The 135,554-nt window shown below is 45.6% G+C and overlaps 2 protein-coding genes across 2 annotated transcripts; both read left to right on the forward strand.

The window, feature by feature from the left end:
* Positions 1-44,005: 44,005 nt before the first annotated feature.
* On the forward strand, positions 44,006-115,967 carry LOC115123253 (zinc finger CCHC domain-containing protein 2-like). Its single transcript, XM_065023398.1, has 14 exons — positions 44,006-44,158; positions 44,799-44,931; positions 75,185-75,378; positions 78,414-78,485; positions 78,774-78,874; positions 87,899-88,002; positions 95,561-95,626; positions 96,859-96,919; positions 99,787-99,910; positions 101,309-101,373; positions 106,882-106,967; positions 108,822-108,938; positions 109,424-110,824; positions 111,272-115,967. Exons 1-14 carry the CDS (start codon positions 44,006-44,008, stop codon positions 111,331-111,333), a joined length of 2,739 nt encoding a protein of 912 aa, XP_064879470.1. The 3' UTR covers positions 111,334-115,967.
* Positions 115,968-116,059: 92 nt separating this feature from the next.
* Positions 116,060-121,392, forward strand: LOC115123254 (leukocyte elastase inhibitor-like). Its single transcript, XM_029652583.2, has 7 exons — positions 116,060-116,229; positions 116,649-116,847; positions 119,119-119,259; positions 119,525-119,642; positions 119,909-120,051; positions 120,336-120,503; positions 120,687-121,392. The coding sequence occupies exons 2-7, from the start codon at positions 116,680-116,682 to the stop codon at positions 121,086-121,088; spliced, it is 1,140 nt and encodes a 379-aa protein (XP_029508443.2). The 5' UTR covers positions 116,060-116,229; positions 116,649-116,679; the 3' UTR covers positions 121,089-121,392.
* The last annotated feature ends 14,162 nt before the right edge of the window (positions 121,393-135,554 follow it).

Below are 135,554 nucleotides of genomic sequence, written 5' to 3' on the forward strand. Positions count from 1 at the left end.
GGTTACAGAAGTCATCAAAAGAGAGCGCCTGGGGAATAGGAGTGGAGCTAGGCACTGCAGGGCCTGGATTCACCTCTACATCGCCAGAGGAACATAGGAGGAGAAGAATAAGGGTACGGCTAAAAGCAATAAGAATTGGTCGTCTAGAACGTCTGGAACAGAGAGTAAAAGGAGGTTTCTGGGGGCGATAAAATAGCATCAAGGTATAATGTACAGACAAAGGTATGGTAGGATGTGAGTACAGTGGAGGTAAACCTAGGTATTGAGTGATGAAGAGAGAGATATTGTCTCTAGAAACATTGAAACCAGGAGATGTCATTGCATGTGTGGGTGGTGGAAATAATAAGTTGGATAAGGTATAGTGAGCAGGACTAGAGGCTCTGCAGTGAAATAAGCCAATAAACACTAACCAGAACAGCAATGGACAAGACATATTGACATTAAGGAGAGGCATCCTTAGTCGAGTGATCAAAAGGGTCCAGGGAGTGGAGAGGTTGGTTTGGGGGTCACGGCGATTTAGACAGCTAGCCAGGACATCGGTAGCAAGCTAGCATAGGATGGAGGTCTGTTGTTAGCCACCTCTTGCGTTCCGTCAGTAGATTAGTGGAGTTCCGTGTTGTAGAGGGGATTAGTCCAAATCACACAACAACAAAAAATAAAAACAATAGATATAGTTATAGAGGCCCAAGAAGAAACATGTTAATAATAAAAATAAATAAATTGTCCGATTGTCTATTCTGAGAGCATCCGGTAAGACAGCTAACGGTTAGCAGGCCGCAGATGGGCATTCAGGTAACGTCGCGACGGAGGAGCCAGCCGGATCTCCTTCGGGTAGATAACGTCGGCAGTCCAGTTGTGAGGGCCCGGAGGGGCTCCGTGTAGGCAGTAAAAAATAGGTGACTGCAGCCCAGGAGTGATTGACGGAGCTCAGGAGTGGTTGACGGAGCTCGCTAGCTCCGGAGTAATTGATGTTTGCTCCGAATCGACGAAAGCAGATAGACACACGGATAGCAGCCAGCTAGCTGTGAGATCCGGGAGTGAATGTCCAGAGAGCAGTTGAAATCCAGGGACATGGAGAGAAAAAAAAAAATCGGTCCGGTATGTTCCGTTCCGAGCCGCGCTGCGCCGTACAAAACTGGCGATAGATTTTCGAGTTAAAGGATAGCTAATGACCACAAACCGTGGTTAGCTGAATACGAACGAGTTGCCAGTAAAGAAGCTAACTAGCTTCTGGCTAGCTTCTTGGAGGATTGCAGATTTGATTGCAGATTTGAGGTAAATAATACGTATTTATACATATCAATTGGTGAGGCAGGTTGCAGGAGAGTGTATTGAAGATGAGTTGATGGAAAATAAAAATAAAATGTATGTGAAAAAAAAGTTGTAAATATATATATATACACGACACGACAAGACGAGGACAAAAGACGTCTGAACTGCTATCTCTCTCGCTCTTCTACGCTCTCTCCATCTCTCTCCTGCTCTCTCTCTCTCCCTCAGTCCCCCAACCCCTCTCTTACTGTATTTCACACCCCTGGCTTTAAGCAGATTGTTTATCTTAAAGCTCTCTTAAAGCACTGGTAGAATGTAGAGACCTGTACATTTTACCCTGCTGGGATTAACTGAGCCTGGGCTCAAAACAAAGTGACACGACTGTCTTTTAAAACACATCATCATGGTAATTCATGTAACGTGAACTCTATTTGCATCCAAACCTTAAGCTGCTTAAATTGTGTTCCACTATTTGTTTGAATACTTCTGTGGCTATAGGACTAAAGGCATTGTCACTGATAATATGTTAGTTACCACAAAGGGAAGTGTTAGCTCAGACTAAGGTTCTGTATTTATTTTCTTAGTCAACTTTGTGTTCTGTTTCATTGTGTTCTTGAACGTAGCCTGTCTTTCGTTTTTGTTCATTGATATCACCTGTGTTCGTTTCTCACCTGGTCTCATCAGCTCCCTTTTTAGTTCAGTTCATTCTGTTTGTGCCTTTGTGAGGTATTGTTCGTTTTGACTCTACTAAGCCTTTTCCAAACTCGTTTTTGAGAACCAGTTATAGCCTTCAGTCCTAGTTTTGAGTCACCTACCTGTTTGCCTACCTGTGTAGGTAGACCATTGCCTGCCTGTGACCACGATTCCTGCCTTCTGTGAAGGCGAAATAAACACCTGGAGCGCTCTGCACGTGAATCTACACCTTTTTCTCCCTGAGTAGTCATTACACAGACACACAGTACCAGTCAAAAGTTTGGACACACCTACTCATTCAAGGGTTTTTCTTTATTTTTACTGTGAAGACATCAAAGCTGTGAAATTACACATATGGAATCATATAGTAAACAACAAAAGTGTTAAACAACTCAAAATATAATAATATTTTAGATTCTTCAAAGTAACCACCCTTTTGCCTTGATGACAGCTTTGCACACGCTTGGCATTCTCTCAACCGGCTTCACCTGGAATGCTTTTCCAACAGTCTTGAAGGAGTTCCCACATATGCTGATCACTTGTTGGCTGCTTTTCCTTCACTCTGCGGTCAAACTCATCAAAAACCATCTCAATTGGTTGATTGTTGTGGAGGCCAGGTCATCTGATGCAGCACTCCATCACTCTCCTTCTTGGTCAAATATTTAACTAGGCAAGTCAGTTAAGAACAAATTCTTATTTACAATGATGGCCTACCCCAGTCAAACCCAGACGACACTGGGACAATTGTGCACCGCCCTATTGGACTCCCAATCACAGCCGGATGTGATACAGTCTGGATTCGAACCAGGGACTATAGTGCCTCTTGCACTGAAATTCAGTTTCTTAGACCACTGCGCCACTCAGGAGCCCTTGAATTCTAAAGAAATCACCAACAGTGTCACCAGCAAATCACCCCTACACCATCACACCTCCTCCTCCATGCTTCGTAGTGGGAACCACAAATGCGGAGATCATCCGTTCACCAACTCTGCGTCTCACAAAGACAGTGTTTGAATCACATTTGGACTCATCGGACCGAAGGACAGATTTCCACCGGCCTAATGTCCGTTGCTCATGTTTTTGGGCCCAAGCAAGTCTCTTATTATTATTGGTTTCTTTACAGCAATTTGACCATGAAGGCCTGATTCACACAGTCTCCTCTGAACAGTTGATGTTGAGATGTGTCTGTTACTTGAACTCTGTGAAGCATTTATTTGGGCTGCAATCTAAGGCTGGTAACTCTAATTAACTTATCCTCTGCAGCAGAGGTAACTCTGGGTCTTCCTTTCCTATGACGGTCCTCATGAGAGCCAGTTTCAACATAGAGCTTGATGGTTTTTGCGACGGAAAACTCACATTTTCCGGATTGACTGAACTTCATGTCATAAAGTAATGATGGACTGTCGTTTTTCTTTGCATATTTGAGAAACACATTAAGAAGGAAAGAAATTCCACAAATTAACGTTTAACAAGGCACACCTCTTAATTCCAAATCAAATCAAATGTTATTGGTCACATGTACATGTTTAGCAGATGTTATTGCGGGTGTAGCGAAATACTTGTGCTTCTAGCTCCGTCAGTACAGTAATATCTAATAAGTAATATCTAACAATTACACAACATATACCCAATACAAACAAATCTAGTAAAGGAATGGAATTAAGAATATATACATATTTGGACGAGAAATGTCAGAGCAGCATAGAGTAAAATACAGTAGAATAGTATAGGACACGGTATATACATATGACATGGGTAATGCAAGATATATAGACATTATTAAAGTGACTAGTGTTCCATTTATTAAAGTGGCCAGTGATTCCAAGTCTATGTATGTAGGGCAGCAGTCTCTATGTGTTAGTGATAGCTATTTAACGGTCTGATGGCCTTGAGACAGAAGCTGCTTTCTAGTCTCTCGGTCCCAGCTCTGATGCAACTGTACTGACCTTTCCTTCGGGATGATAGCGGGGGGAACAGGCAGTGGCTCGAGTGGTTGTTGCATTCCAGGTGATCACCTCAGGAAGCTGGTTGAGCGAATGCCAAGAGTGTGCAAAGCTGTCGTCAAGGCAAAGGGTGGCTAATATATGTTTTGATTTGTTTAACACTTTTTTTGGTTAATACATGATTCCATATGTGTTAATTAATAGTTGCATTGTCTTCTCTACTATTCTACAATGTAGACAATAGTAAAAAATAAAGAAAAACCCTGGAATGAGTGGGTGTGTCCAAACTTTTGACTGGTACTGTACATTTTTCAAAGAAATCATACAAGTAGTGCCTTCTTCCTAAATTATTAGATGTATGTGTTCAAAAATTCTCAAGAGTCAATGTAATCTGATGAATTATAACTCTACCAAGTAATTTGAGAATACAAGACCTCATGGTTTGGAAGTAACTTTTCTGCCATTGCGGCAAAGAAAGACTGCCTACATTTCATTACCATATTCAGCTCCTCCATGATACATTTTTAAAGTGTGCGTGTGTGTGCGTGTGCGTGCGTGCTCTCACGTGCGTGCCATAACCACTCTCCACTGTGAAGCAGTAGCTTTAATTCTCTTTGATCTCTCAGGGAAATGAATTCAGTCTCTTCGACAGGAATGTTGATTGACCACTTTGATTGTCCAGAGCCTGGAAAGTCTTCCTGCTTCCAGCCTATTCATCTCTTGCTGCTCTGCCTATTGGGAAGGGGCTGCACATGCCCTGTTCACAGATGTAAAGCATCCCAATGTTTAATGAATACCTTACACTCCATTTCATCAACCCTCTTCAAACCTTCTAGCCATTCATTTTCAGCTTTTTACATATTTGACTATCTATTTTTTGGGCAGTTTCCCTTCTGTGTGTCACGTTGTTTCCATGTGCCAGAACTTAGTAGTAGGTGTCCTCTAGGATATTCCTTCTCTCCAAACCTAGATTCATAACATTTCTTTCTTCTTACACAAAAATAAAATCCTTTCAAAATTGATGGGAAGTTGGGAAACTTTCAAATAAAAACATTTCGTATGTAAGATTTTCCCAACAATTTGCAGGAGTGGATGTACAGTGTCTCTTCCTCTCTGCCAGGCGTTCTGTCATTTCAGAACTACACAAGCACAGAGCCATTTCAAAGCAATCAGGATTTGAGCTATAGCTCCTTCCCCATGCTCATCACCTTCCGAACATGTTGAAGGAAAGTGTGCACTTAGTTTTTCAGCTTTAATTATGCATCCCAATTATATCATTACTGAACTAAAGCCACATGTGATTGTCTTCATTACACTCTCCTTCATTTAACAAGGGGATGAGATCATTCTGACGCACCTCCCTGGGTGGAATTGTAGGCTCAGCCCTAATTTATGTGCTCTCTGTCACCTCTGCCTCATGGCAAATTTAGGCATCTATGTGGATGTATGATCTCTGTGGTAACTTGTGTCTGTAAAGGGTGAACTCTACATGACTCTATGCAAAGGACTTGTATTGTCTTTAGGAATTCTGCCTTATTTACATTGGTCTCATCCTGAACAAGAACCTTGCTGAGATTGGGTCTGGTTGATCAGGTTCCAGTGAACTTGGTTGATTGGTCAAATGGTGGTTGGTTTTAATTCGAAAAAATTACACCTTCAGGTGTTATAAAAGGAATGAAATTCCTCTTATCCTGTATCCTACAGGCATCCAATATTTTTCATTTAAGGGAATCTCGTACTAATGATTTGGCTCAAAAGCTGATCAAGAAAGAAAAAAAAGGGTCTTAATATTAATTTGACAAGTAATGAAATAGTTGATTGCTGTCAAACAATTGGCATGCATAAAAAGGAGATGGAGAAAACCCACATTCTAGAGGTTAGTGTGCATTTGATTAGCAACACCAATTGAAGGCTGATGAGGAAAATGTAAACATTTTGGAACTCTTCTCTGACGAGATGCGTTCCAGACACGTTGCTAGGGTAAAGAAACATGAGCAAAATGTTGAAAATGTTGCCTCCTTAGAGCGAGAGGTGACACTTTTGAAGCAGCAACGTAAAGTGCTAGAAAAAGTGTGCCAAATCAAATTTTATTTGTCACATACATTTGTTTAGCAGATGTTATTGTGGGTGTAGTGAAATTCGTGTTTTTCTAGCTCCAACAGTGCAGTAATATTTAACAGTAATATCTAACAATTTCACAACAATACACACAATTCACACCAATCTAAGTAAAGGAATGGAATTAAGAATATATAAATATTTGGGTAAGCACAGAGCGGCATAGACTAAGATACAGTAGAATAGAATACAGTATATTCATATGAGATGAGTAATGTCAGAGTGGCATAGACTAAGATACAGTCAAATAGAATACAGTATATTCATATGAGATGAGTAATGTCAGAGTGGCATAGACTAAGATACAGTAGAATAGAATACAGTATATTCATATGAGATGAGTAATGTCAGAGTGGCATAGACTAAGATACAGTCAAATAGAATACAGTATATTCATATGAGATGAGTAATGTCAGAGTGGCATAGACTAAGATACAGTAGAATAGAATACAGTATATTCATATGAGATGAGTAATGTCAGAGTGGCATAGACTAAGATACAGTCAAATAGAATACAGTATATTCATATGAGATGAGTAATGTCAGAGTGGCATAGACTAAGATACAGTCAAATAGAATACAGTATATTCATATGAGATGAGTAATGTCAGAGTGGCATAGACTAAGATACAGTCAAATAGAATACAGTATATTCATATGAGATGAGTAATGATCAAATAGAATACAGTATATGAGATGAGTAATGTCAGAGCGGCATAGACTAAGATACAGTCAAATAGAATACAGTATATTCATATGAGATGAGTAATGTCAGAGTGGCATAGACTAAGATACAGTCAAATAGAATACAGTATATTCATATGAGATGAGTAATGTCAGAGTGGCATAGACTAAGATACAGTCAAATAGAATACAGTATATTCATATGAGATGAGTAATGTCAGAGCGGCATAGACTAAGATATCAGAATACAGTATATTCATATGAGATGAGTAATGTCAGAGTGGCATAGACTAAGATACAGTCAAATAGAATACAGTATATTCATATGAGATGAGTAATGTCAGAGTGGCATAGACTAAGATACAGTCAAATAGAATACAGTATATGAGATGAGTAATGTCAGAGCGGCATAGACTAAGATACAGTCAAATAGAATACAGTATATTCATATGAGATGAGTAATGTCAGAGTGGCATAGACTAAGATACAGTCAAATAGAATACAGTATATTCATATGAGATGAGTAATGTCAGAGTGGCATAGACTAAGATACAGTCAAATAGAATACAGTATATTCATATGAGATGAGTAATGTCAGAGTGGCATAGACTAAGATACAGTCAAATAGAATACAGTATATTCATATGAGATGAGTAATGTCAGAGCGGCATAGACTAAGATACAGTCAAATAGAATACAGTATATTCATATGAGATGAGTAATGTCAGAGTGGCATAGACTAAGATACAGTCAAATAGAATACAGTATATTCATATGAGATGAGTAATGTCAGAGCGGCATAGACTAAGATACAGTCAAATAGAATACAGTATATTCATATGAGATGAGTAATGTCAGAGTGGCATAGACTAAGATACAGTCAAATAGAATACAGTATATTCATATGAGATGAGTAATGTCAGAGCGGCATAGACTAAGATACAGTCAAATAGAATACAGTATATTCATATGAGATGAGTAATGTCAGAGTGGCATAGACTAAGATACAGTCAAATAGAATACAGTATATTCATATGAGATGAGTAATGTCAGAGTGGCATAGACTAAGATACAGTCAAATAGAATACAGTATATTCATATGAGATGAGTAATGTCAGAGTGGCATAGACTAAGATACAGTCAAATAGAATACAGTATATTCATATGAGATGAGTAATGTCAGAGTGGCATAGACTAAGATACAGTCAAATAGAATACAGTATATTCATATGAGATGAGTAATGTCAGAGTGGCATAGACTAAGATACAGTCAAATAGAATACAGTATATTCATATGAGATGAGTAATGTCAGAGTGGCATAGACTAAGATACAGTCAAATAGAATACAGTATATTCATATGAGATGAGTAATGTCAGAGCGGCATAGACTAAGATACAGTAGAATAGAATACAGTATATTCATATGAGATGAGTAATGTCAGAGTGGCATAGACTAAGATACAGTCAAATAGAATACAGTATATTCATATGAGATGAGTAATGTCAGAGTGGCATAGACTAAGATACAGTCAAATAGAATACAGTAATGAGATGAATACAGTATATTCATATGAGATGAGTAATGTCAGAGTGGCATAGACTAAGATACAGTCAAATAGAATACAGTATATTCATATGAGATGAGTAATGTCAGAGTGGCATAGACTAAGATACAGTCAAATAGAATACAGTATATTCATATGAGATGAGTAATGTCAGAGTGGCATAGACTAAGATACAGTCAAATAGAATACAGTATATTCATATGAGATGAGTAATGTCAGAGTGGCATAGACTAAGATACAGTCAAATAGAATACAGTATATTCATATGAGATGAGTAATGTCAGAGTGGCATAGACTAAGATACAGTCAAATAGAATACAGTATATTCATATGAGATGAGTAATGTCAGAGTGGCATAGACTAAGATACAGTCAAATAGAATACAGTATATTCATATGAGATGAGTAATGTCAGAGCGGCATAGACTAAGATACAGTCAAATAGAATACAGTATATTCATATGAGATGAGTAATGTCAGAGTGGCATAGACTAAGATACAGTCAAATAGAATACAGTATATTCATATGAGATGAGTAATGTCAGAGTGGCATAGACTAAGATACAGTCAAATAGAATACAGTATATTCATATGAGATGAGTAATGTCAGAGTGGCATAGACTAAGATACAGTCAAATAGAATACAGTATATTCATATGAGATGAGTAATGTCAGAGTGGCATAGACTAAGATACAGTCAAATAGAATACAGTATATTCATATGAGATGAGTAATGTCAGAGTATAGACTAAGATACAGTCAAATAGAATACAGTATATTCATATGAGATGAGTAATGTCAGAGTGGCATAGACTAAGATACAGTCAAATAGAATACAGTATATTCATATGAGATGAGTAATGTCAGAGCGGCATAGACTAAGATACAGTCAAATAGAATACAGTATATTCAAGAGATGAGTAATGTCAGAGCGGCATAGACTAAGATACAGTACAGTATATTCATATGAGATGAGTAATGTCAGAGCGGCATAGACTAAGATACAGTCAAATAGAATACAGTATATTCATATGAGATGAGTAATGTCAGAGCGGCATAGACTAAGATACAGTCAAATAGAATACAGTATATTCATATGAGATGAGTAATGTCAGAGTGGCATAGACTAAGATACAGTCAAATAGAATACAGTATATTCATATGAGATGAGTAATGTCAGAGCGGCATAGACTAAGATACAGTCAAATAGAATACAGTATATTCATATGAGATGAGTAATGTCAGAGCGGCATAGACTAAGATACAGTCAAATAGAATACAGTATATTCATATGAGATGAGTAATGTCAGAGTGGCATAGACTAAGATACAGTCAAATAGAATACAGTATATTCATATGAGATGAGTAATGTCAGAGCGGCATAGACTAAGATACAGTCAAATAGAATACAGTATATTCATATGAGATGAGTAATGTCAGAGTGGCATAGACTAAGATACAGTCAAATAGAATACAGTATATTCATATGAGATGAGTAATGTCAGAGCGGCATAGACTAAGATACAGTCAAATAGAATACAGTATATTCATATGAGATGAGTAATGTCAGAGCGGCATAGACTAAGATACAGTCAAATAGAATACAGTATATTCATATGAGATGAGTAATGTCAGAGTGGCATAGACTAAGATACAGTCAAATAGAATACAGTATATTCATATGAGATGAGTAATGTCAGAGCGGCATAGACTAAGATACAGTCAAATAGAATACAGTATATTCATATGAGATGAGTAATGTCAGAGCGGCATAGACTAAGATACAGTCAAATAGAATACAGTATATTCATATGAGATGAGTAATGTCAGAGCGGCAGACTAAGATACAGCAAATAGAATACTAAGATACAGTCAAAGTAGAATACAGTATATTCATATGAGATGAGTAATGTCAGAGCGGCATAGACTAAGATACAGTCAAATAGAATACAGTATATTCATATGAGATGAGTAATGTCAGAGTGGCATAGACTAAGATACAGTCAAATAGAATACAGTATATTCATATGAGATGAGTAATGTCAGAGCGGCATAGACTAAGATACAGTAGAATAGAATACAGTATATTCATATGAGATGAGTAATGTCAGAGTGGCATAGACTAAGATACAGTCAAATAGAATACAGTATATTCATATGAGATGAGTAATGTCAGAGTGGCATAGACTAAGATACAGTCAAATAGAATACAGTATATTGAGTAATGTCAGAGCGGCATAGACTAAGATACAGTCAAATAGAATACAGTATATGAGATGAGTAATGTCAGAGCGGCATAGACTAAGATACAGTCAAATAGAATACAGTATATTCATATGAGATGAGTAATGTCAGAGTGGCATAGACTAAGATACAGTCAAATAGAATACAGTATATTCATATGAGATGAGTAATGTCAGAGCGGCATAGACTAAGATACAGTCAAATAGAATACAGTATATTCATATGAGATGAGTAATGTCAGAGTGGCATAGACTAAGATACAGTCAAATAGAATACAGTATATTCATATGAGATGAGTAATGTCAGAGCGGCATAGACTAAGATACAGTCAAATAGAATACAGTATATTCATATGAGATGAGTAATGTCAGAGATGAGTAATGTCAGGCATAGACTAAGATACAGTCAAATAGAATACAGTATATTCATATGAGATGAGTAATGTCAGAGCGGCATAGACTAAGATACAGTCAAATAGAATACAGTATATTCATATGAGATGAGTAATGTCAGAGCGGCATAGACTAAGATACAGTCAAATAGAATACAGTATATTCATATGAGATGAGTAATGTCAGAGCGGCATAGACTAAGATACAGTCAAATAGAATACAGTATATTCATATGAGATGAGTAATGTCAGAGCGGCATAGACTAAGATACAGTCAAATAGAATACAGTATATTCATATGAGATGAGTAATGTCAGAGCGGCATAGACTAAGATACAGTAGAATAGAATACAGTATATTCATATGAGATGAGTAATGTCAGAGTGGCATAGACTAAGATACAGTCAAATAGAATACAGTATATTCATATGAGATGAGTAATGTCAGAGTGGCATAGACTAAGATACAGTAGAATAGAATACAGTATATTCATATGAGATGAGTAATGTCAGAGCGGCATAGACTAAGATACAGTAGAATAGAATACAGTATATTCATATGAGATGAGTAATGTCAGAGTGGCATAGACTAAGATACAGTCAAATAGAATACAGTATATTCATATGAGATGAGTAATGTCAGAGTGGCATAGACTAAGATACAGTCAAATAGAATACAGTATATGAGATGAGTAATGTCAGAGCGGCATAGACTAAGATACAGTCAAATAGAATACAGTATATTCATATGAGATGAGTAATGTCAGAGTGGCATAGACTAAGATACAGTCAAATAGAATACAGTATATTCATATGAGATGAGTAATGTCAGAGTGGCATAGACTAAGATACAGTCAAATAGAATACAGTATATTCATATGAGATGAGTAATGTCAGAGTGGCATAGACTAAGATACAGTCAAATAGAATACAGTATATTCATATGAGATGAGTAATGTCAGAGCGGCATAGACTAAAATACAGTCAAATAGAATACAGTATATTCATATGAGATGAGTAATGTCAGAGCGGCATAGACTAAGATACAGTCAAATAGAATACAGTATATTCATATGAGATGAGTAATGTCAGAGTGGCATAGACTAAGATACAGTCAAATAGTATACAGTATATGAGATGAGTAATGTCAGAGCGGCATAGACTAAGATACAGTCAAATAGAATACAGTATATTCATATGAGATGAGTAATGTCAGAGTGGCATAGACTAAGATACAGTCAAATAGAATACAGTATATTCATATGAGATGAGTAATGTCAGAGTGGCATAGACTAAGATACAGTCAAATAGAATACAGTATATTCATATGAGATGAGTAATGTCAGAGCGGCATAGACTAAGATACAGTCAAATAGAATACAGTATATTCATATGAGATGAGTAATGTCAGAGCGGCATAGACTAAGATACAGTCAAATAGAATACAGTATATTCATATGAGATGAGTAATGTCAGAGCGGCATAGACTAAGATACAGTAGAATAGAATACAGTATATTCATATGAGATGAGTAATGTCAGAGTGGCATAGACTAAGATACAGTCAAATAGAATACAGTATATTCATATGAGATGAGTAATGTCAGAGCGGCATAGACTAAGATACAGTAGAATAGAATACAGTATATTCATATGAGATGAGTAATGTCAGAGTGGCATAGACTAAGATACAGTCAAATAGAATACAGTATATGAGATGAGTAATGTCAGAGCGGCATAGACTAAGATACAGTCAAATAGAATACAGTATATGAGATGAGTAATGTCAGAGCGGCATAGACTAAGATACAGTCAAATAGAATACAGTATATGAGATGAGTAATGTCAGAGCGGCATAGACTAAGATACAGTCAAATAGAATACAGTATATGAGATGAGTAATGTCAGAGCGGCATAGACTAAGATACAGTCAAATAGAATACAGTATATGAGATGAGTAATGTCAGAGCGGCATAGACTAAGATACAGTCAAATAGAATACAGTATATGAGATGAGTAATGTCAGAGCGGCATAGACTAAGATACAGTCAAATAGAATACAGTATATGAGATGAGTAATGTCAGAGCGGCATAGACTAAGATACAGTAGAATAGTATAGAATACAGTATATGAGATGAGTAATGTCAGAGTGGCATAGACTAAGATACAGTAGAATAGTATAGAATACAGTATATGAGATGAGTAATGTCAGAGTGGCATAGACTAAGATACAGTAGAATAGTATAGAATACAGTATATGAGATGAGTAATGTCAGAGTGGCATAGACTAAGATACAGTCAAATAGAATACAGTATATGAGATGAGTAATGTCAGAGCGGCATAGACTAAGATACAGTCAAATAGAATACAGTATATGAGATGAGTAATGTCAGAGCGGCATAGACTAAGATACAGTCAAATAGAATACAGTATATGAGATGAGTAATGCAAAATGTGTAAAGATTATTAAAGTGATTAGTGTTCCATTATGAAAGTGGCCAGTGATTTCTAAACTTTAAATATTGTTAATCACCAATTATACTAGAGACATGAGAGGTGCCATAGTCTGGTTTATACACCAGAAGATAATGGGTATCTGTAGGAGGAATGTATATATGGTTGAGGCAATTATGCTTGTTATGTACTGAGTGAAGGAAAGATGATCACACCTTGGCAGACACTGATAAGGGTGTAGAGACGTGGTTTATTGAGGAAGGGGGCCGAGGTCAGGTCAGGTGACGTTAAGGGAGAAAGAACAGTTTATTTCCCATGTCACTTAATTTCCTGATTAGCAAGAAAAATGTTGTGTTTAGAGAGAAGGAGATTCCACCCCAAATTGGGGTATATATACTACCATGTCTTTGTCTTATGCAGCTGTATGACCTAATGGGGGAATAAACTTGGTTTGAGCTTTATTAAGTATCCGTGAGTTTTAATAGGTTCATTTAGAACCTAACACTATGTACAAGACATTACAGCAACGGGCCCACAGATCTGCAACGGGCCCACAGAGGCACAGCACCGGGCCCACAGAGGCAGAGCATTCAGGCTCTAGTGATATTTTGCACATCGTTAGTGGTGTTGGCTTTTCAGGCACTCCAAGATGCACGTTTTGCCGCCCCCATATTCAAACTCCCAGCCGCTGTCGAACTCCTCACAGATTAGCGAGTCCATTTAGGACAGCAACAGCTCAGGTTTAAATCATTGGGACAAGGAATGCAGGCGCAGAGTCTGTCATTTCGTGCCAGTAGTGAGACTACCTTTCACCAAAATATATTTAAAATGTAAAATGTTTGTCCCATGAGCTGAAATAAAAGATCCCAGAAATGTTACCTTCACACAAAAAGCTTTTTTTCTCTCAAATGTTGTGCACAAATGTGTTTACATCCCTGTTAGTGAGCATTTCTCCTTTACCAAGATAATCCATCCACCTGACATGTGTGGCATATCAAGCAGTTGATTAAAACAGCATGATCATTACACAGGTGCACCTTGTGTTGTGGACAACAAACAGCCACTAAAATGTGCAGTTTTGTTAAACCACAATGCCACAGATGTCTCAAGTTTTGAGGGAGTGTGCAATTGACATGCTGACTGCAGGAATATCCACTAGAACTGTTGCCAGTGAAATTAATGTTAATATCTCTAACATTATTTTATAGAATTTGGCAGTACATCCAACCGGCCTCACAACTGCAGACCATGTGTAACCACAACAGCACAGGACCTCCACATCTGGTTTCTTCACCTGCGAGATAGTCTGAGACAAGCTACCTGAACAGCTGATTAAACTGTGGGTTTCCACAACCAAAGAATTTCTGCACAAACTGTCAGTTTGCATGGCTGTCGTTCTCACCAGTGTCTTGACCTAACCTCAATTCATAACCGACTTAATGCTCACCTTCGATGGCCATTGGCACGCTGGAGAAGTCTGCTCATCATGGATTAATCCTGGTTTCAACTGTACCAGGCAGATGGCAGATGTGTGTACGGCGTCGTGTGGGCGAGTGGTTTGCTGATGTCAACATTGTGAACAGAGTGTCCCATGGTAGAGGTGGGGCTATGGTATGGGTAGGCATAAACTACACACAACAAATACAATTGCATTTTATCGATGTTAATTTGAATGTACAGAGATACCGTGACGAAATCCTGAGGCCTATTGTCGTGCCATTCATCCGCCACCATCACCTTATGTTTCAGCATGGTAATACATGGCCCCATGTTGGAAGGATCTGTAAACAATTCCTGGAAGCTGAAAATGTCCCAGTTCTTCCATGGCCTGCATACTCACCCATTGAGAATATTTGGGATGCTCTGGATCGACGTGTACAACAGTGTGTTCCAGTTCCCGCCAATATCCAGCCATTGAAGAGGAGTGGGATAAACTTCCACAGGCCACAATCAACCGCCTGATCAACTCTATGCGAAGGAGATGCGTTGCGCTGCCTGAGGCAAATGAGAGCTCAGTGTGTCAAATCGGAGGGCCTGTTGTCCGGACCTCTGGCAGTCTCTATGGGGGTGCCACAGAGTTCAATTCTAGGGCCGACTCTCTTCTCACAGTACCAGTCAAAAGTTTGGACACACCTACTCATTGATGATGTCGCTCTTGCTGCTGGTGATTCTCTAATCCACCTCTGCGCAGACGACACCATTCGGTATACTTCTGGCCCTTCTTTGGACACTGTGTTAACTAACCTCCAGGCGAGCTTCAATGCCATACAACTCTCCTTCCAACTGCTCTTAAACGCAAATAAAACTAAATGCATGCTATTCAACCGATCATTGCCCGCACCTGCCCGCCTATCCAGCATCACTACTCTGGACGACTCTGACTTAGAATATGTGGATAACTACAAATACCTAGGTGTCTGGTTAGACTTTAAACTCTCCTTCCAGACTCACATTAAGCATCTCCAATCAAAAATTACATCTAGAATCGGCTTCCTATTTCGCAACAAACCTTCCTTCACTCATGCTGCCAAACATACCCTCGTAAAACTGACCATCCTACCGATCCTTGACTTCGGCGATGTCATCTATAAAATAGCCTCCAACACTCTACTCAGCAAACTGGATGTAGTCTGTCACAGTGCCATCCGTTTTGTCACCAAAGCCCCATATACTACCCACCACTGCGCCCTGTACGCTCTCATTTGCTGGCACTCGCTTCATACTCATCGCCAAACCCACTGGCTCCAGGTCATCTATAAGTCTTCGCTAGGTAAAGCCCCGCCTTACCCACTCGCTCCAGCAGGAATATTTCACTGGTCATCCCCAAAGCCAACACTTCCTTTGGACGCCTTTCCTTCTAGTTCTCTGCTGCCAATGACTGGAACGAATTTCAAAAATCACTGAAGCTGGAGTCTTATATCTCCCTCTCTAATTTTAAGCATCAGCTGTGAGAGCAGCTTACCAATCACTGTACCTGTACATAGCCCATCTGTAAATAGCACACACAACTACCTCCTCCCCATATTGTTATGTGGTAGGCTTGATTACCAACAACCACGAGACGGCCTACAGGGAGGAGGTGAGGGCCCTTGGAGTGTGGTGTCAGGAAAATAACCTCACACTCAATGTCAACAAAACAAAGGAGATTATCGCGGACTTCAGGAAACAGCAGAGGGAGCAGCCCCCTATCCACATCGACGGGACAGTAGTGGAGAAGGTGGAAAGTTTTAAGTTCCTCGGCGTACACATCACGGACAAACTGAAATGGTCCACCCACCCAGCGTGGGTGGACCATTTTAACCTCAGGAGGCTGAAGAAATTCAGCTTGGCACCAAAAACACTCACAAACCTTTACAGATGCACAATCGAGAGCATCCTGCCGGGCTGCATCACCGCCTGGTACGGCAACTGCTCTCCACAACCGTAAGGCTCTCCAGAGGGTAGTGAGGTCTGCACAGCGCATCACCGGGGGCAAACTCCCTGCCCTCCAGGACACCTACACCACCCGATATCACAGGAAGGCCAAAAAGATCATCAAGGACAACAACCACCCGAGCCACTGCCTGTTCACCCCGCTATCATCCAGAAGGCGAGGTCAGTACAGGTGCATCAAAGCAGGGACCGAGAGACTGAAAAACAGTTTCTATCTCAAAGCCATCAGACTGTTAAACAATCATCACTAACATTGAGTGGCTGCTGCCAACATACTGACTCATCTCTAGCCACTTCAATAATGAAAAATTGATGTAATAAATGTATCACTAGCCACTTTAAACAATGCCACTTTATATAATGTTTACATACCCTACATTACTCATCTCATATGTACTATATACTGTACTCTATACCATCTATTGCATCTTGCCAATGCTGTTCGGCCATCGCTCATTCATATGCTGTTATGTACATATTCTTATTCATTCCTTTACACTTGTGTGTATAAGGTAGTTGTTGTGAAATTGTTAGGTTCCATTACTTGTTAGATATTACTGCATGGTCGGAACTAGAAGCACAAGCATTTCGCTACACTCGCATTAACATCTGCTAACCATGTGTATGTGACAAATAAAATTTCATTTAATTTTTTTAATCCTCTTGCTCTTTTACACCCCAGTATCTCTACTTGCACATCATCATCTGCACATCTATCACTCCAGTGTTAATGCTAAATTGTAATTATTTTGCCTCTATGGCCTATTTTTTTATGGCCTATTCTTTTTTTGGGGGGGGGGCGGTAGCGTAGCCTAGTGGTTAGAGAGTTGGACTAGTAACCAAAAGGTTGCAAGTTCAAATCCCGAGCTGACAAGGTACGAATCTGTCGTTCTGCCCCTGAACAGGCAGTTAACCCACTGTTCCTAGGCCGTCATTGAAAATAAGAATTTGTTCTTAATTAACTGACTTGCCTAGTTAAATAAAGGTAAAATAAATTTAAAAAATTGCCTACCTTCCTACTCTTCTACATTTGCACACACTGTACATACTGTAGATTTTCTATTGTGTTATAGACTGTATGTTTGTTTATGTGTAACTCTGTGTTGTTGTCTGTGTCGCACTGCTCTGCTTTATCTTGGCCAGGTCGCAGTTGTAATTGAGAACTTGTTCTCAACTGGCCTACCTGGTTAAATAAAGGTGAAAATAAAAAATAAAAACCAGTCTATTCTGAATTTGTGATAAAACTTTTGACATTTGGCAATGAATGTAGCTTGTGTATCCCATTAGCTAGATATGTTTTGTGTGCGCTTTCAGCAGGCATGTGTGAACAGTGCTGTCGGAAGTTCGGAACACAATTGAGTTAATGAGATATGGAGGGGAAAGGGAATTTAGGGAGAAGAACTGTGTGATGCTTGGCTTGGTTTCTGTTTGGTTGTGCCCTGCAAATGCACATGTACAAATGGAACACTAGGGTCAAATCAAATCAACATTGACTTCAAGAAAACATTTTACTTACCTGTTTAGTCAGCCACAAAGCACATTTCCACCAAATAGTTTTACAGTATTTGAAAAGAAATGTGCTCTCCAGTTAAAGATCAAGCTTTGCCTTTCTTTTGAAGTACTCTATTACTCATGGTTATATTGATATGAATGTCTACGTGTGTAGATCTGTTGGACACAACAACAGGTATTGCCAAGTATTTGTGTTTCTTCTCATTGGACAAAATCAATAGGATGTGTCTCTATATAGACTTGGTTCAAAGTGAGGTTTTGTAAGGCGTGCGTACTGGCGGTAGAGAAGTCAGGCGCAGGAGAGCAACGACTGTGTTACAACGGTGCAGTTTAATGATAAAATCAACGTGAACAATAAACAATATACCATATAAACAAAGGGACAAAAACCCCAGACATAACGTGCACAAGCACTTACAATAACAATATACCATATAAACAAAGGGACAAAAACCCCAGACATAACGTGCACAAGCACTTACAATAACAATATACCATATAAACAAAGGGACAAAAACCCCAGACATAACGTGCACAAGCACTTACAATAACAATATACCATATAAACAAAGGGACAAAATCCCCAGACATAACGTGCACAAGCACTTACAATAACAATATACCATATAAACAAAGGGACAAAATCTCCAGACATAACGTGCACAAGCACTTACAATAACAATATACCATATAAACAAAGGGACAAAAACCCCAGACATAACGTGCACAAGCACTTACAATAACAATATACCATATAAACAAAGGGACAAAAACCCCAGACATAACGTGCACAAGCACTTACAATAACAATATCGGCCAACATGTGACTGATGGTGTGTGGGAAGACAAGACAAGACAAATGGAAAATGAAAAGTGGATCGGCGATGGCTAGAAGACCGGTGACGTCGACCGCCGAACGTCGCCCGAACAAGGAGAATGACAAACTTTGGAGGAAGTCGTGACAGTACCCCACCCACCCCTTAACACTAGTCGACACCAGCCACGGGGACGACCCGGAGGGCGAGGCGCAGGGCGTTCCGGACGAAGACGGTGTAACTACTGCAGCATTAAAGGGTCCAACACGTCCTCGACCGGAACCCAGCAACTTTCCTCCGGACCGTACCCCTCCCACTCCACGAGATGCTGAAGGCTCCTCGCCCGACGCTTCGAATCCAGTATGGAGCGAATGGAGTACAACGAGGCCCCCTCGATGTGCGGGAGGAACCTCCTGGAGCGGGCCAGCCACCACCAGCCTGAGGAGAGACACATGGAACGAGGGGTTAATATGGTAATCGGGGGGAGCTGTAACCTATAACAAACCTTGTTCACTCTCCTCTGGACTTTAAATGGCCCCACAAACCGCAGACCCAGATTCCGGCAGGGCAGGCAGAGGGGCAGGTTTCGGGTCGAGAACCAGACACGGTCCCCCGGTGCGGACACCGGGGCCTCACTGCGGTGGCGGTCTGCATTCTCCTTTTGGCGCTGCACGGCCCGCTGAAGGTGAACACGGACAGCTTCCCATGTCTCTTCCGTGCGCCTGAACCAGTCGTCCACTGCAGGAACCTCGGTCTGACTCTGATGCCAAGGTGCCAGAATCGGCTGGTACCCCAGTACACACTGGAAGGGAGAGAGGTTAGTGGAGGAGTGGCGAAGCGAGTTCTGTGCTATCTCGGCCCAGGGCACGAACGCCGCCCACTCCCCCGGCCGGTCCTGGCAATTGGACTTCAGAAACCTGCCCACATCCTGGTTTACTCTCTCCACCTGCCCATTACTCTCGGGGGAAATCCTGAAGTAAAGCTGATTGAGACACCCAGACGTTCCATGAATGCCTTCCAGACCCTAGACGTGAATTGGGGACCTTGATCAGACACTATATCCTCAGGCACCCCGTAGTGCTGGAAGACGTGCGTAAACAAGGCCTCCACAGTCTGTAGGGCCGTAGGGAGACCGGGCAGAGGGAGGAGATGACAGGACTTTGAGAACCGATCCACAACGACCAGGATCGCGGTGTTACCCTGTGAGGGGGGAGATCGGTTAGAAAATCCACCGACAGGTGTGACCAAGGCCGTTGTGGGATGGGTAAGGGGTGTAGCTTCCCTCTGGGCAGGTGCCTAGGAGACTTACACTTGGCGCACACCGACCAGGAGGAAACATAAACCCTCACGTCCTTCGCCAAGGTAGGCCAACAATACCTCCCGCTCAAACAGCACACTGTCCGACCGATCCCAGGATGACCAGAGGAGGGTGACGTGTGGGCCCAATAGATCAACTGGTCACGAACAGCAGTTGGGACATATAGACGCCCAGCGGGACACTGGACGGGAGCGGGCTCTGCACGTAACACCTGCTCAATGTCCACATCCAGGTCCCACACTACCGGCGCCACCAGGCAGGAGGAGGGGAGTATGGGAGTGGGATCCATGGGCCGCTCCTCTGTGTCATACAGCCGGGACAATGCGTCTGTCTTCACGTTCTGGGAGCCTGATCTGTCGGAAAGGGTAAGGGTGGCGAGGGTTCAATCTCCTCACTGCCCGGATGTACTCCAGATTGCGGTGGTCAGTCCAGATGAAGAAAGTGTGTTTAGCCCCCTCAAGCCAATGTCTCCACGCCTTCAAAGCCTTGACGACAGCCAACAACTCCCGGTCCCCCACATCATAGTTTCGCTCCGCCGAGCTGAGCTTCATCGAGAAGAAGGCACAGGGGCGGAGCTTCGGTGGCGTACCCGAGCGCTGAGAGAGTACAGCTCCTATCCCAGCCTCAGACGCATCCACCTCCACTATGAACGCCAAAGAGGGATCCAGATTGGCCAGCACGGGAGCCGAGGTAAACAGAGCCCTCAGGTGACCAAAAATCCTGTCCGCCTCAGCCGACCACTGCAAATGCACCGGGCCCCCCTTCAGCAGTGAGATAATGGGAGCCGCTACCTGACCAAAACCCCGGATAAATCTTCGGTAGTAGTTGGCAAACCCTAAGAACACCTGCACCTCCTTTACCGTGGTGGGAGTCAGCCAATTACGCACGGATGAAATGCGGTCACTCTCCATCTCCACCCCTGCTGTGGAAATGTGGTAACCTAGGAAGGAGATGGACTGCTGGAAGAACAGGCACTTCTCAACCTTGACGTACAGGTCATGCTCCAACAGGCGACCAAGCACCCTGCGCACCAGGGACACATGCTCGGCGCGTGTAGTGGAGTATATCAGAATGTCATCAACATACACCACTACACCCTGCCCTTGCAGGTCCCTGAAAATCTCGTCTACAAAGGCCTGGAAGATTGATGGCGCATTCATCAATCCGTACGGCATGACGAGGTACTCATAGTGCCCTGAGGTGGTACTGAAAGCCGTCTTCCACTCGTCTTCCTCCCGGATACGCACCAGGTTGTAAGCGCTCCTGAGATCTAGTTTGGTGAAGAAGCGCACCCCGTGCATTGACTCTATCACTGTGGCTATGAGCGGTAGCAGGTAACTATACCTCACCGTGATCTGATTTAGACCCCGGTAGTCAATACACGGACACAGACCTCCCTCCTTCTTCTTCACAAAAAAGAAACTCGAGGAGGCGGTGAAGTGGATGATCGAATGTACCCCTGAAGCAGGGATTCGGAGACATATGTTTCCATAGCCTCGGTCTCCGCCTGTGAGAGGGGATACACGTGACTCCTGGGAAGTGCAGCGTCTACCAGGAGATTTATCGCACAATCGTCCCGTCGATGGGGTGGTAATTGAGTCGGCTTCTTTTTGGAGCCAAATCGACATATTCAGGGGGAATGCGCACGGTGGAGACCTGGTCTGGACTTTCCACCGTAGTAGCACCAACGGAAACCCCTAAGCACCTCCCCAAGCACTCTCGCGACCACCCCGTGAGAGCCCTCTGTGGCCAAGAAACAGTGGAGGCCATGACAAACTAACCAGGGTAGGCCCAGCACCACGGGAAATGCAGGAGAGTCAATAAGGAAGAGACTAATTCTCTCCTTGTGACCCCCTGCGTCACCATGCCCAGAGGAGCGGTGGCCTCCCTGATCAACGCTGACCCTAATGGTCAACTGTCTAAGGCTTGAACGGGGAAAGGCACAGCCACGGGAACAATGGGGATCCCTAAACTAAGGGCGAACAATCTATCTATAAAATTCCCAGCCGCGCCTGAATCGACGAGCACCGTATGCTGGGAATGCAGGGAAAACTCAGGAGAAGTGACATACACAAACATATGTGCAACAGAGGGCTCTGGGTCAGAATGCTGCCGGCTCACCTGGGGTGATGCCAGAGCGCCCTGCCTGCTGCCTCGATACCCAGAGGAACCAACCCGGCACCGACCGGCAGTGTGACCTCTGCGGCCACAGATGGTGCACGAGCTGGAACCCCCTCTGGTCTCCCAGCGCACCGCCCCTCCCAGCGCACCGCCTCTCCCAGCTCCATGGGCATTAGAGAGGGGGTGTGATGGGATGGAACCAACAGACCCTGATCTGAATGTCCGCGGGTAGCCAGCAGGTTATCCAACCAGATGGACAGGTCCACCAGCTGGTCTAAGGTGAGGGCTGTGTCTCTGCAGGCCAATTCCCGACAGATGTCCTCGCGCAGACTGCAACGATAATGGTCGATCATGGCCCTGTCGTTCCATCCCGCGCCGGCAGCCAGGGATAAAAACATTATTCTACAATGTAAAAAACGGTACAAATTAAGAATAACCCTTGAATGAGTAAGTGTGTCCAAACTTTAGACTGGTACTGTATATTATTTTAAATATATATATCTTTTTAGATATATTTTTCTTAATTATTCCCCCCTACCCTACCATCCCTCCCCTAATTGGAGTAAACTAATGGACAACAACATTTAGGCTTCTACTTCCAGCTTATACATACTATATACAGTGCCTTTGGAAAGTATTCAGACCCCTTGACTTTTTCCAAATTTTGTTGTTACAGCCTTATTCTAAAATAATTATATTTTTAAAATAATCCTCAGCAATTTACACACTTATATAAAAAAAAAAAAATACCTTATTTACATAAGTATTCAGACCCTTTGCAATGAGACTCGAAATTGAGCACAGGTGCATCCTGTTTCCATTGTTCATCCTTGAGATGTTTCTTCAACTTGATTGGATTTTTATTGATTGGACATGATTTGGAAAGGCACACACCTGTTAATATAAGGTCCCACAGTTGACCTTATGCAGGATTGTGTCGATGTCCTCTGTGGAGATGGGACGACCTTCCAGAACGACAACCATCTCTGCAGCACTCCACCAATCAGGCCATTATGGTAGTGTGGCCAGACAGAAGCCATTCCTCAGCAAAAAGCATGACTGCCCACTTGGATTTTGACAAAAGGCACCTAAAGACTCTCAGATCATGAAAAACAAGATTGTCTGGTCTGATGAAACCAAGATTGAACTCTTTGGCCTGAATGCCAAGCGTCACATCTGGAGGAAACCTGGCACCATCCATTTTTTCAGCAGCAGTGACTGGGAGACTAGTCAGGATCGAGACCTTGATCCTTGATGAAAACCTGCACATTTACATTTACATTTAAGTCATTTAGCAGACGCTCTTATCCAGAGCGACTTACAAATTGCACCAGAGTGCTCAGACTGGGGCGAAGGTTCACCTTCCAACAGGACAATGACTCTAAGCACACAGCCAAGACAAAGCAGGAGTGGCTTCGGGACAAGTCTCTGAATGTCCTTGAATGGCCCAGCCAGAGTCCGGACTTAAACCCGATCGAACATCTCTGAAAAGACCTGAAAATAGCAGCAACGTTCCCCATCCAACCTGACAAATACAGGTGTGCCAAGCTTGTAGCGTAATACCCAAGAAGACTCAAGGTTGTAATTGCTGCCAAAGGTGCCTCAAAAAAGTACAGAGTAAAGCGTCTGAATACTTATGTAAACTTGTGTATACTTATGTACTTATGATATTTCAGTTTATTTTTTATACATTCTCAAAAAAATCTAAAAACTGTTTTTGCTTTGTCATTATGGGGTATTGTGTGTAGTTTGATGAGGGTGCAAAACTGTTCAATCACTTTTAGAATAAGGCTGTTACCTAACGAGATGTTGAGAAAGTCAAGGTCTGAATACTTTCTGAATGCACAGTATACTTGACATTCGTTTTTTTTGTTACTTTTTGTCCCATCTATCTCTGAACACCATCCAGTCCCATCTTTCAGCTCCCCTCAACCCTCCCATCTCTCTCTGAACTCCATCCAGTCCCATCTTTCAGCTCCCCTCAACCCTCCCATCTCTCTCTGAACACCATCCAGTTTTGATTACCATTTGCCTCATATTGTTCAACTGTGCTGTGATGTTTCACAAAAGTTCTGAACTTTTCTATTCTCAAAATTTCTACAGATTGTAAATTAACAATACAAAATTTTCCTAAGAATATTATTATATTATTGATCGATTGACTATGACTTTTCAGATCACCCAGCAGTGCTATTTGCAGAGTCAACTCCAGGTAAATGTTGCAATTCTTCAGCCATTGCTGAACCTGCAACCAAAATCAAGCTACATGTAGTATGGACAGCAGTGGTGTGTATTCATGTACAGTATGCCAAGGGATGCCAAGGGATGCCAAGGGATGCCAAGGGATGCCAGGCTTCCCCCCAAAAAATCCTAAAGAAAAAACATAGTATAATTTATGTTTCGTCCTTCTGTGTTTCAACATTTTCCTTCAATTCGCAAAAGGCTGAATGTATCTCACATGAGAAAGCATCCGAGCGAGTGAAAGAGCGCCCCTGTGTCTCTCTACATGTAGGCCATTTATCTGATGCTGTCTGGTCCAAACGAGTATGACATTGTTTCCGCCTGTATCATTGAAAACAAGGAAAGCGGCCTCCCTTGACAAAAAAAAACTAACAAGTTAGCCAATCAGCGTTGAGCTAAGTGGTCCTGGCTCAACAACAAAAAAAGTGTCAAAGGAAGCCAGCTTGGATTTGGCATCACTCCTATCAAATCCCATTTAGAGTATGTCATTGACAGAAAAACTTGATTGAATTGTTGTGTTGTTGTCCTCCGGTGGCTAGCTAGCCAGCTAGCAAAAATGGTTCCTTTCCTAAATTAGCCATGGATGGAGATAGGGATTTGGACTTGTGGTTTTACTTAATTATCTGTACTGGCCAATGATTATAATGGTGATTCTGATCCAACCATTAATTCATCCATTGTTGTACCCCTGGATTGAGAGGATGAAAGTTCAAAATGTAGCTAGATGTAGCAGACTAAGGTTAACTAGCTAACGTTGCTCATGAATGGAATTTAGGCTACCGAGCAAACATTTTAGCCAGGTCGCCTGGGACAACATAAAATGTACTGTATGACAGACTGATAGACTGTTTCATCAACATGAAAGAGAGGAGGGTGGCATTGGCATTTCTCTACAAGTAGGGTGAGTCAACATGTTTTCTACTTGCACGAACACGCACGCACACACAGAAATCAGGCTTCCTCAGTGATTTTACCCACGCACTGCTACTGATGGACAGTACCAAAACAAATGATCTAATGATTCTGTCTCTTCACAGCAAAATCTGCAGAGCTGGGATGGTTGTATCCCCCATATTGGCCGAACTATATATATATGTATATAACATTCTATTGGTTACAATAATTTTGTATAATAATTTAAAATGGAAAAACTCCGTTTGAATCCAGCGTCGTTTTGTGCATCAGTTCATAAACCATGTGCCATGGAATCGGTACGTTGAAAATCTCTTCCCAACTATTTTGCAGTCTATAAGGCACAGCTATCCATTTTAGGTCCTTAAATTAAACTGGTGTACCTTTATATTTATTACAATTTTCTTTAACCAATTTTGGTCTTTAATACGGGGCTGACAGACAAGTTCCTTACTTTCTCCCCCTACCTGTATCTGATGGTCCGTTTCAGCAGAGGGACAGAGCTGCCTTTCCTCCAGTGAGACCGACCAGAGAGATGAGACACCGTCTTCCACCTGATGGCGAAACTCGAGTCGCATCGCATTATTTCTGCCTTATGCACAAATTCATGTTGTTCCTTTGACCAGAAAAGTGAAACATTTCTCGATATTAAAATAGACACCACGATCTGCTAATAATGATAAAACTCAGGGCTACCGATACACGTGGCTACTCATTCAGCGCAGCTTCAGCGCAAGTAGGGAGAAGCAAGTTTTATGTTTTGTAATAGTGTTAAATAAAAATGGTGTTGACAGTGCTGAATAAAAACGTAAAACATGAACTCACTCATAAAAACAGCAGCTGTTTATTGTATTCTTTTACAGTCTCTCTCTGGTCGTGGTTTTAAAAGTGGTTTAACCTCTTCAGTCGACCCTCTACTTTTTTGAACATTCTGTTAAAAATCGCGCAACATTTCAGCGCCCTGCTACTCATGCCAGGAATATGGTATATGCATTTGCTTAGTCTGTGTGGATAGAAAACACTCAGACGTTTAAAAAACTGGTTAAATCACTGCTGTGGCTTTACCAGAACGGCATTTACATTGAAAAGCACAGGAAAAACTGATCACTGAAAATGGGGAAAATATATCCATGCGCTACTTGAACCCATTGATAAACGTGAACCACAATTAATTGACTGAGGTTGCAGTACCTACAGCTTCCACAGGGTGTCTAGAGTCTTGTCATTTCCCTTCGAGTTTTTTCTTGGTCAAACACATACAGGACACCGTATCTAATCCGGTCTAGGACCGGATATTTTCGTTGAGTTTCTAGCCGGACATTTTTCCAGACGGACAGCTAATGATCTTTACATCGCCTCCTGATGAATTTTATCGCTTATTAACGTTTACTAATACCTAAAGTTGCATTACAAATGTATTTCGAAGTGTTTTGTGAAAGTTTATCGTCGACTTTTTGAATTTAAAAAAATGACGTTACGTTTTGAAACAATGTTTTTTTCGTTTATCACACAGTCTACATATAACAATATCTAGGCTTTATATGGACCGATTTAATCGAAATAAAGACGCAAATAGTGTTTATGGGACATCTAGGAGTGCCAACAAAGAAGATGGTGAAAGGTAATGAATGTTTTCTATTTTATTGTGCGGTTTGTGTAACGCCGAAATGCTAATTATTTTGTTTACGTCCCCTGTGGGTCTTTTGGGGTGTTGCATGCTATCAGATAATAGCTTCTCATGCTTTCGCCGAAAAGCATTTTAAAAATCTGACTTGTTGCCTGGATTCACAACGAGTGTAGCTTTAATTCGATACCCTGCATGTGTATTTTAATGAACTTTTGAGTTTTAACTAATACTATTAGCATTTAGCGTAGCGCATTTGCATTTCCAGAGCTCTAGTTGGGACGCAAGCGTCCCGAGTAGAAGCAACAGGTTAAAAGTTATGAAATATCATGTAGGCTAGTATGAAACTTTGCTGTGGGGTCATGGAAGCTGTAGGCACAGTGATTTGAACTATCCGATTGGCCGAACTATCCGATTGGCCGGCGCAGTAGGCGGACTTGGTTTAGCCACAGCTCTACTGGTCCACCTGGAAGGCAGAATCTGTCCCTTCAGACAAATGAAATGGTTCAAAATGGGAACACTATCCAGCAACAGGGCTTCCGAATAAAGTGCACTTACCACCAACAGCCCAAGACAAAAAATAGGTGTGCAAGGCTTCATCATTGGCCTTTCAACAGAAATGTTTGGTGATCGACTAGGAATGCCTTGAAGATCGACCAGCCAATTGCGATCGACCGGTTGGTGACCACCGCTGTATATAATGACAAGATGTTCTTGTCTCCGCCCTAACAATGGGAGTCGTTGTCCCAAAGGCAGGAAGGTAGGCATTCTGCTTATCATTCTGCTTATCGCTGTCTTCTCGCATGGACAGATTTTGATGGGAGTGGACCCTTTCGCTTCTCCTCTTCCTCTCTGGTTTATTGTAGACTGGTCACACCACAGACAGGGAGAACAAGTACAGTACTTACTTTTACTGAAAAGTGTTATATTGAAGGATATTGTGTCTCAAACTTCCGATACCAAACTACAGATGGTCATTAGACGATATTGTTACAGTGGCTGTGTGTAAACATCTCCCATTTCGAGCCCTGGGCACATCAGGAGCTGAGTGATGAAATGATCATAAGGTATTATAGCCGGGCATAAACCCACACAGACTTTGCATCAGCAGCCCCCTGTATTTTCACAAGACATTTAAAAAATATATATATTACACTTGCTGCTGTTTTTACAGTATGCATCTGATTCCAAAGGAAATGCATTTTGAGAACATCCATAATGTATTATATGTAGGGAATGTATGCATGTTACAGAACTCATGTCAACTGCCAGCATGACGTTGAGAAAAATGCTTTAGGTTTGATCAAGGGTCTCGTCTCCTGGGAGACGGAGGAGAGAGGAGGGTGTAGTGAGGGTGGAAATGCATTTAATTAAGCCCTGTGTGTCTGAATGGGCTGTATATCTGGCATTCATAGATGGGAGGTTTATTTATATACAAAAGTAGTGTTAATCCACCTTCGCTTTTCGAACGGTGCTATCAAGATATGAAGCATGAGAACTTCCCATGCTAGCCCACCATCTAATTACCCTACTCACTGCATCACACAGACATGTCTCATCTCCAGACTCACTTTAATGGTGTCACGGTTTCTCACAGGAGGTTTTTCTTCTTTTTTTTTGCCTTTTAAAAATATCCCCTCTCCATAGTTAGATTTTTCACAACATGTTCAAAGTGAGACATGAGACATGAGACGACATTGCCCCCTGGAGGAGGAGGTTGGAAGGACTTGGTTATATAATGGATTTGGTTATATAAGGGAGCAGGAGGAATCATAGCAGAATGCATATGATGATGAGACCAGATGCAGTAATGTCATGCATAATGTTTTGATGCTGCGGGAAACTTCCCTCCCTCCCTGGAAGTAAAAACGAGCATTAAATGTGATTAGAAAGCACGGCCTCAGAAACATTAAAAGGCCCACTCTGTAAGATAAGGGGGTACCAACAGAATTGTAAACAATGCCATTTTAACATACCATATAGCACTATTCTGATGAAGGTACTAATACATATATGGGTATCATTAATTCATTGAAAAATTAGAGCAATGTTTACTGGGACTTTAAACCCTCACAGAAGAGCTTGAAACTGAACAAGTTCTCTGTAATACTGAACCTGGTGCTACTGCACATGAATAACTGTATCCCCATGTAAGATATTGGACTACACTCTATTCTGTACATAGGCAGTCACCTTTCATTGATATTCAGTATGGATATAGAGTTGCATCCTGAGTTATACTGTATATTTTTATTTGACCTTTATTTAACTAAGTCAGTTAAGAACAAATTCTTATTTTCAATGATAGGAACAGTGGATTAACTGCCTTGTTATTTAGAGGTATGTAATCCACAGCATTTATTGGCCCAACACCTTGCTGAGCAATACTCTGCTCTACCAAGCATACCAAGCATGCCCTGCTCTATCAAGCATACCAAGCATACCCTGCTCTATCAAGCATACCAAGCATACCCTGCTCTATCAAGCATACCAAGCATACCCTGCTCTACCAAGCATAACAAGCATACCCTGCTCTACCAAGCATACCAAGCATACCCTGCTCTACCAAGCATACCAAGCATACCCTGCTCTACCAAGCATACCAAGCACACCCTGCTCTATCAAGCATACCAAGCATACCCTGCTCTATCAAGCATACCCTGCTCTATCAAGCATACCAAGCATACCCTGCTCTATCAAGCATACCAAGCATACCCTGCTCTACCAAGCATACCAAGCATACCCTGCTCTATCAAGCATACCAAGCATACCCTGCTCTATCAAGCATACCAAGCATACCCTGCTCTATCAAGCATATTCCTTTAACATAACCTCCACTGAAACCTGCTAAACCATTATATATTCACTACAGTTTAGGCAGGGAGAGGAGAGGTAGAGGGGAAGGGAGAAGAGAGGAGGGATGGAGGGAAAGGGAGAGGAGAGGAGGGAGAATTGGACACTTTATGGAAAGCGATACTTGCTGAATGCATTTCACTGATTGTTTTATTGTTGCCATGGTGTGCTTTTAGTCCAAGAAAACACTCTGGTACTTTATGAGCCTGGAAACATTGACAGGTGAAAAAGTATAGCTTGATGATCATGGTCGTGATTTGATTAACAGCTATGCGGGATAATGGCTTTTCTACTGAAAGTTATTACTTGAATTGTGGGCCAATGGGTGATTAGGAACAGATCGAATGTTATGGTTTGCTCATCATCAACACCATGATGGGAAGGAAGACATTGAAAAGTCCATCTCCATTTAAGTTTGTGCCGATCATACACAGTAGCATGGATGGCCGTTGAATGCCATGTACAGTAGCATGGATGGCCGTTGAATGCCATGTACAGTAGCATGGATGGCCGTTGAATGCCATGTACAGTAGCATGGATGGCCGTTGAATGCCATGTACAGTAGCATGGATGGCCGTTGAATGCCATGCACAGTAGCATAGATGGCCGGTGAATGCCATGTACAGTAGCATGGATGGCCGTTGAATGCCATGTACAGTAGCATGGATGGCCGTTGAATGCCATGTACAGTAGCATGGATGGCCGTTGAATGCCATGTACAGTAGCATGGATGGCCGTTGAATGCCATGTACAGTAGCATGGATGGCCGTTGAATGCCATGTACAGTAGCATGGATGGCCGTTGAATGCCATGTACAGTAGCATGGATGGCCGTTGAATGCCATGTACAGTAGCATGGATGGCCGTTGAATGCCATGTACAGTAGCATGGATGGCCGTTGAATGCCATGTACAACTTGCATGCTTCTCGCTGAAACGTGTTGATCAATAGACTATCTGATTATCTTCATATACCTGATCTTCTGTATGTAAAGTCAAACTCATCATTTAATATCATACGTCTACCACTGCTTTGTATTGAATGTCACCTCCCTTATGAAAAAATATTGTAGTTAGAGTGCAGTAAAATGGCAGTTCAACTGCAGTACACTACGTCCAAAATACCCCATTTGACTGCAGTTACTGTGCAGTTTCAAAACATATTTTTTGGGGGGGAAGGGCTGAGCAAGCAGGCCAACCAGAGATTCACCATTTGGAAGGGCTGAGCAAGCAGGCCAACCAGAGATTCACCATTTGGAAGGGCTGAGCAAGCAGGCCAACCAGAGATTCACCATTTGGAAGGGCTGAGCAAGCAGGCCAACCAGAGATTCACCATTTGCCTCTGCAGGTGCAGCCAGGGCCATTTCCCACACAACATAACCCCATTCAGTAGCAGGTGTTGTATTGCTTGCATTTAAAGTGTGAGAAGGTGAACCGTAACCCTAATTAGCGTCTCTTACTAGACAACATATAGTTCAAGGCAATCTGTTTTCTTTCTTAAGTGTTTGACTGGGGGGATTAGCATGTGACCCCACAACCACGGGGTCAGCACTATACTGGCTAATTAGAGCAACTCTAAAACAACTTCACCATGGTTCCCATCCTAACCTACTGGAACAAGCCAATTATTCTGAGCAGAGTGAACCTCTGTCTCTGCAGTAAGCAAGTGGAAAGTCTGGGGCAATATGTATCAACGATGTCAAAGGCAAAACTACATAAAGGCCTCTGCTGATCGGCAAGGAATCGGCACATAACTTGGTACGTGCCATCTTGGGTTTAGGGTATGTCATGAAAAGTGATTCTATTCGAGAACAAAGTTAATATGTAAACAAGATACTAATTATGAAGCAGCATTTGTGGCTCGGCTTGGCGCAGGCACCGTGAACATGTCAGACAGTGTGCCACTACAGACTCCTGCCTGCTAGATAGTAACTAGAGGAGAGAGCCAAGCCTCTGGTCACTTTAGTCCTTGTGGGACAGGGCCAAAATTATGTAACAAATAATAGCTTAAGGGACAGACAGCTCATGGACAGAGGGGGGAGAAAGTCTCTGCTCCCCACTGTGACCTTAATTCATCTCCCTTGGCCTCCTCATATTTCTCTCTATATCAGAGAACTGACTGGGAAGGAAGATAGAAAGTTAGTTAGACTCTCTGTACTGTGGCTCAACTCATTTGTGGTCTGTGCTCAGGTGGGGGAACAGAATAATGTGACTTCAGTAGAAATGAAAGGCTTAATTAATGTGTTTTTGAGTGGAGCAGCTGAAGAGGGGCAGAGATACTGGTAGGTAGAGAGGGAGGAGAGGAACAGAGAGACTGGTAGGTAGAGAGGGAGGAGAGGAACAGAGACTGGTAGGTAGAGAGGGAGGAGAGGAACAGAGAGACTGGTAGGTATTTGTATTTATTATGGATCCCCAATAGCTGCTGCCAAAGCAACAGCTACTCTTTCTGCAGTCCAGCAAAATTAAGGCAGTTAATAGGTGGAGATGGAGGAGAGGGACAGAGACTGGTAGGTAGGGAGGGAGGAGAGGAACAGAGAGACTGGTAGGTAGAGAGGGAGGAGAGGAACAGACTGGTAGGTAGAGAGGGAGGAGAGGAACAGAGACTGGTAGGTAGAGAGGGATGAGAGGAACAGAGAGACTGGTAGGTAGAGAGGGAAAAGAGGAACAGAGACTTGTAGGTAGGGAGAGAGGAGAGGAACAGGGACTGGTAGGTGGAGAGGGAGGAGAGGAACAGAGACTGGTAGGTATGGAGGGAGGAGAGGAACAGACTGGTAGGTAGGGAGAGAGGAGAGGAGAGGAACAGAGACTGGTAGGTAGGGAGAGAGGAGAGGAACAGAGACTGGTAGGTAGGGAGAGAGGAGAGGAACAGGGACTGGTAGGTGGAGAGGGGAAATACAACTCTACTCATTAGTTTACCATGTTTAGTTTCAGTTTGTGTAATTATCAGTTCTGCCTGCCTTTGATCACTGTCAGTTGTAAGAAAATAAATTAACATGAAGCTCATCGTTCTCTCACGCTGAAAGGAAGTGACCTCTTTGTGATGAGAAGAAAAAGACAGCAACAAAGGAAAGGAACATACTCTTACAATAACAAGTTAAGACATCAAATACCAAGGTCCTGTTTAAGGGTAAATAAAAAACTATACACATCAAAATATCAACAAAAAAACATCTCCAGTCAAACGATCCTTCACTACATCAACTTTAGCCACAGGGGAAAATCAATCAAGCAAGTAGCAGAGGTTAGGTCATTTCTGCTAGTAATTCATTATCGTTATATTTTATATTGTTCCCACTATAATGACAGACAGACCAACTAGATCACAAATTGAAAACATAACTTGTAACAGTCATCTCGCTAGTTGACTCTAGGTAACTAAGCATTAATGTCGTTGTCGCCTCTCCACCGGCTCTGGAGAACCTACATAAATCTGCACCGTTGGGAAGCTGGGAATATTAGAAGAACCGCCTAATTGACAAATAACTTGCTGTGCATAGATCTCCCGTGAAACATTAATATTTTAGCCTTATATATAAAGATGTCTAGTTAGGTACCTTGCTTTGAAGTAGCCTACCTTATCCATTTGAGCCCTGATTTATTGAATGAGGGAATCATTTTATGAAGATAAAAGTATTTGTTTGCAATGTTGTGGTATTTTAAATCGAGTGTGGCAACCATCCTACAGGATAGCTACTGTGTGGGCAGGCTTTTGTTCAAGCCCTGCTCTAACCACATTGTAGACTAAACATGAGCTGCTCAACAGGACCTTGATAAGCAGACTTGGGTGTTTCAGGGCTGGATCAGAAGCCTGCACACCCAGGATCTCTCCAGATGGAGGGTTGGCAACATGTGACTAACAGTGCAGTTCTATGTGGGGGGCTAAGTGCATTGATCAAGGACAAAACGGCAGGAGGTGGTAGGTCTACATGGGATCAGACACAGCAGCTTTCCAGGGTCAATAATGTTGACTTTTTCATGTAGGCTATGATAATAGTCATGTCAATTTGGTTAATAAGGATCGGTGTCCCGCTACCGGAACAACTTCCGGTGAAACCACAATTCAAATAAATATTCAGAAATATTATGGATTTGAAACATTTAGGTACATATAAGTGTCTTATATTGGCTGAAAGCTTAAATTCTTGTTAATCTAATTGCACTGTCCGATTTACAGTAGTTATTACAGTGAAAACATACCATGTGATTGTTTGAGGACGGCGCCCCACATCAAAATATTTTTACACCGGCACAGGTTTCATACATTCACAGATAAAGATGAAATCTTCCTCTGATTTGTCATCCAAAGGGTCCCAGCTATAACATATAGTGTCGTTTTGTTAGAATAAATCCTTCTTTATATCCCAAAAAGTCTGTTTAGATGGCGCCATCCATTTTTTTATTAATCCACTCATTCAACATGGATTTCTAAGAGTGTGTCCTTCTACTAAAACTGTTATTTCTTATTCGTTTTTGAAGTTACAAACCTGAAACCTTGGACCACAGCCAATTGTATGCAAGGAACAATGCAGCTAACGGGACTAGTCTTATGAGCTAGCTAGTTAGCTAGGTAGTCTTGTTAGCTAGCAAGCTAGCTTGTTATCTATGCTGGTTGTTTGCCTGCATAACTGATATGTGTATTTCATGTATTGTGGATAACATTTACAGTGGGTGAGCTCCATTCCTGACAGGCTGATCAGATTCAATTTCAGACTCAGAGGCTGATAAATCAGGATGCTGCCTTGTAGGCTGTTTCATTGGTAAGGCTCCTTGCAGGCAGATTAGCTGTCAACGTTCTTAAAAGGCAAATGCATATCTGATCCAGGGGATGAGCTCTATTCTTTGCGGGCTAATCAGAATCTATAGCAGCTTCAGAGCCTGATGTCAGGATGCTGCCTTGTAGGCTGTTTCATAGGTAAAGCTCTTTGCAGGCAGATTATCTGTCAGCGTGTTATAGGCTGATGCATATCATCCAGACTGGGTGAGCTCTATTCCTGGCATGCTGACCAGATACAATTGCAGCCTCAGAGGCTGATAAATGAGGATGCTGCATTGTAGGCTGTTTCATATGTAAGGCTCCTTGTAGTCAGCCTACAAGGCAGCATTCTTACTTATCAGCCTCTGAGGCTGCTTTAAACCTGATCAGCTTGCCAGGAATAGAGCACACCCAGTCTTGATCATATACATAATGCACTGACTGCTAATCTGCCTGCAAGGAGCTTTACCTATGAATCCTGACTTATCAGCCTCTGAAGCTGCTATTGCATCTGATCAAGTTCTGAGGCTGAAATGAGATCTAATCAGCCTGTTAAGAATGGAGCTCACCCACTCTGCAAATGTAAATATGATCCATAAAAGATGAAGTGTCCCTTACTATTATACACATACAATGCCATGAAGAAGTATTTGTCCCCTTTCTAATGTTCTCAACCTTTGCATATGATTAGATACTGAATGTTATCAGATCTTCAACCAAAACCTAATATTAGATAAAGGGAAGCTGAGTGAACAAATAACACAACAATGACATACTTATTTAATTTACTTCATAAACAAAGTTATGCAACACCCAATGCCCCTGTGTGAAAGAGTAATTGCCCCCTTACACTCAATAACTGGTTGTGCCATCATTAGCTGCAACGAATCCAACCAAATGCTTCCTGTAGTTGTTGATCAGTCTCTCACATCGCTGTGGAGGGATTTTGGTCCCCTCTTCCATGCAGAACTGCTGCAACTCTGTGACATTGTGGGTTTTTAAGCATGAACTGCTCGTTTCAAGTCCTGCTACAACATCTCAATTGGGATTAGGTCTGCACTTTAACTTGGCCATTCCAAAACTTCAAATGTGTTGCTTTTTAGCAATTTTCATGTAGACTTGATTGTGTGTTTTGGATCGTTGTCTTGCTACATGACCCAGCTACGCTACAGTTTCAGCTCACAGACACATGGCCTGACATTCTCCTGTAGAATTCTCTGATACAGAGCAGAATTCATGGTTCCTTCTATTAAGGCAAGTCGTCCAGGTCTTGAGGCAGCAAAGCCTCCCCAAACCATCACAGTACCACCACCATGCTTGACCTTTTTTATGAGGTTCTTGCTGTGGAATGCAGTGTTTGGTTTTCGCCAGGCATAATTGGAACCAAGTCGTCCAAATAGTTATACTTTTGAATCATCTGTCTATCACGAATACATCCACTCCTATTTATATAGTTTATCTCATGATCTCGACAAAATAACTTTTGTTATGCAGTGATCGTGAGATAAATACGTTGTGATTTCGACCTATTGACCAAAGTAGGGGTAGCTGAAATTCATATATTTTACATAAGATACTGTAAACATTGAAAAGTATGAATTTGACTTTTAAAATTGTTCTAAGGTATTACTGTGTCAAAACAATAATCTTCATTCCAGACCATTTCTGTGTTATTTTGTTATTATTGTGGATCAAGGCCCCGCCATTACAACTCTGCAGTTTGAGCGACATAATATGGTCGGTAATGTAGGACAAGGGTGGGCTATAATTTACAACATTGATCAGTAATCTGAAATGATGGTGTGGATGCTAGTGGATCAGCAAAGAATACCACAACAGGCTCTCAGTACATGTCAGAGTCACCATGGGAAAACTCTATAATAAGACCGTAACAAACCATAGCAAATCATAGTCTTTTGAGCAGGATAACTCCTAAGAGCGATGGATGTTCTCTACTGTGACTCACCATTGGCGGTCACTGTACTGAGGCCAGCAAATTTAAGAAGCAATTAATGTAATGCCTTAACAAACGTTCACGGAGCACTCAGTTGGATAAGTAGGACTGTCCATAGCCCATTAATTGGCCTGAGTATAGACAGAGAGAAATCCTACAGACTAAGCAGAACACTTGAGGCCAGATTTACTAAGGCGAGGGTCACAAAGACGTCTTCTGCAATTGCAATGTACTACAATACAGGGAAAGCCTGAATTGAACTAATTGACATGAATAAGGATGTGGGTTATGGTGGAGGTAGTAGGGGCTAGGGTAGAGGTAGTAGGGGTTATGGTAGAGGTAGTAGGGGTTAGGGTAGAGGTAGTAGGGGTTAGGGTAGAGGTATTAGGGGATAGGGTAGAGGTAGTAGGGGTTAGGGTAGAGGTAGTAGGGGTTAGGGTAGAGGTAGTAGGGGTTAGGGTAGAGGTAGTAGGGGTTAGGGTAGAGGTAGTAGGGGTTAGGGTAGAGGTAGTAGGGGATAGGGTAGAGGTAGTAGGTGTTAGGGTAGAGGTAGTAGGGGTTAGGGTAGAGGTAGTAGGGGTTAGGGTAGAGGTAGTAGGGGGTTAGGGTAGAGGTAGTAGGGGATAGGGTAGAGGTAGTAGGGGATAGGGTAGAGGTAGTAGGGGTTAGGGGTTAGGGTAGAGGTAGTAGGGTTAGGGTAGAGGTAGTAGGGGCTAGGGTAGAGGTAGTAGGGTAGTGTAGAGGTAGTAGGGGTTAGGTAGAGGTAGTAGGGGTTAGGGTAGAGGTATTAGGGGATATGGTAGAGGTAGTAGGGGTTAGGCAGAGGTAGTAGGGGTTAGGGTAGAGGTAGTAGGGGTTAGGGTAGATGTAGTAGGGGTTAGGCAGAGGTAGTAGGGGATAGGGTAGAGGTAGTAGGTGTTAGGGTAGAGGTAGTAGGGGTTAGGCAGAGGTAGTAGGGGTTAGGGTAGAGGTAGTAGGGGATTAGGGTAGAGGTAGTAGGGGATAGGGTAGAGGTAGTAGGGGATAGGGTAGAGGTAGTAGGGGTTAGGGGTTAGGTAGAGGTAGTAGGGTTAGGTAGAGGTAGTAGGGGTTAGGCAGAGGTAGTAGGGGCTAGGGTAGAGGTAGTAGGGGTTAGGGTAGAGGTAGTAGGGGTTAGGGTAGAGGTAGTAGGGGTTAGGTAGAGGTAGTAGGGGTTAGGCAGAGGTAGTAGGGGTTAGGGTAGAGGTAGTAGGGGTTAGGGTAGATGTAGTAGGGGTTAGGGTAGAGGTAGTAGGGGATAGGGTAGAGGTAGTAGGGGTTAGGGTTGTAGGGGTTAGGCAGAGGTAGTAGGGGATTAGGGTAGAGGCAGTAGGGGATAGGGTAGAGGTAGTAGGGGTTAGGGTAGAGGTAGTAGGGGATAGGGTAGAGGTAGTAGGGGATAATAGGGTTAGGGTAGATGTAGTAGGGGTTAGGGTAGAGGTAGTAGGGCTAGAGGTAGTAGGGGTTAGGGTAGAGGTAGTAGGGGTTAGGTAGAGGTAGTAGGGTAGAGGGTAGAGGTTAGGGTAGGGGTAGTAGGGTAGAGGTAGTAGGGGTTAGGGTAGAGGTAGTAGGGGGTTAGGCAGAGGTAGTAGGGGTTAGGGTAGAGGTAGTAGGGGATAGGGCAGAGGTAGTAGGGGTTAGGGTTAGGGTAGAGGTAGTAGGGGTTAGGGTAGAGGTAGTAGGGGTTAGGGTAGAGGTAGTAGGGGTTAGGGTAGAGGTAGTAGGGGATAGGGTAGAGGTAGTAGGGGTTAGGCAGAGGTAGTAGGGGTTAGGGTAGAGGTAGTAGGAGCTAGGGCAGAGGTAGTAGGGGTTAGGGTAGAGGTAGTAGGGGCTAGGGTAGAGGTAGTAGGGGTTAGGGTAGAGGTAGTAGGGGTTAGGTAGAGGTAGTAGGGGATAGGGCAGAGGTAGTAGGGGATAGGGGTAGAGAGGTAGTAGGGGTTAGGGGTTAGGGTAGAGGTAGTAGGGGTTAGGGTAGAGGTAGTAGGGGCTAGGGTAGAGGTAGTAGAGGTTAGTGTAGAGGCCAGTAGGGGGATTATGGTAGAGGTAGTAGGGGTTAGGGTAGAGGTAGTAGGGGTTAGGGTAGAGGTAGTAGGGGATAGGGTAGAGGTAGTAGGGGGATAGGGTAGAGGTAGTAGGGGTTAGGGTTAGGGTAGAGGTAGTAGGGGTTAGGGTAGAGGTAGTAGGGGTTAGGGTAGAGGTAGTAGGGGTTAGGGTAGAAGTAGTAGGGGATAGGGTAGAGGTAGTAGGGGTTAGGCAGAGGTAGTAGGGGTTAGGGTAGAGGTAGTAGGGGTTAGGGTAGAGGTAGTAGGGGATAGGGTAGAGGTAGTAGGGGATAGGGTAGAGGTAGTAGGGGTTAGGCAGAGGTAGTAGGGGGTTAGGGTAGAGGTAGTAGGGGCTAGGGTAGAGGTAGTAGGGGTTAGGGTAGAGGTAGTAGGGGCTAGGGTAGAGGTAGTAGGGGTTAGGGTAGAGGTAGTAGGGGTTAGGGTAGAGGTAGTAGGGGATAGGGTAGAGGTAGTAGGGGATAGGGTAGAGGTAGTAGGGGTTAGGGGTTAGGGTAGAGGTAGTAGGGGTTAGGGTAGAGGTAGTAGGGGCTAGGGTAGAGGTAGTAGAGGTTAGTGTAGAGAGTAGTAGGGGTTATGGTAGAGGTAGTAGGGGTTAGGGTAGAGGTAGTAGGGGTTAGGGTAGAGGTAGTAGGGGATAGGGTAGAGGTAGTAGGTGTTAGGGTAGAGGTAGTAGGGGTTAGGGTAGAGGTAGTAGGGGTTAGGGTAGAAGTAGTAGGGGATAGGGTAGAGGTAGTAGGGGTTAGGGTAGAGGTAGTAGGGGTTAGGGTAGAGGTAGTAGGGGTTAGGGTAGAGGTAGTAGGGGATACGGTAGAGGTAGTAGGGGATAGGGTAGAGGTAGTAGGGGTTAGGGTAGAGGTAGGGGTTAGGGGAGGTAGTAGGGGTTAGGGTAGAGGTAGTAGGGGTTAGGGTAGAGGTAGTAGGGGATAGGGTAGAGGTAGTAGGGGATAGGGTAGGCAGTAGGGGGGTTAGGGGTTAGGGTAGAGGTAGTAGGGGTTAGGGTAGAGGTAGTAGGGGCTAGGGTAGAGGTAGTAGAGGTTAGTGTAGAGGTAGTAGGGGTTATGGTAGAGGTAGTAGGGGTTAGGGTAGAGGTAGTAGGGGTTAGGGTAGAGGTAGTAGGGGATAGGGTAGAGGTAGTAGGGGATAGGGTAGAGGTAGTAGGGGTTAGGGGTTAGGGTAGAGGTAGTAGGGGTTAGGGTAGAGGTAGTAGGGGCTAGGGTAGAGGTAGTAGGGGTTAGGGTAGAGGTAGTAGGGGTTAGGGTAGAGGTAGTAGGGGATAGGGTAGAGGTAGTAGGGGATAGGGTAGAGGTAGTAGGGGTTAGGGGTTAGGGTAGAGGTAGTAGGGGTTAGGGTAGAGGTAGTAGGGGTTAGGTAAGAGGTAGTAGGGGTTAGGGTAGATGTAGTTGGGGTTAGGGTACAGGTAGTAGGGGTTAGGGTAGAGGTAGTAGGGGTTAGTGTAGAGGTAGTAGGGGATAGGGTAGAGGTAGTAGGTGATAGGGTAGAGGTAGTAGGGGTTAGGGTAGAGGTAGTAGGGGTTAGGGGTTAGGGTAGAGGTAGTAGGGGTTAGGGTAGAGGTAGTAGGGGCTAGGGTAGAGGTAGTAGGGGTTAGGGTAGAGGTAGTAGGGGTTAGGGTAGAGGTAGTAGGGGATAGGGTAGAGGTTATAGGGGATAGGGTAGATGTAGTAGGGGTTAGGGGTTAGGGTAGAGGTAGTAGGGGTTAGGGTAGAGGTAGTAGGGGTTAGGGTAGAGGTAGTAGGGGTTAGTGTTGAGGTAGTAGGGGTTAGGGTAGAGGTAGTAGAGGTTAGGGTAGAGGTAGTAGGGGTTATGGTAGAGGTAGTAGGGGTTAGAGTAGAGGTAGTAGGGGCTAGGGTAGAGGTAGTAGGGGTTTGGGTAGAGGTAGTAGGGGATAGGGTAGAGGTAGTGGGGGTTAGGGTAGAAGTAGTAGGGGTTAGGGTAGAGGTAGTAGGGGTTAGGGTAGAGGTAGTAGGGGTTAGGGTAGAGGTAGTAGGGATTAGGGTAGAGGTAGTAGGGGATAGGGTAGCGGTAGTAGAGGATAGGGTAGAAGTAGTAGGGGTTAGGGTAGAGGTAGTAGGGGTTAGGGTAGAGGTAGTAGAGGTTAGGGTAGAGGTAGTAGGGGTTATGGTAGAGGTAGTAGGGGATAGGGTAGATGTAGTAGGGGATAGGGTAGAGGTAGTAGGGGTTAGGGTAGAGGTAGTAGGGGTTAGGGTAGGGTAGTAGGGGATAGGGTAGAGGTAGTAGGGGATAGGGTAGAGGCAGTAGGGGTTAGGGTAGAGGTAGTAGGGGATAGGGTAGAGATAGTAGGGGTTAGGGGTTAGGGTAGAGGTAGTAGGGGTTAGGGTAGAGATAGTAGGGGTTAGGGTAGAGGTAGTAGGGGTTAGGGTAGAGGTAGTAGGGGATAGGGTAGAGGTAGTAGGGGTTAGGGGTTAGGGTAGAGGTAGAGGTAGTAGTAGGGGTTAGGGTAGAGGTAGTAGGGGTTAGGGTAGAGGTAGTAGGGGTTAGGGTAGAGGTAGAGGTAGTAGGGGTTAGAGTGGAGGTAGTAGGGGTTAGGGTAGAGGTAGTAGGGGTTAGGGTAGAGGTAGTAGGGGTTAGGGTAGAGGTAGTAGGGGTTAGGGTAGAGGTAGTAGGGGTTATGGTAGAGGTAGTAGGTGATAGGGTAGAGGTAGTAGGGGTTAGGGTAGAGGTAGTAGGGGTTAGGGTAGAGGTAGTAGGGGTTAGGGTAGAGGTAAGGGTAGAGGTAGTAGGGGATAGGGTACGGATAAGGGTGAGGGTAGGGGTAAGGTTAGGGTAGGGGTAGGGTAGGGATATGAGTTAGGGTCGAGGTGAGGGTTTATCTTTCCATGTTCTTTTTTCATATTACTTTTTGTAATGTATAAGGAATGTTATATTACATCTCCTCTTTTACAGTATGAGATGGCTAAAAAGTCAGCTTGATTTAACTCTAGGTAAGAATTTTGATCTCATTACAATGATCACATATTCTGAGGAGTAAATACTTGAGTTATTGCCTAGAGATGTCAACATCAGATATTCATTAGCACCTTGGTAACGTTTTCTATTTCCACAAGCCACTAAGCTCCAACCTGAGCGTGTCTCAAAATAACCAGTGGGCAAATGAAGCCCACTTTCATGCAAATGAAGCTGGGTGAACTACAGATGTGTTTGCAGAAGGCTCTCCAATCTCAGATAAAGTTCTCACAGATATTTATTAAAGCCAATATCCAAGGGACCTCTTATTCATGATTGTGAAGCTTACATTATGTGTTTGACTCAGCAGTACTCTGTGTTATCTGGTCTAATTCTGGAATACATACATAGGGAGGGCTTGAATATGGCTTCATAAGAGATGTTTGTATGGTAATAATCTCAGAGGGAGGGTTGGTTATAAGAAACAAGAAATCAATAACAATAATTGGCACAGCATTTAGAATATCTCAACACTCACTGACCACCACATTGGTGCTACCGGAGTTGAATGCATTTACTGTACAAATTCTCTCATTGTAGAAACTTCTTCGGTGTAAAGCAATGTAAAAATGTGAATTTCCTGGATACTTGAGGCATTTCCAGAGATGATCTGTGTGTTGTTATGGATTACATGTTCAAGATGCCAGCGGTTAGGATTTCTGAGACTACCTGAACATATACTTTTAGCTAATATAACACTTGGTTAATTGACTACATGATATGTTGTCTTACATGACACTCTTAAGATGTGTTATAGTGTGGACACTATACAAATCATTCCTACTGAATATGTGGTGTACTTAACTGCAGTATAGTATTATTACTATTCATGGGAACATTGTTATTATGGACATTGGTGTTGACCGTGACCTTTACCCACCCAGAGTCTGTACATTTAACGTGACTCTACCTCATGTTGAGTTGGGTATATCGCTCTCCTGTTTTCTACCGTTTGGATATGGCTGTAAACATTTATTTTGGGGTTTTGACAGTAGAGGCAATGAACATTGAAACACATGTGGATATTCCTTGTAAAGTTACCACATCTTTTAGAGGATAAAACTTTGAGGTCAACTTGTACGAGACGCTGCGCAAGCTAGCTAAGAAACAGTGAGTTAGCCAGTTAGCTAGTTTTATGAGCAACGGAGAGTAGGAGCCACCAGAGGGAATCGGCGACAGTGAGAATCACTAACAACAACTGTAAATCCCTAACGAGGATCAAGGGCAAGTTGGTGTTACATATGTGGAAAGGCTGGAACACTTTTATCTTGGCAAATGGAATTACAGATGAGGGTAAACAGTGCTCTATTCTCTTGAGTGTGTATAGGGCTAAAGCCTATACCCTAATGAGGAATTTGGCTACACCACGGAGGACGAGATAAATTCCTTTTGTTGCTCTGGTCGCTCTCCTTCAGACTCACCACAATCCAAAGCCTTCAGTGATTGGCCAGAGGTTCAAGTTTAATTGCCATTTTAAGAAAACAGGTCAGTCTGTTGCCAACTTTGTTGCTGAATTATGTCTACTCTCTGAACATTGTGAGTTTGGGGCTGTGTTAGAGGACATGCTCTGTGACAGATTAGTCTGTGGCATTAATGAGGACAGCATACAGCTCCGTTTAATGGGGGAAGCCACACTGACTTTCAAGAGAGCATTGGACATATCTTAAGGGAAGGAGATGGCAGCTAGCAACGCTAAAGATATTCAAAAAGCCAACAGTTCAGTGCATCAACAAAGGAGGCAGCAGGAAAAAGTGGAAAAACAGTGGAATGTTTCACATGTGAGGGAAAACATTATGCAAACTATTAAGTTCACAGACACCATCTGTCACAATTGCCACAAAAAAAGTACATTTAGCTGGAAAGTCCAATCCAGTGAGCAGACTGGGCAAGGCAAGTTCAAATCAAAGAAGCCGCACTTAGCAGCACACCACCTAGAAAGCACAGAAGAGGAGGATGAGGATTGTTCCTACAACATGTTTAATGTGAGTGAACTGCGCGCAGAGCCTATTTATGTTACAGAAGAGGTAGATGGAAAAGAGATGAGGATGGAGGTTGACACAGGGGCCTCTGCATCTGTCATCAGTGAGGAGACATACAGAAAGACCTGGGACTCAGAACAGACTCCCGCCATCACACTGGCAGGGATCATACTGCGTACCTACACCGGAGAGACCATACCATTGCTGGGGCCTCTAGAGGTGTAAATTGCATACAACAGCCAGGAAACGAGAGCACGGCTCCTGGGAGTGAAAGAGAATGGGCCCAGTTTACTAGGGCGTGACTGACTCAACAAAATACAACTGAACTGGGGTGGGATAAAACACAGACAAGTGACTGAGGATGTAATTCAAGGGTACCCTGAGGTTTTCAGAGATGAACTGGGCACGCTGCATGATACTGCAGTTAAGTCGTTTGTGGATCAACAGGCCGAGACTCGTTTTTTTCAAGCCCAGGACAGTCCCATAGCCACTGAAAAAGGAAGTGGAGGATGAAAAAAGGAAGTGGTAAGCTGGATGCTTACCCCCCCTCCATTGGTGGAGGACCTGTTCGCGACGCTTGCAGGAGGCAAGACGTTTTCAAAGCTTGATATGAGCCACTCCTACCAACAGCTCCTGTTGGATGAGGATTCAAAAGAATATGTCACAGTCAATACTCACAAAGGCTTGTTCAAATACAACTGCTTGGTTCTCGGAGTGGCGTCCAGGCCGGACATTGTCCAGAGGACAATCTGTTGCAGGGGATCCTTCCTGTAGCAGTGTGCCTGGACAACATCCTGGTTACAGGGAAGACAGAGGAGGAGCAATCTGGACCAAGTGTTAAAGACACTTTCTGACACAGAGCACCATCCAAGCACAGAGCGTGACATACCCAGGTCACAAAATGGAGGACAAAGTCAGAGAAATTAAGGATGCTCCAAACCCCAAGAACTTATCAGAACTCGGGTCGTTCCTGCTCATGGTGAACTATTATGGTAAGTTCCTCCCTGAGCTGTCAACAGTGTTGGCTCCACTGTACCAGCTGCTCCGCAGAAGACTGTAATTGTAAGTGGGGACCAGCACAAGAGAAAGCTTTCAAGGAAGTAAAAGCACTACTACAATCAGCACAACTGCTGGTTCACTTCGACCAAAACAAAGAGATCATGTGACGCCTCGCCCTATGGTGTCGGGGCAGCACTCTCTCATCAGATGGAGGATGGGTCAGAAAAGCCCATTAGATTAGCATTGCGCACGCTGACAAGTGCTGAGAAGGGATATTCACAGTTAGACAAGGAAGGTCTAGCCATAGTCTTTTCTGTAAAAGGTTTTAATCAGTACCTCTACAGTCACCATATGCACTGACCACAAGCTCCTGATGAGCCTTTTCAGTGAATCGAGATGTATTCCCCCAATGGCTTCAGCAAAGATACAGCGCTGGGCTCTCACACTGTTAGCTTACCAATACACCATTGTGGACAGAGTGGGGAAGGACAATCCAAACGCAGATGCGCTCAGACATCTCCCGCTACCAGAGATGCCCGCCACAGCTGTGGTACCTTCCGAGACAATATTCCTAAGGGAGAGATCGTCACACTCACCTGTGAAGGCCAAATAGATTAAACAGTGGACAGACAGTGATCCTATCCTGTCCCAAGTAAAATAATTCCTTATGCAGGGTTGGCCTCCTGTCATAGAGGATGATGGACATAAGACCATATGCGAAGCGCAAACTGAGATGAGTATGCAAGATAGCTGCATACTCTGGGGGCTATTCATAAGTCATGGATAAGGTTCATGAGGCTCAAACGGGTGCTTCTCTGAGTGCCAGATCAACCAGAAGATGGTTCCGTGGAAGTGGCCTGACTTCCCATGGTCCAGGCTGCACATAGACTTTGCAGGCCCTTTTATGGGTTACATATTCCTTGTCATGGTTGACGCGCACTGCAAGTGGCCGGAGCTCAAATTATGATTGTCTTGAGGCACACTTTAGGAGCAACATCACAGAGACAATAACCATCGAGAAGCTGAGCCTGGTGTTTCCAACCTATGGTCTGCCTGACTCTCTAATGTTAGACAATGCGGCAACCTTCACCTGTGACTGGTTTCAAGAATTCATGCAGAGAAACGGGATTCACCATGTCCACAGAGCTCGGTTTCACCCGGCCTCCAACTGCTTGGAGCAGGGTAGACTCCAGCAGAAAGCCAAAACCTCACCTGTACCTGCTGCCTACATCAAAGCACGAGTGGAACGGAAACAGAAGAAACAAGAAGAGAGACATGATGCAAGGGAGAGACAAAACACAATGATACTGTCTACTTCCGCAACTTCACAAGAAGCCACATCTGCTGGCGCTATGACAAAGAAAAATACAATGTTTTCAGACAAAACAGCTGTGGGTGGTAGAGCACAAGTTGAAACACCACAGGAAAAAGTGTCTGAGGAATAGGAGCATTCAGTGGCTCCAGGAGAGGGTGATGGACTTTTTCTTACAAACACCAGACCTACTCCTGTGCCCTCAGACCCAGCTCCACTAGGACACCAGGAGTACTGATCAGATCACAGCATAGTCACAAGGCTCCTGACAGACTAACTGTAATGTTCAGACTAGGAGACTCATGGTTTCAGTGTTTGAACAGCAGACATGGTTGAAAGAAAAAGGATTGTTATCTTTGTTTACATTTGCAGTAACAGTATTGTGAAGAAAAGACGAGGAAACTGTTGTTGTTTACTTATATACTTAATGTATTTTCCTTGCAGGGGGATTGAAATTAAGCGGTATAGTGTGGACACTATGCAAATCATTCCTACTGAATATGTGGTGTACTTAACTGCAGTAGAGTATTATTACTATTCATGAGAACATTGTTATTATGGACATTGGTGCTGACCGTGACCTTTACCGTCCTGTGATGTGTTAGGTTCTAAACAAACAGAGAAAAGCTCAAACCAAGTTCATTCTCCCACTGGGTCAAACAGCTGCAAAGACAAAGACATGTTTACACAAGCACATATACACTATATGTTGCAGCAGGTAGCCTAGTGGTTAGAGTGTTGGTTAAGTAACTGAAAGGTTGCTGGATCAAATCCCTGAGCTGACAAGGTAAACATCTATTGGTCTGCCCCTGAACAATGCAGTTAACCCACTGTTCTCTGGTAGGCTGTCATTGTAAATAGGAATTTGTTATTAACTGACTTTCCAGGTTAAATGAAGGTAAAATAAATCTACAATTACACCCTCCTACTAGACGATGTCAACTCCTTGCACATCTAGACAGCCAATAAATCTCTGTTGCTAGTAAGGAAATTAATTGGTTCCTCTCACTGGTGAAGGCATGGCCCCGCCTCCTGCTAGAACCTTTGTGTGCATGTAAGTAAACCCAGCAAAAAACAGATCTTCATTGTAAAGGGTTTAAACACTGTTTCCCATGCTTGTTCAATGAATCATAAACAATGAATGAACATGCACCTGTGGAATGGTCGTTAAGACACTAACAGCTTACAGACTGTAGGCAATTATTGTCACAGTTGTGAAAACTCGGGACACTAAAGAGGCCTTTCTACTGACTCTGAAAAACACCAAAAGAAAGATTCCCAGGGTCCCTGCTCATCTGCGTGAACATGCCTTAGGCAGGCTGCAAGGAGGCATGAGGACTGCAGATGTGGCCAGGGCAATACATTTCAATGTCCTTACTGTGAGACGCCTAGACAGCGCTACAGGGAGACAGGATGGACAGCTGATCGTCCTCGCAGTGGCAGACCATGTGCAACAACACCTGCACAGGATCGGTACATCTGAACATCACACCTGCGGGACAGGTACAGGATGGCAACAACAACTGTCCGAGTTACACCAGGAACGCACAATCCTTCCATCAGTGTTCAGACGGACCTCAATAGGCTGAGAGAGGCTGGACTGAGGGCTTGTAGGCCTGTTGTAAGGCAGGGCATCACCAGCGTTGCCTATGGAAACAAACCCACTGTCGCTGGACCAGGCAGGACTGGCAAAAAGTGCTCTTCACTGACAAGTCGCAATTTTGTCTCACCAGGGGTGATGGTCGGATTCACGTTTATCGTCGAAGGAATGAGCGTTACACCGAGGCCTGTACTCTGGAGTGGGATCAATTTGGAGGTGGAGGGTCTGTCATGGTCTGAGGCGGTGTGTCACAGCATCATCGGACTGAGCTTGTGGTCATTGCAGGCAATCTCAGTGCTGTGCGTTACAGGGAAGACATCCTCCTCCCTCATGTGGTACCCTTCCTGCAGGCTCATCTTGACACGACCCAGCATGACAATGCCACCAGCCACACTGCTCATTCTGTGCGTGATTTTCTGCAAGACAGGAATGTCAGTGTTCTGCCATGGCCAGCGAAGAGCCCAGATCTCAATCCCATTGAGCACGTCTGGGACCTGTTGGATCGGAGGGTGAGGGCTAGGGCCATTCCACCCAGAAATGTCCGGGAACTTACAGGTGCCTTGGTGGAAGAGTGGGGTAACATCTCACAGCAAGAACTTAGCATATCTGGTGCAGTCCATGAGGAGGAGATGCACTGCAGTACTTAATGCAGCTGGTGGTTAATTTTGATTTTGATCCCCCCTTTGTTCAGGGACACATTATTCCATTTCTGTTAGTCACATGTCTGTGGAACTTATTCAGCTTGTCTCAGTTTTTGAATCTTGTTATGTTCATACAAATAATTACATGTTAAGTTTGCTGAAAATAAACGCAGTTGACAGTGAGAGGACTTTTCTTTTATTGCTGAGTTTATGTGTGTGTAGCATGACTGTTCCTGCTTCCTGCCTCCCCCAATTGTCTCACTCAGTAAATTTACATTCACCTAGTTCTTATCCTCCCTCCATTGACCCCAACATATAGTACATTCCTTTTACAGTCATCAACAAGTTCTAGTCTGGTAACATGAATAACTGTATTTCAAGCTAGAATCCAACAGATGTCATCACCCAAAAAGGGTACCTTTAACATGACACTACCTCATGTTGAGTTGGTTATATCCTGTTTTCTACCGTTTGTCTATGGCTGTACACCTTTATTTTGTAGTTTGCAAATAAAGGCAATGAACATTGAAACGCAACAGAGAGTCATAGTTTCTCCAGCCGTTTACCCGGCTTCATTCAATTTCTTCACTTTGAGATGATGAGCCCCGGCGAAACGAGGCCCGTCTCCTGTGAATGTCAGCCATTTGACATTTGGTTGCGCCGCAAGGCGGAGTAGACTCTTCTTCCGGCTTACAGACTGGCCGTCAGTCGACCTATTAGTCATCCATGTGCAATGCACAACTTACCTGGAGAAGAGAGGACTGATGCTACTATCTATGGTCCTCCAGCAGGGCTGACGCTGCTATCTATGGTCCTCCGGCAAGGCTGACGCTGCTATCTAGGGTCCTCCAGCAGGGCTGACACTGCTATCCAGTAGCCTCCGGCAGGGCCGACGCTGCTATCTAGGGTCCTCCAGCAGGGGTGGGCATCTGTTTCCTACAGCTTGATTCCATCTGGCATGCTTAGAAACCTGAGGGCGACAAAAGAGAGAGGGATTATTCAGCCGTGAATCAGATGGTAGTGCCCTCTGCCCTTGTATGGAACTGTATCACTATGTGTGGGCTTTGCCGGTGTGAGTGATACTTGTTACCATTCCGCCCCTGCGCACCTTGCCAAGTGTGCTTATGTGTTTGGATGTTTGTTGTTGGCGGAAGTCACTTTCCATCTCTTGTTTATTCCCTTCAGCCTGCGTCGTCGTCAGAGTGCCTTCATACTCTGACCACCACCTTTGTTCCTCCTGGCCTACTCCCTTCAGCCTGCATTCTTCTCTGCTTTAGTCACCATGAGGATAATTATCACCCCCAGTGACCCCGGAACATGGGACACAGTAGACAGTATGGTTTTTACGCTGAGGCTAGTGGCTAGGAGGTTGCTCTCCTTTCCCCCACCCGTCCTCCACCAGAGCGAGAGGCCATAGTTCACAAAAAGGTTTGAGGTTGAAACGAACGCATCCGGGTGCTCCTCCGAGGGATGGCTAGAGTGCAAAGCTGTCATCAAGGCAAAGGGTGGCTAGAGTGCAAAGCTGTCATCAAGGAAAAGGGTGGCTAGAGGGCAAAGCTGTCATCAAGGCAAAGGGTGGCTAGAGTGCAAAGCTGTCATCAAGGAAAAGGGTGGCTAGAGGGCAAAGCTGTCATCAAGGCAAAGGGTGGCTAGAGGGCAAAGCTGTCATCAAGGCAAAGGGTGGCTAGAGGGCAAAGCTGTCATCAAGGAAAAGGGTGGCTAGAGGGCAAAGCTGTCATCAAGGAAAAGGGTGGCTAGAGGGCAAAGCTGTCATCAAGGAAAAGGGTGGCTAGAGGGCAAAGCTGTCATCAAGGCAAAGGGTGGCTAGAGGGCAAAGCTGTCATCAAGGCAAAGGGTGGCTAGAGGGCAAAGCTGTCATCAAGGCAAAGGGTGGCTAGAGGGCAAAGCTGTCATCAAGGAAAGGGTGGCTAGGCAAAGGGCAAAGCTGTCATCAAGGCAAAGGGTGGCTAGAGGGCAAAGCTGTCATCAAGGAAAAGGGTGGCTAGAGGGCAAAGCTGTCATCAAGGCAAAGGGTGGCTAGAGGGCAAAGCTGTCATCAAGGCAAAGGGTGGCTAGAGGGCAAAGCTGTCATCAAGGCAAAGGGTGGCTAGAGGGCAAAGCTGTCATCAAGGCAAAGGGTGGCTAGAAAAGCTGTCATCAAGGCAAAGGGTGGCTAGAGGGCAAAGCTGTCATCAAGGAAAAGGGTGGCTAGAGGGCAAAGCTGTCATCAAGGCAAAGGGTGGCTAGAGGGCAAAGCTGTCATCAAGGCAAAGGGTGGCTAGAGGGCAAAGCTGTCATCAAGGCAAAGGGTGGCTAGAGGGCAAAGCTGTCATCAAGGCAAAGGGTGGCTAGAGGGCAAAGCTGTCATCAAGGCAAAGGGTGGCTAGAGGGCAAAGCTGTCATCAAGGCAAAGGGTGGCTAGAGGGCAAAGCTGTCATCAAGGCAAAGGGTGGCTGAGGGCAAAGCTGTCATCAAGGCAAAAGGGTGGCTAGAGGGCAAAGCTGTCATCAAGGCAAAGGGTGGCTAGAGGGCAAAGCTGTCATCAAGGCAAAGGGTGGCTAGAGGGCAAAGCTGTCATCAAGGCAAAGGGTGGCTAGAGGGCAAAGCTGTCATCAAGGCAAAGGGTGGCTAGAGGGCAAAGCTGTCATCAAGGCAAAGGGTGGCTAGAGGGCAAAGCTGTCATCAAGGCAAAGGGTGGCTAGAGGGCAAAGCTGTCATCAAGGAAAAGGGTGGCTAGAGGGCAAAGCTGTCATCAAGGCAAAGGGTGGCTAGAGGGCAAAGCTGTCATCAAGGCAAAGGGCTGGCAAAGCTGTCATCAAGGAAAAGGGTGGCTAAAAAGCTGTCATCAAGGCAAAGGGTGGCTAGAGGGCAAAGCTGTCATCAAGGCAAAGGGTGGCTAGAGGGCAAAGCTGTCATCAAGGCAAAGGGTGGCTAGAGGGCAAAGCTGTCATCAAGGCAAAGGGTGGCTAGAGGGCAAAGCTGTCATCAAGGTAAAGGGTGGCTAGAGGGCAAAGCTGTCATCAAGGTAAAGGGTGGCTATTTGAAGAATCTCAAATATAAAATATATTTTGATTTGTTTAATTAACACTTTTTTGGTTACTACATGATTCCATATGGGTTATTTCATAGTTTTGATGTCTTCACTATTATTCTACAATGTAGAAAATAGTACAAATATTAAAAACCCTTGAAGTAGAAGGTGTTCTAAAACGTTTGACCGGAAGTGTAAGTGATCTGTTTATTACAGTTTGATGGTGTTTTCCAGGAGGCGGTGATGTGGCTGAGAAGACACATGACAGAGGTCTTCCACCTCCCCTCCTCTCCTCCTCCTCCTCCTCCTCTATCTGTCGGGGAGGAGAGACATGAAGGGAGGCAGGGCTGTCGATCACACACACATGAATCTTACTCCAGAGTCCCATCCCCAGCGGCCCGCTTAGTACTATCAAAGGTCCGCGCTTCCGCCAAGTCATCGGGGGGAGGCTTGGGGGGACTTGGGGGGCACCACTGGAGACTTGGAAGCTCCCCCAAGCCCTGACAAGCATTTAAAATCAGAGTCAATCAGAGTAAAAAAGCACCATTCTATTAGACATCATCCTGGAGCTGAGGAAGCACATTAGCCTCTCCTCACAGTCTGCAACACACACACACACACACACACACACACACACACACACACACACACACACACACACACACACACACACACACACACACACACACACAAACACACACACACAAACACAGATACACAAACACTTTAATTCACTCTCATACTTGTGTATGCTGTGCAAGTAAGCTATATACTCAGCTACATTTTCTCCAGCCTTGCACTTATAAAATGTTGGCAACAGGGTGGTAGGGGAGTGGAGGATGGTGAATGGGGAGAATGGAGAGGGCATAGATAGCTCAATGTATCTACCATGAAATAAGATTAGAGGTGCTGCACTTCTTCCCAGTCGTGTTGGTGCACTCCGGTCCTTTATTTCACCCTGGCCACTGAGACACTAATATATGGAGACGCCGAACGTTCAGCTGCAACAGAGCACTTTATTCCTCCCCACCTTCCATTACACACGGGTCACTACGGAAATGTCACTCTACACTCTGAGAGGAGAAAAGAACAGGACATTGGCTTCTACCCTGCTGACGTCTGGTTCTCACTCTCTTTCTCTCTCTCTGTTCACTTGACTTTCCACCAAACAATGTATTCGCATACCATCCACAGACTGAAGCAGAGTAGGAAAAGGCTTTGGCAAACCTCGAAGAAGCACAATTATTTTGTGTATGTGGTCCTATAAAAAGAGTGGAAAGTTGGCCGCAAAGGGGGAAGGTTAAAAAGTACTTGTTGGGGTTGTGAACTGGACAGAATCTGACACACAAGGACAAGCTCTTTCCGTTGGCAGTTAGTATGCGTTAAAATAGTTTATGCATGCTTCCGTGCAGACGTATTTATTGTCTGAGAACCAGGTCCAACAGCATTGCCCTGTGTTTGCTCTGATCCCTTACACTGCTGAGAGCTGCTGCTCGTGGTGCTGAATGCTCATTGGACTTCGAGTGGTGAATGATTGCCCACTAAGCAGCTCAAATTGAAGAGAAAGGGGCAGGGAGGTCAAGGGGAGAAGGTGGATTTGTACAGCCGTGTGTAAGTCTGAGTTTGTATGTGAGTGTGTCTGGCTGGCTGTGTTCGTATCTGAGAGAAACTACTGACTTGAATCCGAATGAGCAGTAGGTCTCCTCAGGGCCAACGCTCTCTCTGTCAGCCAGCCTAACAGTGTCTCTGTCAGCCAGTAGTTCTCTCTCTCTGTCAGCCAGTAGTTCTCTCTCTCTGTCAGCCAGTAGTTCTCTCTCTCTGTCAGCCAGTAGTTCTCTCTCTCTGTCAGCCAGTAGTTCTCTCTCTCTGTCAGCCAGTAGATCTCTCTCTCTGTCAGCCAGTAGTTCTCTCTCTCTGTCATCCAGTAGTTCTCTCTCTCTGTCAGCCAGTAGTTCTCTCTCTCTGTCAGCCAGCCTAACAGTGTCTCTGTCAGCCAGTACTTCTCTCTCTCTGTCAGCCAGTAGTTCTCTCTCTCTGTCAACCAGCCTAACAGTGTCTCTGTCAGCCAGTGACCAGCATGCCAAGGCCCAGCCGCAGCCACCGGGAAGAAAACTGCCCAAGCATGATAACAACAAACAGGATCAGGGAGTTTAGTAGAATGAACACAAAAACGAATAAAGGCACTGAAGCAGCCAATGGAAATAGAGAACAGGAAAGCCTCCACACCTTCAAACAGAGGAATATGTAGCTATATGGATGGGTACTGAAGTCCTCCTCTACTCCCTACTGCATATAGCCCACACCTTCCTGAATAAGCAGAATGTCACCTTCATTCTCAGAGTCCAGCTGTGATCAGTCTCACTGCCAGTTCAGTGAAAGTACCACAGTTACATAAGTGTAGTTTAATTAAGCAATAAGGCATGAGGGAGTGTGGTATATGGCCAATATACCACGGCTGAGGGCTGTTCTTAAGCACGACGCAACGCAGAGTGCCTGGATACAGCCCTTAGCCGTGGTATATTGGCCATATACCACAAACCTCGGAGGTGCCTTGCAATTATTGCGATTATAAACTGGGTTACCAATGTAATTAGAGCAGTAAAAATACATGTTTTGTCATAAACGTGGTATACGGATATACCACGGCTGTCAGCCAATCAGGATTCAGGGCTCGAAGCACCCAGTTTATAACACCATTCATACCACAGTGTTGTTGAATACTCGTTTCTGACTGGCTAGAAGAGCATTCTAGAATAGACATTAAAACCAGATAACTGGACAGTTGGAAAAGATATTGGGACAGATGTATCCCTCTTCCTCCCTGTGTGCCTGTGAGACTGTCATTACCCAAAGAGGACAGATTGCTTATCTCGGCTCTGGCGAATCCTTACAGTATATTGATCCATTGTCAATTTCCCCTGCAACGGCTGTGATTCCTAATAGAATAGACTCCTTTAGGCCTGTGTTTTATACAACTGTGTTTATTAATGGTTTCAGTACTATACGTACCTCACATTCTTTAGAGACTCTCAACAAGTTCACTGTGTGACGTTGTTGAAGGTGTTGTTGACTGTGGGAAGGACAGAGAGTTGAGACAGAAGAGACTTTACTTACATCTCAGACCTGAGGCCCACTTCAGTCTGGGGCTATCCCAAATACAGACCAGCGACCCCCGGGGTGGTGCAGCAGGGAGAAGACACAGAAAGCTTTATATCAGAGTAGAAGAAAAATATATATACAAATCTTCATGGATCTGAAATTATATGATGGATCAGATATTTTTGGCAATGTAAAGTAATTATACTGAAAGCAATGTGTAATATTCACAAAATTATAGTGATAACGTTGATGGTAATATGTTAATGAAATGCAAAATGTTATATATTTTTCCCTGTATATCATGAGTTGGCTAAATAATAATGAGTATACATTGTTAGTTGCAGGCAGCAATTACTATAGCCAGTGTAAAACCATTGCAGCATCGAGAACACAAACACATTATCTTTATCAATTCAGTTTGATGTCCAAGCCTATTTAACCCCCGGCATGTTCTGAAACTGCAATGAGAATGTTCACGCCAAAATATCAAACTGACTGTGACCAAAATAGCTTCACAGGAAGGTGAAATAGCCTGCAACAACAGAGCACATGCACACAGAGAAGGGATTTGCCCAAATAGGATGAATAAAACAACTTAAAAAGGAGAGAATGTAATCCTTGCTGAGAGAAAATAGACTCAAAGGATTTTCAAACAAGTTGGGGAGGAGCAAGCTGAAACTCTGAAGGTCATGGATGAAGAGCACATGGACTTGACAGGGAGCTCTCTGTCCCTCTCAGTCTGTCTCTCTCCATCTCTGTATCTCTCTCTCTGTCCCTCTCACTCTGTCTCTCTCCATCTCTGTATCTCTCACTCTGTCCCTCTCACTATGTCTCTCTCCATCTCTGTATCTCTCTCTCTGTCCCTCTCACTCTGTCTCTCTCCATCTCTGTATCTCTCACTCTGTCCCTCTCACTATGTCTCTCTCCATCTCTGTATCTCTCTCTCTGTCCCTCTCACTCTGTCTCTCTCCATCTCTGTATCTCTCACTCTGTCCCTCTCACTATGTCTCTCTCCATCTCTGTATCTCTCGCTCTGTCCCTCTCACTCTGTCTCTCTCCATCTCTGTATCTCTCACTCTGTCCCTCTCACTCTGTCTCTCTCCATCTCTGTATCTCTCACTCTGTCCCTCTCACTATGTCTCTCTCCATCTCTGTATCTCTCACTCTGTCCCTCTCACTCTGTCCCTCTCACTCTGTCTCTCTCCATCTCTGTATCTCTCACTCTGACCCTCTCACTCTGTCTCTCTCCATCTCTGTATCTCTCACTCTGTCCCTCTCAGTCTGTCTCTCTCCATCTCTGTATCTCTCACTCTGTCTCTCTCCATCTCTGTCCCTCTCACTCTGTCTCTCTCCATCTCTGTATCTCTCACTCTGTCCCTCTCAGTCTGTCTCTCTCCCTCTGTCCCTCTCAGTCTGTCTCTCTCCATCTCTGTATCTCTCACTCTGTCCCTCTCAGTCTGTCTCTCTCACTCTGTCCCTCTCAGTCTGTCTCTCTCACTCTGTCCCTCTCACTCTGTCTCTCTCCATCTCTGTATCTCTCCCTCTCTGTATCTCTCCCTCTGTCCCTCTCACTCTGTATCTCTCACTCTGTCCCTCTCAGTCTGTCTCTCTCACTCTGTCCCTCTCACTCTGTCTCTCTCCATCTCTGTATCTCTCACTCTGTCCCTCTCACTCTGTCTCTCTCACTCTGTCCCTCTCACTCTGTCTCTCACTCTGTCTCTCTCTGTGTCTCTCCCTCTGTCCCTCTCTCCCTCTCTGTATCTCTCACTCATGTCCCTCTCACTCTGTCTCTCTCCATCTCTGTATCTCTCACTCTGTCCCTCTCAGTCTGTCTCTCTCCCTCTCTGTGTCTCTCCCTCTGTCCCTCTCACTCTGTCCCTCTCAGTCTGTCTCTCTCACTCTGTCCCTCTCACTCTGTCTCTCTCCATCGCTGTATCTCTCACTCTGTCCCTCTCCTCTCCCTCTGTCCTCTCACTCTGTCTCTCTCCCTCTGTATCTCTCCCTCTCTGTATCTCTCACTCTGTCCCTCTCAGTCTGTCTCTCTCACTCTGTCCCTCTCACTCTGTCTCTCTCCATCTCTGTCCCTCTCACTCTGTCCCTCTCAGTCTGTCTCTCTCACTCTGTCCCTCTCACTCTGTCTCTCTCCATCGCTGTATCTCTCACTCTGTCCCTCTCACTCTGTATCTCTCCCTCTCTGTATCTCTCCCTCTCTGTATCTCTCACTCTGTCCCTCTCAGTCTGTCTCTCTCACTCTGTCCCTCTCACTCTGTCTCTCTCCATCTCTGTATCTCTCACTCTGTCCCTCTCAGTCTGTCTCTCTCCCTCTCTGTGTCTCTCCCTCTGTCCCTCTCACTCTGTCCCTCTCACTCTGTCTCTCTCACTCTGTCTCTCTCCCTCTCTGTGTCTCTCCCTCTGTCCCTCTCACTCTGTCCCTCTCAGTCTGTCTCTCTCCCTCTCTGTATCTCTCACTCTGTCCCTCTCACTCTGTCTCTCTCCCTCTCTGTGTCTCTCCCTCTGTCCCTCTCACTCTGTCCCTCTCAGTCTGTCTCTCTCCCTCTCTGTATCTCTCACTCTGTCCCTCTCACTCTGTCCCTCTCACTCTCTCTCCATCTCTGTATCTCTCCCTCTCTGTCCCTCTCACTCTGTCTCTCTCCATCTCTGTCCCTCTCACTCTGTCCCTCTCACTCTGTCCCTCTCACTCTCTCACTCTGTCCCTCTCACTCTGTCCCTCTTACTCTGTCTCTCTCCATCTCTGTATCTCTCCCTCTCTGTATCTCTCCCTCTGTCCCTCTCACTCTGTCCCTCTCACTCTGTCTCTCTCCATCTCTGTATCTCTCAGTCTGTATCTCTCCCTCTGTCCCTCTCACTCTGTCTCTCTCCATCTCTGTCCCTCTCACTCTGTCCCTCTCAATCTGTCCCTCTCACTCTGTCCCTCTCAATCTGTCCCTCTCACTCTGTCTCTCTCACTCTGTCCCTCTCAATCTGTCCCTCTCACTCTGTCCCTCTCAATCTGTCTCTCTCACTCTGTCTCTCTCCCTCTCTGTATCTCTCCCTCTCTGTCTCTCTCCCTCTGTCCCTCTCACTCTGTATCTCTCCCTCTCGGTATCTCTCCCTCTGTCCCTCTCACTCTGTCCCTCTCACTCTGTCCCTCTCACTCTGTCTCTCTCCCTCTGTCCCTCTCACTCTGTATCTCTCCCTCTCGGTATCTCTCCCTCTGTCCCTCTCACTCTGTATCTCTCCCTCTCTGTATCTCTCACTCTGTCCCTCTCACTCTGTCCCTCTCACTCTGTCTCTCTCCATCTCTGTATCTCTCAGTCTGTATCTCTCCCTCTCTGTGTCTCTCACTCTGTCCCTCTCACCCTGTCTCTCTCCCTCTCTGTGTCTCTCCCTCTGTCCCTCTCCCTCTGTCTCTCTCACTCTGTCTCTCTCCCTCTCTGTGTCTCTCCTCTGTCCCTCTCACTCTGTCCCTCTCAGTCTGTCTCTCTCCTCTCTGTATCTCTCACTCTGTCCCTCTCACTCTGTCTCTCTCCCTCTCTGTGTCTCTCCCTCTGTCCCTCTGTCCTCTCCACTCTGTCCTCTCAGTCTGTCTCTCTCTCCTCTCTGTCCTCTCACTCTGTCCCTCTCACTCTGTCCCTCTCTCCTCTCTCTCCTCTCTCTGTATCTCTCCTCTCTCTGTCCCTCTCACTCTGTCTCTCTCCATCTCTGTCCCTCTCACTCTGTCCCTCTCACTCTGTCCCTCTCACTCTGTCCTCTTACTCTGTCTCTCTCCATCTCTGTATCTCTCCCTCTCTGTATCTCTCCTCTCTGTCCCTCTCACTCTGTCCCTCTCTCTCTGTCTCTCTCCATCTCTGTATCTCTCTCTCAGTCTGTATCTCTCCCTCTGTCCCTCTCACTCTGTCTCTCTCCATCTCTGTCCCTCTCACTCTGTCCCTCTCAATCTGTCCCTCTCACTCTGTCCCTCTCAATCTGTCCCTCTCACTCTGTCTCTCTCACTCTGTCCCTCTCAATCTGTCCCTCTCACTCTGTCCCTCTCAATCTGTCCCTCTCACTCTGTCTCTCTCCCTCTCTGTATCTCTCCTCTCTGTCTCTCTGTCTCTCTCCCTCTGTCCCTCTCACTCTGTCTCTCTCCTGTCCCTCTGTATCTCTCCCTCTCTGTCCCTCTCACTCTGTCCCTCTCACTCTGTCCCTCTCACTCTGTCTCTCTCCCTCTGTCCCTCTCACTCTGTATCTCTCCCTCTCTCTGTCCCTCTCCTCTGTCCCTCTCACTCTGTCCCTCTCCTCTCTGTATCTCTCACTCTGTCCCTCTCACTCTGTCCCTCTCACTCTGTCTCTCCCTCTCTGTATCTCTCCCTCTGTCCCTCTCACTCTGTGTCCTCTCTCCCTCTCTGTCCCTCTCACTCTGTCCCTCTCCCTCTGTGTCCTCTCACTCTGTCCCTCTCACTCTGTCCCTCTCACTCTGTATCTCTCCCTCTCTGTATCTCTCCCTCTGTCCCTCTCACTGTCCCTCCTCTCACTCTGTCTCCTCTCCCTCTCTGTATCTCTCCCTCTGTCCCTCTCACTCTGTCCCTCTCACTCTGTCCCTCTCACTCTGTCCTCTCTCTCCCTCTCTGTATCTCTCTCCTCTGTCCCTCTCCTCTGTATCTCTCCCTCTCTGTATCTCTCCCTCTGTCCCTCTCACTCTGTCCCTCTCACTCTGTCTCTCTCACTCTGTCCCTCTCACTCTGTATCTCTCCCTCTCTGTATCTCTCCCTCTGTGTCCCTCTCACTCTGTATCTCTCCCTCTCTGTATCTCTCCCTCTGTCCCTCTCACTCTGTCTCTCTCCATCTCTGTATCTCTCACTCTGTCCCTCTCAGTCTGTCTCTCTCCCTCTCTGTATCTCTCCCTCTCTGTATCTCTCCCTCTCTGTATCTCTCACTCTGTCCCTCTCAGTCTGTCTCTCTCACTCTGTCCCTCTCACTCTGTCTCTCTCCATCTCTGTATCTCTCCCTCTCTGTATCTCTCCCTCTGTCCCTCTCACTCTGTATCTCTCACTCTGTCCCTCTCAGTCTGTCTCTCTCACTCTGTCCCTCTCACTCTGTCTCTCTCCATCTCTGTATCTCTCACTCTGTCCCTCTCACTCTGTCTCTCTCCATCTCTGTCTCTCTCACTCTGTCCCTCTCACTCTGTCTCTCTCCATCTCTGTATCTCTCCCTCTCTGTATCTCTCCCTCTCTGTATCTCTCACTCTGTCCCTCTCACTCTGTCTCTCTCCATCTCTGTATCTCTCTCTGTCCTCTGTCTCTCTCTCAGTCTGTCTCTCTGTCCCCATCTCTGTGTCTCTCCCTCTGTCCCTCTCTCACTCTGTCCCTCTCAGTCTGTCTCTCTCCCTCACTCTGTCCCTCTCACTCTGTCTCTCTCCATCTCTGTATCTCTCTCACTCTGTCCCTCTCACTCTGTCTCTCTCCTCTCTGTCCTCTCCCTCTGTATCTCTCACTCTGTCCCTCTCAGTCTGTCTCTCTCACTCTGTCCCTCTCACTCTGTCTCTCTCCATCTCTGTATCTCTCACTCTGTCCCTCTCAGTCTGTCTCTCTCCCTCTCTGTGTCTCTCCCTCTGTCCCTCTCACTCTGTCCCTCTCACTCTGTCTCTCTCACTCTGTCTCTCTCCCTCTCTGTGTCTCTCCCTCTGTCCCTCTCACTCTGTCCCTCTCAGTCTGTCTCTCTCCCTCTCTGTATCTCTCACTCTGTCCCTCTCACTCTGTCTCTCTCCCTCTCTGTGTCTCTCCCTCTGTCCCTCTCACTCTGTCCCTCTCAGTCTGTCTCTCTCCCTCTCTGTATCTCTCACTCTGTCCCTCTCACTCTGTCCCTCTCACTCTCTGTCCATCTCTGTATCTCTCCCTCTCTGTCCCTCTCACTCTGTCTCTCTCCATCTCTGTCCCTCTCACTCTGTCCCTCTCACTCTGTCCCTCTCACTCTGTCTCTCTCACTCTGTCCCTCTCACTCTGTCCCTCTTACTCTGTCTCTCTCCATCTCTGTATCTCTCCCTCTCTGTATCTCTCCCTCTGTCCCTCTCACTCTGTCCCTCTCACTCTGTCTCTCTCCATCTCTGTATCTCTCAGTCTGTATCTCTCCCTCTGTCCCTCTCACTCTGTCTCTCTCCATCTCTGTCCCTCTCACTCTGTCCCTCTCAATCTGTCCCTCTCACTCTGTCCCTCTCAATCTGTCCCTCTCACTCTGTCTCTCTCACTCTGTCCCTCTCAATCTGTCCCTCTCACTCTGTCCCTCTCAATCTGTCTCTCTCACTCTGTCTCTCTCCCTCTCTGTATCTCTCCCTCTCTGTCTCTCTCCCTCTGTCCCTCTCACTCTGTATCTCTCCCTCTCTGTATCTCTCCCTCTGTCCCTCTCACTCTGTCCCTCTCACTCTGTCTCTCTCCCTCTGTCCCTCTCACTCTGTATCTCTCCCTCTCTGTATCTCTCCCTCTGTCCCTCTCACTCTGTATCTCTCCCTCTCTGTATCTCTCACTCTGTCCCTCTCACTCTGTCCCTCTCACTCTGTATCTCTCCCTCTCTGTATCTCTCCCTCTGTCCCTCTCACTCTGTATCTCTCCCTCTCTGTATCTCTCACTCTGTCCCTCTCCCTCTGCCCCTCTCACTCTGTCCCTCTCACTCTGTCCCTCTCACTCTGTATCTCTCCCTCTCTGTATCTCTCCCTCTGTCCCTCTCACTCTGTATCTCTCCCTCTCTGTATCTCTCCCTCTGTCCCTCTCACTCTGTCCCTCTCACTCTGTCCCTCTCACTCTGTATCTCTCCCTCTCTGTATCTCTCCCTCTGTCCCTCTCACTCTGTATCTCTCCCTCTCTGTATCTCTCCCTCTGTCCCTCTCACTCTGTCCCTCTCACTCTGTCTCTCTCACTCTGTCCCTCTCACTCTGTATCTCTCCCTCTCTGTATCTCTCCCTCTGTCCCTCTCACTCTGTATCTCTCCCTCTCTGTCCTCTCCCTCTGTCCCTCTCACTCTGTATCTCTCCCTCTCTGTCCCTCTCCTCTGTCCCTCTCACTCTGTCCTCTCCTCTGTCCCTCTCACTCTGTCCCTCTCACTCTGTATCTCTCCCTCTCTGTATCTCTCCCTCTGTCCCTCTCACTCTGTATCTCTCCCTCTCTGTATCTCTCCCTCTGTCCCTCTCACTCTGTCCCTCTCACTCTGTCCCTCTCACTCTGTCTCTCTCACTCTGTCCCTCTCACTCTGTATCTCTCCCTCTCTGTATCTCTCCCTCTGTCCCTCTCACTCTGTCCCTCTCACTCTGTCCCTCTCACTCTGTCTCTCTCACTCTGTCTCTCTCACTCTGTCCCTCTCACTCTGTATCTCTCCCTCTCTGTATCTCTCCTCTCTGTCCCCTCTCTCACTCTCTCCCTCTCCTCTCTGTCCCTCTCACTCTGTCCCTCTCTGTCCCTCTCTGTATCTCTCCCCCTCTCTGTCCCTCTCACTCTGTCCCTCTCCCTCTCTGTCCCTCTCTGTATCTCTCCCTCTGTCCCTCTGTCCCTCTCTGTATCTCTCCCTCTCTGTCCCTCTCACTCTGTCCTCTCCCTCTCTGTCCTCTCCCCTCTGTGTCTCTCACTCTGTCCCTCTCTGTCTCTCTGTCCCTCTCCCTCTCTGTCCCTCTCTGTATCTCTCCACTCTCTGTCCCTCTCTGCATCTCTCCCTCTGTCCCTCTGTCCTCTCTGTCCCTCTCTGCTCTCTCTCTCCCTCTGTCCCTCTCTGTCTCTCTCCTCTCTCTGTCCTCTCTGCATCTCTCACTCTGTCTCTCTCACTCTGTCCCTCTCACTCTGTATCTCTCCCTCTCTGTATCTCTCCTCTGTCCCTCTCACTCTGTCTCTCTCCCCTCTCTGTATCTCTCCTCTCTGTCCCTCTCACTCTGTATCTCTCCTTTCTCTGTCCCTCTCACTCTGTCTCTCCCTCTGTCCCTCTCACTCTGTATCTCTCCCTCTGTATCTCTCCCTCTCTGTATCTCTCCTCTGTCCTCTCTCCCTCTGTCCCTCTCACTCTGTCCCTCTCACTCTGTCCCTCTCACTCTGTCTCTCTCCCTCTGTCCCTCTCACTCTGTCTCTCTCCCTCTGTCCCTCTCACTCTGTATCTCTCCCTCTCTGTATCTCTCACTCTGTCCCTCTCTGTCCCTCTCTGTATCTCTCCCTCTCTGTCCCTCTCTGTATCTGTCCCTCTCTCCCTCTCTGTCCTCTCCTGTCCCTCTCCCTCTGTCCCTCTCTGTATCTCTCCCTCTCTGTCCCACTCTGTATCTCTCCCTCTCTGTCCCTCTCTGTATCTCTCACTCTGTCCCTCTCTGTCCCTCTCTGTCCCTCTCCCTCTCTCTCCATCTCTGTATCTCTCCCTCTCTGTATCTCTCCCTCTGTCCCTCTCACTCTGTCCCTCTCACTCTGTCTCTCTCCATCTCTGTATCTCTCAGTCTGTATCTCTCCCTCTCTGTATCTCTCCCTCTGTCCCTCTCACTCTGTCTCTCTCCATCTCTGTCCCTCTCACTCTGTCCCTCTCAATCTGTCCCTCTCACTCTGTCCCTCTCTCTGTCCCTCTCACTCTGTCCCTCTCACTCTGTCCCTCTCACTCCTCTCTCTGTCCCTCTGTCCCTCTCACTCTGTCCCTCTCCCTCTCTGTCCTCTCCCTCTGTCTCTGTCCCTCTCCCCCTCTCTCTGTCCTCTCCTCTGTCCCTCTCTGTGTCCTCTCCTCTGTCCCTCTCACTCTGTCCCTCTCTGTCTGTCCCTCCCTCTCTGTCCCTCTCCCTCTCTGTCCCTCTCACTCTGTCCCTCTCTCCCCTCTCTGTCTCTCCTCTCTGTATCTCCCTCTCACTCTGTCCCTCTCCTCTGTCCCTCTCACTCTGTCTCTCTCCTCTGTCCCTCTCACTCTGTATCTCTCCCTCTCTGTATCTCTCCCTCTGTCCCTCTCACTCTGTCTCTCTCCCTCCCTCTCACTGTGTATCTCTCCTCTCTGTCCCTCTCACTCTGTCCTCTCCCTCTCACTGTCCCTCCCTCTCCCTCTGTATCTCTCCCTCTGTGTCCCTCTCACTCTGTATCTCTCCTCTGTATCTCTCCCTCTCTGTCCTCTCCCTCTGTCCCTCTCCCTCTGTCCCTCTCACTCTGTCCCTCTCACTCTGTCCCTCTCTGTCCTCTCACTCTGTCTCTCTCCCTCTGTCCCTCTCACTCTGTCCCTCTGTATCTCTCTGTCCCTCTCACTCTGTCCCTCTCCTCTCCTCTGTCTGTATCTCTCACTCTGTCCCTCACTCTGTCCCTCTCTGTATCTCTCCTCTCTGTCCCACTCTGTATCTCCCTCTGTCCCTCTCTGTCCCTCTCTGTCCCTCTCATCTGTCCCTCCCTCTGTCCCTCTGTCCCTCTCTGTCTCCCTCTCTCTGTCCCTCTGTATCTCTCCCCTCTGTCCCTCTCTGTATCCCTCTCTCTGTCCCTCTCTCTGTCCCTCTCTCTGTCCCTCTCCTCTCTCCCTCCTCTCTGTGTCCCTCTCCTCTGTCCCTCTCCCTGTCCCTCTCCTCTGTCCCTCTCTCTGTCCCTCCCTCTCTGTCTCTCTGTCCCTCTCTGTCCTCTCACTCTGTATCTCCCTCTCTGTCCCTCTCATCTCCCTCTCCTGTCCCTCTCACTCTGTCTCTCTCCATCTCTCTGTCCCTCTCACTCTGTCCCTCTCACTCTGTCCCTCTCACTGTGTCCCTCTCAATCTGTCCCTCTCACTCTGTCTCTCCTCTGTCCCTCTCTCTGTCCCTCTCACTCTGTCCCTCTCACTCTGTCCCTCTCACTCTGTCTCTCTCACTGTGTCCCTCTCTGTCCCTCTCACTCTGTCCTCTCACTCTGTCCCTCTCCTCTCTGTCCCTCTCACTCTGTCCTCTCACTCTGTCCCCCTCTCCCTCTGTCCTCTCTCTGTATCTCTGTCCCTCTCACTCTGTCCCTCTCCCTCTCACCTCTCTCCTCTGTCCCTCTCACTCTGTCCCTCTCACTCTGTCCCTCTCACTGTGTCCCTCTCACTCTGTCCCTCTCACTCTGTCCCTCTCCTCTCTGTCCCTCTCACTCTGTCCCTCTCACTCTGTCCCTCTCCCCTCTCTGTCCCTCTCCTCTGTCCCTCTCTCTGTCCCTCTCACTCCACTCTGTCCCTCTCCTCTCTCTCCTCTGTCTCTCCTCTCCCTCTGTCCCTCTCACTGTCCCTCTATCTCTCCCTCTCTGTATCTCTCACTCTGTCCCTCCCTCTCACTCTGTCCCTCTCTCTCCTGTCCCTCTCTGTCCCTCTCTCACCCTCTCTGTATCTCTGTCCCTCTCACTCTGTATCTCTCCCTCTGTCCCTCTCTGTCCTCTGTCCCTCTCCTCTGTCCCTCTCCTCTCTGTCCCTCTCACTCTCCCTCTCACTCTGTCCCTCCCTCCACTGTCCCTCTCCCTCTCTGTCCCTCTCCCTCTCTGTCCCTCTCACTCTGTCCCTCTCCACTCTGTCCCTCTCACTCTGTCCCTCTCACTCTGTCCCTCTCACTCTGTCCCTCTCACTCTGTCCCTCTCTGTCTCACTCTGTCCCTCTCTCACTGTCCCTCTCTCTGTCCCTCTGTCCCTCACTCTGTCCCTCTCCCTCTCCTGTGTCCCTCTCTGTCCTCTGTCCCTCTCCCTCTGTCCCTCTCACTCTGTCCCTCTCTGTATCTCCTGTCTCTCCTCTCTGTCCCTCTCACTCTGTCCCTCTCTCCCTCTCACTCTGTCCCTCTCCCCTCTCACTGTCCTCTCCCTCTCTGTATCTGTATCTCTCCCTCTCACTCTGTCCCTCTCACTCTGTCCCTCTCACTCTGTCCCTCTCACTCTGTCCCTCTCACTCTGTCCCTCTCACTCTGTCCCTCTCACTCTGTCCCTCTCACTCTGTCCTCTCTCTGTCCCTCTCACTCTGTGTCTCCTCCCTCTGTATCTCCCTCTGTCCTCTGTGTCCCTCTCACTCTGTCCTCTCACTGTGTCCCTCTCTCTGTCCTCTCACTCTGTCCCTCTCACTCTGTCCCTCTCACTCTGTCCCTCTCACTGTGTCCCTCTCACTCTGTCCTCTCACTCTGTCCCTCTCCTCTGTCCCCCTCTCACTCTGTCTCCCTCTCTCACTCTGTCCCTCTCACTCTGTCCCTCTCTGTCTCTGTCCCTCTCTCCCTCTGTCCTCTGTCCCTCTCCTCTGTCCTCTCCTCTGTCCCTCTCACTGTGTCCCTCTCTGTCGCTGTCCTCTCCCCTCTCTGTCTCTCTCACTCCTGTCCCTCTCACTGTGTCCCTCTCACCGCTCTGTATCTCTCCCTGTGTCCCTCTCCCACTGTCCCTCTCTCCCTCTGTCCCTCTCACTCTGTCCCTCTCACTCTGTCCCTCTCATGTGTCCTCTCTGTCCCTCTCTGTGTCCCTCTCACTCTGTCCCTCTCCCTCTCTGTATCTCTCCCTCTGTCCCTCTCACTCTGTCCCTCTCACGCTGTCCCTCTCACTCTGTCCCTCTCACTCTGTCCCTCTCACTGTGTCCCTCTCACTGTGTCCCTCTCACTCTGTCCCTCTCCCGCTGTCCCTCTCACTCTGTCCCTCTCACTCTGTCCCTCTCCCTCTGTCCCTCTCACTCTGTCCCTCTCACTCTGTCCCTCTCTGTCCCTCTCACTCTGTCTCTCCCTCTGTCCCTCTCCTCTGTCCCTCTCCCTCACTGTGTCCCTCTCACTCTGTCCCTCTCACTCTGTCCCTCTCACTGTGTCCCTCTCACTGTGTCCCTCTCACTCTGTCCCTCTCACTCCCTCTCACTCTCTCCTCTCCCTCTGTCCCTCTCTGTATCTGTCCCTCTCTCCCTCTGTCCCTCTCACTCTGTCCCTCTCACTCTGTCCCTCTCACTCTGTCCCTCTCACTCTGTCCCTCTCACGCTGTCCCTCTCACTGTGTCCCTCTCACTCTGTCCCTCTCACTGTGTCCCTCTCACGCTGTCCCTCTCACGCTGTCCCTCTCACGCTGTCCCTCTCACTGTGTCCCTCTCACTGTGTCCCTCTCACTCTGTCCCTCTCACTCTAACATCCTATAGGCTTCTTTGTCTAAGAGTGAGTGAGAGGCACAGTGATGTAACTGTCTATTCCTCTGTGCAAAGAGAGCAGGGCATCCACTCTGCGTTAGCAGCCAGACAGACAAAGAGGGACAACAGGCCTCTGCAAGACTGCACAGCCCAGGGCCCACACAGTGCCACACACACACACATATACACACATTTACATACACACATACATACACAACAGGGATTGAAAGAGAAGGATACAGAGGACTGAAAGCTTCAGTTTGGCCACTCTGTTTTTGAACGAGGCAGTTCTATTCCATGCGTAGTGATTGCTGCCCTTTCCAGGCATGGCCTGTCGTGGGTCTCTCAGTGGGGTTTTGGGTAATATATACCATTGAGCAGATGCTTTTATCCAAAGCGACTTACAGTCATGCGTGCATTTGTACGTTATGGGTGGTCCCAGGTAGGATTCAATATCTAAGCTACTGTATCAACCAACAATGTATGAGTTCATGTCATCATACAGCATACGAGTCATGCATGATAGATATTACTCCACTGTTGGAGCTAGAAACACAAGCATTTAGTTAGATATTACTGCACTGTTGGAGCTAGAAACACAAGCATTTAGTTAGATATTACTGCACTGTTGGAGCTAGGAACACGAGCATTTAGTTAGATATTACTGCACTCTTGGAGCTAGGAACACAAGTATTTAGTTAGATATTACTGCACTGTTGGAGCTAGGAACACAAGCATTTAGTTAGATATTACTGCACTGTTGGAGCTGGGAACACAAGCATTTAGTTAGATATTACTGCACTGTTGGAGCTAGAAACACAAGCATTTAGTTAGATATTACTGCACTGTTCAAATCAAATCAAATGTATTTATATAGCCCTTCGTACATCAGCTGATATCTCAAAGTGCTGTACAGAAACCCAGCCTAAAACCCCAAACAGCAAGCAATGCAGGTGTAGAAGCACGGTGGCTAGGAAAAACTCCCTAGAAAGGCCAAAACCTAGGAAGAAACCTAGAGAGGAACCAGGCTATGAGGAGAGGCCAGTCCTCTTCTGGCTGTGCTGGGTGGAGATTATAACAGAACATGGCCAAGATGTTCAAATGTTCATAAATGACCAGCATGGTCTAATAATAATAAGGCAGAACAGTTGAAACTGGAGCAGCAGCACAGTCAGGTGGAAGTTGAAACTGGAGCAGCAGCATGGCCAGGTGGACTGGGGACAGCAAGGAGTCATCATGTCAGGTAGTCCTGGGGCATGGTCCTAGGGCTCAGGTCCTCCGAGAGAGAGAAAGAAAGAGAGAAGGAGAGAATTAGAGAACGCACACTTAGATTCACACAGGACACCGAATAGGACAGGAGAAGTACTCCAGATATAACAAACTGACCCCAGACCCCGACACATAAACTACTGCAGCATAAATACTGGAGGCTGAGACAGGAGGGGTCAGGAGACACTGTGGACCCATCCGAGGACACCCCCGGACAGGGCCAAACAGGAAGGATATAACCCCACCCACTTTGCCAAAGCACAGCCCCCACACCACTAGAGGGATATCTTCAACCACCAACTTACCATCCTGAGACAAGGCTGAGTATAGCCCACAAAGATCTCCGCCACGGCACAACCCAAGGGGGGGGCGCCAACCCAGACAGGATGACCACAACTGTTGGAGCTAGAAACACAAGCATTTAGTTAGATATTACTGCACTGTTGGAGCTAGAAACACAAGCATTTAGTTAGATATTACTGCACTGTTGGAGCTAGAAACACAAGCATTTAGTTAGATATTACTGCACTGTTGGAGCTAGAAACACAAGCATTTAGTTAGATATTACTGCACTGTTGGAGCTAGGAACACAAGCATTTAGTTAGATATTACATATTAAACCTTATTTTTTCATCAAACATTGTGAATAACTCACCACAGGTTAATGAGAAGGGTGTGCTTGAAAGGATGCACATAACTCTGCAATGTTGGGTTGTATTGGAGAGAGTCTCAGTCTTAAATCATTTTCCACACACAGTCTGTGCCTGTATTTAGGGCTGAGACTCTCACATCGGTAAGTGGACTGGAGGCAGGACATGAAAGGGACAACGAATCCAGTTGTTTGTGTCATCTGTTTCTGGAAAGTACCTGTGTAATTGTGCACCCAACTCACTCAGGTGCTTCACTATATCACATTTGACATTGTCCGTAAGCTTGAGTTCATTTGCACACAAAAAATAATTCGATGTTGGAAAGACCTGTGTGTTGTCCTTGTTAACTTCTTGCGTCGAGCCATCCCGGATCCGGTATCGTGACTACAGCCTCAAGCTCATTACCATAACGCAACGTTAACTATTCATGAAAATCGCAAATGAAATGAAATTCATCTATTTGCTCTCAAGCTTAGCCTTTTGTTAACAACACTGTCATCTCATATTTTCAAAAGATGCTTCTCAACCATTGCAAAACAAGCATTTGTGTAACAGTATTGATGGCTAACGTAGCATTTAGCGTAGCATTTAGCGTTAGCATTCAGCAGGCAACATTTACACAAAAAAACAGAAAAGCATTCAAATAAAATAATTTACCTTTGAAGAACTTCAGATGTTTTCAATGAGGAGACTCTGTTAGATAGCAAATGTTCCGTTTTTACAAAAAATATTATTTGTGTCGACTAATCGCTCCGTTTTGTTCATCGCGTTTGGGTAAGGAAAAAAATAAAATAATAAGTCATTAAAACGCGAACTTGTTTCTAAATTAACTCCATAACATCGACAGAAACATGGCAAACCGATGTTTAGAATCAATCCTCAAGGTGTTTTTCACATATCTATCGAAAATAAAATCCATCGTGGCAGTTTACTTTCAATTCTGAAGAAATGGAACGCGCATGGACCTACAGATTACGCACACAGGACACCGGGCGGGACACCAGGTAAATGTAGTCTCTTATGGTCAATCTTCCAATGATATGCCTACAAACACGTCACAATGCTGCAGACACCTTGGGGAAACGACAGAAAGGGCAGGCTCATTCCTGGCGCAATGACAGCCATATAAGGAGACATTGGAACACAGCGCCTTCAGAATCTGGGGCATTTCCAGTATGAAACGTCATCTTGGTTTCGCCTGTAGCATTAGTTCTGGGGCACTCACAGATAATATCTTTGCAGTTTTGGAAACGTCAGAGTTTTGTCTTTCAAAGGCTGTCAATTCCATGCATAGTCGAGCATCTTTTCGTGAAAAAATATTGCGCTTAAAACGGGCACGTCTTTTTATCCAATAATGACACAGCGCCCCCATAGGTTGAACAGGTTAATGCAGACAGAGAAGAGCTCCAACTCCTTAATCATAGCCTTAATTTTGTCCCGCACATTGAATATAGTTACAGAGAGTCCCTGTAATCCTAGATTCAGATAATTCAGGCGAGAAAAATTATCACCCAGATAGGCCAGTTGTGTGAGAAACTCGTCATCATGCAAGCGGTCAGACAAGTGAAAATGATGGTCAGTAAAGAACATAAAAAAAAAAAAATTTAAGTGTCAACACTTTTCCCCTTGATAACCAGCGCACTTCTGTATGTTGTAGAAGCGTTACGTGGTCGCTGCTCATATCATTGCATAGTGCAGAAAATACATGAGAGTTCAGGGGCCTTGCTTTAACTAAGTGAACCATTTTCACTGTTGTGTCCAAAACATCTTTCAAGCTGTCAGGCATTCCCTTGGCAGCAAGAACCTCTCAGTGGATGCTGCAGTGTACCCAAGAGCCTCTCGGTGGATGCTGCAGTGTACCCAAGAGCCTCTCGGTGGATGCTGCAGTGTACCCAAGAGCCTCTCAGTGGATGCTGCAGTGTACCCAAGAGCCTCTCAGTGGATGCTGCAGTGTACCCAAGAGCCTCTCAGTGGATGCTGCAGTGTACCCAAGAGCCTCTCGGTGGATGCTGCAGTGTACCCAAGAGCCTCTCAGTGGATGCTGCAGTGTACCCAAGAGCCTCTCGGTGGATGCTGCAGTGTACCCAAGAGCCTCTCAGTAGATGCTGCAGTGTACCCAAGAGCCTCTCAGTAGATGCTGCAGTGTACCCAAGAGCCTCTCGGTGGATGCTGCAGTGTACCCAAGAGCCTCTCAGTAGATGCTGCAGTGTACCCAAGAGCCTCTAGGTGGATGCTGCAGTGTACCCAAGAGCCTCTCAGTGGATGCTGCAGTGTACCCAAGAGCCTCTAGGTGGATGCTGCAGTCTACCCAAGAGCCTCTCAGTGGATGCTGCAGTGTACCCAAGAGCCTCTCGGTGGATGCTGCAGTGGACCCAAGAGCCTCTCAGTAGATGCTGCAGTGTACCCAAGAGCCTCTAGGTGGATGCTGCAGTGTACCCAAGAGCCTCTCAGTGGATGCTGCAGTGTACCCAAGAGCCTCTAGGTGGATGCTGCAGTCTACCCAAGAGCCTCTCAGTGGATGCTGCAGTGTACCCAAGAGCCTCTCGGTGGATGCTGCAGTGGACCCAAGAGCCTCTTGGTGGATGCTGCAGTCTACCCAAGAGCCTCTCGGTGGATGCTGCAGTGTACCCAAGAGCCTCTCGGTGGATGCTGCAGTGTACCCAAGAGCCTCTCGGTGGATGCTGCAGTGTACCCAAGAGCCTCTCGGTGGATGCTGCAGTGTACCCAAGAGCCTCTCGGTGGATGCTGCAGTGTGAGCCTCTCGGTGGATGCTGCAGTGTACCCAAGAGCCTCTCGGTGGATGCTGCAGTGGACCCAAGAGCCTCTCGGTGGATGCTGCAGTGTACCCAAGAGCCTCTCGGTGGATGCTGCAGTGTACCCAAGAGCCTCTCGGTGGATGCTGCAGTGAACCCAAGAGCCTCTCGGTGGATGCTGCAGTGTACCCAAGAGCCTCTAGGTGGATGCTACAGTGTACCCAAGAGCCTCTAGGTGGATGCTGCAGTGTACCCAAGAGCCTCTCGGTGGATGCTGCAGTGTACCCAAGAGCCTCTAGGTGGATGCTACAGTGTACCCAAGAGCCTCTAGGTGGATGCTGCAGTGTACCCAAGAGCCTCTAGGTGGATGCTGCAGTGTACCCAAGAGCCTCTAGGTGGATGCTGCAGTGTACCCAAGAGCCTCTAGGTGGATACTGCAGTGTACCCAAGAGCCTCTAGGTGGATGCTGCAGTGTACCCAAGAGCCTCTCGGTGGATGCTGCAGTGTACCCAAGAGCCTCTAGGTGGATGCTACAGTGTACCCAAGAGCCTCTAGGTGGATGCTGCAGTGTACCCAAGAGCCTCTAGGTGGATGCTGCAGTGTACCCAAGAGCCTCTAGGTGGATACTGCAGTGTACCCAAGAGCCTCTCGGTGGATGCTGCAGTGTACCCAAGAGCCTCTAGGTGGATGCTGCAGTGTACCCAAGAGCCTCTAGGTGGATGCTGCAGTGTACCCAAGAGCCTCTCGGTGGATGCTACAGTGAACCCAAGAGCCTCTAGGTGGATGCTGCAGTGAACCCAAGAGCCTCTAGGTGGATGCTGCAGTGAACCCAAGAGCCTCTCAGTGGATGCTGCAGTGTACCCAAGTGGTGTCGGGAGCAACTGCTTGCACGCGCGTTACCACTCCACTATGCCTCCTTGTCATGGCTTTTGCACCATCAGTACAGATACCAACACATCTTGACCACCAAAGTCCATTTGATGTCACAAAGCTGTCCAGTACTTTAAAAATATCCTCTCCTGTTGTCCTGGTTTCCAGTGGTTTGCAGAAGAGGATGTCTTCCTTAATTGACCCCCCATAATCGTAACGGACATATACCAGGAGCTGTGCCAGGCCACCACGTCTGATGACTCATCCAGCTGTAACGCAGAGAATTCACTGGCTTGTATGAGAAGCAGTAATAATCTCCTGCCATGTCACTGATGCGTTGTGAAACAGTGTTGTTTGATGAAGGCATTGTCTCTATAGTTTTTTTTGGGCCTTTTCCCCCAGCATTGTCACAGCCATATCCATAGCAGCAGGAAGAATTAAGTGCTCCACTATAGTATGGGGCTTGCCTGTCCTAGCCACCTGGTAGCTCACCATATAAGACTCTTCTAGACCCTTGTTATTAATGGTATCTGTTTCTTTTATACGTCTTACTACTCAAAAGTCGTCTTTATTCCTGCTCCAAAAACTCCCTTATTATTCAGTGTCCTGTTTCGTTTCTAAATGTCTGAGCAAGAGTGAATGGTTAATGTGATTGGATGAGTAACGGTGAATATGATTGGATGAGTAACGGTTAATGTGATTGGATGAGTAACGGTGAATGTGATTGGATGAGTAACGGTTAATGTGATTGGATGAGTAACGGTTAATGTGATTGGATGAGTAACGGTTAATGTGATTGGATGTTAATTATTTGACTAGGCTTCCTGTATTTGGCATTGTCTTATTTCTCTGAACACTAGATGGTTTCATTTTATTTTTGGCAGTGAAACGAGGCTACTCGGGCAAGAGAGAGAAAACAAAACTCTCCCAAATGTATAGCCCCGTTGGAAAATATAAATGTACTGTTTGAAAATGTGAATCACATTTTTATTTGGTGTACCCCCAACGGCAATGTGCGTACCCCAGTTTGGGAATAGCTGTAACAGGGGCCTTGTCAATAGGTTTAGCCGTCATGCTTTAAAAAGTTAGTACCCTCAGAGCTTTTGATACCGACCACATTCCCAAGGCCACGTCTAGTAGTCGTCTAGCTGACTTTCGTCCCTTGACAACTCCGTATCACGTCCTCCCATTCCCAGAGAACACAGTCCTCTAACACAAGGCTTATGTAAATGTCGCTCTCTGTCTGTCTCTGTCCATCCTGACATTTAGGAGCACACAAAGACATTTAGGAGAGTATAAAGACATTTATGTCTCTCTCTGTCTCTCTCTGTCCATCCTGACATTTAGGAGCGCATAAAGACATTTATGTCTTTCTCTGTCTCTCTGTCTCTGTCTCTCTCTGTCCATCCTGACATTTAGGAGCACACAAAGACATTTAGGAGCACACAAAGACATTTAGGAGCGCACAAAGACATTTAGGAGCACACAAAGACATTTAGGAGCACACAAAGACATTTAGGAGCACACAAAGAAGCACACAAAGACATTTAGGAGCCCACAAAGACATTTAGGAGCACACAAAGACATTTAGGAGCACACAAAGACATTTAGGAGCACACAAAGACATTTAGGAGCCCACAAAGACATTTAGGAGCACACAAAGACATTTAGGAGCACACAAAGACATTTAGGAGCACACAAAGAAGCACACAAAGAAGCACACAAAGACATTTAGGAGCCCACAAAGACATTTAGGAGCACACAAAGACATTTAGGAGCGCACAAAGACATTTAGGAGCCCACAAAGACATTTAGGAGCACACAAAGACATTTAGGAGCGCACAAAGACATTTAGGAGCACACAAATAAGCACACAAATACATTTAGGAGCACACAAAGACATTTAGGAGCACACAAATAAGCACACAAAGACATTTAGGAGCCCATAAAGACATTTAGGAGCACACAAAGACATTTAGTAGCACACAAAGACATTTAGGAGCCCACAAAGACATTTAGGAGCACACAAAGACATTTAGGAGCACACAAAGACATTTAGGAGCACACAAAGACATTTAGGAGCACAATGAAAGTATTTGAGGAAGTGTGTTTTTATGATAAGAAATAACAAAAAGTTAATGAGTAAAAGTTTTTTTGGGGTGGTCCATGCTCAGTAAAGTACAAGTCACTTGGGTGACCTTACCGTGGTAACGGTGGGATTGGCATGTCTGTCCGTCCGTCTGTCTCTCGAGACGAGATTGTCTGACATCCCTTTGCTAGTAGCAGTTGAGAAAACTCAAACTAACGTTGAACAACAACCTAGCGTGTGAAGAGAAGATGTAAATAGCCAAGAAACACGAGGACAAAGTCACACTTCAGTAGACTTTTGGGTAAATTCGACCAACTTCTATGCTTGTGCGCTTCTAAAACGGTATCTTTCAGCACATCCCTCATAGTGCGCCCCAGGTTTTATGGGACTCTACCTTTTTTCTTTGCATAGAAATAAGAAAGCGTTCATTTTTCTATGGTTATTTGTGTACTGTAGCTACCAGCAATGAAACAAGACTTGCTATAAATCACAACTCCCGCTTGTGCTTTTTCAGTTCACATATCTATTTTTCTATTTTTAGGAGTATATGCAAGTAAAATGGTTGTACTGTAGAGCCCTGAAAATCCACACACAGAGACAATGAAGGAGCGTCAGGCTCTCTCCTTCCTCCGCAGCTCACATAAATCACACTGACCACAGGTACCGGGAGGTGGGACAGACTGCAGACACTTTGTGACTGACAGGCTTCTTGTCCTATCAGTGTTTCCCTGTCATCGCTCGCTTTGTGACTGCCAGGCTTCTTGTCCTATCAGTGTTTCCCTGTCATCGCTGGCTTTGTGACTGACAGGCTTCTTGTCCTATCAGTGTTTCCCTGTCATCGCTGGCTTTGTGACTGACAGGCTTCTGTCCCATCAGTGTTTCCGTCATCGCTGGCTTTGTGGCTGACAGGCTTCTTGTCCTATCAGTGTTTCCCTGTCATCGCTGGCTTTGTGACTGACAGGCTTCTGTCCTATCAGTGTTTCCCTGTCATCGCTGGCTTTGTGACTGACAGGGTTCTGTCCTATCAGTGTTTCCCTGTCATCGCTGGCTTTGTGACTGACAGGCTTCTGTCCTATCAGTGTTTCCCTGTCATCGCTGGCTTTGTGACTGACAGGCTTCTTGTCCTATCAGTGTTTCCCTGTCATCGCTCGCTTTGTGACTGCCAGGCTTCTGTCCTATCAGTGTTTCCCTGTCATCGCTGGCTTTGTGACTGACAGGCTTCTTGTCCTATCAGTGTTTCCCTGTCATCGCTGGCTTTGTGACTGACAGGCTTCTTGTCCTATCAGTGTTTCCCTGTCATCGCTGGCTTTGTGACTGACAGGCTTCTTGTCCTATCAGTGTTTCCCTGTCATCGCTGGCTTTGTGACTGACAGGCTTCTGTCCTATCAGTGTTTCCCTGTCATCGCTGGCTTTGTGACTGACAGGCTTCTTGTCCTATCAGTGTTTCCCTGTCATCGCTCGCTTTGTGACTGCCAGGCTTCTGTCCTATCAGTGTTTCCCTGTCATCGCTGGCTTTGTGACTGACAGGCTTCTTGTCCTATCAGTGTTTCCCTGTCATCGCTGGCTTTGTGACTGACAGGCTTCTTGTCCTATCAGTGTTTCCCTGTCATCGCTGGCTTTGTGACTGACAGGCTTCTTGTCCTATCAGTGTTTCCCTGTCATCGCTGGCTTTGTGACTGACAGGCTTCTGTCCTATCAGTGTTTCCCTGTCATCGCTGGCTTTGTGACTGACAGGGTTCTGTCCTATCAGTGTTTCCCTGTCATCGCTGGCTTTGTGACTGACAGGCTTCTGTCCTATTAGTGTTTCCCTGTCATCGCTGGCTTTGTGACTGACAGGCTTCTTGTCCTATCAGTGTTTCCCTGTCATCGCTGGCTTTGTGACTGCCAGGCTTCTGTCCTATCAGTGTTTCCCTGTCATCGCTGGCTTTGTGACTGACAGGCTTCTTGTCCTATCAGTGTTTCCCTGTCATCGCTGGCTTTGTGACTGACAGGCTTCTTGTCCTATCAGTGTTTCCCTGTCATCGCTGGCTTTGTGACTGACAGGCTTCTTGTCCTATCAGTGTTTCCCTGTCATCGCTGGCTTTGTGACTGCCAGGCTTCTTGTCCTATCAGTGTTTCCCTGTCATCGCTGGCTTTGTGACTGACAGGCTTCTTGTCCTATCAGTGTTTCCCTGTCATCGCTGGCTTTGTGACTGCCATTGTGAGTCATTCCCCCTCCATCTGTTTATCCTGGATCACTCAGTTAGTCTTAGCTAGTCCTCCTGCTTAGTACAGCAGCACAAGGAGATTGTCTTGTTATAGGTCTGTCTGTCTGTCTGTCACTCTTCCCTCAGACAGTTAGCCTAGTTATGAATTGCTGTCCTTAGCCCTTCTGTAGCTTCCTCTAGCCTAAACCCCTGCTGTCAGAAAGGATATCTCTATGGCTGGCGGGCCTCTGTGTTTTGGACTGTTTGATCATGTGACCTAATGACCCAGTCAGATCCGGTTGTAGTAGGCCAATGAACTGCTGAAGAAAAGTCCCTGAAACTCTCCCAAGAATACCATCGTAAATCCAAGTCATTAGGTTGGGAAAGCAGAAAACCGCGGGGCAGTGCAAAAACACAAACAAGACTTTTACAACTGCAGGACTAAAAAGATCTGATTAAACCAAACCGTTTTCACAGCAGGGCAGACTAAAGAGCTTTTGTAGCATCTTGGCTGATATAATTCTTTATTATTGTCTTCTAGGGATAATCTTGATAATCTCTATTACCACCGATGGTATATAAGCAGCAAAACCAGGATGGTAGATTTGTAAATGTTGTTTGTTTGAGGAAAAACATTCCCATGGTGGGATTTTTGTTTCCCCTTCTTACTGTGTCCTTAACCAATGTGTCTTTGTCCTTACCCAATGCGTCTTTGTCCTTACCCAATGTGTCTTTGTCCTTACCCAATGCGTCTTTGTCCTTACCTAATGTGTCTTTGTCCTTAGCCAATGTGTCTTTGTCCTTACCCAATGTGTCTTTGTCCTTAACCAATGTGTCTTTGTCCTTACCCAATGCGTCTTTGTCCTTACCAATGCGTCTTTGTCCTTACCCAATGTGTCTTTGTCCTTACCCAATGTGTCTTTGTCCTTAGCCAATGTGTCTTTGTCCTTACCCAATGTGTCTTTGCCCTTACCTAATGTGTCTTTGTCCTTACCCAATGTGTCTTTGTCCTTACCCAATGTGTCTTTGTCCTTACCCAATGTGTCTTTGTCCTTACCTAATGTGTCTTTGTCCTTACCTAATGCGTCTTTGTCCTTACCCAATGTGTCTTTGTCCTTACCCAATGTGTCTTTGTCCTTACCCAATGTGTCTTTCTCCTTAGCCAATGTGTCTTTGTCCTTACCCAATGTGTCTTTGTCCTTACCCAATGTGTCTTTGTCCTTACCCAATGTGTCTTTGTCCTTACCCAATGTGTCTTTGTCCTTACCCAATGTGTCTTTGTCCTTACCCAATGTGTCTTTGTCCTTACCCAATGTGTCTTTGTCCTTACCCAATGTGTCTTTGTCCTTACCCAATGTGTCTTTGTCCTTACCTAATGTGTCTTTGTCCTTACCCAATGTGTCTTTGTCCTTACCAATGCGTCTTTGTCCTTACCCAATGTGTCTTTGTCCTTAGCCAATGTGTCTTTGTCCTTAGCCAATGTGTCTTTGTCCTTACCCAATGTGTCTTTGTCCTTACCCAATGTGTCTTTGTCCTTACCTAATGTGTCTTTGTCCTTACCCAATGTGTCTTTGTCCTTACCCAATGTGTCTTTGTCCTTACCCAATGTGTCTTTGTCCTTACCTAATGTGTCTTTGTCCTTACCCAATGTGTCTTTGTCCTTACCAATGCGTCTTTGTCCTTACCCAATGTGTCTTTGTCCTTAGCCAATGTGTCTTTGTCCTTACCCAATGTGTCTTTGTCCTTACCCAATGTGTCTTTGTCCTTACCTAATGTGTCTTTGTCCTTACCTAATGCGTCTTTGTCCTTACCCAATGTGTCTTTGTCCTTACCCAATGTGTCTTTGTCCTTACCCAATGTGTCTTTCTCCTTAGCCAATGTCCCCTTCAAGATCTGGTAACGTTAATATACATCCCTTGGATGACCGTGTAACATTTGATCTTGTCTTTCAGGTGAAGTGGTCTGACTTCTCATCCAGCATTGTCAGGAAAACACAGCTTGAACTGGAGAGCTTCTTGTTGAAGGTATTTTCCCTGACTACGTTTTATAAATGCTGCAAACTGCCAGCTATCCTTATTAACGTGCCAAAATTGACTGAATTTAAATGGAATTGAGCCCAAGTTCCCTGCGTAGTATTGACAGGACGTTCACCCACTGATTATAAGCAGGGATAATGAACTAACTTTATGAGTTAATGAACCTAATGAATTGAATGTTGAACTGTTTAAGGACATCTCCTAGCTCTGATTTTAAAGGTGTTTGTTTGAATGGTGCTGCACATAACCTGTTAAAACTTTATCCCTGTCTTGCAGCTTCCCAAGGAGCAGTCCACGGAGTCGTTTGAGAAGGGCATCCTCCGGCTGCTCAACCAGGGAGACAAGTACGAGAGCAGGGGCGTGGAGAGGAACCTCAAGTGAGTTCTGCTTAGCTGCCTACCTGTTTGATTAATTGATTGATTGATTGATTAATTGGTGGATTGATTGATTGGGAAAATATATGCACTAAGTCGTACAATCCCGGGGACCCTGGGGATATGGGGATAACATGTTAAAGTGATTGCATTTATTTCCAATGTGGTCCATAAAGGCCTTGACTAGAACCCATTAGATGATAGATTAGAGCCCATTAGATAACAGACTAGAAACCATTAGATGATAGACTAGAGCCCATTAGGAAACATACTAGAGCCCATTAGATAACAGACTAGAACCCGTTAGATAACAGACTAGAGCCCATTAGATAACAGACTAGAACCCATTAGATAACAGACTAGAACCCATTAGATAACAGACTAGAACCCGTTAGATAACAGACTAGAACCCGTTAGATAACAGACTAGAACCCGTTAGATAACAGACTAGAACCCGTTAGATAACAGACTAGAACCCATTAGATAACAGACTAGAACCCATTAGATAACAGACTAGAACCCATTAGATAACAGACTAGAACCCGTTAGATAACAGACTAGGGCCCATGACAGTCCTCTGTCCAAGTGATAGTCCTCTGACTAAGTGTCAGTCCTCTGACTAAGTGTCAGTCCTCTGACTAAGTGATAGTCCTCTGACCAAGTGTCAGTCCTCTGTCCAAGTGTCAGTCCTCTGACTAAGTGACAGTCCTCTGACCAAGTGACAGTCCTCTGACCAAGTGACAGTCCTCTGACCACGTGACAGTCCTCTGTCCAAGTGACAGTCCTCTGTCCAAGTGTCAGTCCTCTGACCAAGTGACAGTCCTCTGACCAAGTGACAGTCCTCTGACCAAGTGTCAGTCCTCTGACCAAGTGACAGTCCTCTGACCAAGTGACAGTCCTCTGACCAAGTGTCAGTCCTCTGACCAAGTGACAGTCCTCTGACTAAGTGACAGTCCTCTGACCAAGTGTCAGTCCTCTGTCCAAGTCTCAGTCCTCTGTCCAAGTGTCAGTCCTCTGTCCAAGTGTCAGTCCTCTGTCCAAGTGTCAGTCCTCTGACCAAGTGACAGTCCTCTGACCAAGTGACAGTCCTCTGACCAAGTGTCAGTCCTCTGACCAAGTGAGTCCTCTGACCAAGTGAGTCCTCTGACCCAGTGACAGTCCTCTGACCAAGTGTCAGTCCTCTGACCCATTGTCAGTCCTCTGACCAAGTGTCAGTCCTCTGACCCATCCTGACCAAGTGTCATCCTCTGACCAAGTGACAGTCCTCTGACCAAGTGTCAGTCCTCTGTCCAAGTGTCAGTCCTCTGACCAAGTGACAGTCCTCTGACCAAGTCCTCTGACAGTCCTCTGACCAAGTGTCAGTCCTCTGACCAAGTGACAGTCCTCTGACCAAGTGACAGTCCTCTGACCAAGTGTCAGTCCTCTGTCCAAGTGACAGTCCTCTGACCAAGTGTCAGTCCTCTGTCCAAGTGACAGTCCTCTGACCAAGTGACAGTCCTCTGACTAAGTGACAGTCCTCTGACCAAGTGTCAGTCCTCTGTCCAAGTGTCAGTCCTCTGTCCAAGTGTCAGTCCTCTGACCAAGTGACAGTCCTCTGTCCAAGTGACAGTCCTCTGTCCAAGTGACAGTCCTCTGTCCAAGTGTCAGTCCTCTGACCAAGTGACAGTCCTCTGACCAAGTGACAGTCCTCTGACCAAGTGTCAGTCCTCTGACCAAGTGACAGTCCTCTGACCAAGTGACAGTCCTCTGACCAAGTGACAGTCCTCTGACCCATTGTCAGTCCTCTGACCAAGTGTCAGTCCTCTGACCCATTGTCAATCCTCTGACCAAGTGACAGTCCTCTGACCAAGTGACAGTCCTCTGACCAAGTGACAGTCCTCTGACCAAGTGTCAGTCCTCTGTCCAAGTGTCAGTCCTCTGTCCAAGTGTCAGTCCTCTGACCAAGTGACAGTCCTCTGACCAAGTGACAGTCCTCTGACCAAGTGTCAGTCCTCTGTCCAAGTGTCAGTCCTCTGTCCAAGTGTCAGTCCTCTGTCCAAGTGACAGTCCTCTGTCCAAGTGACAGTCCTCTGACCAAGTGACAGTCCTGAGGAAAGGATTCATTCTCCCTTTTCAAATAGGATGGAGCCTTTTTGCATTAGAAGTTTTTGCCAATTACATTAGACTAATTTATTCCGTGCTAATAGTGTGATGGCAATGCAGAATTCAGAAACTATAATGCATATGGTATTCCTGATGTGAGAGAACAAACTACTATCAAAAAGAACTTGAGTTTTGTGCCTTATGCTAATTTGACTCCATCTGTTCTCACCTACAGTAAGTAGGCTGATAGAAAATGATTTTGCTAAATTGACCCGCAATACCCCCCAAAAACAAGAAGCTAATCTCAGTAATGATGAACAAAATGCTTTGAAGGAACTGAAAGACAATCTAGATATTGTGTTATGAAGCAGGGAACAATATAGGAGTGAGGTCTATGCTCAACTCCCTGGCACCTCTCCGTTACAACCCCACGGACAGAAAAGAAAAGGGACATAGATAGCTTCGTTGATAACGCTCTTTCACAGGGTTGGATAACGGAAACGAAGAAGGACTTTTCTCATTACACCATGGCCAGCCTGTCCAGTTTATATTGGCTTACCGAACCTACATAATAGTGTGTATAAACCTCCTTTCCGTCCCATGATATCCTACACCGGCCAAACCCGGACAACGCCGGGCCTATTGTGTGCCGCCCTATGGGACTCCCAATCACTGCCGGTTGCGATACGACTTGGATTCAAACCAGGGTGTCTGTAGTGACGCCACTAGCACTGAGATGCAGTGCCTTAGACCACTGCGCCACTCGGGAGCCCCATGGGACCCTGGGAAGAGACCTGCATTTATGAAGTCCAGAAAACCCCATATTTCCAGAATGCCACTCTTTGGAAAAGTTCATTTCTTTAAATGAACTTATCTGACACCGATCTCAAATTAACAGCAGAGAGAAGTCGGAAAGAAAATAGACTTCTTTGATCTTACAATCCACAAAAAATAAAGAAAACAAGTTGGAGTCTACGATCTCCAGCAAGACACAGAGTAGAAACACCACTTTTACGGCAGACAGCAATCACCACGGCACACCTTCAGCGGAACATACCGGTGGGTTCATTTGTAAGACTCTGATATAACTGTAGTACACGCTAATGGCATACGCACCAGGTTCCTGCAACGCCGGGGTATGATAAGGGTGTCATTGAACAGGCTTCTACACCCGTGCTACAGAGACTGAATGTCAAAGCCTACTCACTGACACTAATAGAAACCAGGACAAAACGGTTGCCACGTTTGTGGTTGTTTTTTCTCTCCCCCACACGGATTACGGCCCATGTGCCGGTCGAGTCAAATCCATTTTAATGAAACTCTAGAACATCCCTCAAAATGGATCCACATCTACTAAAATAGGATTTTTTGTTTTCGCCGTGCGCACAATCGAGTTACGCACAGCGCGCAGCTACCCAAGGAGCGTGACATTTTGGCTCCCAGGCCCGCTCTGATGGAAATGACAAGTGTGGCCACTATGTACATTGTGACATCACCAGCAATACTACAGTTTTATACCACAGGTAAAGAATAGGAAAATCCAAAGCTTCATTAATTGCAGCACCACGAATGTCACGTATATGCTGAAATGTAATCTGAAGGGCTACTCCCATTGGTCAAAACTAAACTAGCGTTGAAACTCTGCATTTCAGAACACAAGGCCCCTATTAGAATATATAAACACCGACCTATGCTATTGCGCGCCACTGTATCTAATCCAACGTTGACTCACCTTCCTCCATGCGCTTACTAGCTAATAGAACACGTCCTGATGTCACCAAGAGGAAGTGACATCATCCAGATTTCACCAACAGGAGATGACATCATCCAGGTTTCACCAACAGGAGATTACATCGTACGTAAACTAGAACAAAGAGAGGCATTTTGCCTGTACTCCTTGGGCACTGTGGATCCTAAGGGGCTAAATTATGATTTTATTTTTTTTCACTGTCCTCGTTTCTATAATGTTGTCGCCTTGATTTTTTGGGGTTCACAGATTCACAGACACCCAAATATCACCTATGTATATGTTGACATGGTCTATTGATTAACCAGACATTACCCCTCATTTGGCTACCTTTCCTTCCTGTTCTCTGCTGCCAGTGACTGGAACATATCGCAAAAATCGCTAAAGTTGGAGACTTGTATCTCCCTCACTAACTTTAAGCATCAGCTGTCAGAGCAGCTAACCGATCGCTGCAGCTGTACATAGTCCATCTGTAAATAGCCCACCCAATCTACCTCCCTCATGCCCATATTGTTTTTATTTACTTTTCTGCTCTTTTGCACACCAGTATTTCTATTTCCACATAATCATCTGCTCATTTATCACTCCAGTGTTAATCTGCTAAATTGTAATTACTTCGCCACTATTGGCCTATTTATTGCCTTACCTCCTCACGCCATTTGCACACACTGTATATAGACTTTTTTTCCTATTGTGTTATTGACTGTATGTGTGTTTATTCCATGTGTAACTCGGTTGTTGTTTGTGTTGTTTGTGTCACACTGCTTTGCTTTATCTTGGCCAAGTCGCAGTTGTAAATGAGAACTTGTTCTCACCTAGCCTACCTAGTTAAATAAAAAAGACGCTACCACTTTGTGCTATAATTTGCCATTTACCTTGAAACATATAATTTTATCTCAATAAGCATCTAGGGTATTTATTAATTTAACTAGGCAAAAGGCAGTTAAGATCAAATTCTTATTTGCAATGACGGCTTAGGAACAGTAGGTTAACTGCCTTGTTCAGGGGCAGAACTACAGATTGTTACGCACTCAGCTCGGGGATTCGATCTAGCAACCTTTCAGGTTATTAGCCCAATTATCTAACCACTAGGCTACCCGCTAGTATAAATAGGAGCTATGTGCAATGGCCAGGTCATTATGGAGGAGCTTGTCGTAGAAACATCAGCCACATGTCCGCATCCTGTACAATGGATTAAAATGAGAAATCAGAAATCAATCTCTGACTTGTTTTGTTGTTGAGTTGTTCCCATCTCATTTACATTTACATTTAAGTCATTTATCAGACGCTCTTATCCAGAGCGACTTACAAACTCCTTTTTTTACCTCAAATTAGTCCTTTTGGAAGTTTTTCTTGGTAAGTAATTCTGGTGATTTTTTGTCCTTGTTGTTAAGCTCCTTTCCTTTGTTTGTTGAAGTAAGAAGAAGGCCCACCTTAACTCTGTATGTACATGACTTACTCTCTTGGTTACTGTGAGGGGCGGTGTCTTGTTGTGAGGACAACAGTGCCCCCTCCTGGAAACCACTTCTAGTCAGTATCGTTTCCTGGAAAATGAAAGCTTAAAGTCTTTGATTTATTTCCCCTTTATTTAACCAGGTAGGCCAGTTGAGAACACCTTTATTTAACCAGGTAGACCAGTTGAGAACACCTTTATTTAACCAGGTAGACCAGTTGAGAAAACCTTTATTTAACCAGGTAGACCAGTTGAGAACACCTTTATTTAACCAGGTAGACCAGTTGAGAACACCTTTATTTAACCAGGTAGGCTAGTTGAGAACACCTTTATTTAACCAGGTAGGCCAGTTGAGAACACCTTTATTTAACCAGGTAGACCAGTTGAGAACACCTTTATTTAACCAGGTAGGCCAGTTGAGAACACCTTTATTTAACCAGGTAGACCAGTTGAGAACACCTTTATTTAACCAGGTAGACCAGTTGAGAACACCTTTATTTAACCAGGTAGGCCAGTTGAGAACACCTTTATTTAACCAGGTAGACCAGTTGAGAACACCTTTATTTAACCAGGTAGACCAGTTGAGAACAAGTTCTCATTTACAACTGCGACCCGGCCAAGATAAAGCAAAGCAGTGCACCACAAACAACAACACATGGAATAAACAATAAACACACCAATAACACAAACAAGTCAATGACACAGTAGAAAAAAGAAAGTCTATATACAGTGTGTGCAAAAGGCATTTTATTTATCTGTTATTTTACCAGGTAAGAGAAGACATTCTCATTTGCAGCAACAACCTGGGGAACAGTTACAGGGGGATTAATGAGCCAATTGTAAACTGGGATTATTAGGTGACCGTGATGGTGACCAGATTGGTAATATTAGGTGACCAGATTGGTAATTTAGCCAGGACACCAGGGTTAACACCCCTACGATAAGTGCCATGGGATGTTTAATGATCTCAGAGAGTCAGGACACCAGGGTTAACACCCCTACTCTTACAATAAGTGCCATGGGATGTTTAATGATCTCAGAGAGTCAGGACACCCATTTAACGTCCCATCAGAAAGAGGGCAACCTACACAGGGCAGTGTCCAATGTGCCCAATCACTGCCCTGGGATATTTTTTCTTAGACCAGAGGAAAGAGTGCCTCCTACTGGCCCTCCAACACCACTTCCAGCAGCATCTGGTCTCCCCATTTAGGAACTGACCAGGACCAACGCTGCTTAGCTTCAGAAGCAAGCCAGCAGTGGTATGCAGGGTGGTATGCTGCTGGCATAAGGGGTAGGCAATAAATAGGCCATAGGAGCGAATAATTACAATTGAGCAGATGATGATGTGCAAGTAGAGATACTGGTGTGCAGAAAAATAAATCAAATAAAAACAGTATGGGGATGAGGTAGATAGATTGGGTGGGCTATTTACAGATGGACTATGTACAGCTGCAGTGATCGGTTAGCTGCTCAGATAGTTGATGTTTAAAGTTGGTGAGGGAAATGAAAGTCTCCAACTTCAGCGATTTTTGCGATTCGTTCCAGTCACTGGCAGCAGAGAACTGGAAGGAAAGGCAGCCAAATAAGGTGTTGGCTTTGGAGATAATCAGTGAGATAAGTGCCGATAACTCTGCTCATAGATAACAAAAAACAAACCACACAAGTTTGAAGCATTTATCTCTTTGCAATGTAGGCCTATTCAAGAGCAATTCAATGTTTAGGTGATGATTGGATGAAATGAATGTCACAGTGTACCTGGTCAGTGAAACATTCACATTCACACTTTGGTTTCACATCCAAAGTACACGGCCACTTCTCGTCAGTCAGCTGGGTAAGGCCATTGTTCCTTCCAGCAGGGCGCTAGGCAGGCGCTAGCCAGGCGCTAGGCAGGCGCTAGGCAGCCAGGCGTAAGCCAGGCACTAGCCAGGCACTAGGCAGGGGCTAGGCAGGCGCTAGCCAGGCACTAGACAGGCGCTAGGCAGGCGCTAGCCAGGCACTAGGCAGGGGCTAGGCAGGCGCTAGCCAGGCACTAGGCAGGGGCTAGGCAGGCGCAAGCCAGGCGCTAGCCAGGCACTAGGCAGGGGCTAGGCAGGCGCTAGCCAGGCACTAGACAGGCGCTAGGCAGGCGCTAGCCAGGCACTAGACAGGCGCTAGGCAGGCGCTAGCCAGGCACTAGGCAGGGGCTAGGCAGGCGCTAGCCAGGCACTAGGCAGGCGCTAGCCAGGCACTAGGCAGGGGCTAGCCAGGCACTAGGCAGGCACTAGCCAGGCACTAGGCAGGGGCTAGCCAGGCACTAGGCAGGTGCTAGCCAGGCACTAGGCAGGGGCTAGCCAGGCACTAGGCAGGGGCTAGGCAGGCGCTAGGCAGGAGCTAGGCAGGCGCTAGCCAGGCACTAGACAGGCGCTAGGCAGGGGCTAGCCAGGCACTAGGCAGGTGCTAGCCAGGCACTAGGCAGGGGCTAGCCAGGCACTAGGCAGGTGCTAGCCAGGCACTAGGCAGGGGCTAGCCAGGCACTAGGCAGGTGCTAGCCAGGCACTAGGCAGGGGCTAGCCAGGCACTAGACTGGCGCTAGGCAGGGGCTAGCCAGGCACTAGGCAGGTGCTAGCCAGGCGCTAGGCAGGCGCTAGCCAGGCACTAGACAGGCGCTAGGTAGGGGCTAGCCAGGCACTAGGCAGGTGCTAGCCAGGCACTAGGCAGGTGCTAGCCAGGCACTAGGCAGGAGCTAGGCAGGCGCTAGCCAGGCACTAGACAGGCGCTAGGCAGGGGCTAGCCAGGCACTAGGCAGGTGCTAGCCAGGCACTAGGCAGGGGCTAGCCAGGCACTAGGTAGGTGCTAGCCAGGCGCTAGGCAGTTGTGTCCAATATCTGAGCATATTGATGGAACTAGACAACCAGGCTACAGATGAAACACAGCCCTACAAGGACACTTTCATCCGCTAGCTAACATCAATTCAGCATTTGTTTGATCAGATGTCCTTATTACACTGATATTGCAAAGTTAACAGAATGTTTACTCTGGTGTGCTTCCCACTTGAAAGCAAATAGAAGAGATGAGATCGTTTCCATTTGACCTTTGGGATTCCGCCGTGTTGCCTCGGCACGTTTTATCTCTCACAATCCGGTTCTAGATCCAGTATTACCTTCAGAGAAGGAAGGTATAAGTCAAACTAAGGAGTGGATCTTCAGAAGTGAAATGGATCCTGGTGAAACAGAGCCGAGCCCCTATTCATAAAGAGTGCTGATCAAGGATCATTTCCTCACACATTTTAGTCATTTACAAGACGTTCCTATCCACGGCGACTTACAAATCGTGTTTAAGCAGATTATTATTGCGGGTGTAGCGAAAATGTTTGTTGTAATATTTTCTGGGCTAACAATGTAAGAAATAATACATAAAAAAAGAAAACGAAATACAGCAAGGTTTTCTAAGAACTAGAAACGAGGCAGCCCTCTCTGTCGGCGCCAACTACATGAGCAATTAGGGCTAAGTGCCTTTGCTCAAGAGCACATCAACAGATATTTCCCCTTAGGGGATTCATACCAGCTAACATCACTCTCATTATGATGTAGAAGACACACTCCTACTTTGAGACTCTCTATGAATACCGGACCAGAGTTTCCTGTTAAAACTCCAGCCTACTTCCCTTTTTACCCCACACAGTGAGTTTAGCTCTTTAGGCCTATTCCCAGACTAACTTTGGCATTTTAAACTTACACACCCCTTTTTTGTGTTGTTCTGTTGCCAGGGAGAAGTTTCTGTCGGCTCCACAAGCTTTCCGACGGACGAGGAAGGTCTGTGGCTTCTTCCTGTGTGACTCCTCCTCTTCCTCCTCCTGCAGCTGCAGCAGATGTAAGTGCTGTGTGTGTGTGTGTGTGTGTGTGTGTGTGTGTGTGTGTGTGTGTGTGTGTGTGTGTGTGTGAGTGTGTGTGAGCGTGTGTGAGCGCGTTTGAGCGTGTGGGTTTGGGTTTGGGTGTGTGTGGGGGGGTTTGGGTGTGTGTGTGTGTGTGTGTGTGTGTGTGTGTTTGAGCGTGTGTGTGAGTGTTTGAGCGTGTGTGTGAGTGTTTGAGCGTGTGTGTGTGTTTGAGCGTGTGTGTGTTTGAGCGTGTGTGTGTGTGTGTGTGTGTGTGTGTGTGTGTTTGAGCGTGTGTGTGAGTGTTTGAGTGTGTGTGTGTTTGAGCGTGTGTGTGTTTGAGCGTGTGTGTGAGTGTTTGAGCGTGTGTGTGTTTGAGCGTGTGTTTGAGTGTGTGTGTGTGTGTGTGTGTGTGTGTGTGTGTGTGTGTGTGTGTGTGTGTGTGTTGTGTTTTGCGTGTGTGTGAGTGTTTGAGCGTGTGTGTGTTTGAGCGTGTGTGTGTGTTTGAGTGTGGGTGTGTGTGTGTGTGTGTTTGAGCGTGTGTGTGAGTGTTTGAGCGTGTGTGTGAGTGTTTGAGCGTGTGTGTGTTTGAGCGTGTGTGTGTTTGAGCGTGTGTGTGTTTGACCGTGTGTGTGAGTGTTTGAGCGTGTGTGTGTTTGAGCGTGTGTGTGAGTGTTTGAGTGTGTGTGTGTTTGAGCGTGTGTGTGTGTTTGAGCGTGTGTGTGTGTTTGAGCGTGTGTGTGAGTGTTTGAGCGTGTGTATGTGTTTGAGTGTGTGTTTGTGTTTGAGTGTGTCTGTTCTTAATGCATAACCCTCATAATAACATGTCATGTGTGAGGGCAGCAGGTAGCCTAGCGGTTATAGGCTGGTAACCGAAAGATTCAGCAAGGCACTTAACCCTAATTGCTCCTGTTAGTCGCTCTGGAGAAGAGTGTCTGCCAAATGACTCACATGTAAAAATGTTCAGGTGGGCTCTAGGCCTAGTGTATGTGTGTCTACGCCCATGACTCACCCACAGCTCCCTACGCCCTCCCTCGGAGCAGAGCTGATGTACGTTGACACCCATTTTGAGGTGAGCGGTCCTGAGCGCAGTGCCCTAGCAGGCCCAACAACGGGACATTCAGTCCAGAGGTGGAGCTACATCACCCTAACTCAGCCTCGTCACAACCCTGCTCAGAATCCACCTCTACTTACCCATTGGCTACCCATCCACCTCTACTTACCCATTGGCTATCCATCCACCTCTACTTACCCATTGGCTACCCATCCACCTCTACTTACCCATTGGCTACCCATCCACCTCTACTTACCCATTGGCTATCCATCCACCTCTACTTACCCATTGGCTATCCATCCACCTCTACTTACCCATTGGCTATCCATCCACCTCTACTTACCCATTGGCTACCCATCCACCTCTACTTACCCATTGGCTATCCATCCACCTCTACTTACCCATTGGCTACCCATCCACCTCTACTTACCCATTGGCTATCCATCCACCTCTACTTACCCATTGGCTATCCATCCACCTCTACTTACCCATTGGCTATCCATCCACCTCTACTTACCCATTGGCTATCCATCCACCTCTACTTACCCATTGGCTACCCATCCACCTCTACTTACCCATTGGCTATCCATCCACCTATACTTACCCATTGGCTATCCATCCACCTCTACTTACCCATTGGCTATCCATCCACCTCTACTTACCCATTGGCTACCCATCCACCTCTACTTACCCATTGGCTATCCATCCACCTCTACTTACCCATTGGCTATCCATCCACCTCTACTTACCCATTGGCTACCCATCCACCTCTACTTACCCATTGGCTATCCATCCACCTCTACTTACCCATTGGCTATCCATCCACCTCTACTTACCCATTGGCTATCCATCCACCTCTACTTACCCATTGGCTACCCATCCACCTCTACTTACCCATTGGCTATCCATCCACCTCTACTTACCCATTGGCTACCCATCCACCTCTACTTACCCATTGGCTATCCATCCACCTCTACTTACCCATTGGCTATCCATCCACCTCTACTTACCCATTGGCTACCCATCCACCTCTACTTACCCATTGGCTATCCATCCACCTCTACTTACCCATTGGCTATCCATCCACCTCTACTTACCCATTGGCTATCCATCCACCTCTACTTACCCATTGGCTATCCATCCACCTCTACTTACCCATTGGCTATCCATCCACCTCTACTTACCCATTGGCTACCCATCCACCTCTACTTACCCATTGGCTATCAATCCACCTCTACTTACCCATTGGCTATCCATCCACCTCTACTTACCCATTGGCTATCCATCTACCTCTACTTACCCATTGGCTATCCATCCACCTCTACTTACCCATTGGTTATCCATCCACCTCTACTTACCCATTGGCTATCAATCCACCTCTACTTACCCATTCGCTATCAATCCACCTCTACTTACCCATTGGCTATCCATCTACCTCTACTTACCCATTGGCTATCCATCCACCTCTACTTACCCATTGGCTATCCATCCACCTCTACTTACCCATTGGCTATCCATCCACCTCTACTTACCCATTGGCTATCCATCCACCTCTACTTACCCATTGGCTACCCATCCACCTCTACTTACCCATTGGCTATCCATCCACCTCTACTTACCCATTGGCTACCCATCCACCTCTACTTACCCATTGGCTATCCATCCACCTCTACTTACCCATTGGCTATCCATCCACCTCTACTTACCCATTGGCTACCCATCCACCTCTACTTACCCATTGGCTATCCATCCACCTCTACTTACCCATTGGCTATCCATCCACCTCTACTTACCCATTGGCTATCCATCCACCTCTACTTACCCATTGGCTATCCATCCACCTCTACTTACCCATTGGCTATCCATCCACCTCTACTTACCCATTGGCTACCCATCCACCTCTACTTACCCATTGGCTATCCATCCATCTCTACTTACCCATTGGCTATCCATCCACCTCTACTTACCCATTGGCTATCAATCCACCTCTACTTACCCATTGGCTATCAATCCACCTCTACTTACCCATTGGCTATCCATCCACCTCTACTTACCCATTGGCTATCCATCTACCTCTACTTACCCATTGGCTATCCATCCACCTCTACTTACCCATTGGCTATCCATCCACCTCTACTTACCCATTGGCTATCAATCCACCTCTACTTACCCATTCGCTATCAATCCACCTCTACTTACCCATTGGCTATCCATCTACCTCTACTTACCCATTGGCTATCCATCCACCTCTACTTACCCATTGGCTATCCATCCACCTCTACTTACCCATTGGCTATCCATCCACCTCTACTTACCCATTGGCTATCCATCCACCTCTACTTACCCATTGGCTATCCATCCACCTCTACTTACCCATTGGCTATCAATCTACCTCTACTTACCCATTGGCTATCCATCCACCTCTACTTACCCATTGGCTATCCATCCACCTCTACTTACCCATTGGCTATCAATCCACCTCTACTTACCCATTGGCTATCCATCCACCTCTACTTACCCATTGGCTATCAATCTACCTCTACTTACCCATTGGCTATCAATCCACCTCTACTTACCCATTGGCTATCCATCCACCTCTACTTACCCATCCTCTCTCTCTTCAGGCCACACTCTATGCAAGCATCCCAAATGGCACCCTATTCCCTATATCGTGCACTACTTTTGACCAGAGTTTGGCTTTATATAGGGAATAGGGTGCCATTTGGGCACTACTTTTGACCAGAGTTTGGCTTTATATAGGGAATAGGGTGCCATTTGGGATGCAGACAATTGAATATTCTGATGCAATACATTAGATAAATGTGAAATGCATATTGCTTTATTTTTTACCGCAAGGCCGGTTAATACCGCAAAGGTCGGGGGTTCGATACCCATACTGGACAGTAATTTTTTGGGGCTCCTGAGTGGGTCAGCGGTCTAAGGCACTGCATCTCAGTGCTAGACACCCTGGCTCAAATCCAGGCTGTATCACAACCGTCTGTGATTGGGAGTGCCCATAGGGGCGGCACACAATTGACCCAGCGTCGTTCCGGGTTTGGCTGGTGTAGGGCCGTCATTGTAAATCAGAATTTGTTCTTAACTGACCTGCCTAGTTAAATAAATAAAAAATATTTAACGTGAAGAAATCATATAGACTACTAGATATGACACTTATAGTGATATCCAGTCAGCATGTTTTTCTTGCCATACCATTAGCTCACTGGAGCGGAATCAATGGAATGGTATCAAATACATCCAATCCCTGTTATCCATGTGTTTGATTCCATTCCAATAGTTCTGTTCCGGCCATTACTATGAGCCGTCCTCCCCTCAGCAGCCTCCATTGGATCAGAGGACGTGTTCAAGTTTTTAATGTACCTCAGTTTGACGAAGAAAAAAAAAAATGAACGAAGACCGTGAAATATCTCCCCCCTTTTGGTTAATCCTGTAAATGTCAGTCTCTTTTCCCCCTTTCCCCCCTTTGTGTGTTTCCTCTGCTTATAAACCCTGCCATTTCTGGAACATCCTTTGAGCTGGTAAATCTTTTATAGTGCTGTAAAAAGGGATTAGGAGCAAATGTTCCATGCCCTCAAAAAATGTATCTAGACCTTCCAGAGCTTGGTCTTGGCATCGGGACTTTTCATAATGCATTTAACAGATTGCTTGTAAAAAATAAAAATAAACGTCAAATGTTGCCTACTGTGGTAGATGTCTTAGTACGATGAAACCACTGTTTACAAGGGATTACGTCATGATGCATCATGGGAAACCACTGATTATAAGGGATACATCATGATGCATCATGGGAAACCACTGATTATAAGGGATACGTCATGATGCATCATGGGAAACCACTGATTATAAGGGATACATCATGATGCATCATGGGAAACCACTGTTTATAAAGGATACATCATGATGCATCATGGGAAACCACTGATTATAAGGGATACGTCATGATGCATCATGGGAAACCACTGTTTATAAAGGATACATCATGATGCATCATGGGAAACCACTGATTATAAGGGATACGTCATGATGCATCATGGGAAACCACTGTTTATAAAGGATACATCATGATGCATCATGGGAAACCACTGTTTATAAAGGATACGTCATGATGCATCATGGGAAACCACTGTTTATAAGGGATACATCATGATGCGTCATGGGAAACCACTGTTTATAAGGGATACGTCATGATGCATCATGGGAAACCACTGTTTATAAGGGATACATCATGATGCGTCATGGGAAACCACTGTTTATAAGGGATACATCATGATGCGTCATGGGAAACCACTGTTTATAAGGGATACGTCATGATGCATCATGGGAAACCACTGTTTATAAGGGATACATCATGATGCATCATGGGAAACCACTGTTTATAAGGGATACATCATGATGCATCATGGGAAACCACTGTTTATAAGGGATATATCCTGATGCATCATGGGAAACCACTGTTTATAAGGGATACATCATGATGCATCATGGGAAACCACTGTTTATAAGGGATACATCATGATGCATCATGGGAAACCACTGTTTATAAGGGATATATCATGATGCATCATGGGAAACCACTGTTTATAAGGGATACATCATGATGCATCATGGGAAACCACTGTTTATAAGGGATACATCATGATGCATCATGGGAAACCACTGTTTATAAGGGATACATCCTGATGCATCATGGGAAACCACTGTTTATAAGGGATATATCATGATGCATCATGGGAAACCACTGTTTATAAGGGATACATCATGATGCATCATGGGAAACCACTGTTTATAAGGGATACATCATGATGCATCATGGGAAACCACTGTTTATAAGGGATACATCATGATGCATCATGGGAAACCACTGTTTATAAGGGATACATCATGATGCATCATGGGAAACCACTGTTTATAAGGGATACGTCATGATGCATCATGGGAAACCACTGTTTATAAGGGATACATCATGATGCATCATGGGAAACCACTGTTTATAAGGGATACATCATGATGCATCATGGGAAACCACTGTTTATAAGGGATACATCATGATGCATCATGGGAAACCACTGTTTATAAGGGATACATCATGATGCATCATGGGAAACCACTGTTTATAAGGGATACATCATGATGCATCATAGGAAACCACTGTTTATAAGGGATACATCATGATGCATCATGGGAAACCACTGTTTATAAGGGATACATGAAGCAGCATGGGACATCAGAGACGTCAAACTGACTTGTCAATGCTGCTTTCTTGCCAATACTTACACTCCCTACTGTGTCTCCTACTGAAACCATATGACATCAGAGGCTTCCTCCTAAATGGCACCCTTTTCCCTATAGGCTCTGGTTAGAAGTAGTGCACTATATAGTAGTGCACTATACTCAACCTGTTTGCCTAGCCCTACCTGAGAGACAGGTGACGGTGGAGGGTGACAGCCGAGGGCAGACAACCTGGGGGTTTGTGTGTCCAACACCTTCCACCTGAGCCCTGTCCTCCTCCCTGAGCCCTGTCCTCCTCCCTGAGCCCTGTCCTCCTCCCTGAGCCCGGTCCTCCTCCCTGAGCCCTGTCCTCCTCTCTGAGCCCTGTCCTCCTCCCTGAGCCCTGTCCTCCTCCCTGAGCCCGGTCCTCCTCCCTGAGCCCTGTCCTCCTCCCTGAACCCTGTCCTCCTCCCTGAACCCTGTCCCCCTCCCTGAGCCCGGTCCTCCTCCCTGAGCCCTGTCCCCCTCCCTGAGCCCTGTCCTCCTCCCTGAGCCCTGTCCCCCTCCCTGAGCCCTGTCCTCCTCCCTGAGCCCTGTCCCCCTCCCTGAGCCCGGTCCTCCTCTCTGAACCCTGTCCTCCTCCCTGAGCCCTGTCCTCCTCCCTGAGCCCTGTCCTCCTCTCTGAACCCTGTCCTCCTCCCTGAGCCCTGTCCCCCTCCCTGAGCCCGGTCCTCCTCCCTGAGCCCGGTCCTCCTCCCTGAGCCCTGTCCTCCTCCCTGAGCCCTGTCCTCCTCCCTGAGCCCTGTCCTCCTCTCTGAACCCTGTCCTCCTCCCTGTGGGTTCCCTGGGAGGTGCTGAGTGATCCACACACGTCTGAGTGATCAAAGGGCCAGGTGGTGAAGGAGAGGGTCACGCATCTCCCAGAGGGACACAGGTCAGATCAGGTGTGACCTCTGTGGTTAACGGCAGTGTTTCCCCTACCTCGATTTCCCCTACCCGTGGCGGCGGCTTATCTGACTTGGTGCGTCATTTTACTAGTTCACCTGACACCAATATCAGTTTTCCTCTGGGAAGGTCATTATGGGGTATTCTGAGGTGGAATTAGAATGCGAGTTAAGGGCACGTTCGACATAGCAGTCGAAAGTCGAGACTACAAATCACCTTGCGTCATAAATAACTGCTCAATATTATTTGTTGATCAGTCTGTCACAATTTACCCATGATGCATTAATGTTTTGATGCTCTCAAACACAGCCTGTGTCTGTGCCTCTCTCCAGGTAACCCTGCAGCTCTGTCCTTCAAGGAGGACGGTTCTGAGGCATCCAGCCAAGAGGAAGTTGTGTGTAAGTAACCCCCACCCAATCCGGTTCACCCCCCCCCACCCAATCTGGTTCACCCCCCACCCAATCCGGTTCACCCCCACCCACCCAATCCGGTTCACCCCCACCCGATCCGGTTCACCCCCACCCGATCCGGTTCACCCCCACCCAATCCGGTTCACCCCCTACACAGTCCACCCTACTCATTCCAACATGGTCACCCCCAACACAGTCCACCCTACTCATTCCAATAAGGTCACCCTCCAACACAGTCCACCCTACTCATTCCAATATGGTCACCCCCCAACACAGTCCACCCTACTCATTCTAACATGGTCACCCCCAACACAGTCCACCCTACTCATTCCAACATGGTCACCCCCCAACACAGTCCACCCCACTCATTCCAACATGGTCACCCCCCAACACAGTCCACCCTACTCATTCTAACATGGTTACCCCCCCAACACAGTCCACCCTACTCATTCTAACATGGTCACACCCCCCCCAACACAGTCCACCCTACTCATTCTAATATGGTCACCCCCAACACAGTCCACCCTACTCATTCCAACATGGTCACCCCCAACACAGTCCACCCTACTCATTCCAACATTGTTACCCCCAACACAGTCCACCCTACTCATTCTAACATGGTCACCCCCCCCAACACAGTCCACCTACTCATTCCAATATGGTCACCCCCCCAACACAGTCCACCCTACTCATTCTAACATGGTCACCCCCCAACACAGTCCACCCTACTCATTCCAACATGGTCACCCCCAACACAGTCCACCCCACTCATTCCAACATGGTCACCCCCAACACAGTCCACCCTACTCATTCCAACATGGTTACCCCCCCCAACACAGTCCACCCTACTCATTCTAACATGGTCACCCCCCCCAACACAGTCCACCCTACTCATTCTAACATGGTCACACACACCCCCCAACACAGTCCACCCTACTCATTCTAATATGGTCACCCCCAACACAGTCCACCCTACTCATTCCAACATGGTTACCCCCCAACACAGTCCACCCTACTCATTCTAACATGGTCACCCCCAACACAGTCCACCCTACTCATTCCAACATGGTTACCCCCCCCCAACACAGTCCACCCTACTCATTCTAACATGGTCACCCCCCCCGAGAAATGCCTGTTGCTACTCACTGATCTCACTAGGTATGGAAACGAATGTTGATGTCAACTATGAATTAATAAATGAATGTCTTCAAACCCTTCAGATTTGGATCCGTACGTTCTGGGACACCGGAAGAAACATATCAGTAATAGACCCTGTATTAGGTAGGCACCCTATTGAAACATATCAGTAATAGACCCTGTATTAGGTAGGCACCCTATTGAAACATATCAGTAATAGACCCTGTATTAGGTAGGCACCCTATTGAAACATATCAGTAATAGACCCTGTATTAGGTAGGCACCCTATTGAAACATATCAGTAATAGACCCTGTATTAGGTAGGCACCCTATTGAAACATGTCAGTAATGGACCCTGTATTAGGTAGGCACCCTATTGAAACATGTCAGTAATGGACCCTGTATTAGGTAGGCACCCTATTGAAACATGTCAGTAATGGACCCTGTATTAGGTAGGCACCCTATTGAAACATGTCAGTAATGGACCCTGTATTAGGTAGGCACCCTATTGGAACATGTCAGTAATGGACCCTGTATTAGGTAGGCACCCTATTGAAACATGTCAGTAATGGACCCTGTATTAGGTAGGCACCCTATTGAAACATATCAGTAATAACATGTCAGTAATAGACCCTGTATTAGGTAGGCACCCTATTGAAACATATCAGTAATGGACCCTGTATTAGGTAGGCACCCTATTGAAACATATCAGTAATGGACCCTGTATTAGGTAGGCACCCTATTGAAACATGTCAGTAATGGACCCTGTATTAGGTAGGCACCCTATTGAAACATATCAGTAATAGACCCTGTATTAGGTAGGCACCCTATTGAAACATGTCAGTAATGGACCCTGTATTAGGTAGGCACCCTATTGAAACATATCAGTAATAGACCCTGTATTAGGTAGGCACCCTATTGAAACATGTCAGTAATGGACCCTGTATTAGGTAGGCACCCTATTGTAAACATGTCAGTAATAGACCCTGTATTAGGTAGGCACCCTATTGAAACATATCAGTAATGGACCCTGTATTAGGTAGGCACCCTATTGAAACATGTCAGTAATAGACCCTGTATTAGGTAGGCACCCTATTGAAACATATCAGCAATAGACCCTGTATTAGGTAGGCACCCTATTGAAACATATCAGTAATACACCCTGTATTAGGTAGGCACCCTATTGAAACATATCAGCAATAGACCCTGTATTAGGTAGGCACCCTATTGAAACATGTCAGCAATAGACCCTGTATTAGGTAGGCACCCTATTGAAACATATCAGCAATAGACCCTGTATTAGGTAGGCACCCTATTGAAACATATCAGTAATACACCCTGTATTAGGTAGGCACCCTATTGAAACATATCAGTAATAGACCCTGTATTAGGTAGGCACCCTATTGAAACATATCAGTAATACACCCTGTATTAGGTAGGCACCCTATTGAAACATATCAGTAATAGACCCTGTATTAGGTAGGCACCCTATTGAAACATGTCAGTAATACACCCTGTATTAGGTAGGCACCCTATTGAAACATATCAGTAATAGACCCTGTATTAGGTAGGCACCCTATTGAAACATATCAGTAATAGACCCTGTATTAGGTAGGCACCCTATTGAAACATATCAGTAATAGACCCTGTATTAGGTAGGCACCCTATTGAAACATGTCAGCAATAGACCCTGTATTAGGTAGGCACCCTATTGTAAACATATCAGTAATAGACCCTGTATTAGGTAGGCACCCTATTGAAACATGTCAGCAATAGACCCTGTATTAGGTAGGCACCCTATTGAAACATGTCAGTAATGGACCCTGTATTAGGTAGGCACCCTATTGAAACATGTCAGTAATGGACCCTGTATTAGGTAGGCACCCTATTGTAAACATATCAGTAATAGACCCTGTATTAGGTAGGCACCCTATTGAAACATATCAGTAATACACCCTATATTAGGTAGGCACCCTATTGAAACATGTCAGCAATAGACCCTGTATTAGGTAGGCACCCTATTGTAAACATATCAGTAATAGACCCTGTATTAGGTAGGCACCCTATTGAAACATATCAGTAATACACCCTGTATTAGGTAGGCACCCTATTGTAAACATATCAGTAATAGACCCTGTATTAGGTAGGCACCCTATTGAAACATATCAGTAATACACCCTATATTAGGTAGGCACCCTATTGAAACATGTCAGCAATAGACCCTGTATTAGGTAGGCACCCTATTGTAAACATATCAGTAATAGACCCTGTATTAGGTAGGCACCCTATTGAAACATATCAGTAATACACCCTGTATTAGGTAGGCACCCTATTGTAAACATATCAGTAATAGACCCTGTATTAGGTAGGCACCCTATTGAAACATATCAGTAATACACCCTGTATTAGGTAGGCACCCTATTGTAAACATATCAGTAATAGACCCTGTATTAGGTAGGCACCCTATTGTAAACATATCAGTAATACACCCTGTATTAGGTAGGCACCCTATTGAAACATATCAGTAATGGACCCTGTATTAGGTAGGCACCCTATTGAAACATGTCAGCAATAGACCCTGCCATAGGTAGGCACCCTATTGAAACATATCAGTAATACACCCTGTATTAGGTAGGCACCCTATTGTCCCGACACCGTAGTAGGTGGCAGGGTCAATCCCATTTAAATTCCTGTCAATTCAGACTGTACATAACATTTATGTTCCAAATTTTCCTAATTGAAAAGCATTGAAGAGATTTGAAATTGAAGTTCACATTGTACTTCCTGAATTGAAAAGGAATTGAACCCAACCCTAGAAGGTAGACGTTGCTCCTAATCACTAGCCCAAAGACCAACTGATGATTATGGTTTGGAATGGGGATAGATTAGCCTGATCCTAGATCTGTGGTTAGTAGCCCCCCCCCCTCCAGTGCAGATATACACATATGTTTGTTTCTGATGAAAGACCTGAAAATTATTATTATACCCCCTACCCTTTTTTCCCCCTGCAGCGTTCCCGATGCCAAAAGTTCCCAGGGAGAGAGCGTTCCAAAGGGGTCACACAGCCTGCCTGACTGGACGAGGAAGACCTGCACGCTTCAACCCGACCAGGAGGCCTCTGGGGGCCCAGAGCAGGTGAGACAGACCGAGAACAAAGCTACATCCAAAATGGCCCCCTTATTCCCTTTATAGTGCACTACTGTTGACCAGGGCCTAAAGGGGGTTCTGTACAGGAAGTAGGGTGCCATTTGAGATACAGACTAATTCTCACAAATACAAAGAAGTTACAGTTGTTGCTAAGCAATTAAACCATTGTTTTTTTTGTTTTTTTTTTCAGATTGTCATGTATCATGTTCAAATGTATGAACAGGCATTTTGATTGGTTGTTTTTTGTGGGGGGGGGGGGGTTTAACTTTAAAAATGGCCCCATAGCCGTGGGGGTTACATAGACTGAGAAAGAGTTCATTTAGACCAGTCAGACATGTCCTATTTTAAGATGGATGATCTCTACTTCTCCCCTGTAGCATGTGTTGTGTCAATGACCAAATTAGGGCCGATGCTCTGTATAAGCAACGTGTGTGTGTGTGTGTGTGTGTGTGTGTGTGTGTGTGTGTGTCTGTGTGTGTGTCTGTGTGTGTGTGTGTGTGTGTGTTGTATTCTTATTGTTATATTCTTATTTACAATAAAAGTGACTCCAAAATGACACAATACATTATTTACCATTCATTTCTATTGGGCACAAAATCATTTCAAACGCAACCAAAACAAACTGCAAATGAATCCAACAAATTTGTAGAGTCACAAGCTTGATGCAGTCATTACGTGTTAAGAACGTGGGACCAAATACAACATTAATACACTTTAAGAGTAATTACCAATGACACCTTCAAATGGGGGGATTAGATACATAAAGATGTAAAAATATTAAATAAATTAAACATAAAGTGCTTTCATTTCTAAACTGTAAAAGAATACATTGTATCTCAAATCCTAAATGCTGGAGTACATAGCCAAATTAAACTTTACTGTACAAATACGTTGGGGAGAGTACCTATGTGTGTGTGTGTGTGTGTGTGTGTGTGTGTGTGTGTGTGTGTGTGTGTGTGTGTGTGTGTGTGTGTGTGTGTGTGTGTGTGTGTGTGTGCGTGAGTGTGTGTGTGCATGTGTTAGTGCATGTTTGTGTGTGTGTGTTTGTGCTCCAAAGTCAAGTCTAGCTCAGCAGCAATACGAGTGATATCAGCGTTAGCCAGGGTGAGGCGCTCTGCCCTTTGACCCCCCTCTCCCCACCCGCTATAGCTCTGGGTCAGAGTCCAGCGATGCCTCATTCTTGGGGCCCTTGTCATGTGACAGGGGTTACGTAACAGGCAACAGCTCTATGGCATTCCTGCTCTGGCAAATAGTGTAATGGAACTACAGTATATGTTTTAAAGGCACACTCGGGTCAAGTAACTTCCTCCTAGAGAGCAAATGGGTGTTCAGGGTTTTGCTCCAACCCTACTTTAACACAGCTAATTCTATCTATCTGGTTCACAGCATCAGGGCAGTGAGAAGAGGGGCAACCACCCTGCCAGCATGAGGCAGCCACTGGGACCAGACAGGTAATCACTGGCTATATCAATGTTCAACCCACCAAATCAAATCAAATCAAATTGTATTTGTCACATACACATGGTTAGCAGATGTTAATGCGAGTGTAGCGAAATGCTTGTGCTTCTAGTTCCGACAATGCAGTGATAACCAACAAGTAATCTAACTAACAATTCCAAAACTACTGTCTTATACACAGTGTAAGGGGATAAGGAATATGTACATAAGGATATATGAATGAGTGATGGTACAGAGCAGCATACAGTAGATGGTATCGAGTACAGTATATACATATGAGATGAGTATGTAGACAAAGTAAACAAAGTGGCATAGTTAAAGTGGCTAGTGACATAAGAATGCAGTCGATGATCTAGAGTACAGTATATACATATGCATATGAGATGAATAATGTAGGGTAAGTAACATTATATAAGGTAGCATTGTTTAAAGTGGCTAGTGATATATTTACATCATTTCCCATCAATTCCCATTATTAAAGTGGCTGGAGTTGGGTCAGTGTCAATGACAGTGTGTTGGCAGCAGCCACTCAATGTTAGTGGTGGCTGTTTAACAGTCTGATGGCCTTGAGATAGAAGCTGTTTTTCAGTCTCTCGGTCCCAGCTTTGATGCACCTGTACTGACCTCGCCTTCTGGATGATAGCGGGGTGAACAGGCAGTGGTTCGGGTGGTTGATGTCCTTGATGATCTTTATGGCCTTCCTGTAACATCGGGTGGTGTAGGTGTCCTGGAGGGCAGGTAGTTTGCCCCGGTGATGCGTTGTGCAGACCTCACTACCCTCTGGAGAGCCTTACGGTTGAGGGCGGAGCAGTTGCCGTACCAGGCGGTGATACAGCCCGCCAGGATGCTCTCGATTGTGCATCTGTAGAAGTTTGTGAGTGCTTTTGGTAACAAGCCGAATTTCTTCAGCCTCCTGAGGTTGAAGAGGCGCTGCTGCGCCTTCTTCACGACGCTGTCAGTGTGAGTGGACCAATTCAGTTTGTCTGTGATGTGTATGCCGAGGAACTTAAAACTTGCTACCCTCTCCACTACTGATCCATCGATGTGGATAGGGGTGTTCCCTCTGCTGTTTCCTGAAGTCCACAATCATCTCCTTAGTTTTGTTGACGTTGAGTGTGAGGTTATTTTCCTGACACCACACTCCGAGGGCCCTCACCTCCTCCCTGTAGGCCGTCTCGTCGTTGTTGGTAATCAAGCCTACCACTGTTGTGTCGTCCGCAAACTTGATGATTGAGTTGGAGGCGTGCATGGCCACGCAGTCGTGGGTGAACAGGGAGTACAGGAGAGGGCTCAGAACGCACCCTTGTGGGGCCCCGTGTTGAGGATCAGCGGGGAGGAGATGTTGTTGCCTACCCTCACCACCTGTGGGCGGCCCGTCAGGAAGTCCAGTACCCAGTTGCACAGGGCGGGGTCGAGACCCAGGGTCTCGAGCTTGATGACGAGCTTGGAGGGTACTATGGTATTGAATGCCGAGCTGTAGTCGATGAACAGCATTCTCACATAGGTATTCCTCTTGTCCAGGTGGGTTAGGGCAGTGTGCAGTGTGGATGAGATTGCATCGTCTGTGGACCTATTTGGGCGGTAAGCAAATTGGAGTGGGTCTAGGGTGTCAGGTAGGGTGGAGGTGATATGGTCCTTGACTAGTCTCTCAAAGCACTTCATGATGACGGAAGTGAGTGCTACGGGGGCGGTAGTCGTTTAGCTCAGTTACCTTAGCTTTCTTGGGAACAGGAACAATGGTGGCCCTCTTGAAGCATGTGGGAACAGCAGACTGGTATAGGGATTGATTGAATATGTCCGTAAACACACCGGCCAGCTGGTCTGCGCATGCTCTGAGGGCGCGGCTGGGGATGCCGTCTGGGCCTGCAGCCTTGCGAGGGTTAACACGTTTAAATGTCTTACTCACCTCGGCTGCAGTGAAGGAGAGACCGCATGTTTTCGTTGCAGGCCGTGTCAGTGGCACTGTATTGTCCTCAAAGCGGGCAAAAAGTTATTTAGTCTGCCTGGGAGCAAGACATCCTGGTCCGTGACTGGGCTGGGTTTCTTCTTGTAGTCCGTGATTGACTGTAGACCCTGCCACATGCCTCTTGTGTCTGAGCCATTGAATTGAGATTCCACTTTGTCTCTGTACTGACGCTTAGCTTGTTTAATAGCCTTGCGGAGGGAATAGCTGCATTGTTTATATTCGGACATATTACCAGACACCTTGCCCTGATTAAAAGCAGTGGTTCGCGCTTTCAGTTTCACGCGAATGCTGCCATCAATCCACGGTTTCTGGTTTGGGAATGTTTTTATCGTTGCTATGGGAACGACATCTTCGACGGCACGTTCTAATGAACTCGCACACCGAATCAGCGTATTCGTCAATATTTCCATCTGACGCAATACGAAACATGTCCCAGTCCACGTGATGGAAGCAGTCTTGGAGTGTGGAGTCAGCTTGGTCTGACCAGCGTTGGACAGACCTCAGCGTGGGAGCCTCTTGTTTTAGTTTCTGCCTGTAGGCAGGGATCAGCAAAATGGAGTCGTGGTCAGCTTTTCCGAAAGGGGGGCGGGGCAGGGCCTTATATGCGTCGCGGAAGTTAGAGTAACAATGATCCAAGGTTTTACCACCCCTGGTTGCGCAATCGATATGCTGGTAAAATTTAGGGAGTCTTGTTTTCAGATTAGCTTTGTTAAAATCCCCAGCTACAATGAATGCAGCCTCCGGATAAATGGTTTCCAGTTTGCAAAGAGTTAAATAAAGTTCGTTCAGAGCCATCGATGTGTCTGCTTGGGGGATATATACGGCTGTGATTATAATCGAGGAGAATTCTCTTGGAAGATAATGCGGTCTACATTTGATTGTGAGGAATTCTAAATCAGGTGAACAGAAGGATTTGAGTTCCTGTATGTTTCCTTCATCACACCATGTCTCGTTAGTCATGAGGCATACGCCCCGCCACTCTTCTTACCAGAAAGATGTTTGTTTCTGTCGGCGCGATGCGTGGAGAAACCCGTTGGCTGCACCGCATCGGATAGCGTCTTCCCAGTAAGTCATGTTTCTGTGAAGCAGAGAACGTTGCAGTCTCTGATGTCCCTCTGGAATGCTACCCTTGCTCGGATTTCGTCAACCTTGTTGTCAAGAGACTGGACATTGGCAAGAAGAATGCTGGGGAGTGGTGCGCGATGTGCCCTTTTTCGGAGTCTGACCAGAACACCGCCTCGTTTCCCTCTTTTTCGGAGTCGTTTCCTTGGGTCGCTGCATGCGATCCATTCCGTTGTCCTGTTTGTAAGGCAGAACACCGGATCCGCGTCGCGGAAAACATATTCTTGGTCGTACTGATGGTGAGTTGGCGCTGATCTTATATTCAGTAGTTCTTCTCGACTGTATGTAATGAAACCTAAGATGACCTGGGGTACTAATGTAAGAAATAACACGTAAAAAAACAAAAAACTGCATAGTTTCCTAGGAACGCGAAGCGAGGCGGCCATCTCAGTCGGCGCCGGAAGTATAATCAGGCAATCAGGAGCCGTATGTACCAGAGTTGGAGTGCTGACTTAGGATCAGTTTGGCCTTTTAGATACCAATGCATGAGATTATATGGACATGGGGACCTGATCCTAGATCAGACTCTGGATACATAACGGCCCCTGCTCTACATCTAGGGTCTACTGAGAAAAGCCAGTGAGAGCATTTGAACGAAACAAGAAGACAGTCGATCACTTAACCCAGTGAATACAGGCATTATTACCCTCCTTCTAAAAGGCTCCACACATTGACTGACAGCGAAGAGACTTCCCTGCACAGACATATTGGCTCAACACTGAGCCTGCTGACAGTACAGTTTCTACATTGTGATAGGTGTTGCTTCGTAGACACATTTGTTTGTTGTCTTTGGCTGTAGATTGACTATGAGAGGAACGTCGGATACAGAAAGCTAACAGTGTGACTGTGTTCAGGAAATACCCACCAGCACAGCGGTGCCTGTCAGAGAAGGCCTAACATTATGCTAGCTAGCATGCTAACAGAAGAGCGTTAGCGTCAATTCCCCCCCCCACAACAGGGCCTGACAGGGAGGACCTAGCATTACGCTAGCTAGCATGCTAACAGAAGAGCGTTAGCGTCAATCCCCCCCCACAACAGGGCCTGACAGGGAGGACCTAGCATTACGCTAGCGTAATTACACAACATATAACCCAATACACACAAATCTAAGTAGGAGTGAATTAAGACTATATACATATGGATGAGCGATGTCAGAGTGGACTAAGATATGTAAACATTATTAAAGTGACTAGTGTTCCATTCCTTAAAGTGGCCAGTGATTCCTAGGCTATGCTAGTGTTGGCTGTTTAACAGTCTGATGGCCTTGAGATAGAAACTGTTTTTCAGTCTCTCGGTCCCTGCTTTGATGCACTTTTACTGACCTCGCCTTCTGAATGATAGCTGGGTGAACAGGCAGTGGCTTGGGTGGTTGATGTCCTTGATTATCTTTTTGTCCTTCATGTGACATCGGGTGCTGTACGTGTCCTGGAGGACAGGTAGTTTGCCCCTGGTAATGCGTTAGGCAGACCGCTCCACCCTCTGGAGATCCTTGCGGTTGCGGGCGGTTCAGTTGCCGTACCAGGTGGTGACACAGCCTGACAGGACTCTTTCAATTGTGCATCTGTAAGAATTTGTGAGGGTTTTAGATGACAAGCATTTAGCCTCCTGAGGTTGAAGAGGCTCTGTTTCACATTCTTCACCACACTGTCTTTGTGGGTGGTCCATTTCAGTTTGTCAGTGATGTGTACGCCAAGGAACTTGGAAGCTTTCCACCTTCTCCACTGCGGTCCCATCGATGTAGATAGGGGGGTGCTCCCTCTGCTGTTTCCTGAAGTCAACGATCATCTCCTTTGTTTTGTTGATGTTTAGTGAGAGGTTGTTTTCCAGGCACTCCCAGGGCCCTCACCTCCTCCTTATAGGCTGTCTCATCATTGTTGGTAATCAGGCCTACTACTGTTGTGTCGTCTGCAAACTTGATGATTCAGTTGGAGGCGTGCTTGGTCACGCAGTCATGGGTGAACAGAAGGTACAGGAGAGGACTGAGAACGCACCCTTGTGGGGCCCCAGTGTTGAGGATCAGCAGAGTGGAGGTGATGTTTCCTATCTTCACCATCTGAGGGCGGCCCGTCAAAAGTCCAGGAACCAGTTGCACAGGGCAGGTTCAGACCCAGGTCCTCGAGCTTAATGATGAGCTTGGAGGGTTCTATGGTGTTGAATGCTGAGCTATAGTCAATGAACAGCATTCTTACATAGGTATTCCTCTTGTCCAGATGGGATAGGGCAGTGTGCAGAGTGATGGCGATAGCATCGTCTGTGGATCTATTGGGGTGGTAAGCAAATTGAAGTGGGTCTAGGGTGAAGTGGATCTATTACCAACCAGTCTGTCGAACAACAGGCTTCAATTCCTCTTCACCTCCCTCATTTATCCTGTATCGTTGACGACGAACCCTCATCTCTGGCTCTCCTCCTTCAGGGAAAAGGGGAAGAAAGCATACTTGGCGGCAAATGGGAGCATGGTGCCACCAGCCTCTCAGCGAGCGCGACAGTCGACAGGGAAAGGTGGGTATCGATGGAGATGATTTTGCCCTGATATTCTTCCTATCCTAAAGCTCTGAATTGGCTCTGTGAAGAAATGGCTTGATGTGTTTTGTTGTTGTTGTTTGGAGGAAAAGGCTTAAGCGACAGTCTCACCAGAAGGGGGCGGAGCAAGCAGAGCGAGGCGGGCGGAGCAAGCAGAGCGAGGCGGGGGGAGCAAGCAGAGCGAGCTGGGGGAGCAAGCAGAGCGAGGCGGGGGGAGCAAGCAGAGCGAGGCGGGCGGAGCAAGCAGAGCGAGGCGGGGGGAGCAAGCAGAGCGAGGCGGGGGGGAGCAAGCAGAGCGAGGCGGGGGAGCAAGCAGAGCGAGGCGGGGGAGCAAGCAGAGCGAGGCGGGGAGAGCAAGCAGAGCGAGGCGGGGAGAGCAAGCAGAGCGAGGCGGGGGGAGCAAGCAGAGCGAGGCGGGGGGAGCAAGCAGAGTGAGGCGGGCGGAGCAAGCAGAGTGAGGCGGGGAGAGCAAGCAGAGCGAGGCGGGCGGAGCAAGCAGAGCGAGGCGGGGGGAGCAAGCAGAGCGAGCTGGGGGAGCAAGCAGAGCGAGGCGGGGGGAGCAAGCAGAGCGAGGGCGGGCGGAGCAAGCAGAGCGAGGCGGGGGAGCAAGCAGAGCGAGGCGGGGGAGCAAGCAGAGCGAGGCGGGAGAGCAAGCAGAGCGAGGCGGGAGAGCAAGCAGAGCGAGGCGGGGGGAGCAAGCAGAGCGAGGCGGGGGGAGCAAGCAGAGTGAGGCGGGCGGAGCAAGCAGAGTGAGGCGGGGAGAGCAAGCAGAGCGAGGCGGGCGGAGCAAGCAGAGCGAGGCGGGCGGAGCAAGCAGAGCGAGGCGGGGGGAGCAAGCAGAGCGAGGCGGGGGGAGCAAGCAGAGCGAGGCGGGGAGAGCAAGCAGAGCGAGGCGGGGAGAGCAAGCAGAGCGAGGCGGGGGGAGCAAGCAGAGTGAGGCTGGGAGAGCAAACAAAAAATATATATTATTATGTGACTACAGCGCCAACGATTTAACCCAAAAATAGAAACACAATCTAATTGAGCGAGGCTTCGGTTGGGTCATTATAAGAGGATTCGTTTGGGTCATTATCAGAGGATTCGGTTGGGTCATTATATGAGGATTCGGTTGGGTCATTATAAGAGGATTCGGTTGGGTCATTATCAGAGGATTCGGTTGGGTCATTATCAGAGGATTCGGTTGGGTCATTATAAGAGGCTTCGGTTGGGTCATTATCAGAGGCTTCGGTTGGGTCATTATAAGAGGATTCGGTTGGGTCATTATAAGAGGATTCGGTTGGGTCATTATAAGAGGATTCGGTTGGGTCATTATAAGAGGATTCGGTTGGGTCATTATAAGAGGATTCGGTTGGGTCATTATAAGAGGATTCGGTTGGGTCATTATCAGAGGATTCGGTTGGGTCATTATAAGAGGATTCGGTTCGGTCATTATCAGAGGCTTCGGTTGGGTCATTATAAGAGGATTCGGTTGGGTCATTATCAGAGGATTCAGTTGGGTCATTATCAGAGGATTCGGTTGGGTCATTATCAGAGGATTCGGTTGGGTCATTATAATTCAAAACAATGCTTTCTAAAATAAATCATACACACTTTACACGCTCGCCATTGGTGAGTTTAGGCTTTTACTACTTGTAGTAACTGCATTCAACCAACAGAGAGCAATGTTGTACAAGTTTATAAGGCATAGCTTTTCAGTCAACATCTGATTTGCTTATCTGTGTGTCTCAGCCATAAGCATATGCCTTCAGGTCGATTTGATGTAAATCAAAGGTTTGCAAATCATATTTGAACTAAATCTAATTGAATGAATGTTGGGGTTGTATGTGCGTCTAGACGGAGACTCCAGTCAGGAGGTATACGGCGAAACCTCGTCTGAGAGCTACAGCTCGGCCTCCAGCCCCCAGCACCACGAACCAGAGAGCCTGGACAGCGAGGACGAAAAGGATAAAGGTGAGACAGACACATATACCATGATTAGATTTTGGGCTTGTCTTATTCTTGGGACATCACTAAGACTTTTGTTCTCCCTCTCGCTCTCTCTTTCATTCTCTCCTTCTTTCTCGCGTTCTCTCTTTCATTCTCTCCCTCTCTCTCTCCCTCTCTATCCCTCTCTCTCGCGTTCTCTCCCTCTCTCTCTCTCTCCCTCTCTATCCCTCTCTCTCGCTCTCTCTTTCATTCTCTCCCTCTTTCTCGCGCTCTCTTTCATTCTCTCTCTCCCTCTCTATCCCTCTCTCTCGCTCTCTCTTTCATTCTCTCCCTCTTTCTCGCGCTCTCTCTTTCATTCTCTCCCTCTTTCTCTCCCTCTCTATCCCTCTCTCTCTCTCTCTCTTTCATTCTCTCCCTCTCTCTCGCGCTCTCTCTTTCATTCTCTCCCTCTCTCTCGCGCTCTCTCTTTCATTTATCTCACTCTCTCTCTCGCTCTCGCCCTCACCCAGAAACGGACAGTACCCAGGGCCCAGCGGACTCCTTCTTCACCTGGCAGGAGGTTGCAGGTGGGGCCATGCCCACCATCCACCACCTGGTCTCTGCCAAGCCTGTTGGGGAGCCCCCCAGCCTTGACTATCCCCCAAACACCTTCATGCACCCCCTGCCCTGCATATTTCCCAACGGTGCCCTACCTGCCGATGCCCCTCTGCCAGTCATGCCCCCCCACCAGGTGGCAGCTGCCCTGGTAGACAACAAGGTGGTTGGAGGGCTGATCATGCAGGTGCCCCTGGTCCTCCGAGAGCCTACGTCCACCACCGTGCCAGTTCCCATGCCAGGGGATCCAGAGCAGATGCCCATGGTACTCCCAGGGTTTGGCTCCCTAGCCCTGGGCTTACACTCCCCTGGCAGCCCTGCCCTGCAGCCCCCGGTCCAGCACTTCAAGACAGCCCCTCCACAGACCACTGCCAGCTCTGAGGGTGTCACCACCCTCCCTGCCCACCAGCCCCTGGTGGAAGCTATAAGTGTCATCACCCCTGGTCCGCCCTATGCCTCACCCCTGCAGCCTGCCTACTCCAACCCAGACCCTGCCGCCCCCCTAACCCCATCCGTACCCCTGGGGGACCTTAGCATCCCTCACATCAAGCACCCAGATGTGTCTCTTTTCTCGGGCTTGCCCTCCCTGTACACTATGGCCCCCATCCCCACTTCCGTCATGGCCACACTAGGAGTAGCGCCTTCCCCTGGACAGGTTCAGGCGGTGGTGCCCCCGTCCGTACCCACCCACACCCCCGGCCCAGCGTCCGGCTCAACCCAGACCGACTCCAACTCCTACGTCAACAGCACCAGTAACTCCGTCGCCCAGCAACAGGCGCAACCACAACAACAACAGCAGCAGCAGACAACTCACCAGGAACAGGCCATGTGCTGCGGGGCGTGCGGTTGCCGAGGTGGCTGCGGCAACAGCCGTACAGCGCCATCGTTTTTCTTTCCCCACCAGATGGCGCCACGGCAGGTGTTTGCTGCGCCGCCCATCTTCCAGCTCACGTCCCTGTGCGCCAGCAACTACCTCAGCCAGCCGCCCCCGCAGAGCAACGGCCAGGCCCAGCTGACATTCTTCCCCCCCGCCCCTTATGCTGGCCAGACCCTGCTGCACACCCATTCTGACCATGTACTGGGCACCCAGCTAGGCTATAGCCTCCAACAGATGGTGTCGCCCTTCAACCGTTTCTACCCGCACATGTACCCCTCCAGCGTGGGTATGTTGCCCGGTTCGGGAGGGGGCGGAGGGGCCCTGGGGGTAGCGGTCGGCGTCAACAAGAACAACGGCAACGTCTCCTGCTACAACTGTGGGGTCAGTGGGCACTACGCACAGGACTGCAAACAGCCCTCTGTTGATTCATCACAGCAAGGTAATAACGCCACGGCCAGGGGCCTCTTCAGATGGACCCATTCGGCCCCTCTGCAGCACCCCCCTTCAGCCCGCTCTTACTCTCTATCACATACCAGTGCTTTGTAACCCTACACCCACCCACACAGAGGGTACCCTTGACCAAGTTTGGGAAGGCACCCCTTTGCAGTAACCCTCCCCACCTCCATTGGCAGGACTTATTTACAGCCAGGAGCTGCTGTTAAAGTGCTCTCTCTCATCTCAGGAGATCTGTGGACGTTTTTCTCTCAAAACTCTCTCTTAGCAGTTAAAAATGAAAAGAAAAAATCCCAACCGCTCAGGTGCATTTTGGGAATTCATCTCAGTGGTTTCTTGTCTTTTTGCTTAATTTTTCGGAAGGTTATTTTAATCCTCCCATTTTGTGTTGTCTTCTTGGTTCCACTGACGCCGTCCCCTCTCTGTTTTTCAGGCAGCTTTCGGCTGAAGTACGCCGCCTCCCACTCTCCCGAAGGACTAGACAACGCCAGCTGAACACGTCTTTTCGTTCCGTCATCTGGTTCCTTGTCACGAGCGGTCCAAGAGAACTCTCCGTTTCAAGAGGGTTTCACTCTGATGTTTCTCAGTCATTGTCATTGTTGGTTTGACCTTTTTAAAGAGCGTGTGTGAGGAGGGTCCTGAGTACTTGTGGCGGAGACGTCCTCTACGTCCCCGTCACAGCTGAGAATGAAGCTGTCTTGTTTCCATAGAGACGCACCCCCCCCCCCCACCCCCCCACTGATCCTTTAGAGGCTGTTGGTATTTTGCACTGAAAACTGGCACAAGACAGCAAGCAGCTCATGTTCACTAACTTATTTTTGATATTAGAGTGTGGAAGCTTGGGAAAATGACACCACGTATCCTAGAGTGTGAGAGCTTGGGAAAATGACACCACGTCTCTTAAGAGTGTGGGAGCTTGGTAAATGACACCACGTATCTTAGAGTGTGTAAGCTTGGGAAAATGACACCATGTATTTTAGAGTGTGGGAGCTTGGAAAATGACACCAGGTCTCTTAGAGTACGGGAGCTTAGGAAATTACACCACGTCTCTTAAGAGTGTGGGAGCTTGGTAAATGACACCACGTATCTTAGAGTGTGTAAGCTTGGGAAAATGACACCACATATTTTAGAGTGTGGGAGCTTGGGAAATGACACCACGTATCTTAGAGTGTGTGAGCTTGGGAAAATTACACCACGTCTCTTAAGAGTGTGGGAGCTTAGGGAAATGACACCACGTCTCTTAAGAGTGTGGGAGCTTGGTAAATGACACCACGTCTCTTAGAGTATGGGAGCTTGGGAAATGACACCACGTCTCTTAAAGTATGGGAGCTTGGGAAATGACACCACGTCTCTTAGAGTATGGGAGCTTGGTAAATGACACCACGTCTCTTAGAGTATGGGAGCTTGGGAAATGACACCACGTCTCTTAGAGTATGGGAGCTTGGGAAATGACACCACGTCTCTTAAAGTATGGGAGCTTGGGAAATGACACCACGTCTCTTAAAGTGTGGGAGCTTGGTAAATGACACCACGTCTCTTAGAGTATGGGAGCTTGGGAAATGACACCACGTCTCTTAAAGTGTGGGAGCTTGGTAAATGACACCACGCCTCTTAGAGTATGGGAGCTTGGGAAATGATTTGTTCTCTGAATACATGGGGATTCTGCGTGATCTCGATTAAAGAGTTTCCTATACTTCATTTTTACAGCTGTATATTATGCCTCCTTATTGTTATTGGACGAGGATTTGAATGGTTTAACTGTACAGCTACGAAAGATGAGTACAAACAAAAAAGTTAACTTTAAAAAAAAAAAGCTGGGAATACTTTTACAAATATTTTTTGCTGCAGTGTTTATGAATGTACAACATATTTAGTTTTTCTATGTAAGGAATCTGGCCGTATCAAAACGTGTTTCTTAAAGCATTTGCCACTTGATAATAATGTGAAGCGCAGAGTAAGACGTTTTTAATCATCATGTTTGTCATGTTGAAGTTAAATGCTGCTGTGTGTTTATTTTAGTTATAATCTTTGACAATATGCACTATAACTACCAGGAATTCTGAAGTTTCTCAAGTGCACTGAAACAGTCCCAGAAGAACTAGAGCCAGATGTTATTGCAACAGTGAAGCTCTGACAATATACACTGTTGACCCTCCATCCAATATTCTCTTGGAAATGCTGTGCTGACCTGCAGAGTCGGGCCACTATTTGGCTCCTACTATTGATAACACTGTTCTCCTCTGAAAATAACTATATTTTATTTGAGCCATTTCTACAGGACTGTGGTGGCCAAGGCAGATATCATGTCACTTTTCTGGAGATTCATTATATTTATTCCCACTTCTTCATTTAAAATGCAGCGGTGAGATCTAACTGTATGTTTGGTACATTGGTAAATGTACAACATCAAAGAAATATGCACATACACACTACGAATTGTGTGTGTTTTCATGTGGAGTATGAACACGATTAGCTTGAGCACTAATGGAGGTGTCTGACTGGAGTTGTTTGGGGTATCAGGATTAGTAGCTTTCCAGGGATTGATTTTTTATTTTTTTTTAAATGTGAAAATAACCAAACTGCAAAGCATTCCAGTAGACTAAATCTGATCTTTCTTCGTCCTCCCCATTGTTTAAAGTGAAAGACAGACATTTTATGGCAGTCTGGAAACTTTAGCCTGCTCTGATATTTTTTTCACTGATATATAAAATACAAAGAATTCAATACATCTGTTTGATTCCTCCCGTATGTGCAGGTGAAAGGCAGGAAATATATGGTACTTCTGCCTGTAACTAGCTAATTTACATTTTTTTTTTTGGGGGGGGGGGGGGAGCGTTGTCTTTTCAGACCTTAAAGTCAATCCCTGCCTTCTCAGACATATCACTTGAGAGAATTCTCAATGATTTAGAACTCTTTCATGTCTGTCTTAAGATTTGGGGTCTACAAGTTGTAAAACATGTGCATGTACAGTGGGGAGAACAAGTACTTGATAACCTGACAAATCAGCAGTGTTTCCTACTTACAAAGCATGTAGAGGTCTGTAATTTTTATCATAGGTACACTTCAACTGTGAGAGACGGAATCTAAAACAAAAATCCAGAAAATCACATTGTATGATTTTTAAGGAATTAATTAGCATTTTAAGGCATGACATAAGTATTTGATACATCAGAAAAGCAGAACTTAATATTTGGTACAGAAACCTTTGTTTGCAATTACAGAGATCATACGTTTCCTGTAGTTCTTGACCAGGTTTGCACACACTGCAGCAGGGATTTTGGCCCACTCCTCCATACGACCTTCTCCAGATCCTTTAGGTTCCGGGGCTGTCGCTGGGCAATATGGACTTTCAGCTCCCTCCAAAGATTTTCTATTGGGTTCAGGTCTGGAGACTGGCTAGGCCACTCCAGGACCTTGAGATGCTTCTTACGGAGCCACTCCTTAGTTGCCCTGGCTGTGTGTTTCGGGTCGTTGTCATGCTGGAAGACCTAGCCACGACCCATCTTCAATGCTCTTACTGAGGGAAGGAGGTCGTTGGCCAAGATCTCACGATACATGGCCCCATCCATCCTCCCCTCAATACGGTGCAGTCGTCCTGTCCCCTTTGCAGAAAAGCATTCCCAAAGAATGATGTTTCCACCTCCATGCTTCACGGTTGGGATGGTGTTCTTGGGGTTGTACTCATCCTTCTTCTTCCTCCAAACACGGCGAGTGTAGTTTAGACCAAAAAGCTCTATTTTTGTCTCATCAGACCACATAACCTTCTCCCATTCCTCCTCTGGATCATCCAGATGGTCATTGGCAAACTTCAGACGGGCCTGGACATGCGCTGGCCTGAGCAGGGGGACCTTGCGTGCTCTGCAGGATTTTAATCCATTACGGTGTAGTGTGTTGCTAATGGTTTTCTTTGAGACTGTGGTCTCAGCTCTCTTCAGGTCATTGACCAGGTCCTGCCGTGTAGTTCTGGGCTGATCCCTCACCTTCCTCATGATCATTGATGCCCCACGAGGTGAGATCTTGCATGGAACCCCAGACCGAGGGGTGATTGACCGCCATCTTGAACTTCTTCCATTTTCTAATAATTGCGCCAACAGTTGTTGGCTTCTCACCAAGATGCTTGCCTATTGTCCTGTAGCCCATCCCAGCCCTGTGCAGATCTACAATTTTATCCCTGATGTCCTTACACAGCTCTCTGGTCTTGGCCATTGTGGAGAGGGTGGAGTCTGTTTGATTGAGTGTGTGGACAGGTGTCTTTTATACAGGTAACGAGTTCAAACAGGTGCAGTTAATACAGGTAATGAGTGGAGAACAGGAGGGATCCTTAAAGAAAAACTAACAGGTCTGTGAGAGACAGAATTCTTACTGGTTGGTAGGTGATCAAATACTAATGTCATGCAATAAAATGCTAATTAATGACTTAAAAATCATACAATGTGATTTTCTGGATTTTTGTTTTAGATTCCGTCTCTCACAGTTGAAGTGTACCTATGATTTTTTTTAAATTACAGACCTCTACATGCTTTGTCAGTAGGAAAACTTGCAAAATCGGCAGTGTATCCAATACTTGTTCTCCCCACTGTATATATTACACTTGTGCATACGGAGTACACACTCATTTGTTGATATGATAAGTTTTGTCAATTTTCATTAATAGCCACACTTAGTACTGTTTTCCTCCTAAGACATGATTAAAAAGCTGCCCCCCCACCCCCCCAACTGGTGAGGTACTCTAAATCTCTTCGGTTTGATTTGATGGAAACAGATATTTCTTACATTTACCTAAAATGTTGAGGCAAACTCGGAATTTGATTAAAAACGGTGTGGACATGTGTTGAACATAGGGAAAGAAAACTCTTTACAGAATTGTATGGATGATTGAAGAACCATGTGAGCTTGGAGGACGATTGTACATATGAACCTGCCAGTTAAACTTGTTAAATTTTCCTGGTTAAAAAAGGCTGTACTGTATGGGGTACACTCACTGTTACCTTCGGGTGTATGTTTACTGTACTCTTTATCTAAATGTTATTGTACTGGAAATGTCAAATATATTTCTAAAACGAATTGGGTTTTTATGCAAATTGTTGATCTGTTTTCCTGGAATTAACAGCAATAAATACAAAATCATACATGATTCTTGTTTATTTCACTCTGTGTATGTTTAGACCATACACTGCTTGGATGTAGTTTTTTACTTCATAGTACTGTACATTCGTTTGATCCAGTTGGTTTGCCGTAGTAGTCAGCTGAAAATAATTGAAAAGCGCACTTTGACAGGCCACGGCGTGTGTCTGCAGTTAATTGTTTAATAGATGGTTCCCTGGAACGTGTCTGTAGAAAACCACCTGTCTGGAAAAGGACCACCTGACATTCACAAATAACCAGTCTTTGGTGAGTAGCTGCTATATAATATTTCCCCCAATCAACTGGTGACGGTGCTGAACATATTTTTAGGAAGGTTTACTCTGTTGATCTTGACAACTTTCTGTTGAAGTTACGATTAGCTACGACTTTTTGTCTTGTTTAATTGGTGAATTACTTGCCGATTTACTTAACATAACTATTGATGTCTGCTTGGCTACCTGGACGTGATCAAACATTTGGCCACCGCTCCAAAATCAGGAGAATAGCATAAATGTAACATCAGAGAGGACGGGACATTTTATCATTTAGGTGTAACGTTAACTAGCTGCTTTTTTTGTGTTGCGTAGTTTTTTCAAAAGTAACATCCGCATTAGATGGATAATTGCGTCCCATTCATTGACGGGTCTGTTTCACTGATACTAACACGTTTTACTTTTCTTTCCAAGTTCTGCCTGCGTTCCTCTCACACCAGTTACAATGGCAGCCGTGTCTGTAGCCAATACTAACTTCACCCTGGCGTTGTTCAAGAAGATCACCGAGAAGAACCAGAAGGGCAATGTTTTGTACTCCCCTCTCAGCATCTCCGCTGCCCTCGCCATGGTTTTTCTGGGTGCCAGGGGCAACACTGCTACTCAGATGTCAGAGGTGAGTCCGTGTGACCCGTTTTATTTTCGGAGTTCCGTCGATACGACACACTGTAAAACCGTAGTTATCCTGTATGACTCGGTGGAGTATGGCCCTTGTAACGCCAGGACTTTGGCTTTGTTTACCATGACCAACTACACAATGTATACACACTTAACATGTACATCACTTTGGGTTAAAGCTTCTGCTAAATGGCAACAACAACAAAAATAAACATATAGTACCAGCCAAGTGTGTGCTATCTAACTAGGACAACATAGCAGTAGTTGAATGAGATGAATATACTACAGTTCAAAGGTCTGGGGTCACTTAGGAATCTCCTTGATTTGAGAAGCTTTTTATTTATTTTTGTTCCTTAAAATGACATCAAATTGATTAGACATTGTTAATGTTAGTGTAGCTGGAAACGTCTTATTTATTTATTAAAATGTACGGCTATGTAGGAATATGGTGAGGTCCCTCAGTATGGTATGGTGAGGTCCCTCAGTATGGTATGGTGAGGTCCCTCAGTATGGTATGGTGAGGTCCCTCAGTATGGTATGGTGAGGTCCCTCAGTATGGTGATAATATGGTATGGTGAGGTCCCTCAGTATGGTGATAATATGGTATGGTGATAATATGGTATGGTGAGGTCCCTCAGTATGGTGATAATATGGTATGGTGAGGTCTCTCAGTATGGTGTTAATATGGTATGGTGAGGTCTCTCAGTATGGTGATAATATGGTATGGTGAGGTCCCTCAGTATGGTGATAATATGGTATGGTGAGGTCTCTCAGTATGGTGTTAATATGGTATGGTGAGGTCTCTCAGTATGGTGATAATATGGTATGGTGATAATATGGTATGGTGAGGTCCCTCAGTATGGTGGTAATATGGTATGGTGAGGTCTCTTAGTATGGTGTTAATATGGTATGGTGAGGTCTCTCAGTATGGTGATAATATGGTATGGTGATAATATGGTATGGTGATGTCTCTCAGTATGGTGATAATATGGTATGGTGAGGTCCCTCAGTATGGTGGTAATATGGTGTGTTGATGATCCTCAGTATGGTCCTTGGTAATTCCCAGCTCTAGTAGCCTTTTTATACACTTCCTCAAAATAGTCCGAATTAAACTACGATAATTCAAGAAATCGGTCATTAATTTAGTAGTTAAGTCGTAGGGATCTTAGTCATTACATTTTACATCCAACTTAGATGTTTTGGTGCAGTATTTCTCAAGTGAGTGTGCATGAAAACGAGTTGTCTATCATTGAATGGCAACAAACACTTCAGGAGGGATTCAATGTTGACCAATCGGTGAAGGGGCGTGGGTTTCAGCTGCCTCAAGAAAACAATGTGCATGAACCGCCGAAAAACCCCTTACCAACGACCAACAAGACCGCCACAAAATGTTGTCATTTTAATATATGCACAAACTATTCGGGATGTGAAGCATTCTGACTTCTTAACCCAGGACTACTCCACGTAAAGAGCCCCAGCTTCTGCTGATTCTGGTGGTGTATATCCCTGTATATAGTAAGGAACCTAGGGGGTTCAAAGGCAGTCCGCTAGATACTGTTGCGCTTTTGGTGAGGTAGTCGCAGTTTGTAGAAAAACTTTTGGACTGTTGCAAAAAAAAAATGTTTTTCAACGGAATGAAACTGGGAGGGACCTACCTACCTGAATTTGTCCAATAGAAACTTGTTTACGTTGCAAAGCGTTTTCAGTTTGTAGTAAACGGTTTCCGTTTCGACAGACAATGTTTTGCTACTGTGTGACTATTTAATACACCCCTGCTGGGAACACGGTACTACTGCAGGTGTGTTTCTTCTGTGGTTTATTTATGGGATATTAGCCCTATACATAAAATACACATGTAGCAGCAACTCCTGTGTATATAGCCTCGCTATTGTTATTTTACTGCTGCTCTTTAATTATTTGTTACTTTAATTTTATTCTCAACTGCATTGTTGATTTTATGGGCTTGTAAGTAAGCGTTTCACAACACCTGTTGTATTTTGCACGTGTGACAAATGCAATTTTATTTGAGGCTGGAGGGAATACTAGCTTGTGTTCTCTACGGTTTCAATGTGTTTTATATTTTTTCTCATTGTTAAGGAAATATAAACAGGAAGTTCTGTTCACAAACCAATCATTTTGTTAAGCAACATGACTGTAATCTGGGCTTGTATAAGTGAGATGGATGTCACAGGAAGATGCAACCACAATGTCACATTAGGTACATGTAAATGATTTTACCCCCCTCCCCTCCCCTTACTTTTGTCACTAGACGATGTGCTTCAACAAAGCTACGGGTGACATCCATGTTAGCTTCGGCAAACTCATTCATGACCTGAACCTGCAGGGAGCCCCATACTCACTGAGCCTGGCCAATCGCCTGTACGGAGAACAGTCTTACCAGTTTGTTGAGGTAACGTCCACAATGTGGAGTAAGTGTTGCATCTCAAATTCAATTTTTTTTCTTTCTGAATTGACCCCCAATGACTGTATTAGAAAGTCATTATGCAAAGAGATACACCACACTAGCGATTTCCAGGATGGCCTATACGTTCTATGACGAACTGTACATAGTCTAGTCCATTGTAGACTAGACTCTTTATTTTACGTACTAAGGGGTTTATAAAGTTAGGATATTGACTGTCTTAATCCTCTTGCGTCTGTGGTAAATGTGACAGACTTTCCTCGGGGACACCAAGAAGCACTACAATGCTGAGCTGGAGGCTGTGGACTTCAAGTCCAACGCGGAGGCTTCTAGAAAGAACATTAATGCTTGGGTGGAGAAGCAGACCTCTGGTGAATAGAGGCCAAAAGCTGTCTCCATGTGCACAATAGCGTTAACTTTTCTTTAATAAAATAATAATTAACAGCCTGTATTGATATTATTCACTGAAATGCTTAATGATAACTCTTCTCATTCAGTGTAAATCTCTTTAAGGGACCAGTAGATTGAGAATAAATTGATTTCCTCCATTAGGTGTCCTTGATGTATCTGCTGTTTGTAACAAAGCTGTAGAAGAAGAAGAAAGTAATTATCACCTCGAGTCTCTGTATTTTTGTAGAGAAAATAAAGGACCTGTTGCCGGAGGGGGTTGTCGACCACCTGACCAGACTGGTGTTGGTGAACGCCATCTACTTCAAAGGCAACTGGTGTAAGAAGTTCAAGGAGGCCAGCACCAGCGATGCCCAGTTCAAACTGAACAAGGTACCAACCAACCTGACAAAAATAACCTATTGTTCTAATGTCTGTAGTTGACACCCCTGGTGATCATTCATCATGAGTCTTTAGAGTAGCGCTTCTAAGGCCAAAGAGATGACTTTCACCAAACCACATTTTTATTTTATTACCTTTTATTACATTTTTATTTATTTACCATGTGTCAAACATGTGTAGCTTGATTCACTTTCATGACAATCAATGAGTAACTTTTGCAACCATGGTAATTTGTGACTACACAATAATTTGACACCACCTTTCATTGGATCCAGAATGAGTGTAAGCCAGTGAAAATGATGTGTCAGACGGCCAAGTTCCCCCTAGCCTTCATCCCTGAGGCCAACTGCCAGATCCTGTGTCTGCAATACGAGGGGAACGAACTGAGCATGTTCATCATACTCCCCAACGACATGGAGGACCACGTCACTGGTCTGAAGAAGGTAGGACATGTTTACTCCGTCAGCAACATGGGGTTTGTGGCCTAAAACAATACACAGTTAACTGCACGGCAAACACCTGCATTATGGTAATTAGAGGGTTAGCTCAAACCGGAATCAGTCTGTCATTCTCATATTTTTAGAAGTGTCAGTCATGACTGTTCCCCCCCCCAAAAAAAAACACAGCTGGAGAAGCTGCTGACCTATGAGAAAATTGTGGCGTGGACCAGGCCTGACATGATGGACACAGTGGAGGTTCAGGTGGGCCTGCCTAAGTTCAAGCTGGAGGAGACCCTTGACCTGAAGGACTTGCTGATCAGCATGGGCATGACGGAGGCCTTCGACCACTCAAAGGGAGACTTCTCGGGCTTGTCGCCCAGCAACGACTTGGAGCTGTCCGAGGTGGTGCACAGGGCCTTTGTGGAGGTCAACGAGGAGGGCACAGAGGTGGCGAGTGCCACGGCCGCCATTATGGGGATGCGCTGTGCCTTGAGGACCCCCACATTTGTGGCCGACCACCCCTTTCTCTTCTTCATCAGCCACAACACCGAGAGCATTCTGTTCTATGGTCGCTACTGCTCCCCTTAGGAGCTTTAGCAAATGGGACATTCCACTTGGGTATTATATATATTACTGAAGCTGCTACATCAATATCGAGTATATTTGTGGTGAAATGATGTTTTGAGGAATTTTCTTACTGGTATGATGTATATTTTTACCTTTATCATGATCAATGTTTGTCTCCTCTGACCACCTAATTCAAATACCATTATCCTCAAACGTGTTTTGTACTTTTCGTTTTGCTCACGTTCTCCTAGTCTTCTGATTTGAATACTGGAGTTCTATTCAATTAAGCAACTATGTTTACAGAATAGTAAAGAATATATATCAACTAGTGTGGGTCATTGTTAGTCACACTTCCAAATCGAAGTTACTATGTATGCACAAATGATCAGTGCATATCTGGGCTCCTTGGGACATCCCTATCCTAACCACTTCCCTTTACCATAACCCTTACCGAACCATTGACAACTGGGTAGGGACATCCCAAGGACCCCGGCTAGCACTGATCATGCACAAATGGAACACTGTTATTCATGTTTGTGTATAATAAGTCACATTCTCATAGATGATAAGCTGACACAACAGCCCTTTGAGTGTTTCTAAAATCCTCTATGGGGGGAAACTGAATGCTAGAAAAACAATAGGAACTGTTTGAGCGCTAGGTTTTATGGGCATTATGCCTCATACTGTGGTACGCTATCTTATCGCAGCATTGGCCAACTCCCTGACCAACATGGCTGACCTTCTGAACTCCACCCTCTCCACCAGTACAGTTGGCATCCTGTACTGGTTACTGATTGGTTGGGAAGTTGACACCCTTTAAAAAAAATAGAAACATCCTGGTTTACAAATAATGATGGCTCTGCAGTAACTTTTATTTCTAGTCAGTGTGAAAAATATTATGTTGATTTAATGGCTGAGATGTTTAGATGCAGATTCAAAAGTTTGGGACCACTTAAATGTCCTTGTTTTTGAAAGAATCACTTTGTCCATTAAAATAACATAATTGATCAGGTAGACAATGTAAATGACTATTGTAGCTGGAAACGGCTGATTTAGTGTGTTTTTTTTAATGGAAATCTACATAGGTGTACAGAGGCCCGTTATCAGCAACCATCACTCCTGTGTACCAATGGCACGTTGTCTTAACTAATCCAAGTTTATCATTTTAAAAGGCTAATTGATCATTAGAAAACCCTTTTGCAATTGTTAGTACAGCTGAAAACTGTTGTTCTGATTGAATAAGCATTAAAATTGGCCTTTAGGTTAGTTGAGCATCTGGAGCATCAGCGTTTGTGGGTTCGATTACGCTCTCAAAATGGCCAGAAACAAAGAACTTTATTTTGAAACTCATCAGTCTATTCTTGTTCTGAGCAATTACGGCTATTCCATGTGAGAAATTGCCAAGAAACTAAAGATCTCATGCAATGCTGTGTACTACTCCCTTCACAGAACAGCGCAAACTGGCACTAACCAGAATAGAAAGAGTGGGAGGCTCCGGTGCACAACTGAGCAAGAGGACAAGTATATTAGTGTCTAGTTTGAGGAAACAGACGCCTCACAAGTCCTCAACTGGCAGCTTCATTAAATAGTACCTGCGAAACACCAGGCTCAACATCAACAGTGAAGAGGTGACGCCGGGTTGCTGGCCTTCTAGGCAGAGTTGCAAAGAAAAAGCCATATCTCAGACTGGCCAATTAAAATGGCTGTAGTTATGGGTGGGCCCAGTAGAAAGCCCCTTGGTAATAACCAGGTCCAGACTATGGCTGTGGTTATGGGGGGGCCCAACAGAAAGCCCCTTGGTAATAACCAGGTCCAGACTATGGCTGTGGTTATGGGGGGGCCCAACAGAAAGCCCCTTGGTAATAACCAGGTCCAGAGTATGGCTGTGGTTATGGGGGGGCCCAGTAGAAAGCACCTTGGTAATAACCAGGCCCAGAGTATGGCTGTGGTTATGGGGGGGGGGCAGGAGAAAGCCCCTTGGTAATAACCAGGTCCAGACTATGGCTGTGGTTATGGGGGGGCCCAGTAGAAAGCCCCTTGGTAATAACCAGGTCCAGAGTATGGCTGTGGTTATGGGTGGGCCCAGTAGAAAGCCCCTTGGTAATAACCAGGTCCAGAGTATGGCTGTGGTTATGGGTGGACCCAGGAGAAAGCCCCTTGGTAATAACCAGGTCCAGCGTATGGCTGTTGTTATGGGTGGGCCCAGTAGAAAGCCCCTTGGTAATAACCAGGTCCAGAGTATGGCTGTGGTTATGGGTGGGCCCAGTAGAAAGCCCCTTGGTAATAACCAGGTCCAGAGTATGGCTGTGGTTATGGGTGGGCCCAGTAGAAAGCCCCTTGGTAATAACCAGGTCCAGAGTATGGCTGTGGTTATGGGTGGGCCCAATAGAAAGCCCCTTGGTAATAACCAGGTCCAGAGTATGGCCGCAGTTATGGAAGGGCCCAGTAACATGTTGGATAAAGTCCATAGATTTCAAAAGATTCATAAATTCAATGGCCTTGGAGTCAGCGTCTTTGTCAATGTGAATATTAAAATCACCCAACACAATGATTTTATCATTGTTCTCAAGGACAATAGACAATAGTTCAGATAAATCAGTAAAGGAAGTGGGGCAGTGCTTTGGTGGCCTATACAAGGTGATGGCCAGCACTGGTGGCTGACATTTAAACAGTATATCATGACACTCAAAAGACCCAAAGTCGCCAAACGAAATATCCTCACAGCTGAGAACGTTAGTAAAAATAGAGGCTGCCCCCCCCCCCTTTTTTTTTTAATTTTTAGATAGAGAATGAAAAGCTGTAGTCCAGAGGGGGGCAGGATTCAATAAGAGCAGTACTACAGTTTGATGACGGCTATGTTTCAGTGAGAAACATGCAATCAACTTTTAGCTCAGTAATGAGGTAATTCACAATAAATGTTTGACAAGTGATTGTTCTAACATGTAAAAGTGCCATTTTCAATGAAAGGGTAGGAAAGTGATAGGGGGATACCTAGTCAGTTTGTAGTATACATTATGTTAGTGTGGGTATTCGAACACCGCTCTAGTCAGTTGCACAACTGAATGCATTCAACTGAAATGTGTCTTCCGCATTTAACCCAACCCCCTCTGAATCAGAGAGGTGCGGGGGGCTGCCATAATCGAAATCCACGTCTTCGTCACCCAGGGAACGGTGGGTTAACTGCCTTGCTCGGGGCAGAATGTCTGCCTTGAGGCATACAATTGAATATCAAACAAATTATTTACCTTAAAATCTCCAATCTAACATAATTGTAGGAGATGACTCACTAGGTTTAAATACTTACCTTTTTGTATTTCGGAAATGTTTTCTTGTTTTGTCTCAGGGTATTCGCCTTATGTAGCCCCGCCCACCTGACTGGTTGTACTACCTGGAGTTTGTGGTATACAACACATGTCTGCTCATTTGGCTGGCTGGACTGCTATTCTTGATAATTTAACTCATTCATTATGGTACAGATCATTACCTATTGCACACTGTGCAGAGACTGATGTCCAGACAAATAATTCATTAACACTCAATTCTACATTTCTTGGATATAAGCAGGGATCTGGATATAAAAGATCAAATAAAAACTACTGACTACTAGTATCTAACTTAGTGGCTGAAAAACTAATCCTGCCATGGATATAATAATCTATTCAATAGATTTATATTGTAAATTGGCTGTTTCAAATTGATTTTAAAAAAAAAAATGTATATATAAAAAGCTTCAAAAATAAAAAATAAAATATATTATTGTTTGAAAAATTCGGTACACACAATCCAATCTTGTGTAATTTACACATGTCAAGAAAAAACATTGTCTTTTCAGGGCACTACCCAGTAGTAAACTAAAGTGAATGTACATAGAAATTGAACAGGGTGTTTTTATTTTTTTAAGTCGGAAGGTGGCAGCATTTAGCTGATGACTGAGCTGAGACAGGCTCTGTCCTCAAACACCCCCAGTATCATTGAGGTGTTCATCCATGAACAAGCACAACTGAAAACAAACAGTAATACTGTATTTGTAACTTTAATATCATGGAGATTTTAACTTTATAAATCTGCTCTATTTTTGGTATCTACATATTAGTTGAGTCTTAAACCCTGAAAGTGGGTTTATGTGATCTCAACCCCAGAAGTATATTCCTGACTGACTTTGAAGAGGTCATGAAAGAGGCACTAGGGTGTTTAAAGCGCGGTCCTTTGGGTTCTGACCATTGGCTTGAGTGACCGCTGGCAGCGCTGTGTGTGTGTTCATGCTTGTGTGTGGCTCAGTCAGTTGTGGCTTTGCCTAACTGGGTCATGAGTTATATACTATTGCATGCGGTGCCCTCTCTAACTGAAACCACCCAGAACATACCTAATATGTATACTGCACACACACACACGACTGTACGTCTCTTCAAGGTCGGCTAAATGGAATGTATCATTATTCATTATTATTATGAAAACATGAAACCAGTCCCGTGTGGTACAAACACTGACACAGGAGACAATCACCCACAAAACCCAACACCAAACAGGCTACCTAAATATGGTTCCCAATCAGAGACAATGACTAACACCTGCCTCTGATTGAGAACCATATCAGGCCAAACACAGAAACAGACAAACTAGACACACAACATAGAATGCCCACTCAGATCTCACCCTGACCAAACAAAACATAGAAACATACAAAGCAAACTATGGTCAGGGTGTGACAGTTCTACACATCCACAAGAGCAGCCACCCCATCTAACATTACAGACCAATAGCCTATCCCACCCCATCTAACATTACAGACCAATAGCCTATCCCATCTAACATTACAGACCAATAGCCTATCCCACCCCATCTAACATTACAGACTAATAGCCTATCCCATCCCATCTAACAGTACAGACCAATAGCCTATCCCATCCCATCTAACAGTACAGACCAATAGCCTATCCCATCCCATCTAACAGTACAGACCAATAGCCTATCCCATCCCATCTAACAGTACAGACCAATAGCCTATCCCATCTAACAGTACAGACCAATATCCCACCCCATCTAACATTACAGACCAATAGCCTATCCCATCCCATCTAACAGTACAGACCAATATCCTATCCCATCTAACATTACAGACCAATAGCCTATCCCATCTAACAGTACATACCAATATCCTATCCCATCTAACATTACAGACCAATAGCCTATCCCACCCCATCTAACATTACAGACCAATAGCCTATCCCATCTAACAGTACAAACCAATATCCCACCCCATCTAACATTACAGACCAATAGCCTATCCCATCTAACATTACAGACCGATAGCCTATCCCACCCCATCTAACAGTACAGACCAATAGCCTATCCCATCTAACATTACAGACCAATATCCTATCCCACCCCATCTAACAGTACAGACCAATATCCTATCCCATCTAACAGTACAGACCAATATCCTATCCCATCTAACATTACAGACCAATAGCCTATCCCACCCCATCTAACAGTACAGACCAATAGCCTATCCCATCTAACAGTACAGACCAATATCCTATCCCATCTAACAGTACAGACCAATATCCTATCCCATCTAACATTACAGACCAATAGCCTATCCCATCTAACAGTACAGACCAATAGCCTGTCCCATCTAACATTACAGACCAATAGCCTATCCTACCCCATCTAACAGTACAGACCAATATCCTATCCCATCTAACAGTACAGACCAATAGCCTATCCCACCCCATCTAACATTACAGACCAATAGCCTATCCCATCTAACAGTACAAACCAATATCCCACCCCATCTAACATTACAGACCAATAGCCTATCCCATCTAACATTACAGACCAATAGCCTATCCCACCCCATCTAACATTACAGACCAATAGCCTATCCCACCCCATCTAACATTACAGACCAATAGCCTATCCCACCCCATCTAACATTACAGACCAATAGCCTATCCCATGTAACATTACAGACCAATAGCCTATCCCATCTAACAGTACAGACCAATATCCTATCCCATCTAACAGTACAGACCAATATCCTATCCCATCTAACAGTACAGACCAATATCCTATCCCATCTAACAGTACAGACCAATAGCCTATCCCACCCCATCTAACATTACAGACCAATAGCCTATCCCATCTAACATTACAGACCAATAGCCTATCCCATCTAACATTACAGACCAATAGCCTATCCCATCTAACATTACAGACCAATAGCCTATCCCATCTAACAGTACAGACCAAAAGCCTATCCCATCCCATTTAACATTACAGACCAATAGCCTATCCCATCTAACAGTACAGACCAATATCCTATCCCATCCCATTTAACATTACAGACCAATAGCCTATCCCATCTAACAGTACAGACCAATATCCTATCCCACCCCATCTAACATTACAGACCAATAGCCTATCCCATCTAACATTACAGACCAATAGCCTATCCCATCTAACAGTACAGACCAATAGCCTATCCCATCCCATCTAACATTACAGACCAATAGCCTATCCCACCCCATCTAACATTACAGACCAATAGCCTATCCCATCCCATCTAACAGTACAGACCAATATCCTATCCCATCTAACAGTACAGACCAATATCCTATCCCATCTAACAGTACAGACCAATAGCCTATCCCATCTAACAGTACAGACCAATAGCCTATCCCATCTAACAGTACAGACCAATATCCTATCCCATCTAACAGTACAGACCAATATCCTATCCCATCTAACAGTACAGACCAATATCCTATCCCATCTAACAGTACAGACCAATATCCTATCCCATCCCATCTAACGTTGCAGACACATTGTGTTTACCTGGTAATGAGGGCTCTATTTAAGCACGGACAGAATGTACACCGTACAGGCCCTGGGTCGCTAGTCTCCATCTGCAGGAGTCTGAGGGTTGTGACATCATCTCCAAGGTGTCTGCTCATCAAGACCAATATCAACGACGGGGCAGGGAGGGGTAGTGGCGGTTGATGTGACCAATTAGAGAGCAATGGTGTGTAGGGAGTAATGACTAGTGGGTGCGAACGAGTCACGCAAACCCTCACTGCAAAAAAAAACGATTTTTTGTTCCTTCGTCTCCATGGATCAACCCCTCTATACAGCTGTCAGGGCGCATCACAGGTACCACTTTACACCATGCTTCTTGCTCTGGTACCGAACTGCACAGCCCCCCTCTGTCAGATGCCGTGCTGCAAGTTCGCCTGCGTGCCGACAGGGATTAAACATTTAAACTTTACTTCTCTATACAGTGCATTTTACGGTCATATCACCACAAATAATGGGAAGTGTGTGTGTGTGTTCTTGAATGCTAAGTGACTCAGATGCTACTATCCCAGAGAGTGATATATTTTTGCCTGATGGCCATAGTTCTGTTGTTCCTCAGTGACAGATGGCTAATGATGCTCCAACAATACCGTAGGTGTTGTTCCTCAGTGACAGGTGGCTAATGATGCTCCAACAATACTGTAGGTGTTGTTTCTCAGTGACGGATGGCTAATGATGCTCCAACAATACTGTGGGTGCTGTTCCTCAGTGACAGATGGCTAATGATGCTCCTACAATACTGTAGGTGTTGTTCCTCAGTGACAGGTGGCTAATGATGCTCCAACAATACTGTAGGTGTTGTTCCTCAGTGACAGATGGCTAATGATGCTCCAACAATACTGTAGGTGCTGTTCCTCAGTGACAGGTGGCTAATGATGCTCCAACAATACTGTGGGTGTTGTTCCTCAGTGACAGATGGCTAATGATGCTCCAACAATACTGTAGGTGTTGTTCCTCAGTGACAGATGGCTAATGATGCTCCAACAATACTGTGGGTGTTGTTCCTCAGTGACAGATGGCTAATGATGCTCCAACAATACTGTAGGTGTTGTTCCTCAGTGACAGATGGCTAATGATGCTCCAACAATACTGTAGGTGTTGTTCCTCAGTGACGGATGGCTAATGATGCTCCAACAATACTGTAGGTGTTGTTCCTCAGTGACAGATGGCTAATGATGCTCCTACAATACTGTGGGTGTTGTTCCTCAGTGACAGTTCCTACACTACGGTAGCTGCCACCATTACAAGCTAATTAATGTCATGGCCCATAGAGATAGTTAGTTTTGGCACTCGAGTGGTGTGGTGGCCCTCACAGCTGCCAAAAATAACACTGTTTCTCATGTAGCAGTAAGGTGAAGTTTCCCCTAGACCAGGGATCATTTTTATTTTACCTTTATTTTACTAGGCAAGTCAGTTAAGAACAAATTCTTATTTTCAATGACGGCCTAGGAACAGTGGGTTAACTGCCTGTTCAGTGGCAGAACGACAGATTGTCAGCTCGAGGGTTTGAACTTGCAACCTTCGGGTTACTAGTCCAACGCTCTAACCACTAGGCTACCCTGCCGCCCCATCATCAACTAGATTCAGTCACTGTCAGATCTTTTCTTGAGTGGATGGTCAGGGGGCCAGAACATAATTACAAATCATTTGTAGACTGCAAATTGACCGCAAGAAACCCAAACAGATATAATATTTGACTAAAACATAATCATTTCAAACCTTGCTTACGTACAATATATTATGTGTGAAAATAGGGAACAGATTTATTGAATTAAAACCGCTTGGACCTGATTTCCTGGTGTTTTTACAGTCTTTTATGTCCAACATTTAAAAAATATATACATCATTTCAGTTTTTGATTTGTTAAAAAAGTTTGAAATATCCAATAAATGTCGTTCCACTTCATGATTGTGTCCCACTTGTTGTTGATTCTTCACAAAAAATACAGTTTTATATCTTTATGTTTGAAGCCTGAAATGTGGCAAAAGGTCGCAAAGTTCAAGGGGGCCGAATACTTTCGCAAGGCACTGTACATCATTTCTATGCTCAGAAAGCTTATGGGGCCAAATAAAACCACCTGTGGGCCACCAGTTGGGCAACCCTGCCCTAGACGCTAGTCTTGGGTCAGTTTGGCAATTCCCCCACTAAATGGTTTAGGCTAGGATTAGGGGACGGGAAGCTGATCATAGGAGAACTTCACAGAAGGGTCTCCAAGGAACCCAAAAGAGTTCTACCTGGAACCAAAAAGGGTCATCCTATGGGGACAGTGTAGAGGTCATAACCTTTTCACACTCCCAGACTGTAGCATTAACTTGGGTCAAAGGGATTTAGGCTACATTATTTCATTATCAGCTGAGGTGGCAGCACACCACCCTGCATCCCACTGCTGGCTTACCTCTGAAGTTAAGCAGGGTTGGTTGTTGTCAGTCCCTGAATGGGAGACCAGATACTGCTTGAAGTGGTTTTGGCGGGCCAGTAGGAGGCACCATTTCCTTTGGTCTAAAAATAAATATCCAAATGACCCAGGGCAGCGGTTGGTTGTTGTCAGTCCCTGGATGGGAGACCAGATACTGCTTGAAGTGGTTTTGGCGGGCCAGTAGGAGGCACCATTTCCTTTGGTCTAAAAATAAATATCCAAATGACCCAGGGCAGCGGTTGGTGACATTGCTCTGTGTAGGGTGCTGTCTTTTGGCTGGGACATTAAACTGGTGTCCTGACCCTGTGGTCACTTAAGATCCCATGGCGTTTATTATAAGAGTAGGGGTGTTAACCTTGGTGTTCTGGCCTTCATGGCCACCTAATCATCCCCAACTTACAATTGGCTCATGTTTCCTGTGTAAGAGTTCCCCAGGTTGTTGCTGTAAATGAGAATGTGTTCCCAGTCAACTTACCTTACCTTTCATGTGGCAGTCCTCATGAAAGCCAGTTTCATCATAGCGCTTGATGGTTTTTACGACTGCACTTTCAAAGTTCCTGAAAATGTCTCTATTGACTGACCTTCAGTTTATGGCAACCTTCAGTTTCATAATAGCGCTTGATGGTTTGATTGATTTTACGACTGCTCTTGAAGAAACTTAAAAAGTTCTTGAAGACTTTCTGATTCACTGACCATCATATCTTGATGGTTTTTTAAGGTGAATGTCAGTCAATCTGAAAATTTTCAAGAACTTTGAAAGTTTCTTCAAATTCAGTCACAAAAAAACATTTTTATTTTATTTCATTTTTATTACTTTCTTTAACCAGGTAGGCTAGTTGAGAACAAGTTCTCATTTACAACTGCAAGGCAGTTCGACACACAACAACACAGAGTTACACATGGAATAAACAAATATACAGTCAATAATACATTGGGGAAAAAAGTCTATATACAGTGTGTGCAAATAAGGTAAGATAAGGGAGGTAAGGCAATAAAATAGGCCATAGTGGCGAGGTAATTACGATATAGCAATGAAACACAGGAGTGATAGATGTGCAGAGGATGAATGTACAAGTAAAGATACTGGGGTGCAAAGGAGCAAGATAAATAAATAACAGCTGGTGCTTGAAGTTAGTGAGAACTGGAAGGAAAGGCGGCCAAAGGAGGAATTGGCTTTGGGGGATGACCAGTGAAATATACCTGCTGGATCGCATGCTGCGGGGTGGGTGCTGCTTTGGTGACCAGTGAGCTGAGATAAGGCGGGGCTTTACCAAGCATCGACTTGAAGATGACCTGGAGCCAGTGGGTTTGGCGACGAGAGTGAAGCGAGGGCCAGCCAATGAGATCATACAGGTCGCAGTGGTGGGTAGTATATGGGGCTTTGGTGACAAAACGGATTGCACTGTGATAGACTGCATCCAATTTGTTGAGTAGAGTGTTGGTGGCTATTTTGTAAATGACATCGCCGAATTCGAGGATCGGTAGGATAGTCAGTTTTACGAGGGTATGTTTGGCAGCATGAGGGAAGGATGCTTTGTTGTAAAATAGGAAGCCGATTCTAGATTTAACTTTGGATTGGAGATGCTTAATGTGGGTCTGGAAGGAGAGTTTACAGTCCTAACCAGACACCTAGATATTTGTAGTTGTTCTATGTCAGAACTGTAATCCGTGTTGATGTCTTCACTATTATTGCACAATGTAGAAAATAGTAAGAATAAAGAAAAACCCTTGAATGAGTGTGGTGTGTCCAAATTTTGGACCAGTAGTGTATGTCTTAGGGGGAAACAATTGTTGGTTGTTTGCAGTAACTTCTTTGTCGTTGTAAGATCCCAAAAGGACAGTGTCACCATTCTATGTCCGAACCGTCCAGAGTAGTGATGCATTTAGTTTCACTTGCATTTAAGAGCAGTTGGAGGCCACGGAAGGAGAGTTGTATGGCATTGAAGCTCTTCTGGAGGTAAGTTAGCACAGTGTCCAAAGAAGGGCCAGAAGTATACAGAATGGTGTCGTCTGCGTAGAGGTGGATCAGAGAATCACCAGCAGAATCACCAGCAGCAAGAGTGACATCATTGATGTATACAGAGAGTCGGCCTGAGAATTGAACCCTGTGGCACCCCCATTGAGACTGCCAGAGGTCCGGACAACAGGCCCTCCGATTTGACACACTGAAATCTATCAAAGAAGTAGTTGGTGAACCAGGCAAGGCAGTCATTGGAGAAACCAAGGCTGTTGAGTCTGCCGATAAGAATGTGGTGATCGACAAAGTCAAAAGCCTTGGCCAGGGCGATGAATACGGCTGCACAGTATTGTCTCTTATCGATGGCAGTTATGATATCGTTTAGAACCTTGAGTGTGGCTGAGGTGCACCAATGACCAGCTCGGAAGCCAGATTGCATAGCAGAGAAGGTACGGTGGGATTCTAAGTGGTCGGTGATCTCTTTGTTAACCTGGCTTTCGAAGACCTTAGAAAGGCAGGGTAGGATAGATCATCAAGCACTATGATGAAACTGAAGGACAGTAATGGTGGACTGTCGTTTCTCTTTGCTTATTTGAGCTGTTCTTGCCATAATATGGACTTGGTCTTTTACCAAATAGGGCTATCTTCTGTATACCACCCCTACCTTACCACAACACAATGGATTGGCCCAAACACATTAAGAAGGAAAGACATTCCACAAATTAACTTTTAACAAGGCACACCTGTTAATTGAAATGCATTCCAGGTGACTACCTCATGAAGCTGGTTGAGAGACTGCCAAGAGTGTGCAAAGCTGTCATCAAGGCAAAGGGTGGCTACTTGAAGAATCACAAATATAAAATATATTCAATCACATAACAACAATATATCACTGAATATAAACTCCTTAATCCCTCCCCTCAGACATCATTGCAATAGAACAGCAGAACATGTAGAACACACTGCTCAACGCACCCCCATCTCCTTAAGTAATAGAACAGCAGAACACACTGCTCAACGCACCCCCATCTCCTTAAGTAATAGAACAGCAGAACACACTGCTCAACGCACCCCCATCTCCTTAAGTAATAGAACAGCAGAACATGTAGAACACACTGCTCAACGCACCCCCATCTCCTTAAGTAATAGAACAGCAGAACATGTAGAACACACTGCTCAACGCACCCCCATCTCCTTAAGTAATAGAACAGCAGAACATGTAGAACACACTGCTCAACGCACCCCCATCTCCTTAAGTAATAGAACAGCAGAATATGCAGAACACACTGCTCAACGCACCCCCATCTCCTTAAGTAATAGAACAGCAGAACATGTAGAACACACTGCTCAACGCACCCCCATCTCCGTAAGTAATAGAACAGCAGAATATGCAGAACACACTGCTCAACGCACCCCCATCTCCTTAAGTAATAGAACAGCAGAACATGTAGAACACACTGCTCAACGCACCCCCATCTCCTTAAGTAATAGAACAGCAGAATATGCAGAACACACTGCTCAACGCACCCCCATCTCCTTAAGTAATAGAACAGCAGAACATGTAGAACACACTGCTCAACGCACCCCCATCTCCTTAAGTAATAGAACAGCAGAATATGCAGAACACACTGCTCAACGCACCCCCATCTCCGTAAGTAATAGAACAGCAGAACACACTGCTCAACGCACCCCCATCTCCTTAAGTAATAGAACAGCAGAACATGTAGAACACACTGCTCAACGCACCCCCATCTCCGTAAGTAATAGAACAGCAGAACATGCAGAACTCACTGCTCAACGCACCCCCATCTCCATAAGTAATAGAACAGCAGAACACACTGCTCAACGCACCCCCATCTCCATAAGTAATAGAACAGCAGAACATGTAGAACACACTGCTCAACGCACCCCCATCTCCTTAAGTAATAGAACAGCAGAATATGCAGAACACACTGCTCAACGCACCCCCATCTCCGTAAGTAATAGAACAGCAGAACACACTGCTCAACGCACCCCCATCTCCTTAAGTAATAGAACAGCAGAACATGTAGAACACACTGCTCAACGCACCCCCATCTCCGTAAGTAATAGAACAGCAGAACATGCAGAACTCACTGCTCAACGCACCCCCATCTCCATAAGTAATAGAACAGCAGAACACACTGCTCAACGCACCCCCATCTCCATAAGTAATAGAACAGCAGAACACACTGCTCAACGCACCCCCATCTCCTTAAGTAATAGAACAGCAGAACACACTGCTCAACGCACCCCCATCTCCATAAGTAATAGAACAGCAGAACACACTGCTCAACGCACCCCCATCTGCATATTCTGCTGTTCATAGATGAGTTATTTCAGACGACCATGATAAGCAGTTGTCTAGCTGCATCCCTAGTGGTTTAGTTTCTGTCACGTCCTCAGTTTTTCCCCCTGTACTTCATTGTATCCCATGCTGTGTTGGCCTTTTCCTGGTGGGACAGACCAGCATAACCTTGGATTTCTTGGTGTTCAAAGCAAGCTTGTTTCGGCAAACCCACTCCCTGGTATTTCCCAGATTTACTTGTAGAGCTTGCTGGAACCGGTTGTCTTGCTGTATAAATTGTAGTGTCATCTGCAAATATAGTAGCTTGAATTTCAGATAAGGCATAAGGAAGGTCGTTGGTATATATTCAATTAAGAAGTGGCCCAAAGCAGCTGCCCTGCGGTATTCCACAGTTTAACACATGAGGGAAAGAAAATGATTCATTGATATAGGTGGACTGTTTCCTGTCAGTTAGATATGACTGTACCCAATTCACTACTGCTGCCTACCCATAATGCAATAATTTTGTCAAAATAATTTCATGATCCACTAAATCAAATGCTGCACTAAAATAAAATAAAATTGTACACCTACAAACCTGCCATTATCCATAGCATTGAGACACTGGTCAGTCATGTCAACCAATGCAGTGGAAGTGGAATGGTTTTTGCAATACGCATGCTGATTGGCTGTGATTCTTTTCCATGTACTCCCATATTTGTCTACTCACAATTACCCTCCAATATGTCACTGGGTGAAGGGAGTAGACTGATTGGTCGACTAGTGGCAGGAGTAATGGGTTCTTTGCTGTTTTTCGGGATTGGACACAGTTTAGCATGCTTCCATACATTTGGAAACATCCCCTTTTCCAGTGACCAAGGAAATATGTATCTCAGTGGAGCTGCAATCTGGGGAACAGCACAGTGAAGTAATAAACATTTCCATAAGATCATA

The sequence above is a fragment of the Oncorhynchus nerka genome, linkage group LG10, assembly GCF_034236695.1.
Source record: "Oncorhynchus nerka isolate Pitt River linkage group LG10, Oner_Uvic_2.0, whole genome shotgun sequence".
Classification (NCBI taxonomy): domain Eukaryota; kingdom Metazoa; phylum Chordata; class Actinopteri; order Salmoniformes; family Salmonidae; genus Oncorhynchus; species Oncorhynchus nerka.

What these genes read in the sequence shown, in the direction of transcription:
- LOC115123253 (XM_065023398.1), top strand. Translation starts at nt 44,006, where the DNA reads ATGGAGGTTGACACAGGGGCCTCTGCATCTGTCATCAGTGAGGAGACA. An exon ending in TGGAGAGCTTCTTGTTGAAG is followed by an intron (nt 78,486 to 78,773) that starts GTATTTTCCCTG and finishes CCTGTCTTGCAG; the next exon opens with CTTCCCAAGGAGCAGTCCAC. An exon ending in GCGACAGTCGACAGGGAAAG is followed by an intron (nt 106,968 to 108,821) that starts GTGGGTATCGAT and finishes ATGTGCGTCTAG; the next exon opens with ACGGAGACTCCAGTCAGGAG.
- LOC115123254 (XM_029652583.2), top strand. Translation starts at nt 116,680, where the DNA reads ATGGCAGCCGTGTCTGTAGCCAATACTAACTTCACCCTGGCGTTGTTC. An exon ending in CTGCTACTCAGATGTCAGAG is followed by an intron (nt 116,848 to 119,118) that starts GTGAGTCCGTGT and finishes TTTTGTCACTAG; the next exon opens with ACGATGTGCTTCAACAAAGC. An exon ending in CCCAGTTCAAACTGAACAAG is followed by an intron (nt 120,052 to 120,335) that starts GTACCAACCAAC and finishes CATTGGATCCAG; the next exon opens with AATGAGTGTAAGCCAGTGAA.